The sequence below is a fragment of the Channa argus genome, unplaced genomic scaffold (genome assembly GCF_033026475.1).
Source record: "Channa argus isolate prfri unplaced genomic scaffold, Channa argus male v1.0 Contig013, whole genome shotgun sequence".
In the NCBI taxonomy this organism is placed as follows: domain Eukaryota; kingdom Metazoa; phylum Chordata; class Actinopteri; order Anabantiformes; family Channidae; genus Channa; species Channa argus.
In genome coordinates, this window is record NW_027125232.1 from 657,434 (window position 1) to 792,133 (window position 134,700).

At 40.7% G+C, this 134,700-nt stretch overlaps 33 non-coding genes across 33 annotated transcripts; all 33 read left to right on the forward strand.

The window, feature by feature from the left end:
- Window positions 1-5,934: 5,934 nt before the first annotated feature.
- On the forward strand, window positions 5,935-6,007 carry trnar-ccu (transfer RNA arginine (anticodon CCU)). The gene has a single exon. It is a non-coding gene; the product is annotated as a tRNA-Arg (tRNA).
- Window positions 6,008-10,376: 4,369 nt separating this feature from the next.
- On the forward strand, window positions 10,377-10,449 carry trnar-ccu (transfer RNA arginine (anticodon CCU)). Its single transcript has one exon. It is a non-coding gene; the product is annotated as a tRNA-Arg (tRNA).
- A 2,355-nt stretch (window positions 10,450-12,804) lies between these two features.
- On the forward strand, window positions 12,805-12,877 carry trnar-ccu (transfer RNA arginine (anticodon CCU)). Its single transcript has one exon. It is a non-coding gene; the product is annotated as a tRNA-Arg (tRNA).
- Window positions 12,878-14,008: 1,131 nt separating this feature from the next.
- trnar-ccu (transfer RNA arginine (anticodon CCU)) lies at window positions 14,009-14,081 on the forward strand. Its single transcript has one exon. It is a non-coding gene; the product is annotated as a tRNA-Arg (tRNA).
- An 8,624-nt stretch (window positions 14,082-22,705) lies between these two features.
- On the forward strand, window positions 22,706-22,778 carry trnar-ccu (transfer RNA arginine (anticodon CCU)). Its single transcript has one exon. It is a non-coding gene; the product is annotated as a tRNA-Arg (tRNA).
- A 529-nt stretch (window positions 22,779-23,307) lies between these two features.
- On the forward strand, window positions 23,308-23,380 carry trnar-ccu (transfer RNA arginine (anticodon CCU)). The gene has a single exon. It is a non-coding gene; the product is annotated as a tRNA-Arg (tRNA).
- Window positions 23,381-31,264: 7,884 nt separating this feature from the next.
- On the forward strand, window positions 31,265-31,337 carry trnar-ccu (transfer RNA arginine (anticodon CCU)). Its single transcript has one exon. It is a non-coding gene; the product is annotated as a tRNA-Arg (tRNA).
- Window positions 31,338-32,468: 1,131 nt separating this feature from the next.
- On the forward strand, window positions 32,469-32,541 carry trnar-ccu (transfer RNA arginine (anticodon CCU)). The gene has a single exon. It is a non-coding gene; the product is annotated as a tRNA-Arg (tRNA).
- A 1,535-nt stretch (window positions 32,542-34,076) lies between these two features.
- On the forward strand, window positions 34,077-34,148 carry trnal-caa (transfer RNA leucine (anticodon CAA)). Its single transcript has one exon. It is a non-coding gene; the product is annotated as a tRNA-Leu (tRNA).
- Window positions 34,149-41,481: 7,333 nt separating this feature from the next.
- On the forward strand, window positions 41,482-41,554 carry trnar-ccu (transfer RNA arginine (anticodon CCU)). The gene has a single exon. It is a non-coding gene; the product is annotated as a tRNA-Arg (tRNA).
- Window positions 41,555-42,083: 529 nt separating this feature from the next.
- On the forward strand, window positions 42,084-42,156 carry trnar-ccu (transfer RNA arginine (anticodon CCU)). Its single transcript has one exon. It is a non-coding gene; the product is annotated as a tRNA-Arg (tRNA).
- A 7,884-nt stretch (window positions 42,157-50,040) lies between these two features.
- Window positions 50,041-50,113, forward strand: trnar-ccu (transfer RNA arginine (anticodon CCU)). Its single transcript has one exon. It is a non-coding gene; the product is annotated as a tRNA-Arg (tRNA).
- A 1,131-nt stretch (window positions 50,114-51,244) lies between these two features.
- trnar-ccu (transfer RNA arginine (anticodon CCU)) lies at window positions 51,245-51,317 on the forward strand. The gene has a single exon. It is a non-coding gene; the product is annotated as a tRNA-Arg (tRNA).
- Window positions 51,318-52,852: 1,535 nt separating this feature from the next.
- On the forward strand, window positions 52,853-52,924 carry trnal-caa (transfer RNA leucine (anticodon CAA)). The gene has a single exon. It is a non-coding gene; the product is annotated as a tRNA-Leu (tRNA).
- A 4,291-nt stretch (window positions 52,925-57,215) lies between these two features.
- On the forward strand, window positions 57,216-57,288 carry trnar-ccu (transfer RNA arginine (anticodon CCU)). The gene has a single exon. It is a non-coding gene; the product is annotated as a tRNA-Arg (tRNA).
- Window positions 57,289-59,583: 2,295 nt separating this feature from the next.
- Window positions 59,584-59,656, forward strand: trnar-ccu (transfer RNA arginine (anticodon CCU)). The gene has a single exon. It is a non-coding gene; the product is annotated as a tRNA-Arg (tRNA).
- Window positions 59,657-61,966: 2,310 nt separating this feature from the next.
- Window positions 61,967-62,039, forward strand: trnar-ccu (transfer RNA arginine (anticodon CCU)). Its single transcript has one exon. It is a non-coding gene; the product is annotated as a tRNA-Arg (tRNA).
- An 845-nt stretch (window positions 62,040-62,884) lies between these two features.
- trnar-ccu (transfer RNA arginine (anticodon CCU)) lies at window positions 62,885-62,957 on the forward strand. Its single transcript has one exon. It is a non-coding gene; the product is annotated as a tRNA-Arg (tRNA).
- An 8,011-nt stretch (window positions 62,958-70,968) lies between these two features.
- trnar-ccu (transfer RNA arginine (anticodon CCU)) lies at window positions 70,969-71,041 on the forward strand. The gene has a single exon. It is a non-coding gene; the product is annotated as a tRNA-Arg (tRNA).
- A 529-nt stretch (window positions 71,042-71,570) lies between these two features.
- trnar-ccu (transfer RNA arginine (anticodon CCU)) lies at window positions 71,571-71,643 on the forward strand. Its single transcript has one exon. It is a non-coding gene; the product is annotated as a tRNA-Arg (tRNA).
- Window positions 71,644-73,376: 1,733 nt separating this feature from the next.
- trnar-ccu (transfer RNA arginine (anticodon CCU)) lies at window positions 73,377-73,449 on the forward strand. Its single transcript has one exon. It is a non-coding gene; the product is annotated as a tRNA-Arg (tRNA).
- Window positions 73,450-74,984: 1,535 nt separating this feature from the next.
- trnal-caa (transfer RNA leucine (anticodon CAA)) lies at window positions 74,985-75,056 on the forward strand. Its single transcript has one exon. It is a non-coding gene; the product is annotated as a tRNA-Leu (tRNA).
- Window positions 75,057-81,053: 5,997 nt separating this feature from the next.
- trnar-ccu (transfer RNA arginine (anticodon CCU)) lies at window positions 81,054-81,126 on the forward strand. Its single transcript has one exon. It is a non-coding gene; the product is annotated as a tRNA-Arg (tRNA).
- Window positions 81,127-81,655: 529 nt separating this feature from the next.
- On the forward strand, window positions 81,656-81,728 carry trnar-ccu (transfer RNA arginine (anticodon CCU)). Its single transcript has one exon. It is a non-coding gene; the product is annotated as a tRNA-Arg (tRNA).
- Window positions 81,729-89,332: 7,604 nt separating this feature from the next.
- On the forward strand, window positions 89,333-89,405 carry trnar-ccu (transfer RNA arginine (anticodon CCU)). The gene has a single exon. It is a non-coding gene; the product is annotated as a tRNA-Arg (tRNA).
- Window positions 89,406-89,934: 529 nt separating this feature from the next.
- trnar-ccu (transfer RNA arginine (anticodon CCU)) lies at window positions 89,935-90,007 on the forward strand. The gene has a single exon. It is a non-coding gene; the product is annotated as a tRNA-Arg (tRNA).
- Window positions 90,008-93,139: 3,132 nt separating this feature from the next.
- On the forward strand, window positions 93,140-93,212 carry trnar-ccu (transfer RNA arginine (anticodon CCU)). Its single transcript has one exon. It is a non-coding gene; the product is annotated as a tRNA-Arg (tRNA).
- Window positions 93,213-100,892: 7,680 nt separating this feature from the next.
- Window positions 100,893-100,965, forward strand: trnar-ccu (transfer RNA arginine (anticodon CCU)). Its single transcript has one exon. It is a non-coding gene; the product is annotated as a tRNA-Arg (tRNA).
- A 529-nt stretch (window positions 100,966-101,494) lies between these two features.
- trnar-ccu (transfer RNA arginine (anticodon CCU)) lies at window positions 101,495-101,567 on the forward strand. Its single transcript has one exon. It is a non-coding gene; the product is annotated as a tRNA-Arg (tRNA).
- Window positions 101,568-109,171: 7,604 nt separating this feature from the next.
- On the forward strand, window positions 109,172-109,244 carry trnar-ccu (transfer RNA arginine (anticodon CCU)). Its single transcript has one exon. It is a non-coding gene; the product is annotated as a tRNA-Arg (tRNA).
- Window positions 109,245-116,848: 7,604 nt separating this feature from the next.
- On the forward strand, window positions 116,849-116,921 carry trnar-ccu (transfer RNA arginine (anticodon CCU)). Its single transcript has one exon. It is a non-coding gene; the product is annotated as a tRNA-Arg (tRNA).
- A 1,075-nt stretch (window positions 116,922-117,996) lies between these two features.
- Window positions 117,997-118,069, forward strand: trnar-ccu (transfer RNA arginine (anticodon CCU)). Its single transcript has one exon. It is a non-coding gene; the product is annotated as a tRNA-Arg (tRNA).
- A 9,473-nt stretch (window positions 118,070-127,542) lies between these two features.
- Window positions 127,543-127,615, forward strand: trnar-ccu (transfer RNA arginine (anticodon CCU)). Its single transcript has one exon. It is a non-coding gene; the product is annotated as a tRNA-Arg (tRNA).
- The last annotated feature ends 7,085 nt before the right edge of the window (window positions 127,616-134,700 follow it).

Genomic DNA, 134,700 nt, shown 5'->3' on the forward strand with positions numbered 1-134,700 from the left:
ATCTTACTATACTAACTGCTTTTATTGTCATTATTGTGTTACCCAAAGGGTTCGAGTCCAATCTGGGGTACAATGCCAGTTTCATATCAGCATTGGAAACTAGTTTCTATGTGTTTCACATCTTTTTCTTTGCACTTTTAAAAATTTCCCTTCTACTCACTATATCTACTGCATTTGGGGCCATTATTGTGTTACCCAAAGCCAACATGGCATGTCTCACATCATGCTCTGTCTAGGAAGCAACTGTTTGGTGGAAGAACTGATGAGTAAAGGTGTTTGAGATGCCCCAGTGGCCTAATGGATAAGGCACTGGCGTTGAGTGAGGATTTTTAACTATAAGCTTTATCAAAAAGGAAAGTTTTAAGCCTAGTCTTAAAAGTAGAGAGGGTGTCTGCTCCCCGAATTTGGATTGGAAGCTGGTTCCACAGGAGAGGAGCTTGATAGCTAAAGGCTCTGCCTCCCATTCTACTTTTGCAAACTCTGGGAACCACAAGTAGGCCAGTATTTTGGGATCGAAGTGGTCTAATTGGGCGATACAGGACTATGAGATCTTTTAAATATGATGGAGCTTGACCAAAAAGAGCTTTGTATGTAAGGAGGAGGGTTTTGAACTCTATTCTAGATTTTATGGGAAGCCAATGAAGAGAAGCTAGTGAAGGTGAAATATGATCTCTCTTTCCTAATCCAGTCAGCACTCTTGCTGCAGCATTTTGGATTAATTGAAGGCTTTTTAGAGAGTTATTAGGACACCCCAGAAGTAGGGAATTACAGTAGTCCAACCTAGAAGTAACAAATGCATGGACCAGTTTTTCGGCATCACTTTGAGACAGGATGCTTCTAATTTTAGCAATGTTCCGTAGGTGGAAGAAGGCTGTTCTAGACATTTGTCTTTTATGTGACGTAAACGCCAAATCTTGGTCAAAGATAACTCCAAGGTTCCTCACCGTAGTACTAGAGGCCAAAGTTATGTCATCTAGAGTAACTATATTGTTAGACAGCATATTTCTCATGTTTTTAGGCCCAAAGAGGATGATTTCAGTTTTGTCTGAATTTAGAAGTAGGAAATTGTAGGACATCCAGTTCTTTATGTCTTTTAGACATGCTTCAAATTTGACTAATTGGTTAGTATCTTCTGGTTTCACAGATAAATAGAGCTGGGTATCATCTGCATATCAGTGGAAGTTTATGGAATGTTTCCTAATGATTTTGCCTAAAGGTGACATGTAGAGATTAAAAAGTATTGGTCCTAACACAGAGCCCTGTGGAACTCCATAGCTGACTTTGGTGCATAAAGAAGAGTCATCATTAACATGAACAAGTTGGAATCTGTCTGACAGATAAGATTTAAACCAATGTAATGTGGTTCCTTTAATCCCAAATCCATGTTCTAGTCTCTGTAATAAAATGTTGTGGTCAATGGTGTCAAATGCGGCACTAAGGTCTAGTAAGACGAGTACAGACACAAGTCCATTATCTGAAGCCAGGAGAAGATCATTGGAGACTTTTACCAGTGCTGTTTCTGTACTGTGATGAGCTCTAAATCCTGACTGAAAGTCTTCATACAAATTATTCCTGTAAAGGTGATCACATAATTGTTTTGCAACTACTTTTTCAAGGATTTTAGAAATAAACGGGAGATTTGATATTGGTCTATAGTTGGCTAAATCCCCTGGATCAAGACAAGGTTTTTTAAGTAATGGTTTGATTACAGCAACTTTATAGGCCTTTGGTACATAGCCAGTTTCTAAAGATAGGTTAATCAAATCTAATATGAAAGTGTCTATTAAAGGTAGAACATCTTTAAGCAATTTGGTTGGAACAGGGTCTAAAAGACATGTTGTTAGTTTTGAGGAGGCGGTAGTTGAACTTAGCTCAGTGAGATCTATGGGTGAAAAGCAGTCTAAGATGGATTGGGGCCTTATTGAGGATTCTATAGCTGTTGTACATGAAGATCTAGCCGTAATATTTGTAGGGAGGATCTGGTGAATCTTTTCCCTAATGGCTACAATTTTACTAGTAAAGAAAGTCATAAAGTCATTGCTGCTCAAAGTTAAGGGAATACTAGGCTCAACAGAACTATGGCTCTTAGTCAGCCTGGCTACAGTGCTGAACAGAAACCGGGGGTTGTTCTTGTTTTCCTCTATTAATGCGGAATAATATGCTGTTCTGGCATCACGGAGAGCTTTTTTGTATGTTTTTAAACTGTTTTTCCAGGCTAACCGGGATTCTTCTAAATTAGTGGAACGCCACTTCCTCTCTAACTTTCGTGTTGCCTGCTTTAAGCTGTGCATTTGTGAATTGTACCATGGAGGTCGGCTCCTCTGATTCACTGCCTTCTATTTCAAAGGGGCAACTGTATCTAGTATCCTACGCAGTGAGGCGGCAGAATCGTCAACTAAATAATCAATTTGCACAGGAGTAAGATGGCTACTCACCATAGTATTGACACATGGTGGTGAAAAAGATGAAGAAATAATTTCTTTAAATGTATTCACAGCATTTTCAGATAAACATCTGCTGTAGTGGAATTTTTTCCTAACTGCTGTATAGTCCGTTATTGTAAATTCAAATGTTATTAGAAAATGGTCAGACAGAAGAGAATTATGAGGAAATACTATTAAATTATCAGTTTCAATGCCATATGTAAGGACAAGGTCTAACGTGTGACTAAAACAATGAGTGGGTTTATTTACATTTTGGGAAAAACCAATTGAATCTAATAATGAATTAAACGCAGTGCTCAGACAGTTACTGTCAGCATCTACATGAATGTTAAAGTCACCCACTATAATGACTTTATCTGTACTAAGCACTAAATCAGATAGAAAATCAGAAAATTCAATCAAAAACTCTGAATAAGGGACTGGAGGACAGTACACGATAACAAATAATAGTGGTTTTTGAGTTTTCCAGTTTGGGTGTGAAAGGCTAAGAGTAAGACTCTCAAATGAGGTATAACTATGTTTAGGTCTAGGAATTATTGATAAGCTAGAGTGAAATATTGCTGCTACTCCTCCACCTCGGCCTGTGCATCTAGGAACATGATAATTAATATGACTTTGGGGGGTTGACTCATTTAAACTGACATATTCTTCCTGCTGCAACCACGTTTCAGTGAGACAAAATGAACCAATTTGATGATCATTTATCAAGTCATTTACTAACAAAGATTTAGAAGAGAGAGATCTGATGTTTAATAATCCACATTTAAAAGTTTTGGGTTTTGGTTCAGTATGAGCAGTTGTATTACCCAAAGGGTTCGAGTCCAATCTGGTGTGGTTCAAAGCAGAGTGGCGCAGCGGAAGCGTGCTGGGCCCATAACCCAGAAGTCGATGGATCGAAACCATCCTCTGCTAACTGTGTTTTGTAAGCTGACTTAGGGCCTTTACAACCTTTTAGTAAAGTGAACCAGATACAGAAAGTACATATTCACCTACTGTACAATTCCAGATGCATATGAGCTTGGGAATGCAATTTTTGTATATTTCACATTCTTTTCTCTGCTCTTTCAAATGCTTTCCTCCATCTTACTATACTAACTGCTTTTATTGTCATTATTGTGTTACCCAAAGGGTTCAAGTCCCATCTGGGGTGGTTGACAGCAGAGTGGCTCAGCGGAAGCGTGCTGGGCCCATAACCCAAAGGTCGATGGTTCGAAACTATCCTCTGCTAACTGTGTTTTGTAAGCTGACTTAGGGCCTTTACAACCTTTTAGTAAAGTGAACCAGATACAGAAAGTACATATTCACCTACTGTACAATTCCAGATGCATATCAGCTTGGGAATGCAATTTTTGTATATTTCAAATTCCTTTCTCTGCTCTTTTAAATGGTTTCCTCCATCTTACTATACTAACTGCTTTTATTGTCATTATTGTGTTACCCAAAGGGTTCGAGTCCCATCTGGCGTGGTTGAAAGCAGAGTGGTTGAAAGCAGAGTGGTTGAAAGCAGAGTGGTTGAAAGCAGAGTGGTTGAAAGCAGAGTGGTTGAAAGCAGAGTGGTTGAAAGCAGAGTGGTTGAAAGCAGAGTGGCGCAGCGGAAGCGTGCTGGGCCCATAACCCAGAGGTCGATGAATCGAAACCATCCTCTGCTAACTGTGTTTTGTAAGGTGATTTAGGGCCTTTACAATGTCTTAGTAAAATGAACCAGATACAGACAGTACATATTCATCTACTATACAATTCCAGATGCATATGAGCTTGGGAATGCAATTTTTGTATATTTCACAGTCTTTTCTCTGCTCTTTCAAACGCTTTCCTCCATCTTACTATACTAACTGCTTTTATTGTCATTATTGTGTTACCCAAAGGGTTCGAGTCCAATCTGGGGTACAATGCCAGTTTCATATCAGCATGGCAATCTAGTTTCTACGTGTTTCACATCTTTTTCTTTGCACTTTTAAAAATATCCCTTCCACTGTTATGCTGATGATACCCAGCTATATTTATATATGGAACCAGATGAAAATAATCAGTTAATAAAGCTTCAAGCATGCCTACAAGACATAAAGGCCTGGATGTCCCACAATTTTTTACTTTTAAACTCAGACAAAACTGAATTCATAGTATTTGGGCCCAAAAATCTCAGAGATATGATGTCCAACCATATTGTTACACTAGATGGCATAAGCCTGGCCTCCAGTACTACTGCAAGGAACCTTGGAGTTATGTTTGATCAGGATCTGTCCTTTAACTCACATATAAAACAAATCTCTAGAACAGCCTTCTTCCACCTACGGAACATTGCCAAAATTAGGAGCATCCTGTCTCAAAGTGATGCCGAAAAACTGGTCCATGCATTTGTTACCTCTAGGTTTGACTACTGTAATTCCCTACTTTCAGGATGCCCCAGTAACTCCCTAAAGAGCCTGCAATTAATCCAAAATGCTGCAGCAAGAGTGCTGACTGGAACTAGCAAGAGAGATCATATTTCACCTTCACTAGCTTCTCTCCATTGGCTTCCAATTAAATGTAGAATAGAATTTGAAACCCTGCTTCTTACATATAAAGCTCTGAATGGTCAGGCTCCATCATATTTAGAAGACCTCATAGCACCATATCATCCCAGTAGACCACTTTGCTCTCAGAATGCAGGCCTACTTGTGGTTCCCAGAATTTCCAAAAGTAGAATGGGAGGTAGAGCCTTTAGCTATCAAACTCCTCTCTTGTGAAACCAGCTCCCAGTTCAGATTCGGGAAGCAGACAGCCTCTCTACTTTTAAGTCTAGGCTTAAAACCTTCCTTTTTAATAAAGCATATAGTTATTTATAGTTATGCTGCCATAGGCTTAGACTGCTGGGGGACCCACCCCCCAATGCACTGAGCTCCTTTCCTCCTCTTGACCATCTCTCCTCTCCTCTCATCCCGCAATTGTCACCACTGTATGTCATTAACTCTGTGTGTTCTCTCCCGTAGTTGTCTTTGTCATCCTCTGTCCCCTTCTCTCTGTCCCTTTCTGCAGGTGTCCCCCGGCTTTGAAGCTGTGTGTCTTCCAGCGTGAAGCTACTGGTCCTACCAATCTGCCCAATGTTTTGTTGTTGCTTTTTGTTGCTCTGTTCTTTTCCCTCTCCCCTTTCCACTCACCCCAACCGGTCGAGGCAAATGGCCGTCCACCCTGAGCCTGGTTCTGCTGGAGGTTTCTTCCGTTAAAGGGAGTTTTTCCTCTCCACTGTTGCCTATGGCTTGCTCCAGGGGGAATTGTTGGGTTCTCTTTATATATCTTTATAATCTTGACTTTATTCTGTAAAGTGCCCTGAGATGACTTTGTTGTGAATTGGCACTATATAAATAAAGTTGAATTGAATTGAACTCACTATATCTACTGCATATGGGGCCATTATTGTGTTACCCAAAGCCAACATGGCATGTCTCACATTATGCTCTGTATAGGAAGCAACTGTTTGGTGGAAGAACTGATGAGTAAAGGTGATTGAGATGCCCGAGTGGCCTAATGGATAAGGCACTGGCCTCCTAAGCCAGGGATTGTGGGTTCAAGTCCCATCTGGGGTGGTTGACAGCAGAGTGGCGCAGCGGAAGCGTGCTGGGCCCATAACCCAGAGGTCGATGGATCGGAACCATCCTCTGCTAACTGTGTTTTGTAAGCTGACTTAGGGCCTTTACAACCTCTTAGTAAAGTGAACCAGATACAGAAAGTACATATTCACCTACTATACAATTCCAGATGCATATCCGCTTGGGAATGCAATTATTGTATATTTCACATTCTTTTCTCTGCTCTTTCAAATGCTTTCCTCCATCTTACTATACTAACTGCTTTTATTGTCATTATTGTGCTACCCAAAGGGTTCGAGTCCAATCTGGGGTACAATGCCAGTTTCATATCAGCATGGCAATCTAGTTTCTACGTGTTTCACATCTTTTTCTTTGCACTTTTAAAAATTTCCCTTCTACTCACTATATCTACTGCATTTGGGGCCATTATTGTGTTACCCAAAGCCAACATGGCATGTCTCACATTATGCTCTGTCTAGGAAGCAACTGTTTGGTGGAAGAACTGATGAGTAAAGGTGTTTGAGATGCCCCAGTGGCCTAATGGATAAGGCACTGGCGTTGAGTGAGGATTTTTAACTATAAGCTTTATCAAAAAGGAAAGTTTTAAGCCTAGTCTTAAAAGTAGAGAGGGTGTCTGCTCCCCGAATTTGGATTGGAAGCTGGTTCCACAGGAGAGGAGCTTGATAGCTAAAGGCTCTGCCTCCCATTCTACTTTTGCAAACTCTGGGAACCACAAGTAGGCCAGTATTTTGGGATCGAAGTGGTCTAATTGGGCGATACAGGACTATGAGATCTTTTAAATATGATGGAGCTTGACCATTAAGAGCTTTGTATGTAAGGAGGAGGGTTTTGAACTCTATTCTAGATTTTATGGGAAGCCAATGAAGAGAAGCTAGTGAAGGTGAAATATGATCTCTCTTTCCTAATCCAGTCAGCACTCTTGCTGCAGCATTTTGGATTAATTGAAGGCTTTTTAGAGAGTTATTAGGACACCCCAGAAGTAGGGAATTACAGTAGTCCAACCTAGAAGTAACAAATGCATGGACCAGTTTTTCGGCATCACTTTGAGACAGGATGCTTCTAATTTTAGCAATGTTCCGTAGGTGGAAGAAGGCTGTTCTAGACATTTGTCTTTTATGTGACGTAAACGCCAAATCTTGGTCAAAGATAACTCCAAGGTTCCTCACCGTAGTACTAGAGGCCAAAGTTATGTCATCTAGAGTAACTATATTGTTAGACAGCATATTTCTCATGTTTTTAGGCCCAAAGAGGATGATTTCAGTTTTGTCTGAATTTAGAAGTAGGAAATTGTAGGACATCCAGTTCTTTATGTCTTTTAGACATGCTTCAAATTTGACTAATTGGTTAGTATCTTCTGGTTTCACAGATAAATAGAGCTGGGTATCATCTGCATATCAGTGGAAGTTTATGGAATGTTTCCTAATGATTTTGCCTAAAGGTGACATGTAGAGATTAGAAAGTATTGGTCCTAACACAGAGCCCTGTGGAACTCCATAGCTGACTTTGGTGCATAAAGAAGAGTCATCATTAACATGAACAAGTTGGAATCTGTCTGACAGATAAGATTTAAACCAATGTAATGTGGTTCCTTTAATCCCAAATCCATGTTCTAGTCTCTGTAATAAAATGTTGTGGTCAATGGTGTCAAATGCGGCACTAAGGTCTAGTAAGACGAGTACAGACACAAGTCCATTATCTGAAGCCAGGAGAAGATCATTGGAGACTTTTACCAGTGCTGTTTCTGTACTGTGATGAGCTCTAAATCCTGACTGAAAGTCTTCATACAAATTATTCCTGTAAAGGTGATCACATAATTGTTTTGCAACTACTTTTTCAAGGATTTTAGAAATAAACGGGAGATTTGATATTGGTCTATAGTTGGCTAAATCCCCTGGATCAAGACAAGGTTTTTTAAGTAATGGTTTGATTACAGCAACTTTATAGGCCTTTGGTACATAGCCAGTTTCTAAAGATAGGTTAATCAAATCTAATATGAAAGTGTCTATTAAAGGTAGAACATCTTTAAGCAATTTGGTTGGAACAGGGTCTAAAAGACATGTTGTTAGTTTTGAGGAGGCGGTAGTTGAACTTAGCTCAGTGAGATCTATGGGTGAAAAGCAGTCTAAGATGGATTGGGGCCTTATTGAGGATTCTATAGCTGTTGTACATGAAGATCTAGCCGTAATATTTGTAGGGAGGATCTGGTGAATCTTTTCCCTAATGGCTACAATTTTACTAGTAAAGAAAGTCATAAAGTCATTGCTGCTCAAAGTTAAGGGAATACTAGGCTCAACAGAACTATGGCTCTTAGTCAGCCTGGCTACAGTGCTGAACAGAAACCGGGGGTTGTTCTTGTTTTCCTCTATTAATGCGGAATAATATGCTGTTCTGGCATCACGGAGAGCTTTTTTGTATGTTTTTAAACTGTTTTTCCAGGCTAACCGGGATTCTTCTAAATTAGTGGAACGCCACTTCCTCTCTAGCTTTCGTGTTGCCTGCTTTAAGCTGTGCATTTGTGAATTGTACCATGGAGGTCGGCTCCTCTGATTCACTGCCTTCTATTTCAAAGGGGCAACTGTATCTAGTATCCTACGCAGTGAGGCGGCAGAATCGTCAACTAAATAATCAATTTGCACAGGAGTAAGATGGCTACTCACCATAGTATTGACACATGGTGGTGAAAAAGATGAAGAAATAATTTCTTTAAATGTATTCACAGCATTTTCAGATAAACATCTGCTGTAGTGGAATTTTTTCCTAACTGCTGTATAGTCCGTTATTGTAAATTCAAATGTTATTAGAAAATGGTCAGACAGAAGAGAATTATGAGGAAATACTATTAAATTATCAGTTTCAATGCCATATGTAAGGACAAGGTCTAACGTGTGACTAAAACAATGAGTGGGTTTATTTACATTTTGGGAAAAACCAATTGAATCTAATAATGAATTAAACGCAGTGCTCAGACAGTTACTGTCAGCATCTACATGAATGTTAAAGTCACCCACTATAATGACTTTATCTGTACTAAGCACTAAATCAGATAGAAAATCAGAAAATTCAATCAAAAACTCTGAATAAGGGACTGGAGGACGGTACACGATAACAAATAATAGTGGTTTTTGAGTTTTCCAGTTTGGGTGTGAAAGGCTAAGAGTAAGACTCTCAAATGAGGTATAACTATGTTTAGGTCTAGGAATTATTGATAAGCTAGAGTGAAATATTGCTGCTACTCCTCCACCTCGGCCTGTGCATCTAGGAACATGATAATTAATATGACTTTGGGGGGTTGACTCATTTAAACTGACATATTCTTCCTGCTGCAACCACGTTTCAGTGAGACAAAATAAACCAATTTGATGATCATTTATCAAGTCATTTACTAACAAAGATTTAGAAGAGAGAGATCTGATGTTTAATAATCCACATTTAAAAGTTTTGGGTTTTGGTTCAGTATGAGCAGTTGTATTACCCAAAGGGTTCGAGTCCAATCTGGTGTGGTTCAAAGCAGAGTGGCGCAGCGGAAGCGTGCTGGGCCCATAACCCAGAGGTCGATGGATCGAAACCATCCTCTGCTAACTGTGTTTTGTAAGCTGACTTAGGGCCTTTACAACCTTTTAGTAAAGTGAACCAGATACAGAAAGTACATATTCACCTACTGTACAATTCCAGATGCATATGAGCTTGGGAATGCAATTTTTGTATATTTCACATTCTTTTCTCTGCTCTTTCAAATGCTTTCCTCCATCTTACTATACTAACTGCTTTTATTGTCATTATTGTGTTACCCAAAGGGTTCGAGTCCCATCTGGGGTGGTTGACAGCAGAGTGGCTCAGCGGAAGCGTGCTGGGCCCATAACCCAAAGGTCGATGGTTCGAAACAATCCTCTGCTAACTGTGTTTTGTAAGCTGACTTAGGGCCTTTACAACCTTTTAGTAAAGTGAACCAGATACAGAAAGTACATATTCACCTACTGTACAATTCCAGATGCATATCAGCTTGGGAATGCAATTTTTGTATATTTCAAATTCCTTTCTCTGCTCTTTTAAATGGTTTCCTCCATCTTACTATACTAACTGCTTTTATTGTCATTATTGTGTTACCCAAAGGGTTCGAGTCCAATCTGGGGTACAATGCCAGTTTCATATCAGCATTGGAAACTAGTTTCTATGTGTTTCACATCTTTTTCTTTGCACTTTTAAAAATTTCCCTTCTACTCACTATATCTACTGCATTTGGGGCCATTATTGTGTTACCCAAAGCCAACATGGCATGTCTCACATTATGCTCTGTATAGGAAGCAACTGTTTGGTGGAAGAACTGATGAGTAAAGGTGTTTGAGATGCCCCAGTGGCCTAATGGATAAGGCATTGGCCTCCTAAGCCAATGATTGTGGGTTCAAATCCCATCTGGGGTGGTTGACAGCAGAGTGGTGCAGTGGAAGCGTGCTGGGCCCATAACCCAAAGGTCAATGGCTCGAAACCATCCTCTGCTAACTGTGTTTTGTAAGCTGACTTAGGACCTTTACAACCTTTTAGTAAAGTGAACCAGATACAGAAAGTACATATTCACCTACTATACAAATCCAGATGCATATCAGCTTGGGAATGCAATTTTTGTATATTTCACATTCTTTTCTCTGCTCTTTCAAATGCTTTCCTCCATCTTACTATACTAACTGCTTTTATTGTCATTTTTGTGTTACCCAAAGGGTTCGAGTCCCATCTGGCGTGGTTGAAAGCAGAGTGGTTGAAAGCAGAGTGGTTGAAAGCAGAGTGGTTGAAAGCAGAGTGGTTGAAAGCAGAGTGGTTGAAAGCAGAGTGGTTGAAAGCAGAGTGGTTGAAAGCAGAGTGGTTGAAAGCAGAGTGGCGCAGCGGAAGCGTGCTGGGCCCATAACCCAGAGGTCGATGAATCGAAACCATCCTCTGCTAACTGTGTTTTGTAAGGTGATTTAGGGCCTTTACAATGTCTTAGTAAAATGAACCAGATACAGACAGTACATATTCATCTACTATACAATTCCAGATGCATATGAGCTTGGGAATGCAATTTTTGTATATTTCACAGTCTTTTCTCTGCTCTTTCAAACGCTTTCCTCCATCTTACTATACTAACTGCTTTTATTGTCATTATTGTGTTACCCAAAGGGTTCGAGTCCAATCTGGGGTACAATGCCAGTTTCATATCAGCATGGCAATCTAGTTTCTACGTGTTTCACATCTTTTTCTTTGCACTTTTAAAAATATCCCTTCCACTGTTATGCTGATGATACCCAGCTATATTTATATATGGAACCAGATGAAAATAATCAGTTAATAAAGCTTCAAGCATGCCTACAAGACATAAAGGCCTGGATGTCCCACAATTTTTTACTTTTAAACTCAGACAAAACTGAATTCATAGTATTTGGGCCCAAAAATCTCAGAGATATGATGTCCAACCATATTGTTACACTAGATGGCATAAGCCTGGCCTCCAGTACTACTGCAAGGAACCTTGGAGTTATGTTTGATCAGGATCTGTCCTTTAACTCACATATAAAACAAATCTCTAGAACAGCCTTCTTCCACCTACGGAACATTGCCAAAATTAGGAGCATCCTGTCTCAAAGTGATGCCGAAAAACTGGTCCATGCATTTGTTACCTCTAGGTTTGACTACTGTAATTCCCTACTTTCAGGATGCCCCAGTAACTCCCTAAAGAGCCTGCAATTAATCCAAAATGCTGCAGCAAGAGTGCTGACTGGAACTAGCAAGAGAGATCATATTTCACCTTCACTAGCTTCTCTCCATTGGCTTCCAATTAAATGTAGAATAGAATTTGAAACCCTGCTTCTTACATATAAAGCTCTGAATGGTCAGGCTCCATCATATTTAGAAGACCTCATAGCACCATATCATCCCAGTAGACCACTTTGCTCTCAGAATGCAGGCCTACTTGTGGTTCCCAGAATTTCCAAAAGTAGAATGGGAGGTAGAGCCTTTAGCTATCAAGCTCCTCTCTTGTGAAACCAGCTCCCAGTTCAGATTCGGGAAGCAGACAGCCTCTCTACTTTTAAGTCTAGGCTTAAAACCTTCCTTTTTAATAAAGCATATAGTTATTTATAGTTATGCTGCCATAGGCTTAGACTGCTGGGGGACCCACCCCCCAATGCACTGAGCTCCTTTCCTCCTCTTGACCATCTCTCCTCTCCTCTCATCCCGCAATTGTCACCACTGTATGTCATTAACTCTGTGTGTTCTCTCCCGTAGTTGTCTTTGTCATCCTCTGTCCCCTTCTCTCTGTCCCTTTCTGCAGGTGTCCCCCGGCTTTGAAGCTGTGTGTCTTCCAGCGTGAAGCTACTGGTCCTACCAATCTGCCCAATGTTTTGTTGTTGCTTTTTGTTGCTCTGTTCTTTTCCCTCTCCCCTTTCCACTCACCCCAACCGGTCGAGGCAAATGGCCGTCCACCCTGAGCCTGGTTCTGCTGGAGGTTTCTTCCGTTAAAGGGAGTTTTTCCTCTCCACTGTTGCCTATGGCTTGCTCCAGGGGGAATTGTTGGGTTCTCTTTATATATCTTTATAATCTTGACTTTATTCTGTAAAGTGCCCTGAGATGACTTTGTTGTGAATTGGCACTATATAAATAAAGTTGAATTGAATTGAACTCACTATATCTACTGCATATGGGGCCATTATTGTGTTACCCAAAGCCAACATGGCATGTCTCACATTATGCTCTGTATAGGAAGCAACTGTTTGGTGGAAGAACTGATGAGTAAAGGTGATTGAGATGCCCCAGTGGCCTAATGGATAAGGCACTGGCCTCCTAAGCCAGGGATTGTGGGTTCAAGTCCCATCTGGGGTGGTTGACAGCAGAGTGGCGCAGCGGAAGCGTGCTGGGCCCATAACCCAGAGGTCGATGGATCGGAACCATCCTCTGCTAACTGTGTTTTGTAAGCTGACTTAGGGCCTTTACAACCTCTTAGTAAAGTGAACCAGATACAGAAAGTACATATTCACCTACTATACAATTCCAGATGCATATCAGCTTGGGAATGCAATTATTGTATATTTCACATTCTTTTCTCTGCTCTTTCAAATGCTTTCCTCCATCTTACTATACTAACTGCTTTTATTGTCATTATTGTGCTACCCAAAGGGTTCGAGTCCAATCTGGGGTACAATGCCAGTTTCATATCAGCATGGCAATCTAGTTTCTACGTGTTTCACATCTTTTTCTTTGCACTTTTAAAAATTTCCCTTCTACTCACTATATCTACTGCATTTGGGGCCATTATTGTGTTACCCAAAGCCAACATGGCATGTCTCACATTATGCTCTGTCTAGGAAGCAACTGTTTGGTGGAAGAACTGATGAGTAAAGGTGTTTGAGAGGCCCCAGTGGCCTAACGGATAAGGCACTGGCCTCCTAAGCCAGGGATTGTCGGTTCAAGTCCCATCTGGGGTGGTTGACAGCAGAGTGGCGCAGCGGAAGCGTGCTGGGCCCATAACCCAGAGGTCGATGGATCGAAACCATCCTCTGCTAACTGCGTTTTGTAAGCTGACTTAGGGCCTTTACAACCTCTTAGTAAAGTGAACCAGATACAGAAAGTACATATTCACCTACTATACAATTCCAGATGCATATCAGCTTGGGAATGCAATTATTGTATATTTCACATTCTTTTCTCTGCTCTTTCAAATGCTTTCCTCCATCTTACTATACTAACTGCTTTTATTGTCATTATTGTGTTACCCAAAGGGTTCGAGTCCAATCTGGGGTACAATGCCAGTTTCATATCAGCATGGCAATCTAGTTTCTACGTGTTTCACATCTTTTTCTTTGCACTTTTAAAAATTTCCCTTCTACTCACTATATCTACTGCATTTGGGGCCATTATTGTGTTACCCAAAGCCAACATGGCATGTCTCACATTATGCTCTGTCTAGGAAGCAACTGTTTGGTGGAAGAACTGATGAGTAAAGGTGTTTGAGAGGTCCCAGTGGCCTAATGGATAAGGCACTGGCCTCCTAAGCCAGGGATTGTGGGTTCAAGTCCCATCTGGGGTGGTTGACAGCAGAGTGGCGCAGCGGAAGCGTGCTGGGCCCATAACCCAGAGGTCGATGGATCGAAACCATCCTCTGCTAACTGTGTTTTGTAAGCTGACTTAGGGCCTTTGCAACTTTTTAGTAAAGTGAACCAGATACAGAATGTACATATTCACCTACTGTACAATTCCAGATGCATATCAGCTTGGGAATGCAATTTTTGTATATTTCACATTCTTTTCTCTGCTCTTTCAAATGCTTTCCTCAATCTTACTATACTAACTGCTTTTATTGTCATTATTGTGTTACCCAAAGGGTTCGAGTCCAATCTGGTTTGGTTGAAAGCAGAGTGGCGCAGCAGAAGTGTGCTGGGCCCATAACCCAGAGGTCGATGGATCGAATCCATCCTCTGCTAACTGTGTTTTGTAAAGTGATTTAGAGCCTTTACAATGTCTTAGTAAAATGAACCAGATACAGACAGTACATATTCATCTACTGTACAATTCCAGATGCATATCAGCTTGGGAATGCAATTTTTGTATATTTCAAATTCCTTTCTCTGCTCTTTCAAATGCTTTCGTCCATCTTACTATACTAACTGCTTTTATTGTCATTATTGTGTTACCCAAAGGGTTCGAGTCTAATCTGGTGTACAATGCCAGTTTCATCTCAGCATGGCAATCTAGTTTCTACGTATTTCACATCTTTTCCCTTCTACTCACTATATCTACTGCATTTGGGGCCATTACTGTGTTACCCAAAGCCAACATGGCATGTCTCACATTATGCTCTATATAGGAAGCAACTGTTAGTTGGAAGAACTGAGGAGTAAAGGTGTTTGTGATGCCCCAGTGGCCTAATGGATAATGCACTGGCCTCCTAAGCCAGGGATTGTGGGTTCGAGTCCCATCTGGGGTGGTTGACAGCAGAGTGGCGCAGCAGAAGCGTGCTGGGCCCATAACCCAGAGGTCAATAGATTGAAACCATCCTTTGCTAACTGTGTTTTGTAAGCTGACTTAGGGCCTTTACAACCTTTAAGTAAAGTGATCCAGATACAGAAAGTACATATTCACCTACTGTAATATTCCAGATGCATATCAGCTTGGGAATGCAATTTTTGTATATTTCACATTCTTTTCTCTGCTCTTTCAAATGCTTTCCTCCATCTTACTATACTAACTGCTTTTATTGTCATTATTGTGTTACCCAAAGGGTTCGAGTCCAATCTGGCGTGGTTGAAAGCAGAGTGGCGCAGCGGAAGCGTGCTGGGCCCATAACCCAGAGGTCGATGGATCGAAACCATCCTCTGCTAACTGTGCTTTGTAAGCTGACTTAGGGCCTTTACAACCTCTTAGTAAAGTGAACCAGATACAGAAAGTACATATTCACCTACTGTACAATTCCAGATGCATATCCGCTTGGGAATGCAATTATTGTATATTTCACATTCTTTTCTCTGCTCTTTCAAATGCTTTCCTCCATCTTACTATACTAACTGCTTTTATTGTCATTATTGTGCTACCCAAAGGGTTCGAGTCCAATCTGGGGTACAATGCCAGTTTCATATCAGCATGGCAATCTAGTTTCTACGTGTTTCACATCTTTTTCTTTGCACTTTTAAAAATTTCCCTTCTACTCACTATATCTACTGCATTTGGGGCCATTATTGTGTTACCCAAAGCCAACATGGCATGTCTCACATTATGCTCTGTCTAGGAAGCAACTGTTTGGTGGAAGAACTGATGAGTAAAGGTGTTTGAGATGCCCCAGTGGCCTAATGGATAAGGCACTGGCGTTGAGTGAGGATTTTTAACTATAAGCTTCATCAAAAAGGAAAGTTTTAAGCCTAGTCTTAAAAGTAGAGAGGGTGTCTGCTCCCCGAATTTGGATTGGAAGCTGGTTCCACAGGAGAGGAGCTTGATAGCTAAAGGCTCTGCCTCCCATTCTACTTTTGCAAACTCTGGGAACCACAAGTAGGCCAGTATTTTGGGATCGAAGTGGTCTAATTGGGCGATACAGGACTATGAGATCTATTAAATATGATGGAGCTTGACCATTAAGAGCTTTGTATGTAAGGAGGAGGGTTTTGAACTCTATTCTAGATTTTATGGGAAGCCAATGAAGAGAAGCTAGTGAAGGTGAAATATGATCTCTCTTTCCTAATCCAGTCAGCACTCTTGCTGCAGCATTTTGGATTAATTGAAGGCTTTTTAGAGAGTTATTAGGACACCCCAGAAGTAGGGAATTACAGTAGTCCAACCTAGAAGTAACAAATGCATGGACAAGTTTTTCGGCATCACTTTGAGACAGGATGCTTCTAATTTTAGCAATGTTCCGTAGGTGGAAGAAGTCTGTTCTAGACATTTGTCTTTTATGTGACGTAAACGCCAAATCTTGGTCAAAGATAACTCCTAGGTTCCTCACCGTAGTACTAGAGGCCAAAGTTATGTCATCTAGAGTAACTATATTGTTAGACAGCATATTTCTCATGTTTTTAGGCCCAAAGAGGATGATTTCAGTTTTGTCTGAATTTAGAAGTAGGAAATTGTAGGACATCCAGTTCTTTATGTCTTTTAGACATGCTTCAAATTTGACTAATTGGTTAGTATCTTCTGGTTTCACAGATAAATAGAGCTGGGTATCATCTGCATATCAGTGGAAGTTTATGGAATGTTTCCTAATGATTTTGCCTAAAGGTGACATGTAGAGATTAAAAAGTATTGGTCCTAACACAGAGCCCTGTGGAACTCCATAGCTGACTTTGGTGCATAAAGAAGAGTCATCATTAACATGAACAAGTTGGAATCTGTCTGACAGATAAGATTTAAACCAATGTAATGTGGTTCCTTTAATCCCAAATCCATGTTCTAGTCTCTGTAATAAAATGTTGTGGTCAATGGTGTCAAATGCGGCACTAAGGTCTAGTAAGACGAGTACAGACACAAGTCCATTATCTGAAGCCAGGAGAAGATCATTGGAGACTTTTACCAGTGCTGTTTCTGTACTGTGATGAGCTCTAAATCCTGACTGAAAGTCTTCATACAAATTATTCCTGTAAAGGTGATCACATAATTGTTTTGCAACTACTTTTTCAAGGATTTTAGAAATAAACGGGAGATTTGATATTGGTCTATAGTTGGCTAAATCCCCTGGATCAAGACAAGGTTTTTTAAGTAATGGTTTGATTACAGCAACTTTATAGGCCTTTGGTACATAGCCAGTTTCTAAAGATAGGTTAATCAAATCTAATATGAAAGTGTCTATTAAAGGTAGAACATCTTTAAGCAATTTGGTTGGAACAGGGTCTAAAAGACATGTTGTTAGTTTTGAGGAGGCGGTAGTTGAACTTAGCTCAGTGAGATCTATGGGTGAAAAGCAGTCTAAGATGGATTGGGGCCTTATTGAGCATTCTATAGCTGTTGTACATGAAGATCTAGCCGTAATATTTGTAGGGAGGATCTGGTGAATCTTTTCCCTAATGGCTACAATTTTACTAGTAAAGAAAGTCACAAAGTCATTGCTGCTCAAAGTTAAGGGAATACTAGGCTCAACAGAACTATGGCTCTTAGTCAGCCTGGCTACAGTGCTGAACAGAAACCGGGGGTTGTTCTTGTTTTCCTCTATTAATGCGGAATAATATGCTGTTCTGGCATCACGGAGAGCTTTTTTGTATGTTTTTAAACTGTTTTTCCAGGCTAACCGGGATTCTTCTAAATTAGTGGAACGCCACTTCCTCTCTAGCTTTCGTGTTGCCTGCTTTAAGCTGTGCATTTGTGAATTGTACCATGGAGGTCGGCTCCTCTGATTCACTGCCTTCTATTTCAAAGGGGCAACTGTATCTAGTATCCTACGCAGTGAGGCGGCACAATCGTCAACTAAATAATCAATTTGCACAGGAGTAAGATGGCTACTCACCATAGTATTGACACATGGTGGTGAAAAAGATGAAGAAATAATTTCTTTAAATGTATTCACAGCATTTTCAGATAAACATCTGCTGTAGTGGAATTTTTTCCTAACTGCTGTATAGTCCGTTATTGTAAATTCAAATGTTATTAGAAAATGGTCAGACAGAAGAGAATTATGAGGAAATACTATTAAATTATCAGTTTCAATGCCATATGTAAGGACAAGGTCTAACGTGTGACTAAAACAATGAGTGGGTTTATTTACATTTTGGGAAAAACCAATTGAATCTAATAATGAATTAAACGCAGTGCTCAGACAGTTACTGTCAGCATCTACATGAATGTTAAAGTCACCCACTATAATGACTTTATCTGTACTAAGCACTAAATCAGATAGAAAATCAGAAAATTCAATCAAAAACTCTGAATAAGGGACTGGAGGACGGTACACGATAACAAATAATAGTGGTTTTTGAGTTTTCCAGTTTGGGTGTGAAAGGCTAAGAGTAAGACTCTCAAATGAGGTATAACTATGTTTAGGTCTAGGAATTATTGATAAGCTAGAGTGAAATATTGCTGCTACTCCTCCACCTCGGCCTGTGCATCTAGGAACATGATAATTAATATGACTTTGGGGGGTTGACTCATTTAAACTGACATATTCTTCCTGCTGCAACCACGTTTCAGTGAGACAAAATAAACCAATTTGATGATCATTTATCAAGTCATTTACTAACAAAGATTTAGAAGAGAGAGATCTGATGTTTAATAATCCACATTTAAAAGTTTTGGGTTTTGGTTCAGTATGAGCAGTTGTATTACCCAAAGGGTTCGAGTCCAATCTGGTGTGGTTCAAAGCAGAGTGGCGCAGCGGAAGCGTGCTGGGCCCATAACCCAGAGGTCGATGGATCGAAACCATCCTCTGCTAACTGTGTTTTGTAAGCTGACTTAGGGCCTTTACAACCTTTTAGTAAAGTGAACCAGATACAGAAAGTACATATTCACCTACTGTACAATTCCAGATGCATATGAGCTTGGGAATGCAATTTTTGTATATTTCACATTCTTTTCTCTGCTCTTTCAAATGCTTTCCTCCATCTTACTATACTAACTGCTTTTATTGTCATTATTGTGTTACCCAAAGGGTTCGAGTCCCATCTGGGGTGGTTGACAGCAGAGTGGCTCAGCGGAAGCGTGCTGGGCCCATAACCCAAAGGTCGATGGTTCGAAACTATCCTCTGCTAACTGTGTTTTGTAAGCTGACTTAGGACCTTTACAACCTTTTAGTAACGTGAACCAGATACAGAAAGTACATATTCACCTACTGTAATATTCCAGATGCATATCAGCTTGGGAATGCAATTTTTGTATATTTCACATTCTTTTCTCTGCTCTTTCAAATGCTTTCCTCCATCTTACTATACTAACTGCTTTTATTGTCATTATTGTGTTACCCAAAGGGTTCGAGTCCAATCTGGGGTACAATGCCAGTTTCATATCAGCATGGCATTCTAGTTTCTACGTGTTTCACATCTTTTTCTTTGCACTTTTAAAAATTTCCCTTCTACTCACTATATCTACTGCATTTGGGGCCATTATTGTGTTACCCAAAGCCAACATGGCATGGCTCACATTATGCTCTGTATAGGAAGCAACTGTTTGGTGGAAGAACTGATGAGTAAAGGTGTTTGAGATGCCCCAGTGGCCTATTGGATAAGGCACTGGCCTCCTAAGCCAGGGATTGTGGGTTCAAGTCCTATCTGGGGTGGTTGACAGCAGAGTGGTACAGCGGAAGCGTGCTGGACCCATAACCCAGAGGTCGATGGTTCGAAACCATCCTCTGCTAACTGTGTTTTGTAAGCTGACTTAGGGCCTTTGCAACCTTTTAGTAAACTGAACCAGATACAGAAAGTAAATATTCACCTCCTGTACAATTCCAGATGCATATCAGCTTGGGAATGCAATTTTTGTATATTTCAAATTCCTTTCTCTGCTCTTTTAAATGGTTTCCTCCATCTTACTATACTAACTGCTTTTATTGTCATTATTGTGTTACCCAAAGGGTTCGAGTCCAATCTGGGGTACAATGCCAGTTTCATATCAGCATTGGAAACTAGTTTCTATGTGTTTCACATCTTTTTCTTTGCACTTTTAAAAATTTCCCTTCTACTCACTATATCTACTGCATTTGGGGCCATTATTGTGTTACCCAAAGGGTTCGAGTCCAATCTGGTGTACAATGCCAGTTTCATCTCAGCATGGCAATCTAGTTTCTACGTATTTCACATCTTTTCCCTTCTACTCACTATATCTACTGCATTTGGGGCCATTACTGTGTTACCCAAAGCCAACATGGCATGTCTCACATTATGCTCTGTATAGGAAGCAACTGTTAGTTGGAAGAACTGAGGAGTAAAGGTGTTTGTGATGCCCCAGTGGCCTAATGGATAATGCACTGGCCTCCTAAGCCAGGGATTGTGGGTTCGAGTCCCATCTGGGGTGGTTGACAGCAGAGTGGCGCAGCAAAAGCGTGCTGGGCCCATAACCCAGAGGTCAATAGATTGAAACCATCCTTTGCTAACTGTGTTTTGTAAGCTGACTTAGGGCCTTTACAACCTTTAAGTAAAGTGATCCAGATACAGAAAGTACATATTCACCTACTGTAATATTCCAGATGCATATCAGCTTGGGAATGCAATTTTTGTATATTTCACATTCTTTTCTCTGCTCTTTCAAATGCTTTCCTCCATCTTACTATACTAACTGCTTTTATTGTCATTATTGTGTTACCCAAAGGGTTCGAGTCCAATCTGGCGTGGTTGAAAGCAGAGTGGCGCAGCGGAAGCGTGCTGGGCCCATAACCCAGAGGTCAATAGATTGAAACCATCCTTTGCTAACTGTGTTTTGTAAGCTGACTTAGGGCCTTTACAACCTTTAAGTAAAGTGATCCAGATACAGAAAGTACATATTCACCTACTGTAATATTCCAGATGCATATCAGCTTGGGAATGCAATTTTTGTATATTTCACAGTCTTTTCTCTGCTCTTTCAAACGCTTTCCTCCATCTTACTATACTAACTGCTTTTATTGTCATTATTGTGTTACCCAAAGGGTTCGAGTCCAATCTGGGGTACAATGCCAGTTTCATATCAGCATGGCAATCTAGTTTCTACGTGTTTCACATCTTTTTCTTTGCACTTTTAAAAATATCCCTTCCACTGTTATGCTGATGATACCCAGCTATATTTATATATGGAACCAGATGAAAATAATCAGTTAATAAAGCTTCAAGCATGCCTACAAGACATAAAGGCCTGGATGTCCCACAATTTTTTACTTTTAAACTCAGACAAAACTGAATTCATAGTATTTGGGCCCAAAAATCTCAGAGATATGATGTCCAACCATATTGTTACACTAGATGGCATAAGCCTGGCCTCCAGTACTACTGCAAGGAACCTTGGAGTTATGTTTGATCAGGATCTGTCCTTTAACTCACATATAAAACAAATCTCTAGAACAGCCTTCTTCCACCTACGGAACATTGCCAAAATTAGGAGCATCCTGTCTCAAAGTGATGCCGAAAAACTGGTCCATGCATTTGTTACCTCTAGGTTTGACTACTGTAATTCCCTACTTTCAGGATGCCCCAGTAACTCCCTAAAGAGCCTGCAATTAATCCAAAATGCTGCAGCAAGAGTGCTGACTGGAACTAGCAAGAGAGATCATATTTCACCTTCACTAGCTTCTCTCCATTGGCTTCCAATTAAATGTAGAATAGAATTTGAAACCCTGCTTCTTACATATAAAGCTCTGAATGGTCAGGCTCCATCATATTTAGAAGACCTCATAGCACCATATCATCCCAGTAGACCACTTTGCTCTCAGAATGCAGGCCTACTTGTGGTTCCCAGAATTTCCAAAAGTAGAATGGGAGGTAGAGCCTTTAGCTATCAAGCTCCTCTCTTGTGAAACCAGCTCCCAGTTCAGATTCGGGAAGCAGACAGCCTCTCTACTTTTAAGTCTAGACTTAAAACCTTCCTTTTTAATAAAGCATATAGTTATTTATAGTTATGCTGCCATAGGCTTAGACTGCTGGGGGACCCACCCCCCAATGCACTGAGCTCCTTTCCTCCTCTTGACCATCTCTCCTCTCCTCTCATCCCGCAATTGTCACCACTGTATGTCATTAACTCTGTGTGTTCTCTCCCGTAGTTGTCTTTGTCATCCTCTGTCCCCTTCTCTCTGTCCCTTTCTGCAGGTGTCCCCCGGCTTTGAAGCTGTGTGTCTTCCAGCGTGAAGCTACTGGTCCTACCAATCTGCCCAATGTTTTGTTGTTGCTTTTTGTTGCTCTGTTCTTTTCCCTCTCCCCTTTCCACTCACCCCAACCGGTCGAGGCTGATGGCCGTCCACCCTGAGCCTGGTTCTGCTGGAGGTTTCTTCCGTTAAAGGGAGTTTTTCCTCTCCACTGTTGCCTATGGCTTGCTCCAGGGGGAATTGTTGGGTTCTCTTTATATATCTTTATAATCTTGACTTTATTCTGTAAAGTGCCCTGAGATGACTTTGTTGTGAATTGGCACTATATAAATAAAGTTGAATTGAATTGAACTCACTATATCTACTGCATATGGGGCCATTATTGTGTTACCCAAAGCCAACATGGCATGTCTCACATTATGCTCTGTATAGGAAGCAACTGTTTGGTGGAAGAACTGATGAGTAAAGGTGATTGAGATGCCCCAGTGGCCTAATGGATAAGGCACTGGCCTCCTAAGCCAGGGATTGTGGGTTCAAGTCCCATCTGGGGTGGTTGACAGCAGAGTGGCGCAGCGGAAGCGTGCTGGGCCCATAACCCAGAGGTCGATGGATCGAAGCCATCCTCTGCTAACTGTGTTTTGTAAGCTGACTTAGGGCCTTTACAACCTCTTAGTAAAGTGAACCAGATACAGAAAGTACATATTCACCTACTATACAATTCCAGATGCATATCAGCTTGGGAATGCAATTATTGTATATTTCACATTCTTTTCTCTGCTCTTTCAAATGCTTTCCTCCATCTTACTATACTAACTGCTTTTATTGTCATTATTGTGCTACCCAAAGGGTTCGAGTCCAATCTGGGGTACAATGCCAGTTTCATATCAGCATGGCAATCTAGTTTCTACGTGTTTCACATCTTTTTCTTTGCACTTTTAAAAATTTCCCTTCTACTCACTATATCTACTGCATTTGGGGCCATTATTGTGTTACCCAAAGCCAACATGGCATGTCTCACATTATGCTCTGTCTAGGAAGCAACTGTTTGGTGGAAGAACTGATGAGTAAAGGTGTTTGAGAGGCCCCAGTGGCCTAATGGATAAGGCACTGGCCTCCTAAGCCAGGGATTGTGGGTTCAAGTCCCATCTGGGGTGGTTGACAGCAGAGTGGCGCAGCGGAAGCGTGCTGGGCCCATAACCCAGAGGTCGATGGATCGAAACCATCCTCTGCTAACTGTGTTTTGTAAGCTGACTTAGGGCCTTTGCAACTTTTTAGTAAAGTGAACCAGATACAGAATGTACATATTCACCTACTGTACAATTCCAGATGCATATCAGCTTGGGAATGCAATTTTTGTATATTTCACATTCTTTTCTCTGCTCTTTCAAATGCTTTCCTCAATCTTACTATACTAACTGCTTTTATTGTCATTATTGTGTTACCCAAAGGGTTCGAGTCCAATCTGGTTTGGTTGAAAGCAGAGTGGCGCAGCAGAAGTGTGCTGGGCCCATAACCCAGAGGTCGATGGATCGAATCCATCCTCTGCTAACTGTGTTTTGTAAGCTGACTTAGGGCCTTTACAACCTCTTAGTAAAGTGAACCAGATACAGAAAGTACATATTCACCTACTGTACAATTCCAGATGCATATCCGCTTGGGAATGCAATTATTGTATATTTCACATTCTTTTCTCTGCTCTTTCAAATGCTTTCCTCCATCTTACTATACTAACTGCTTTTATTGTCATTATTGTGCTTCCCAAAGGGTTCGAGTCCAATCTGGGGTACAATGCCAGTTTCATATCAGCATGGCAATCTAGTTTCTACGTGTTTCACATCTTTTTCTTTGCACTTTTAAAAATTTCCCTTCTACTCACTATATCTACTGCATTTGGGGCCATTATTGTGTTACCCAAAGCCAACATGGCATGTCTCACATTATGCTCTGTCTAGGAAGCAACTTTTTGGTGGAAGAACTGATGAGTAAAGGTGTTTGAGATGCCCCAGTGGCCTAATGGATAAGGCACTGGCGTTGAGTGAGGATTTTTAACTATAAGCTTCATCAAAAAGGAAAGTTTTAAGCCTAGTCTTAAAAGTAGAGAGGGTGTCTGCTCCCCGAATTTGGATTGGAAGCTGGTTCCACAGGAGAGGAGCTTGATAGCTAAAGGCTCTGCCTCCCATTCTACTTTTGCAAACTCTGGGAACCACAAGTAGGCCAGTATTTTGGGATCGAAGTGGTCTAATTGGGCGATACAGGACTATGAGATCTATTAAATATGATGGAGCTTGACCATTAAGAGCTTTGTATGTAAGGAGGAGGGTTTTGAACTCTATTCTAGATTTTATGGGAAGCCAATGAAGAGAAGCTAGTGAAGGTGAAATATGATCTCTCTTTCCTAATCCAGTCAGCACTCTTGCTGCAGCATTTTGGATTAATTGAAGGCTTTTTAGAGAGTTATTAGGACACCCCAGAAGTAGGGAATTACAGTAGTCCAACCTAGAAGTAACAAATGCATGGACAAGTTTTTCGGCATCACTTTGAGACAGGATGCTTCTAATTTTAGCAATGTTCCGTAGGTGGAAGAAGGCTGTTCTAGACATTTGTCTTTTATGTGACGTAAACGCCAAATCTTGGTCAAAGATAACTCCTAGGTTCCTCACCGTAGTACTAGAGGCCAAAGTTATGTCATCTAGAGTAACTATATTGTTAGACAGCATATTTCTCATGTTTTTAGGCCCAAAGAGGATGATTTCAGTTTTGTCTGAATTTAGAAGTAGGAAATTGTAGGACATCCAGTTCTTTATGTCTTTTAGACATGCTTCAAATTTGACTAATTGGTTAGTATCTTCTGGTTTCACAGATAAATAGAGCTGGGTATCATCTGCATATCAGTGGAAGTTTATGGAATGTTTCCTAATGATTTTGCCTAAAGGTGACATGTAGAGATTAAAAAGTATTGGTCCTAACACAGAGCCCTGTGGAACTCCATAGCTGACTTTGGTGCATAAAGAAGAGTCATCATTAACATGAACAAGTTGGAATCTGTCTGACAGATAAGATTTAAACCAATGTAATGTGGTTCCTTTAATCCCAAATCCATGTTCTAGTCTCTGTAATAAAATGTTGTGGTCAATGGTGTCAAATGCGGCACTAAGGTCTAGTAAGACGAGTACAGACACAAGTCCATTATCTGAAGCCAGGAGAAGATCATTGGAGACTTTTACCAGTGCTGTTTCTGTACTGTGATGAGCTCTAAATCCTGACTGAAAGTCTTCATACAAATTATTCCTGTAAAGGTGATCACATAATTGTTTTGCAACTACTTTTTCAAGGATTTTAGAAATAAACGGGAGATTTGATATTGGTCTATAGTTGGCTAAATCCCCTGGATCAAGACAAGGTTTTTTAAGTAATGGTTTGATTACAGCAACTTTATAGGCCTTTGGTACATAGCCAGTTTCTAAAGATAGGTTAATCAAATCTAATATGAAAGTGTCTATTAAAGGTAGAACATCTTTAAGCAATTTGGTTGGAACAGGGTCTAAAAGACATGTTGTTAGTTTTGAGGAGGCGGTAGTTGAACTTAGCTCAGTGAGATCTATGGGTGAAAAGCAGTCTAAGATGGATTGGGGCCTTATTGAGGATTCTATAGCTGTTGTACATGAAGATCTAGCCGTAATATTTGTAGGGAGGATCTGGTGAATCTTTTCCCTAATGGCTACAATTTTACTAGTAAAGAAAGTCATAAAGTCATTGCTGCTCAAAGTTAAGGGAATACTAGGCTCAACAGAACTATGGCTCTTAGTCAGCCTGGCTACAGTGCTGAACAGAAACCGGGGGTTGTTCTTGTTTTCCTCTATTAATGCGGAATAATATGCTGTTCTGGCATCACGGAGAGCTTTTTTGTATGTTTTTAAACTGTTTTTCCAGGCTAACCGGGATTCTTCTAAATTAGTGGAACGCCACTTCCTCTCTAGCTTTCGTGTTGCCTGCTTTAAGCTGTGCATTTGTGAATTGTACCATGGAGGTCGGCTCCTCTGATTCACTGCCTTCTATTTCAAAGGGGCAACTGTATCTAGTATCCTACGCAGTGAGGCGGCAGAATCGTCAACTAAATAATCAATTTGCACAGGAGTAAGATGGCTACTCACCATAGTATTGACACATGGTGGTGAAAAAGATGAAGAAATAATTTCTTTAAATGTATTCACAGCATTTTCAGATAAACATCTGCTGTAGTGGAATTTTTTCCTAACTGCTGTATAGTCCGTTATTGTAAATTCAAATGTTATTAGAAAATGGTCAGACAGAAGAGAATTATGAGGAAATACTATTAAATTATCAGTTTCAATGCCATATGTAAGGACAAGGTCTAACGTGTGACTAAAACAATGAGTGGGTTTATTTACATTTTGGGAAAAACCAATTGAATCTAATAATGAATTAAACGCAGTGCTCAGACAGTTACTGTCAGCATCTACATGAATGTTAAAGTCACCCACTATAATGACTTTATCTGTACTAAGCACTAAATCAGATAGAAAATCAGAAAATTCAATCAAAAACTCTGAATAAGGGACTGGAGGACGGTACACGATAACAAATAATAGTGGTTTTTGAGTTTTCCAGTTTGGGTGTGAAAGGCTAAGAGTAAGACTCTCAAATGAGGTATAACTATGTTTAGGTCTAGGAATTATTGATAAGCTAGAGTGAAATATTGCTGCTACTCCTCCACCTCGGCCTGTGCATCTAGGAACATGATAATTAATATGACTTTGGGGGGTTGACTCATTTAAACTGACATATTCTTCCTGCTGCAACCACGTTTCAGTGAGACAAAATAAACCAATTTGATGATCATTTATCAAGTCATTTACTAACAAAGATTTAGAAGAGAGAGATCTGATGTTTAATAATCCACATTTAAAAGTTTTGGGTTTTGGTTCAGTATGAGCAGTTGTATTACCCAAAGGGTTCGAGTCCAATCTGGTGTGGTTCAAAGCAGAGTGGCGCAGCGGAAGCGTGCTGGGCCCATAACCCAGAGGTCGATGGATCGAAACCATCCTCTGCTAACTGTGTTTTGTAAGCTGACTTAGGGCCTTTACAACCTTTTAGTAAAGTGAACCAGATACAGAAAGTACATATTCACCTACTGTACAATTCCAGATGCATATGAGCTTGGGAATGCAATTTTTGTATATTTCACATTCTTTTCTCTGCTCTTTCAAATGCTTTCCTCCATCTTACTATACTAACTGCTTTTATTGTCATTATTGTGTTACCCAAAGGGTTCGAGTCCCATCTGGGGTGGTTGACAGCAGAGTGGCTCAGCGGAAGCGTGCTGGGCCCATAACCCAAAGGTCGATGGTTCGAAACTATCCTCTGCTAACTGTGTTTTGTAAGCTGACTTAGGGCCTTTACAACCTTTTAGTAAAGTGAACCAGATACAGAAAGTACATATTCACCTACTGTAATATTCCAGATGCATATCAGCTTGGGAATGCAATTTTTGTATATTTCACATTCTTTTCTCTGCTCTTTCAAATGCTTTCCTCCATCTTACTATACTAACTGCTTTTATTGTCATTATTGTGTTACCCAAAGGGTTCGAGTCCAATCTGGGGTACAATGCCAGTTTCATATCAGCATGGCATTCTAGTTTCTACGTGTTTCACATCTTTTTCTTTGCACTTTTAAAAATTTCCCTTCTACTCACTATATCTACTGCATTTGGGGCCATTATTGTGTTACCCAAAGCCAACATGGCATGGCTCACATTATGCTCTGTATAGGAAGCAACTGTTTGGTGGAAGAACTGATGAGTAAAGGTGTTTGAGATGCCCCAGTGGCCTATTGGATAAGGCACTGGCCTCCTAAGCCAGGGATTGTGGGTTCAAGTCCTATCTGGGGTGGTTGACAGCAGAGTGGTACAGCGGAAGCGTGCTGGACCCATAACCCAGAGGTCGATGGATCGAAACCATCCTCTGCTAACTGTGTTTTGTAAGCTGACTTAGGGCCTTTACAACCTTTTAGTAAACTGAACCAGATACAGAAAGTAAATATTCACCTCCTGTACAATTCCAGATGCATATAAGCTTGGGAATGCAATTTTTGTATATTTCAAATTCCTTTCTCTGCTCTTTTAAATGGTTCCCTCCATCTTACTATACTAACTGCTTTTATTGTCATTATTGTGTTACCCAAAGGGTTCGAGTCCAATCTGGGGTACAATGCCAGTTTCATATCAGCATTGGAAACTAGTTTCTATGTGTTTCACATCTTTTTCTTTGCACTTTTAAAAATTTCCCTTCTACTCACTATATCTACTGCATTTGGGGCCATTATTGTGTTACCCAAAGGGTTCGAGTCCAATCTGGTGTACAATGCCAGTTTCATCTCAGCATGGCAATCTAGTTTCTACGTATTTCAAATGCTTTCCTCCATCTTACTATACTAACTGCTTTTATTGTCATTATTGTGTTACCCAAAGGGTTCGAGTCCAATCTGGGGTACAATGCCAGTTTCATATCAGCATGGCAATCTAGTTTCTACGTGTTTCACATCTTTTTCTTTGCACTTTTAAAAATATCCCTTCCACTGTTATGCTGATGATACCCAGCTATATTTATATATGGAACCAGATGAAAATAATCAGTTAATAAAGCTTCAAGCATGCCTACAAGACATAAAGGCCTGGATGTCCCACAATTTTTTGCCCCATGTGAAATATGCCCCAGTGGCCTAATGGATAATGCACTGGCCTCCTAAGCCAGGGATTGTGGGTTCGAGTCCCATCTGGGGTGGTTGACAGCAGAGTGGCGCAGCAAAAGCGTGCTGGGCCCATAACCCAGAGGTCAATAGATTGAAACCATCCTTTGCTAACTGTGTTTTGTAAGCTGACTTAGGGCCTTTACAACCTTTAAGTAAAGTGATCCAGATACAGAAAGTACATATTCACCTACTGTAATATTCCAGATGCATATCAGCTTGGGAATGCAATTTTTGTATATTTCACATTCTTTTCTCTGCTCTTTCAAATGCTTTCCTCCATCTTACTATACTAACTGCTTTTATTGTCATTATTGTGTTACCCAAAGGGTTCGAGTCCAATCTGGCGTGGTTGAAAGCAGAGTGGCGCAGCGGAAGCGTGCTGGGCCCATAACCCAGAGGTCAATAGATTGAAACCATCCTTTGCTAACTGTGTTTTGTAAGCTGACTTAGGGCCTTTACAACCTTTAAGTAAAGTGATCCAGATACAGAAAGTACATATTCACCTACTGTAATATTCCAGATGCATATCAGCTTGGGAATGCAATTTTTGTAAATTTCACATTCTTTTCTCTGCTCTTTCAAATGCTTTCCTCCATCTTACTATACTAACTGCTTTTATTGTCATTATTTTGTTACCCAAAGGGTTCGAGTCCAATCTGGGGTACAATGCCAGTTTCATATCAGCATGGCAATCTAGTTTCTACGTGTTTCACATCTTTTTCTTTGCACTTTTAAAAATATCCCTTCCACTGTTATGCTGATGATACCCAGCTATATTTATATATGGAACCAGATGAAAATAATCAGTTAATAAAGCTTCAAGCATGCCTACAAGACATAAAGGCCTGGATGTCCCACAATTTTTTACTTTTAAACTCAGACAAAACTGAATTCATAGTATTTGGGCCCAAAAATCTCAGAGATATGATGTCCAACCATATTGTTACACTAGATGGCATAAGCCTGGCCTCCAGTACTACTGCAAGGAACCTTGGAGTTATGTTTGATCAGGATCTGTCCTTTAACTCACATATAAAACAAATCTCTAGAACAGCCTTCTTCCACCTACGGAACATTGCCAAAATTAGGAGCATCCTGTCTCAAAGTGATGCCGAAAAACTGGTCCATGCATTTGTTACCTCTAGGTTTGACTACTGTAATTCCCTACTTTCAGGATGCCCCAGTAACTCCCTAAAGAGCCTGCAATTAATCCAAAATGCTGCAGCAAGAGTGCTGACTGGAACTAGCAAGAGAGATCATATTTCACCTTCACTAGCTTCTCTCCATTGGCTTCCAATTAAATGTAGAATAGAATTTGAAACCCTGCTTCTTACATATAAAGCTCTGAATGGTCAGGCTCCATCATATTTAGAAGACCTCATAGCACCATATCATCCCAGTAGACCACTTTGCTCTCAGAATGCAGGCCTACTTGTGGTTCCCAGAATTTCCAAAAGTAGAATGGGAGGTAGAGCCTTTAGCTATCAAGCTCCTCTCTTGTGAAACCAGCTCCCAGTTCAGATTCGGGAAGCAGACAGCCTCTCTACTTTTAAGTCTAGGCTTAAAACCTTCCTTTTTAATAAAGCATATAGTTATTTATAGTTATGCTGCCATAGGCTTAGACTGCTGGGGGACCCACCCCCCAATGCACTGAGCTCCTTTCCTCCTCTTGACCATCTCTCCTCTCCTCTCATCCCGCAATTGTCACCACTGCATGTCATTAACTCTGTGTGTTCTCTCCCGTAGTTGTCTTTGTCATCCTCTGTCCCCTTCTCTCTGTCCCTTTCTGCAGGTGTCCCCCGGCTTTGAAGCTGTGTGTCTTCCAGCGTGAAGCTACTGGTCCTACCAATCTGCCCAATGTTTTGTTGTTGCTTTTTGTTGCTCTGTTCTTTTCCCTCTCCCCTTTCCACTCACCCCAACCGGTCGAGGCAAATGGCCGTCCACCCTGAGCCTGGTTCTGCTGGAGGTTTCTTCCGTTAAAGGGAGTTTTTCCTCTCCACTGTTGCCTATGGCTTGCTCCAGGGGGAATTGTTGGGTTCTCTTTATATATCTTTATAATCTTTACTTTATTCTGTAAAGTGCCCTGAGATGACTTTGTTGTGAATTGGCACTATATAAATAAAGTTGAATTGAATTGAACTCACTATATCTACTGCATATGGGGCCATTATTGTGTTACCCAAAGCCAACATGGCATGTCTCACATTATGCTCTGTATAGGAAGCAACTGTTTGGTGGAAGAACTGATGAGTAAAGGTGATTGAGATGCCCCAGTGGCCTAATGGATAAGGCACTGGCCTCCTAAGCCAGGGATTGTGGGTTCAAGTCCCATCTGGGGTGGTTGACAGCAGAGTGGCGCAGCGGAAGCGTGCTGGGCCCATAACCCAGAGGTCGATGGATCGGAACCATCCTCTGCTAACTGTGTTTTGTAAGCTGACTTAGGGCCTTTACAACCTCTTAGTAAAGTGAACCAGATACAGAAAGTACATATTCACCTACTATACAATTCCAGATGCATATCAGCTTGGGAATGCAATTATTGTATATTTCACATTCTTTTCTCTGCTCTTTCAAATGCTTTCCTCCATCTTACTATACTAACTGCTTTTATTGTCATTATTGTGCTACCCAAAGGGTTCGAGTCCAATCTGGGGTACAATGCCAGTTTCATATCAGCATGGCAATCTAGTTTCTACGTGTTTCACATCTTTTTCTTTGCACTTTTAAAAATTTCCCTTCTACTCACTATATCTACTGCATTTGGGGCCATTATTGTGTTACCCAAAGCCAACATGGCATGTCTCACATTATGCTCTGTCTAGGAAGCAACTGTTTGGTGGAAGAACTGATGAGTAAAGGTGTTTGAGAGGCCCCAGTGGCCTAACGGATAAGGCACTGGCCTCCTAAGCCAGGGATTGTCGGTTCAAGTCCCATCTGGGGTGGTTGACAGCAGAGTGGCGCAGCGGAAGCGTGCTGGGCCCATAACCCAGAGGTCGATGGATCGAAACCATCCTCTGCTAACTGTGTTTTGTAAGCTGACTTAGGGCCTTTACAACCTCTTAGTAAAGTGAACCAGATACAGAAAGTACATATTCACCTACTATACAATTCCAGATGCATATCAGCTTGGGAATGCAATTATTGTATATTTCACATTCTTTTCTCTGCTCTTTCAAATGCTTTCCTCCATCTTACTATACTAACTGCTTTTATTGTCATTATTGTGTTACCCAAAGGGTTCGAGTCCAATCTGGGGTACAATGCCAGTTTCATATCAGCATGGCAATCTAGTTTCTACGTGTTTCACATCTTTTTCTTTGCACTTTTAAAAATTTCCCTTCTACTCACTATATCTACTGCATTTGGGGCCATTATTGTGTTACCCAAAGCCAACATGGCATGTCTCACATTATGCTCTGTCTAGGAAGCAACTGTTTGGTGGAAGAACTGATGAGTAAAGGTGTTTGAGAGGCCCCAGTGGCCTAATGGATAAGGCACTGGCCTCCTAAGCCAGGGATTGTGGGTTCAAGTCCCATCTGGGGTGGTTGACAGCAGAGTGGCGCAGCGGAAGCGTGCTGGGCCCATAACCCAGAGGTCGATGGATCGAAACCATCCTCTGCTAACTGTGTTTTGTAAGCTGACTTAGGGCCTTTGCAACTTTTTAGTAAAGTGAACCAGATACAGAATGTACATATTCACCTACTGTACAATTCCAGATGCATATCAGCTTGGGAATGCAATTTTTGTATATTTCACATTCTTTTCTCTGCTCTTTCAAATGCTTTCCTCAATCTTACTATACTAACTGCTTTTATTGTCATTATTGTGTTACCCAAAGGGTTCGAGTCCAATCTGGTTTGGTTGAAAGCAGAGTGGCGCAGCAGAAGTGTGCTGGGCCCATAACCCAGAGGTCGATGGATCGAATCCATCCTCTGCTAACTGTGTTTTGTAAAGTGATTTAGAGCCTTTACAATGTCTTAGTAAAATGAACCAGATACAGACAGTACATATTCATCTACTGTACAATTCCAGATGCATATCAGCTTGGGAATGCAATTTTTGTATATTTCAAATTCCTTTCTCTGCTCTTTCAAATGCTTTCGTCCATCTTACTATACTAACTGCTTTTATTGTCATTATTGTGTTACCCAAAGGGTTCGAGTCTAATCTGGTGTACAATGCCAGTTTCATCTCAGCATGGCAATCTAGTTTCTACGTATTTCACATCTTTTCCCTTCTACTCACTATATCTACTGCATTTGGGGCCATTACTGTGTTACCCAAAGCCAACATGGCATGTCTCACATTATGCTCTATATAGGAAGCAACTGTTAGTTTGAAGAACTGAGGAGTAAAGGTGTTTGTGATGCCCCAGTGGCCTAATGGATAATGCACTGGCCTCCTAAGCCAGGGATTGTGGGTTCGAGTCCCATCTGGGGTGGTTGACAGCAGAGTGGCGCAGCAGAAGCGTGCTGGGCCCATAACCCAGAGGTCAATAGATTGAAACCATCCTTTGCTAACTGTGTTTTGTAAGCTGACTTAGGGCCTTTACAACCTTTAAGTAAAGTGATCCAGATACAGAAAGTACATATTCACCTACTGTAATATTCCAGATGCATATCAGCTTGGGAATGCAATTTTTGTATATTTCACATTCTTTTCTCTGCTCTTTCAAATGCTTTCCTCCATCTTACCATACTAACTGCTTTTATTGTCATTATTGTGTTACCCAAAGGGTTCGAGTCCAATCTGGCGTGGTTGAAAGCAGAGTGGCGCAGCGGAAGCGTGCTGGGCCCATAACCCAGAGGTCGATGGATCGAAACCATCCTCTGCTAACTGTGCTTTGTAAGCTGACTTAGGGCCTTTACAACCTTTTAGTAAAGTGAACCAGATACAGAAAATACATATTCGCCTACTGTACAATTCCAGATGCATATCAGCTTGGGAATGCAATTTTTGTATATTTCACATTCTTTTCTCTGCTCTTTCAAATGCTTTCCTCCATCTTACTATACTAACTGCTTTTATTGTCATTATTGTGTTACCCAAAGGGTTCGACTCCAATCTGGTGTGGTTGAAAGCAGAGTGGCGCAGCGGAAGCGTGCTGGGCCCAAAACCCAGAGGTCGATGGATCGAAACCATCCTCTGCTAACTGTGTTTTGTAAGCTGACTTAGGGCCTTTACAACCTCTTAGTAAAGTGAACCAGATACAGAAAGTACATATTCACCTACTGTACAATTCCAGATGCATATCCGCTTGGGAATGCAATTATTGTATATTTCACATTCTTTTCTCTGCTCTTTCAAATGCTTTCCTCCATCTTACTATACTAACTGCTTTTATTGTCATTATTGTGCTACCCAAAGGGTTCGAGTCCAATCTGGGGTACAATGCCAGTTTCATATCAGCATGGCAATCTAGTTTCTACGTGTTTCACATCTTTTTCTTTGCACTTTTAAAAATTTCCCTTCTACTCACTATATCTACTGCATTTGGGGCCATTATTGTGTTACCCAAAGCCAACATGGCATGTCTCACATTATGCTCTGTCTAGGAAGCAACTGTTTGGTGGAAGAACTGATGAGTAAAGGTGTTTGAGATGCCCCAGTGGCCTAATGGATAAGGCACTGGCGTTGAGTGAGGATTTTTAACTATAAGCTTCATCAAAAAGGAAAGTTTTAAGCCTAGTCTTAAAAGTAGAGAGGGTGTCTGCTCCCCGAATTTGGATTGGAAGCTGGTTCCACAGGAGAGGAGCTTGATAGCTAAAGGCTCTGCCTCCCATTCTACTTTTGCAAACTCTGGGAACCACAAGTAGGCCAGTATTTTGGGATCGAAGTGGTCTAATTGGGCGATACAGGACTATGAGATCTATTAAATATGATGGAGCTTGACCATTAAGAGCTTTGTATGTAAGGAGGAGGGTTTTGAACTCTATTCTAGATTTTATGGGAAGCCAATGAAGAGAAGCTAGTGAAGGTGAAATATGATCTCTCTTTCCTAATCCAGTCAGCACTCTTGCTGCAGCATTTTGGATTAATTGAAGGCTTTTTAGAGAGTTATTAGGACACCCCAGAAGTAGGGAATTACAGTAGTCCAACCTAGAAGTAACAAATGCATGGACAAGTTTTTCGGCATCACTTTGAGACAGGATGCTTCTAATTTTAGCAATGTTCCGTAGGTGGAAGAAGTCTGTTCTAGACATTTGTCTTTTATGTGACGTAAACGCCAAATCTTGGTCAAAGATAACTCCTAGGTTCCTCACCGTAGTACTAGAGGCCAAAGTTATGTCATCTAGAGTAACTATATTGTTAGACAGCATATTTCTCATGTTTTTAGGCCCAAAGAGGATGATTTCAGTTTTGTCTGAATTTAGAAGTAGGAAATTGTAGGACATCCAGTTCTTTATGTCTTTTAGACATGCTTCAAATTTGACTAATTGGTTAGTATCTTCTGGTTTCACAGATAAATAGAGCTGGGTATCATCTGCATATCAGTGGAAGTTTATGGAATGTTTCCTAATGATTTTGCCTAAAGGTGACATGTAGAGATTAAAAAGTATTGGTCCTAACACAGAGCCCTGTGGAACTCCATAGCTGACTTTGGTGCATAAAGAAGAGTCATCATTAACATGAACAAGTTGGAATCTGTCTGACAGATAAGATTTAAACCAATGTAATGTGGTTCCTTTAATCCCAAATCCATGTTCTAGTCTCTGTAATAAAATGTTGTGGTCAATGGTGTCAAATGCGGCACTAAGGTCTAGTAAGACGAGTACAGACACAAGTCCATTATCTGAAGCCAGGAGAAGATCATTGGAGACTTTTACCAGTGCTGTTTCTGTACTGTGATGAGCTCTAAATCCTGACTGAAAGTCTTCATACAAATTATTCCTGTAAAGGTGATCACATAATTGTTTTGCAACTACTTTTTCAAGGATTTTAGAAATAAACGGGAGATTTGATATTGGTCTATAGTTGGCTAAATCCCCTGGATCAAGACAAGGTTTTTTAAGTAATGGTTTGATTACAGCAACTTTATAGGCCTTTGGTACATAGCCAGTTTCTAAAGATAGGTTAATCAAATCTAATATGAAAGTGTCTATTAAAGGTAGAACATCTTTAAGCAATTTGGTTGGAACAGGGTCTAAAAGACATGTTGTTAGTTTTGAGGAGGCGGTAGTTGAACTTAGCTCAGTGAGATCTATGGGTGAAAAGCAGTCTAAGATGGATTGGGGCCTTATTGAGCATTCTATAGCTGTTGTACATGAAGATCTAGCCGTAATATTTGTAGGGAGGATCTGGTGAATCTTTTCCCTAATGGCTACAATTTTACTAGTAAAGAAAGTCACAAAGTCATTGCTGCTCAAAGTTAAGGGAATACTAGGCTCAACAGAACTATGGCTCTTAGTCAGCCTGGCTACAGTGCTGAACAGAAACCGGGGGTTGTTCTTGTTTTCCTCTATTAATGCGGAATAATATGCTGTTCTGGCATCACGGAGAGCTTTTTTGTATGTTTTTAAACTGTTTTTCCAGGCTAACCGGGATTCTTCTAAATTAGTGGAACGCCACTTCCTCTCTAGCTTTCGTGTTGCCTGCTTTAAGCTGTGCATTTGTGAATTGTACCATGGAGGTCGGCTCCTCTGATTCACTGCCTTCTATTTCAAAGGGGCAACTGTATCTAGTATCCTACGCAGTGAGGCGGCAGAATCGTCAACTAAATAATCAATTTGCACAGGAGTAAGATGGCTACTCACCATAGTATTGACACATGGTGGTGAAAAAGATGAAGAAATAATTTCTTTAAATGTATTCACAGCATTTTCAGATAAACATCTGCTGTAGTGGAATTTTTTCCTAACTGCTGTATAGTCCGTTATTGTAAATTCAAATGTTATTAGAAAATGGTCAGACAGAAGAGAATTATGAGGAAATACTATTAAATTATCAGTTTCAATGCCATATGTAAGGACAAGGTCTAACGTGTGACTAAAACAATGAGTGGGTTTATTTACATTTTGGGAAAAACCAATTGAATCTAATAATGAATTAATCGCAGTGCTCAGACAGTTACTGTCAGCATCTACATGAATGTTAAAGTCACCCACTATAATGACTTTATCTGTACTAAGCACTAAATCAGATAGAAAATCAGAAAATTCAATCAAAAACTCTGAATAAGGGACTGGAGGACGGTACACGATAACAAATAATAGTGGTTTTTGAGTTTTCCAGTTTGGGTGTGAAAGGCTAAGAGTAAGACTCTCAAATGAGGTATAACTATGTTTAGGTCTAGGAATTATTGATAAGCTAGAGTGAAATATTGCTGCTACTCCTCCACCTCGGCCTGTGCATCTAGGAACATGATAATTAATATGACTTTGGGGGGTTGACTCATTTAAACTGACATATTCTTCCTGCTGCAACCACGTTTCAGTGAGACAAAATAAACCAATTTGATGATCATTTATCAAGTCATTTACTAACAAAGATTTAGAAGAGAGAGATCTGATGTTTAATAATCCACATTTAAAAGTTTTGGGTTTTGGTTCAGTATGAGCAGTTGTATTACCCAAAGGGTTCGAGTCCAATCTGGTGTGGTTCAAAGCAGAGTGGCGCAGCGGAAGCGTGCTGGGCCCATAACCCAGAGGTCGATGGATCGAAACCATCCTCTGCTAACTGTGTTTTGTAAGCTGACTTAGGGCCTTTACAACCTTTTAGTAAAGTGAACCAGATACAGAAAGTACATATTCACCTACTGTACAATTCCAGATGCATATGAGCTTGGGAATGCAATTTTTGTATATTTCACATTCTTTTCTCTGCTCTTTCAAATGCTTTCCTCCATCTTACTATACTAACTGCTTTTATTGTCATTATTGTGTTACCCAAAGGGTTCGAGTCCCATCTGGGGTGGTTGACAGCAGAGTGGCTCAGCGGAAGCGTGCTGGGCCCATAACCCAAAGGTCGATGGTTCGAAACTATCCTCTGCTAACTGTGTTTTGTAAGCTGACTTAGGACCTTTACAACCTTTTAGTAACGTGAACCAGATACAGAAAGTACATATTCACCTACTGTAATATTCCAGATGCATATCAGCTTGGGAATGCAATTTTTGTATATTTCACATTCTTTTCTCTGCTCTTTCAAATGCTTTCCTCCATCTTACTATACTAACTGCTTTTATTGTCATTATTGTGTTACCCAAAGGGTTCGAGTCCAATCTGGGGTACAATGCCAGTTTCATATCAGCATGGCATTCTAGTTTCTACGTGTTTCACATCTTTTTCTTTGCACTTTTAAAAATTTCCCTTCTACTCACTATATCTACTGCATTTGGGGCCATTATTGTGTTACCCAAAGCCAACATGGCATGGCTCACATTATGCTCTGTATAGGAAGCAACTGTTTGGTGGAAGAACTGATGAGTAAAGGTGTTTGAGATGCCCCAGTGGCCTATTGGATAAGGCACTGGCCTCCTAAGCCAGGGATTGTGGGTTCAAGTCCTATCTGGGGTGGTTGACAGCAGAGTGGTACAGCGGAAGCGTGCTGGACCCATAACCCAGAGATCGATGGATCGAAACCATCCTCTGCTAACTGTGTTTTGTAAGCTGACTTAGGGCCTTTGCAACCTTTTAGTAAACTGAACCAGATACAGAAAGTAAATATTCACCTCCTGTACAATTCCAGATGCATATCAGCTTGGGAATGCAATTTTTGTATATTTCAAATTCCTTTCTCTGCTCTTTTAAATGGTTTCCTCCATCTTACTATACTAACTGCTTTTATTGTCATTATTGTGTTACCCAAAGGGTTCGAGTCCAATCTGGGGTACAATGCCAGTTTCATATCAGCATTGGAAACTAGTTTCTATGTGTTTCACATCTTTTTCTTTGCACTTTTAAAAATTTCCCTTCTACTCACTATATCTACTGCATTTGGGGCCATTATTGTGTTACCCAAAGGGTTCGAGTCCAATCTGGTGTACAATGCCAGTTTCATCTCAGCATGGCAATCTAGTTTCTACGTATTTCACATCTTTTCCCTTCTACTCACTATATCTACTGCATTTGGGGCCATTACTGTGTTACCCAAAGCCAACATGGCATGTCTCACATTATGCTCTGTATAGGAAGCAACTGTTAGTTGGAAGAACTGAGGAGTAAAGGTGTTTGTGATGCCCCAGTGGCCTAATGGATAATGCACTGGCCTCCTAAGCCAGGGATTGTGGGTTCGAGTCCCATCTGGGGTGGTTGACAGCAGAGTGGCGCAGCAAAAGCGTGCTGGGCCCATAACCCAGAGGTCAATAGATTGAAACCATCCTTTGCTAACTGTGTTTTGTAAGCTGACTTAGGGCCTTTACAACCTTTAAGTAAAGTGATCCAGATACAGAAAGTACATATTCACCTACTGTAATATTCCAGATGCATATCAGCTTGGGAATGCAATTTTTGTATATTTCACATTCTTTTCTCTGCTCTTTCAAATGCTTTCCTCCATCTTACTATACTAACTGCTTTTATTGTCATTATTGTGTTACCCAAAGGGTTCGAGTCCAATCTGGCGTGGTTGAAAGCAGAGTGGCGCAGCGGAAGCGTGCTGGGCCCATAACCCAGAGGTCAATAGATTGAAACCATCCTTTGCTAACTGTGTTTTGTAAGCTGACTTAGGGCCTTTACAACCTTTAAGTAAAGTGATCCAGATACAGAAAGTACATATTCACCTACTGTAATATTCCAGATGCATATCAGCTTGGGAATGCAATTTTTGTATATTTCACAGTCTTTTCTCTGCTCTTTCAAACGCTTTCCTCCATCTTACTATACTAACTGCTTTTATTGTCATTATTGTGTTACCCAAAGGGTTCGAGTCCAATCTGGGGTACAATGCCAGTTTCATATCAGCATGGCAATCTAGTTTCTACGTGTTTCACATCTTTTTCTTTGCACTTTTAAAAATATCCCTTCCACTGTTATGCTGATGATACCCAGCTATATTTATATATGGAACCAGATGAAAATAATCAGTTAATAAAGCTTCAAGCATGCCTACAAGACATAAAGGCCTGGATGTCCCACAATTTTTTACTTTTAAACTCAGACAAAACTGAATTCATAGTATTTGGGCCCAAAAATCTCAGAGATATGATGTCCAACCATATTGTTACACTAGATGGCATAAGCCTGGCCTCCAGTACTACTGCAAGGAACCTTGGAGTTATGTTTGATCAGGATCTGTCCTTTAACTCACATATAAAACAAATCTCTAGAACAGCCTTCTTCCACCTACGGAACATTGCCAAAATTAGGAGCATCCTGTCTCAAAGTGATGCCGAAAAACTGGTCCATGCATTTGTTACCTCTAGGTTTGACTACTGTAATTCCCTACTTTCAGGATGCCCCAGTAACTCCCTAAAGAGCCTGCAATTAATCCAAAATGCTGCAGCAAGAGTGCTGACTGGAACTAGCAAGAGAGATCATATTTCACCTTCACTAGCTTCTCTCCATTGGCTTCCAATTAAATGTAGAATAGAATTTGAAACCCTGCTTCTTACATATAAAGCTCTGAATGGTCAGGCTCCATCATATTTAGAAGACCTCATAGCACCATATCATCCCAGTAGACCACTTTGCTCTCAGAATGCAGGCCTACTTGTGGTTCCCAGAATTTCCAAAAGTAGAATGGGAGGTAGAGCCTTTAGCTATCAAGCTCCTCTCTTGTGAAACCAGCTCCCAGTTCAGATTCGGGAAGCAGACAGCCTCTCTACTTTTAAGTCTAGGCTTAAAACCTTCCTTTTTAATAAAGCATATAGTTATTTATAGTTATGCTGCCATAGGCTTAGACTGCTGGGGGACCCACCCCCCAATGCACTGAGCTCCTTTCCTCCTCTTGACCATCTCTCCTCTCCTCTCATCCCGCAATTGTCACCACTGTATGTCATTAACTCTGTGTGTTCTCTCCCGTAGTTGTCTTTGTCATCCTCTGTCCCCTTCTCTCTGTCCCTTTCTGCAGGTGTCCCCCGGCTTTGAAGCTGTGTGTCTTCCAGCGTGAAGCTACTGGTCCTACCAATCTGCCCAATGTTTTGTTGTTGCTTTTTGTTGCTCTGTTCTTTTCCCTCTCCCCTTTCCACTCACCCCAACCGGTCGAGGCTGATGGCCGTCCACCCTGAGCCTGGTTCTGCTGGAGGTTTCTTCCGTTAAAGGGAGTTTTTCCTCTCCACTGTTGCCTATGGCTTGCTCCAGGGGGAATTGTTGGGTTCTCTTTATATATCTTTATAATCTTGACTTTATTCTGTAAAGTGCCCTGAGATGACTTTGTTGTGAATTGGCACTATATAAATAAAGTTGAATTGAATTGAACTCACTATATCTACTGCATATGGGGCCATTATTGTGTTACCCAAAGCCAACATGGCATGTCTCACATTATGCTCTGTATAGGAAGCAACTGTTTGGTGGAAGAACTGATGAGTAAAGGTGATTGAGATGCCCCAGTGGCCTAATGGATAAGGCACTGGCCTCCTAAGCCAGGGATTGTGGGTTCAAGTCCCATCTGGGGTGGTTGACAGCAGAGTGGCGCAGCGGAAGCGTGCTGGGCCCATAACCCAGAGGTCGATGGATCGAAGCCATCCTCTGCTAACTGTGTTTTGTAAGCTGACTTAGGGCCTTTACAACCTCTTAGTAAAGTGAACCAGATACAGAAAGTACATATTCACCTACTATACAATTCCAGATGCATATCAGCTTGGGAATGCAATTATTGTATATTTCACATTCTTTTCTCTGCTCTTTCAAATGCTTTCCTCCATCTTACTATACTAACTGCTTTTATTGTCATTATTGTGCTACCCAAAGGGTTCGAGTCCAATCTGGGGTACAATGCCAGTTTCATATCAGCATGGCAATCTAGTTTCTACGTGTTTCACATCTTTTTCTTTGCACTTTTAAAAATTTCCCTTCTACTCACTATATCTACTGCATTTGGGGCCATTATTGTGTTACCCAAAGCCAACATGGCATGTCTCACATTATGCTCTGTCTAGGAAGCAACTGTTTGGTGGAAGAACTGATGAGTAAAGGTGTTTGAGAGGCCCCAGTGGCCTAATGGATAAGGCACTGGCCTCCTAAGCCAGGGATTGTGGGTTCAAGTCCCATCTGGGGTGGTTGACAGCAGAGTGGCGCAGCGGAAGCGTGCTGGGCCCATAACCCAGAGGTCGATGGATCGAAACCATCCTCTGCTAACTGTGTTTTGTAAGCTGACTTAGGGCCTTTGCAACTTTTTAGTAAAGTGAACCAGATACAGAATGTACATATTCACCTACTGTACAATTCCAGATGCATATCAGCTTGGGAATGCAATTTTTGTATATTTCACATTCTTTTCTCTGCTCTTTCAAATGCTTTCCTCAATCTTACTATACTAACTGCTTTTATTGTCATTATTGTGTTACCCAAAGGGTTCGAGTCCAATCTGGTTTGGTTGAAAGCAGAGTGGCGCAGCAGAAGTGTGCTGGGCCCATAACCCAGAGGTCGATGGATCGAATCCATCCTCTGCTAACTGTGTTTTGTAAGCTGACTTAGGGCCTTTACAACCTCTTAGTAAAGTGAACCAGATACAGAAAGTACATATTCACCTACTGTACAATTCCAGATGCATATCCGCTTGGGAATGCAATTATTGTATATTTCACATTCTTTTCTCTGCTCTTTCAAATGCTTTCCTCCATCTTACTATACTAACTGCTTTTATTGTCATTATTGTGCTTCCCAAAGGGTTCGAGTCCAATCTGGGGTACAATGCCAGTTTCATATCAGCATGGCAATCTAGTTTCTACGTGTTTCACATCTTTTTCTTTGCACTTTTAAAAATTTCCCTTCTACTCACTATATCTACTGCATTTGGGGCCATTATTGTGTTACCCAAAGCCAACATGGCATGTCTCACATTATGCTCTGTCTAGGAAGCAACTTTTTGGTGGAAGAACTGATGAGTAAAGGTGTTTGAGATGCCCCAGTGGCCTAATGGATAAGGCACTGGCGTTGAGTGAGGATTTTTAACTATAAGCTTCATCAAAAAGGAAAGTTTTAAGCCTAGTCTTAAAAGTAGAGAGGGTGTCTGCTCCCCGAATTTGGATTGGAAGCTGGTTCCACAGGAGAGGAGCTTGATAGCTAAAGGCTCTGCCTCCCATTCTACTTTTGCAAACTCTGGGAACCACAAGTAGGCCAGTATTTTGGGATCGAAGTGGTCTAATTGGGCGATACAGGACTATGAGATCTATTAAATATGATGGAGCTTGACCATTAAGAGCTTTGTATGTAAGGAGGAGGGTTTTGAACTCTATTCTAGATTTTATGGGAAGCCAATGAAGAGAAGCTAGTGAAGGTGAAATATGATCTCTCTTTCCTAATCCAGTCAGCACTCTTGCTGCAGCATTTTGGATTAATTGAAGGCTTTTTAGAGAGTTATTAGGACACCCCAGAAGTAGGGAATTACAGTAGTCCAACCTAGAAGTAACAAATGCATGGACAAGTTTTTCGGCATCACTTTGAGACAGGATGCTTCTAATTTTAGCAATGTTCCGTAGGTGGAAGAAGTCTGTTCTAGACATTTGTCTTTTATGTGACGTAAACGCCAAATCTTGGTCAAAGATAACTCCTAGGTTCCTCACCGTAGTACTAGAGGCCAAAGTTATGTCATCTAGAGTAACTATATTGTTAGACAGCATATTTCTCATGTTTTTAGGCCCAAAGAGGATGATTTCAGTTTTGTCTGAATTTAGAAGTAGGAAATTGTAGGACATCCAGTTCTTTATGTCTTTTAGACATGCTTCAAATTTGACTAATTGGTTAGTATCTTCTGGTTTCACAGATAAATAGAGCTGGGTATCATCTGCATATCAGTGGAAGTTTATGGAATGTTTCCTAATGATTTTGCCTAAAGGTGACATGTAGAGATTAAAAAGTATTGGTCCTAACACAGAGCCCTGTGGAACTCCATAGCTGACTTTGGTGCATAAAGAAGAGTCATCATTAACATGAACAAGTTGGAATCTGTCTGACAGATAAGATTTAAACCAATGTAATGTGGTTCCTTTAATCCCAAATCCATGTTCTAGTCTCTGTAATAAAATGTTGTGGTCAATGGTGTCAAATGCGGCACTAAGGTCTAGTAAGACGAGTACAGACACAAGTCCATTATCTGAAGCCAGGAGAAGATCATTGGAGACTTTTACCAGTGCTGTTTCTGTACTGTGATGAGCTCTAAATCCTGACTGAAAGTCTTCATACAAATTATTCCTGTAAAGGTGATCACATAATTGTTTTGCAACTACTTTTTCAAGGATTTTAGAAATAAACGGGAGATTTGATATTGGTCTATAGTTGGCTAAATCCCCTGGATCAAGACAAGGTTTTTTAAGTAATGGTTTGATTACAGCAACTTTATAGGCCTTTGGTACATAGCCAGTTTCTAAAGATAGGTTAATCAAATCTAATATGAAAGTGTCTATTAAAGGTAGAACATCTTTAAGCAATTTGGTTGGAACAGGGTCTAAAAGACATGTTGTTAGTTTTGAGGAGGCGGTAGTTGAACTTAGCTCAGTGAGATCTATGGGTGAAAAGCAGTCTAAGATGGATTGGGGCCTTATTGAGGATTCTATAGCTGTTGTACATGAAGATCTAGCCGTAATATTTGTAGGGAGGATCTGGTGAATCTTTTCCCTAATGGCTACAATTTTACTAGTAAAGAAAGTCATAAAGTCATTGCTGCTCAAAGTTAAGGGAATACTAGGCTCAACAGAACTATGGCTCTTAGTCAGCCTGGCTACAGTGCTGAACAGAAACCGGGGGTTGTTCTTGTTTTCCTCTATTAATGCGGAATAATATGCTGTTCTGGCATCACGGAGAGCTTTTTTGTATGTTTTTAAACTGTTTTTCCAGGCTAACCGGGATTCTTCTAAATTAGTGGAACGCCACTTCCTCTCTAGCTTTCGTGTTGCCTGCTTTAAGCTGTGCATTTGTGAATTGTACCATGGAGGTCGGCTCCTCTGATTCACTGCCTTCTATTTCAAAGGGGCAACTGTATCTAGTATCCTACGCAGTGAGGCGGCAGAATCGTCAACTAAATAATCAATTTGCACAGGAGTAAGATGGCTACTCACCATAGTATTGACACATGGTGGTGAAAAAGATGAAGAAATAATTTCTTTAAATGTATTCACAGCATTTTCAGATAAACATCTGCTGTAGTGGAATTTTTTCCTAACTGCTGTATAGTCCGTTATTGTAAATTCAAATGTTATTAGAAAATGGTCAGACAGAAGAGAATTATGAGGAAATACTATTAAATTATCAGTTTCAATGCCATATGTAAGGACAAGGTCTAACGTGTGACTAAAACAATGAGTGGGTTTATTTACATTTTGGGAAAAACCAATTGAATCTAATAATGAATTAAACGCAGTGCTCAGACAGTTACTGTCAGCATCTACATGAATGTTAAAGTCACCCACTATAATGACTTTATCTGTACTAAGCACTAAATCAGATAGAAAATCAGAAAATTCAATCAAAAACTCTGAATAAGGGACTGGAGGACGGTACACGATAACAAATAATAGTGGTTTTTGAGTTTTCCAGTTTGGGTGTGAAAGGCTAAGAGTAAGACTCTCAAATGAGGTATAACTATGTTTAGGTCTAGGAATTATTGATAAGCTAGAGTGAAATATTGCTGCTACTCCTCCACCTCGGCCTGTGCATCTAGGAACATGATAATTAATATGACTTTGGGGGGTTGACTCATTTAAACTGACATATTCTTCCTGCTGCAACCACGTTTCAGTGAGACAAAATAAACCAATTTGATGATCATTTATCAAGTCATTTACTAACAAAGATTTAGAAGAGAGAGATCTGATGTTTAATAATCCACATTTAAAAGTTTTGGGTTTTGGTTCAGTATGAGCAGTTGTATTACCCAAAGGGTTCGAGTCCAATCTGGTGTGGTTCAAAGCAGAGTGGCGCAGCGGAAGCGTGCTGGGCCCATAACCCAGAGGTCGATGGATCGAAACCATCCTCTGCTAACTGTGTTTTGTAAGCTGACTTAGGGCCTTTACAACCTTTTAGTAAAGTGAACCAGATACAGAAAGTACATATTCACCTACTGTACAATTCCAGATGCATATGAGCTTGGGAATGCAATTTTTGTATATTTCACATTCTTTTCTCTGCTCTTTCAAATGCTTTCCTCCATCTTACTATACTAACTGCTTTTATTGTCATTATTGTGTTACCCAAAGGGTTCGAGTCCCATCTGGGGTGGTTGACAGCAGAGTGGCTCAGCGGAAGCGTGCTGGGCCCATAACCCAAAGGTCGATGGTTCGAAACTATCCTCTGCTAACTGTGTTTTGTAAGCTGACTTAGGGCCTTTACAACCTTTTAGTAAAGTGAACCAGATACAGAAAGTACATATTCACCTACTGTAATATTCCAGATGCATATCAGCTTGGGAATGCAATTTTTGTATATTTCACATTCTTTTCTCTGCTCTTTCAAATGCTTTCCTCCATCTTACTATACTAACTGCTTTTATTGTCATTATTGTGTTACCCAAAGGGTTCGAGTCCAATCTGGGGTACAATGCCAGTTTCATATCAGCATGGCATTCTAGTTTCTACGTGTTTCACATCTTTTTCTTTGCACTTTTAAAAATTTCCCTTCTACTCACTATATCTACTGCATTTGGGGCCATTATTGTGTTACCCAAAGCCAACATGGCATGGCTCACATTATGCTCTGTATAGGAAGCAACTGTTTGGTGGAAGAACTGATGAGTAAAGGTGTTTGAGATGCCCCAGTGGCCTATTGGATAAGGCACTGGCCTCCTAAGCCAGGGATTGTGGGTTCAAGTCCTATCTGGGGTGGTTGACAGCAGAGTGGTACAGCGGAAGCGTGCTGGACCCATAACCCAGAGGTCGATGGATCGAAACCATCCTCTGCTAACTGTGTTTTGTAAGCTGACTTAGGGCCTTTACAACCTTTTAGTAAACTGAACCAGATACAGAAAGTAAATATTCACCTCCTGTACAATTCCAGATGCATATAAGCTTGGGAATGCAATTTTTGTATATTTCAAATTCCTTTCTCTGCTCTTTTAAATGGTTCCCTCCATCTTACTATACTAACTGCTTTTATTGTCATTATTGTGTTACCCAAAGGGTTCGAGTCCAATCTGGGGTACAATGCCAGTTTCATATCAGCATTGGAAACTAGTTTCTATGTGTTTCACATCTTTTTCTTTGCACTTTTAAAAATTTCCCTTCTACTCACTATATCTACTGCATTTGGGGCCATTATTGTGTTACCCAAAGGGTTCGAGTCCAATCTGGTGTACAATGCCAGTTTCATCTCAGCATGGCAATCTAGTTTCTACGTATTTCAAATGCTTTCCTCCATCTTACTATACTAACTGCTTTTATTGTCATTATTGTGTTACCCAAAGGGTTCGAGTCCAATCTGGGGTACAATGCCAGTTTCATATCAGCATGGCAATCTAGTTTCTACGTGTTTCACATCTTTTTCTTTGCACTTTTAAAAATATCCCTTCCACTGTTATGCTGATGATACCCAGCTATATTTATATATGGAACCAGATGAAAATAATCAGTTAATAAAGCTTCAAGCATGCCTACAAGACATAAAGGCCTGGATGTCCCACAATTTTTTGCCCCATGTGAAATATGCCCCAGTGGCCTAATGGATAATGCACTGGCCTCCTAAGCCAGGGATTGTGGGTTCGAGTCCCATCTGGGGTGGTTGACAGCAGAGTGGCGCAGCAAAAGCGTGCTGGGCCCATAACCCAGAGGTCAATAGATTGAAACCATCCTTTGCTAACTGTGTTTTGTAAGCTGACTTAGGGCCTTTACAACCTTTAAGTAAAGTGATCCAGATACAGAAAGTACATATTCACCTACTGTAATATTCCAGATGCATATCAGCTTGGGAATGCAATTTTTGTATATTTCACATTCTTTTCTCTGCTCTTTCAAATGCTTTCCTCCATCTTACTATACTAACTGCTTTTATTGTCATTATTGTGTTACCCAAAGGGTTCGAGTCCAATCTGGCGTGGTTGAAAGCAGAGTGGCGCAGCGGAAGCGTGCTGGGCCCATAACCCAGAGGTCAATAGATTGAAACCATCCTTTGCTAACTGTGTTTTGTAAGCTGACTTAGGGCCTTTACAACCTTTAAGTAAAGTGATCCAGATACAGAAAGTACATATTCACCTACTGTAATATTCCAGATGCATATCAGCTTGGGAATGCAATTTTTGTATATTTCACATTCTTTTCTCTGCTCTTTCAAATGCTTTCCTCCATCTTACTATACTAACTGCTTTTATTGTCATTATTGTGTTACCCAAAGGGTTCGAGTCCAATCTGGGGTACAATGCCAGTTTCATATCAGCATGGCAATCTAGTTTCTACGTGTTTCACATCTTTTTCTTTGCACTTTTAAAAATATCCCTTCCACTGTTATGCTGATGATACCCAGCTATATTTATATATGGAACCAGATGAAAATAATCAGTTAATAAAGCTTCAAGCATGCCTACAAGACATAAAGGCCTGGATGTCCCACAATTTTTTACTTTTAAACTCAGACAAAACTGAATTCATAGTATTTGGGCCCAAAAATCTCAGAGATATGATGTCCAACCATATTGTTACACTAGATGGCATAAGCCTGGCCTCCAGTACTACTGCAAGGAACCTTGGAGTTATGTTTGATCAGGATCTGTCCTTTAACTCACATATAAAACAAATCTCTAGAACAGCCTTCTTCCACCTACGGAACATTGCCAAAATTAGGAGCATCCTGTCTCAAAGTGATGCCGAAAAACTGGTCCATGCATTTGTTACCTCTAGGTTTGACTACTGTAATTCCCTACTTTCAGGATGCCCCAGTAACTCCCTAAAGAGCCTGCAATTAATCCAAAATGCTGCAGCAAGAGTGCTGACTGGAACTAGCAAGAGAGATCATATTTCACCTTCACTAGCTTCTCTCCATTGGCTTCCAATTAAATGTAGAATAGAATTTGAAACCCTGCTTCTTACATATAAAGCTCTGAATGGTCAGGCTCCATCATATTTAGAAGACCTCATAGCACCATATCATCCCAGTAGACCACTTTGCTCTCAGAATGCAGGCCTACTTGTGGTTCCCAGAATTTCCAAAAGTAGAATGGGAGGTAGAGCCTTTAGCTATCAAGCTCCTCTCTTGTGAAACCAGCTCCCAGTTCAGATTCGGGAAGCAGACAGCCTCTCTACTTTTAAGTCTAGGCTTAAAACCTTCCTTTTTAATAAAGCATATAGTTATTTATAGTTATGCTGCCATAGGCTTAGACTGCTGGGGGACCCACCCCCCAATGCACTGAGCTCCTTTCCTCCTCTTGACCATCTCTCCTCTCCTCTCATCCCGCAATTGTCACCACTGCATGTCATTAACTCTGTGTGTTCTCTCCCGTAGTTGTCTTTGTCATCCTCTGTCCCCTTCTCTCTGTCCCTTTCTGCAGGTGTCCCCCGGCTTTGAAGCTGTGTGTCTTCCAGCGTGAAGCTACTGGTCCTACCAATCTGCCCAATGTTTTGTTGTTGCTTTTTGTTGCTCTGTTCTTTTCCCTCTCCCCTTTCCACTCACCCCAACCGGTCGAGGCAAATGGCCGTCCACCCTGAGCCTGGTTCTGCTGGAGGTTTCTTCCGTTAAAGGGAGTTTTTCCTCTCCACTGTTGCCTATGGCTTGCTCCAGGGGGAATTGTTGGGTTCTCTTTATATATCTTTATAATCTTTACTTTATTCTGTAAAGTGCCCTGAGATGACTTTGTTGTGAATTGGCACTATATAAATAAAGTTGAATTGAATTGAACTCACTATATCTACTGCATATGGGGCCATTATTGTGTTACCCAAAGCCAACATGGCATGTCTCACATTATGCTCTGTATAGGAAGCAACTGTTTGGTGGAAGAACTGATGAGTAAAGGTGATTGAGATGCCCCAGTGGCCTAATGGATAAGGCACTGGCCTCCTAAGCCAGGGATTGTGGGTTCAAGTCCCATCTGGGGTGGTTGACAGCAGAGTGGCGCAGCGGAAGCGTGCTGGGCCCATAACCCAGAGGTCGATGGATCGGAACCATCCTCTGCTAACTGTGTTTTGTAAGCTGACTTAGGGCCTTTACAACCTCTTAGTAAAGTGAACCAGATACAGAAAGTACATATTCACCTACTATACAATTCCAGATGCATATCAGCTTGGGAATGCAATTATTGTATATTTCACATTCTTTTCTCTGCTCTTTCAAATGCTTTCCTCCATCTTACTATACTAACTGCTTTTATTGTCATTATTGTGCTACCCAAAGGGTTCGAGTCCAATCTGGGGTACAATGCCAGTTTCATATCAGCATGGCAATCTAGTTTCTACGTGTTTCACATCTTTTTCTTTGCACTTTTAAAAATTTCCCTTCTACTCACTATATCTACTGCATTTGGGGCCATTATTGTGTTACCCAAAGCCAACATGGCATGTCTCACATTATGCTCTGTCTAGGAAGCAACTGTTTGGTGGAAGAACTGATGAGTAAAGGTGTTTGAGAGGCCCCAGTGACCTAACGGATAAGGCACTGGCCTCCTAAGCCAGGGATTGTCGGTTCAAGTCCCATCTGGGGTGGTTGACAGCAGAGTGGCGCAGCGGAAGCGTGCTGGGCCCATAACCCAGAGGTCGATGGATCGAAACCATCCTCTGCTAACTGTGTTTTGTAAGCTGACTTAGGGCCTTTACAACCTCTTAGTAAAGTGAACCAGATACAGAAAGTACATATTCACCTACTATACAATTCCAGATGCATATCAGCTTGGGAATGCAATTATTGTATATTTCACATTCTTTTCTCTGCTCTTTCAAATGCTTTCCTCCATCTTACTATACTAACTGCTTTTATTGTCATTATTGTGTTACCCAAAGGGTTCGAGTCCAATCTGGGGTACAATGCCAGTTTCATATCAGCATGGCAATCTAGTTTCTATGTGTTTCACATCTTTTTCTTTGCACTTTTAAAAATTTCCCTTCTACTCACTATATCTACTGCATTTGGGGCCATTATTGTGTTACCCAAAGCCAACATGGCATGTCTCACATTATGCTCTGTCTAGGAAGCAACTGTTTGGTGGAAGAACTGATGAGTAAAGGTGTTTGAGAGGCCCCAGTGGCCTAATGGATAAGGCACTGGCCTCCTAAGCCAGGGATTGTGGGTTCAAGTCCCATCTGGGGTGGTTGACAGCAGAGTGGCGCAGCGGAAGCGTGCTGGGCCCATAACCCAGAGGTCGATGGATCGAAACCATCCTCTGCTAACTGTGTTTTGTAAGCTGACTTAGGGCCTTTGCAACTTTTTAGTAAAGTGAACCAGATACAGAATGTACATATTCACCTACTGTACAATTCCAGATGCATATCAGCTTGGGAATGCAATTTTTGTATATTTCACATTCTTTTCTCTGCTCTTTCAAATGCTTTCCTCAATCTTACTATACTAACTGCTTTTATTGTCATTATTGTGTTACCCAAAGGGTTCGAGTCCAATCTGGTTTGGTTGAAAGCAGATTGGCGCAGCAGAAGTGTGCTGGGCCCATAACCCAGAGGTCGATGGATTGAATCCATCCTCTGCTAACTGTGTTTTGTAAAGTGATTTAGAGCCTTTACAATGTCTTAGTAAAATGAACCAGATAAGGACAGTACATATTCATCTACTGTACAATTCCAGATGCATATCAGCTTGGGAATGCAATTTTTGTATATTTCAAATTCCTTTCTCTGCTCTTTCAAATGCTTTCGTCCATCTTACTATACTAACTGCTTTTATTGTCATTATTGTGTTACCCAAAGGGTTCGAGTCCAATCTGGTGTACAATGCCAGTTTCATCTCAGCATGGCAATCTATTTTCTACGTATTTCACATCTTTCCCCTTCTACTCACTATATCTACTGCATTTGGGGCCATTACTGTGTTACCCAAAGCCAACATGGCATGTTTCACATTATGCTCTATATAGGAAGCAACTGTTAGTTGGAAGAACTGAGGAGTAAAGGTGTTTGTGATTCCCCAGTGGCCTAATGGATAATGCACTGGCCTCCTAAGCCAGGGATTGTGGGTTCGAGTCCCATCTGGGGTGGTTGACAGCAGAGTGGCGCAGCAGAAGCGTGCTGGGCCCATAACCCAGAGGTCAATAGATTGAAACCATCCTTTGCTAACTGTGTTTTGTAAGCTGACTTAGGGCCCTTACAACCTTTAAGTAAAGTGATCCAGATACAGAAAGTACATATTCACCTACTGTAATATTCCAGATGCATATCAGCTTGGGAATGCAATTTTTGTATATTTCACATTCTTTTCTCTGCTCTTTCAAATGCTTTCCTCCATCTTACTATACTAACTGCTTTTATTGTCATTATTGTGTTACCCAAAGGGTTCGAGTCCAATCTGGCGTGGTTGAAAGCAGAGTGGCGCAGCGGAAGCGTGCTGGGCCCATAACCCAGAGGTCGATGGATCGAAACCATCCTCTGCTAACTGTGTTTTGTAAGCTGACTTAGGGCCTTTACAACCTTTTAGTAAAGTGAACCAGATACAGAAAATACATATTCGCCTACTGTACAATTCCAGATGCATATCAGCTTGGGAATGCAATTTTTGTATATTTCACATTCTTTTCTCTGCTCTTTCAAATGCTTTCCTCCATCTTACTATACTAACTGCTTTTATTGTCATTATTGTGTTACCCAAAGGGTTCGACTCCAATCTGGTGTGGTTGAAAGCAGAGTGGCGCAGCGGAAGCGTGCTGGGCCCAAAACCCAGAGGTCGATGGATCGAAACCATCCTCTGCTAACTGTGTTTTGTAAGCTGACTTAGGGCCTTTACAACCTCTTAGTAAAGTGAACCAGATACAGAAAGTACATATTCACCTACTGTACAATTCCAGATGCATATCCGCTTGGGAATGCAATTATTGTATATTTCACATTCTTTTCTCTGCTCTTTCAAATGCTTTCCTCCATCTTACTATACTAACTGCTTTTATTGTCATTATTGTGCTACCCAAAGGGTTCGAGTCCAATCTGGGGTACAATGCCAGTTTCATATCAGCATGGCAATCTAGTTTCTACGTGTTTCACATCTTTTTCTTTGCACTTTTAAAAATTTCCCTTCTACTCACTATATCTACTGCATTTGGGGCCATTATTGTGTTACCCAAAGCCAACATGGCATGTCTCACATTATGCTCTGTCTAGGAAGCAACTGTTTGGTGGAAGAACTGATGAGTAAAGGTGTTTGAGATGCCCCAGTGGCCTAATGGATAAGGCACTGGCGTTGAGTGAGGATTTTTAACTATAAGCTTTATCAAAAAGGAAAGTTTTAAGCCTAGTCTTAAAAGTAGAGAGGGTGTCTGCTCCCCGAATTTGGATTGGAAGCTGGTTCCACAGGAGAGGAGCTTGATAGCTAAAGGCTCTGCCTCCCATTCTACTTTTGCAAACTCTGGGAACCACAAGTAGGCCAGTATTTTGGGATCGAAGTGGTCTAATTGGGCGATACAGGACTATGAGATCTTTTAAATATGATGGAGCTTGACCATTAAGAGCTTTGTATGTAAGGAGGAGGGTTTTGAACTCTATTCTAGATTTTATGGGAAGCCAATGAAGAGAAGCTAGTGAAGGTGAAATATGATCTCTCTTTCCTAATCCAGTCAGCACTCTTGCTGCAGCATTTTGGATTAATTGAAGGCTTTTTAGAGAGTTATTAGGACACCCCAGAAGTAGGGAATTACAGTAGTCCAACCTAGAAGTAACAAATGCATGGACCAGTTTTTCGGCATCACTTTGAGACAGGATGCTTCTAATTTTAGCAATGTTCCGTAGGTGGAAGAAGGCTGTTCTAGACATTTGTCTTTTATGTGACGTAAACGCCAAATCTTGGTCAAAGATAACTCCAAGGTTCCTCACCGTAGTACTAGAGGCCAAAGTTATGTCATCTAGAGTAACTATATTGTTAGACAGCATATTTCTCATGTTTTTAGGCCCAAAGAGGATGATTTCAGTTTTGTCTGAATTTAGAAGTAGGAAATTGTAGGACATCCAGTTCTTTATGTCTTTTAGACATGCTTCAAATTTGACTAATTGGTTAGTATCTTCTGGTTTCACAGATAAATAGAGCTGGGTATCATCTGCATATCAGTGGAAGTTTATGGAATGTTTCCTAATGATTTTGCCTAAAGGTGACATGTAGAGATTAAAAAGTATTGGTCCTAACACAGAGCCCTGTGGAACTCCATAGCTGACTTTGGTGCATAAAGAAGAGTCATCATTAACATGAACAAGTTGGAATCTGTCTGACAGATAAGATTTAAACCAATGTAATGTGGTTCCTTTAATCCCAAATCCATGTTCTAGTCTTTGTAATAAAATGTTGTGGTCAATGGTGTCAAATGCGGCACTAAGGTCTAGTAAGACGAGTACAGACACAAGTCCATTATCTGAAGCCAGGAGAAGATCATTGGAGACTTTTACCAGTGCTGTTTCTGTACTGTGATGAGCTCTAAATCCTGACTGAAAGTCTTCATACAAATTATTCCTGTAAAGGTGATCACATAATTGTTTTGCAACTACTTTTTCAAGGATTTTAGAAATAAACGGGAGATTTGATATTGGTCTATAGTTGGCTAAATCCCCTGGATCAAGACAAGGTTTTTTAAGTAATGGTTTGATTACAGCAACTTTATAGGCCTTTGGTACATAGCCAGTTTCTAAAGATAGGTTAATCAAATCTAATATGAAAGTGTCTATTAAAGGTAGAACATCTTTAAGCAATTTGGTTGGAACAGGGTCTAAAAGACATGTTGTTAGTTTTGAGGAGGCGGTAGTTGAACTTAGCTCAGTGAGATCTATGGGTGAAAAGCAGTCTAAGATGGATTGGGGCCTTATTGAGGATTCTATAGCTGTTGTACATGAAGATCTAGCCGTAATATTTGTAGGGAGGATCTGGTGAATCTTTTCCCTAATGGCTACAATTTTACTAGTAAAGAAAGTCATAAAGTCATTGCTGCTCAAAGTTAAGGGAATACTAGGCTCAACAGAACTATGGCTCTTAGTCAGCCTGGCTACAGTGCTGAACAGAAACCGGGGGTTGTTCTTGTTTTCCTCTATTAATGCGGAATAATATGCTGTTCTGGCATCACGGAGAGCTTTTTTGTATGTTTTTAAACTGTTTTTCCAGGCTAACCGGGATTCTTCTAAATTAGTGGAACGCCACTTCCTCTCTAACTTTCGTGTTGCCTGCTTTAAGCTGTGCATTTGTGAATTGTACCATGGAGGTCGGCTCCTCTGATTCACTGCCTTCTATTTCAAAGGGGCAACTGTATCTAGTATCCTACGCAGTGAGGCGGCAGAATCGTCAACTAAATAATCAATTTGCACAGGAGTAAGATGGCTACTCACCATAGTATTGACACATGGTGGTGAAAAAGATGAAGAAATAATTTCTTTAAATGTATTCACAGCATTTTCAGATAAACATCTGCTGTAGTGGAATTTTTTCCTAACTGCTGTATAGTCCGTTATTGTAAATTCAAATGTTATTAGAAAATGGTCAGACAGAAGAGAATTATGAGGAAATACTATTAAATTATCAGTTTCAATGCCATATGTAAGGACAAAGTCTAACGTGTGACTAAAACAATGAGTGGGTTTATTTACATTTTGGGAAAAACCAATTGAATCTAATAATGAATTAAACGCAGTGCTCAGACAGTTACTGTCAGCATCTACATGAATGTTAAAGTCACCCACTATAATGACTTTATCTGTACTAAGCACTAAATCAGATAGAAAATCAGAAAATTCAATCAAAAACTCTGAATAAGGGACTGGAGGACGGTACACGATAACAAATAATAGTGGTTTTTGAGTTTTCCAGTTTGGGTGTGAAAGGCTAAGAGTAAGACTCTCAAATGAGGTATAACTATGTTTAGGTCTAGGAATTATTGATAAGCTAGAGTGAAATATTGCTGCTACTCCTCCACCTCGGCCTGTGCATCTAGGAACATGATAATTAATATGACTTTGGGGGGTTGACTCATTTAAACTGACATATTCTTCCTGCTGCAACCACGTTTCAGTGAGACAAAATGAACCAATTTGATGATCATTTATCAAGTCATTTACTAACAAAGATTTAGAAGAGAGAGATCTGATGTTTAATAATCCACATTTAAAAGTTTTGGGTTTTGGTTCAGTATGAGCAGTTGTATTACCCAAAGGGTTCGAGTCCAATCTGGTGTGGTTCAAAGCAGAGTGGCGCAGCGGAAGCGTGCTGGGCCCATAACCCAGAAGTCGATGGATCGAAACCATCCTCTGCTAACTGTGTTTTGTAAGCTGACTTAGGGCCTTTACAACCTTTTAGTAAAGTGAACCAGATACAGAAAGTACATATTCACCTACTGTACAATTCCAGATGCATATGAGCTTGGGAATGCAATTTTTGTATATTTCACATTCTTTTCTCTGCTCTTTCAAATGCTTTCCTCCATCTTACTATACTAACTGCTTTTATTGTCATTATTGTGTTACCCAAAGGGTTCGAGTCCCATCTGGGGTGGTTGACAGCAGAGTGGCTCAGCGGAAGCGTGCTGGGCCCATAACCCAAAGGTCGATGGTTCGAAACTATCCTCTGCTAACTGTGTTTTGTAAGCTGACTTAGGGCCTTTACAACCTTTTAGTAAAGTGAACCAGATACAGAAAGTACATATTCACCTACTGTACAATTCCAGATGCATATCAGCTTGGGAATGCAATTTTTGTATATTTCAAATTCCTTTCTCTGCTCTTTTAAATGGTTTCCTCCATCTTACTATACTAACTGCTTTTATTGTCATTATTGTGTTACCCAAAGGGTTCGAGTCCAATCTGGGGTACAATGCCAGTTTTATATCAGCATTGGAAACTAGTTTCTATGTGTTTCACATCTTTTTCTTTGCACTTTTAAAAATTTCCCTTCTACTCACTATATCTACTGCATTTGGGGCCATTATTGTGTTACCCAAACCCAACATGGCATGTCTCACATTTTGCTCTGTATAGGAAGCAACTGTTTGGTGGAAGAACTGATGAGTAAAGGTGTTTGAGATGCCCCAGTGGCCTAATGGATAAGGCACTGGCCTCCTAAGCCAATGATTGTGGGTTCAAATCCCATCTGGGGTGGTTGACAGCAGAGTGGTGCAGTGGAAGCGTGCTGGGCCCATAACCCAAAGGTCAATGGCTCGAAACCATCCTCTGCTCACTGTGTTTTGTAAGCTGACTTAGGGCCTTTACAACCTTTTAGTAAAGTGAACCAGATACAGAAAGTACATATTCACCTACTATACAAATCCAGATGCATATCAGCTTGGGAATGCAATTTTTGTATATTTCACATTCTTTTCTCTGCTCTTTCAAATGCTTTCCTCCATCTTACTATACTAACTGCTTTTATTGTCATTATTGTGTTACCCAAAGGGTTCGAGTCCCATCTGGCGTGGTTGAAAGCAGAGTGGTTGAAAGCAGAGTGGTTGAAAGCAGAGTGGTTGAAAGCAGAGTGGTTGAAAGCAGAGTGGCGCAGCGGAAGCGTGCTGGGCCCATAACCCAGAGGTCGATGAATCGAAACCATCCTCTGCTAACTGTGTTTTGTAAGGTGATTTAGGGCCTTTACAATGTCTTAGTAAAATGAACCAGATACAGACAGTACATATTCATCTACTATACAATTCCAGATGCATATGAGCTTGGGAATGCAATTTTTGTATATTTCACAGTCTTTTCTCTGCTCTTTCAAACGCTTTCCTCCATCTTACTATACTAACTGCTTTTATTGTCATTATTGTGTTACCCAAAGGGTTCGAGTCCAATCTGGGGTACAATGCCAGTTTCATATCAGCATGGCAATCTAGTTTCTACGTGTTTCACATCTTTTTCTTTGCACTTTTAAAAATATCCCTTCCACTGTTATGCTGATGATACCCAGCTATATTTATATATGGAACCAGATGAAAATAATCAGTTAATAAAGCTTCAAGCATGCCTACAAGACATAAAGGCCTGGATGTCCCACAATTTTTTACTTTTAAACTCAGACAAAACTGAATTCATAGTATTTGGGCCCAAAAATCTCAGAGATATGATGTCCAACCATATTGTTACACTAGATGGCATAAGCCTGGCCTCCAGTACTACTGCAAGGAACCTTGGAGTTATGTTTGATCAGGATCTGTCCTTTAACTCACATATAAAACAAATCTCTAGAACAGCCTTCTTCCACCTACGGAACATTGCCAAAATTAGGAGCATCCTGTCTCAAAGTGATGCCGAAAAACTGGTCCATGCATTTGTTACCTCTAGGTTTGACTACTGTAATTCCCTACTTTCAGGATGCCGCAGTAACTCCCTAAAGAGCCTGCAATTAATCCAAAATGCTGCAGCAAGAGTGCTGACTGGAACTAGCAAGAGAGATCATATTTCACCTTCACTAGCTTCTCTCCATTGGCTTCCAATTAAATGTAGAATAGAATTTGAAACCCTGCTTCTTACATATAAAGCTCTGAATGGTCAGGCTCCATCATATTTAGAAGACCTCATAGCACCATATCATCCCAGTAGACCACTTTGCTCTCAGAATGCAGGCCTACTTGTGGTTCCCAGAATTTCCAAAAGTAGAATGGGAGGTAGAGCCTTTAGCTATCAAGCTCCTCTCTTGTGAAACCAGCTCCCAGTTCAGATTCGGGAAGCAGACAGCCTCTCTACTTTTAAGTCTAGGCTTAAAACCTTCCTTTTTAATAAAGCATATAGTTATTTATAGTTATGCTGCCATAGGCTTAGACTGCTGGGGGACCCACCCCCCAATGCACTGAGCTCCTTTCCTCCTCTTGACCATCTCTCCTCTCCTCTCATCCCGCAATTGTCACCACTGTATGTCATTAACTCTGTGTGTTCTCTCCCGTAGTTGTCTTTGTCATCCTCTGTCCCCTTCTCTCTGTCCCTTTCTGCAGGTGTCCCCCGGCTTTGAAGCTGTGTGTCTTCCAGCGTGAAGCTACTGGTCCTACCAATCTGCCCAATGTTTTGTTGTTGCTTTTTGTTGCTCTGTTCTTTTCCCTCTCCCCTTTCCACTCACCCCAACCGGTCGAGGCAAATGGCCGTCCACCCTGAGCCTGGTTCTGCTGGAGGTTTCTTCCGTTAAAGGGAGTTTTTCCTCTCCACTGTTGCCTATGGCTTGCTCCAGGGGGAATTGTTGGGTTCTCTTTATATATCTTTATAATCTTGACTTTATTCTGTAAAGTGCCCTGAGATGACTTTGTTGTGAATTGGCACTATATAAATAAAGTTGAATTGAATTGAACTCACTATATCTACTGCATATGGGGCCATTATTGTGTTACCCAAAGCCAACATGGCATGTCTCACATTATGCTCTGTATAGGAAGCAACTGTTTGGTGGAAGAACTGATGAGTAAAGGTGATTGAGATGCCCCAGTGGCCTAATGGATAAGGCACTGGCCTCCTAAGCCAGGGATTGTGGGTTCAAGTCCCATCTGGGGTGGTTGACAGCAGAGTGGCGCAGCGGAAGCGTGCTGGGCCCATAACCCAGAGGTCGATGGATCGGAACCATCCTCTGCTAACTGTGTTTTGTAAGCTGACTTAGGGCCTTTACAACCTCTTAGTAAAGTGAACCAGATACAGAAAGTACATATTCACCTACTATACAAATCCAGATGCATATCAGCTTGGGAATGCAATTTTTGTATATTTCACATTCTTTTCTCTGCTCTTTCAAATGCTTTCCTCCATCTTACTATACTAACTGCTTTTATTGTCATTATTGTGTTACCCAAAGGGTTCGAGTCCCATCATGCGTGGTTGAAAGCAGAGTGGTTGAAAGCAGAGTGGTTGAAAGCAGAGTGGTTGAAAGCAGAGTGGTTGAAAGCAGAGTGGTTGAAAGCAGAGTGGCGCAGCGGAAGCGTGCTGGGCCCATAACCCAGAGGTCGATGAATCGAAACCATCCTCTGCTAACTGTGTTTTGTAAGGTGATTTAGGGCCTTTACAATGTCTTAGTAAAATGAACCAGATACAGACAGTACATATTCATCTACTATACAATTCCAGATGCATATGAGCTTGGGAATGCAATTTTTGTATATTTCACAGTCTTTTCTCTGCTCTTTCAAACGCTTTCCTCCATCTTACTATACTAACTGCTTTTATTGTCATTATTGTGTTACCCAAAGGGTTCGAGTCCAATCTGGGGTACAATGCCAGTTTCATATCAGCATGGCAATCTAGTTTCTACGTGTTTCACATCTTTTTCTTTGCACTTTTAAAAATATCCCTTCCACTGTTATGCTGATGATACCCAGCTATATTTATATATGGAACCAGATGAAAATAATCAGTTAATAAAGCTTCAAGCATGCCTACAAGACATAAAGGCCTGGATGTCCCACAATTTTTTACTTTTAAACTCAGACAAAACTGAATTCATAGTATTTGGGCCCAAAAATCTCAGAGATATGATGTCCAACCATATTGTTACACTAGATGGCATAAGCCTGGCCTCCAGTACTACTGCAAGGAACCTTGGAGTTATGTTTGATCAGGATCTGTCCTTTAACTCACATATAAAACAAATCTCTAGAACAGCCTTCTTCCACCTACGGAACATTGCCAAAATTAGGAGCATCCTGTCTCAAAGTGATGCCGAAAAACTGGTCCATGCATTTGTTACCTCTAGGTTTGACTACTGTAATTCCCTACTTTCAGGATGCCCCAGTAACTCCCTAAAGAGCCTGCAATTAATCCAAAATGCTGCAGCAAGAGTGCTGACTGGAACTAGCAAGAGAGATCATATTTCACCTTCACTAGCTTCTCTCCATTGGCTTCCAATTAAATGTAGAATAGAATTTGAAACCCTGCTTCTTACATATAAAGCTCTGAATGGTCAGGCTCCATCATATTTAGAAGACCTCATAGCACCATATCATCCCAGTAGACCACTTTGCTCTCAGAATGCAGGCCTACTTGTGGTTCCCAGAATTTCCAAAAGTAGAATGGGAGGTAGAGCCTTTAGCTATCAAGCTCCTCTCTTGTGAAACCAGCTCCCAGTTCAGATTCGGGAAGCAGACAGCCTCTCTACTTTTAAGTCTAGGCTTAAAACCTTCCTTTTTAATAAAGCATATAGTTATTTATAGTTATGCTGCCATAGGCTTAGACTGCTGGGGGACCCACCCCCCAATGCACTGAGCTCCTTTCCTCCTCTTGACCATCTCTCCTCTCCTCTCATCCCGCAATTGTCACCACTGTATGTCATTAACTCTGTGTGTTCTCTCCCGTAGTTGTCTTTGTCATCCTCTGTCCCCTTCTCTCTGTCCCTTTCTGCAGGTGTCCCCCGGCTTTGAAGCTGTGTGTCTTCCAGCGTGAAGCTACTGGTCCTACCAATCTGCCCAATGTTTTGTTGTTGCTTTTTGTTGCTCTGTTCTTTTCCCTCTCCCCTTTCCACTCACCCCAACCGGTCGAGGCAAATGGCCGTCCACCCTGAGCCTGGTTCTGCTGGAGGTTTCTTCCGTTAAAGGGAGTTTTTCCTCTCCACTGTTGCCTATGGCTTGCTCCAGGGGGAATTGTTGGGTTCTCTTTATATATCTTTATAATCTTGACTTTATTCTGTAAAGTGCCCTGAGATGACTTTGTTGTGAATTGGCACTATATAAATAAAGTTGAATTGAATTGAACTCACTATATCTACTGCATATGGGGCCATTATTGTGTTACCCAAAGCCAACATGGCATGTCTCACATTATGCTCTGTATAGGAAGCAACTGTTTGGTGGAAGAACTGATGAGTAAAGGTGATTGAGATGCCCCAGTGGCCTAATGGATAAGGCACTGGCCTCCTAAGCCAGGGATTGTGGGTTCAAGTCCCATCTGGGGTGGTTGACAGCAGAGTGGCGCAGCGGAAGCGTGCTGGGCCCATAACCCAGAGGTCGATGGATCGAAACCATCCTCTGCTAACTGTGTTTTGTAAGCTGACTTAGGGCCTTTACAACCTCTTAGTAAAGTGAACCAGATACAGAAAGTACATATTCACCTACTATACAATTCCAGATGCATATCAGCTTGGGAATGCAATTATTGTATATTTCACATTCTTTTCTCTGCTCTTTCAAATGCTTTCCTCCATCTTACTATACTAACTGCTTTTATTGTCATTATTGTGCTACCCAAAGGGTTCGAGTCCCATCTGGGGTGGTTGACAGCAGAGTGGCGCAGCGGAAGCGTGCTGGGCCCATAACCCAGAGGTCGATGGATCGAAACCATCCTCTGCTAACTGTGTTTTGTAAGCTGACTTAGGGCCTTTACAACCTCTTAGTAAAGTGAACCAGATACAGAAAGTACATATTCACCTACTATACAATTCCAGATGCATATCAGCTTGGGAATGCAATTATTGTATATTTCACATTCTTTTCTCTGCTCTTTCAAATGCTTTCCTCCATCTTACTATACTAACTGCTTTTATTGTCATTATTGTGCTACCCAAAGGGTTCGAGTCCAATCTGGGGTACAATGCCAGTTTCATATCAGCATGGCAATCTAGTTTCTACGTGTTTCACATCTTTTTCTTTGCACTTTTAAAAATTTCCCTTCTACTCACTATATCTACTGCATTTGGGGCCATTATTGTGTTACCCAAAGCCAACATGGCATGTCTCACATTATGCTCTGTCTAGGAAGCAACTGTTTGGTGGAAGAACTGATGAGTAAAGGTGTTTGAGAGGCCCCAGTGGCCTAATGGATAAGGCACTGGCCTCCTAAGCCAGGGATTGTGGGTTCAAGTCCCATCTGGGGTGGTTGACAGCAGAGTGGCGCAGCGGAAGCGTGCTGGGCCCATAACCCAGAGGTCGATGGATCGAAACCATCCTCTGCTAACTGTGTTTTGTAAGCTGACTTAGGGCCTTTGCAACTTTTTAGTAAAGTGAACCAGATACAGAATGTACATATTCACCTACTGTACAATTCCAGATGCATATCAGCTTGGGAATGCAATTTTTGTATATTTCACATTCTTTTCTCTGCTCTTTCAAATGCTTTCCTCAATCTTACTATACTAACTGCTTTTATTGTCATTATTGTGTTACCCAAAGGGTTCGAGTCCAATCTGGTTTGGTTGAAAGCAGAGTGGCGCAGCAGAAGTGTGCTGGGCCCATAACCCAGAGGTCGATGGATCGAATCCATCCTCTGCTAACTGTGTTTTGTAAGCTGACTTAGGGCCTTTACAACCTCTTAGTAAAGTGAACCAGATACAGAAAGTACATATTCACCTACTGTACAATTCCAGATGCATATCCGCTTGGGAATGCAATTATTGTATATTTCACATTCTTTTCTCTGCTCTTTCAAATGCTTTCCTCCATCTTACTATACTAACTGCTTTTATTGTCATTATTGTGCTTCCCAAAGGGTTCGAGTCCAATCTGGGGTACAATGCCAGTTTCATATCAGCATGGCAATCTAGTTTCTACGTGTTTCACATCTTTTTCTTTGCACTTTTAAAAATTTCCCTTCTACTCACTATATCTACTGCATTTGGGGCCATTATTGTGTTACCCAAAGCCTACATGGCATGTCTCACATTATGCTCTGTCTAGGAAGCAACTGTTTGGTGGAAGAACTGATGAGTAAAGGTGTTTGAGATGCCCCAGTGGCCTAATGGATAAGGCACTGGCGTTGAGTGAGGATTTTTAACTATAAGCTTCATCAAAAAGGAAAGTTTTAAGCCTAGTCTTAAAAGTAGAGAGGGTGTCTGCTCCCCGAATTTGGATTGGAAGCTGGTTCCACAGGAGAGGAGCTTGATAGCTAAAGGCTCTGCCTCCCATTCTACTTTTGCAAACTCTGGGAACCACAAGTAGGCCAGTATTTTGGGATCGAAGTGGTCTAATTGGGCGATACAGGACTATGAGATCTATTAAATATGATGGAGCTTGACCATTAAGAGCTTTGTATGTAAGGAGGAGGGTTTTGAACTCTATTCTAGATTTTATGGGAAGCCAATGAAGAGAAGCTAGTGAAGGTGAAATATGATCTCTCTTTCCTAATCCAGTCAGCACTCTTGCTGCAGCATTTTGGATTAATTGAAGGCTTTTTAGAGAGTTATTAGGACACCCCAGAAGTAGGGAATTACAGTAGTCCAACCTAGAAGTAACAAATGCATGGACAAGTTTTTCGGCATCACTTTGAGACAGGATGCTTCTAATTTTAGCAATGTTCCGTAGGTGGAAGAAGGCTGTTCTAGACATTTGTCTTTTATGTGACGTAAACGCCAAATCTTGGTCAAAGATAACTCCAAGGTTCCTCACCGTAGTACTAGAGGCCAAAGTTATGTCATCTAGAGTAACTATATTGTTAGACAGCATATTTCTCATGTTTTTAGGCCCAAAGAGGATGATTTCAGTTTTGTCTGAATTTAGAAGTAGGAAATTGTAGGACATCCAGTTCTTTATGTCTTTTAGACATGCTTCAAATTTGACTAATTGGTTAGTATCTTCTGGTTTCACAGATAAATAGAGCTGGGTATCATCTGCATATCAGTGGAAGTTTATGGAATGTTTCCTAATGATTTTGCCTAAAGGTGACATGTAGAGATTAAAAAGTATTGGTCCTAACACAGAGCCCTGTGGAACTCCATAGCTGACTTTGGTGCATAAAGAAGAGTCATCATTAACATGAACAAGTTGGAATCTGTCTGACAGATAAGATTTAAACCAATGTAATGTGGTTCCTTTAATCCCAAATCCATGTTCTAGTCTCTGTAATAAAATGTTGTGGTCAATGGTGTCAAATGCGGCACTAAGGTCTAGTAAGACGAGTACAGACACAAGTCCATTATCTGAAGCCAGGAGAAGATCATTGGAGACTTTTACCAGTGCTGTTTCTGTACTGTGATGAGCTCTAAATCCTGACTGAAAGTCTTCATACAAATTATTCCTGTAAAGGTGATCACATAATTGTTTTGCAACTACTTTTTCAAGGATTTTAGAAATAAACGGGAGATTTGATATTGGTCTATAGTTGGCTAAATCCCCTGGATCAAGACAAGGTTTTTTAAGTAATGGTTTGATTACAGCAACTTTATAGGCCTTTGGTACATAGCCAGTTTCTAAAGATAGGTTAATCAAATCTAATATGAAAGTGTCTATTAAAGGTAGAACATCTTTAAGCAATTTGGTTGGAACAGGGTCTAAAAGACATGTTGTTAGTTTTGAGGAGGCGGTAGTTGAACTTAGCTCAGTGAGATCTATGGGTGAAAAGCAGTCTAAGATGGATTGGGGCCTTATTGAGGATTCTATAGCTGTTGTACATGAAGATCTAGCCGTAATATTTGTAGGGAGGATCTGGTGAATCTTTTCCCTAATGGCTACAATTTTACTAGTAAAGAAAGTCATAAAGTCATTGCTGCTCAAAGTTAAGGGAATACTAGGCTCAACAGAACTATGGCTCTTAGTCAGCCTGGCTACAGTGCTGAACAGAAACCGGGGGTTGTTCTTGTTTTCCTCTATTAATGCGGAATAATATGCTGTTCTGGCATCACGGAGAGCTTTTTTGTATGTTTTTAAACTGTTTTTCCAGGCTAACCGGGATTTTTCTAAATTAGTGGAACGCCACTTCCTCTCTAGCTTTCGTGTTGCCTGCTTTAAGCTGTGCATTTGTGAATTGTACCATGGAGGTCGGCTCCTCTGATTCACTGCCTTCTATTTCAAAGGGGCAACTGTATCTAGTATCCTACGCAGTGAGGCGGCAGAATCGTCAACTAAATAATCAATTTGCACAGGAGTAAGATGGCTACTCACCATAGTATTGACACATGGTGGTGAAAAAGATGAAGAAATAATTTCTTTAAATGTATTCACAGCATTTTCAGATAAACATCTGCTGTAGTGGAATTTTTTCCTAACTGCTGTATAGTCCGTTATTGTAAATTCAAATGTTATTAGAAAATGGTCAGACAGAAGAGAATTATGAGGAAATACTATTAAATTATCAGTTTCAATGCCATATGTAAGGACAAGGTCTAACGTGTGACTAAAACAATGAGTGGGTTTATTTACATTTTGGGAAAAACCAATTGAATCTAATAATGAATTAAACGCAGTGCTCAGACAGTTACTGTCAGCATCTACATGAATGTTAAAGTCACCCACTATAATGACTTTATCTGTACTAAGCACTAAATCAGATAGAAAATCAGAAAATTCAATCAAAAACTCTGAATAAGGGACTGGAGGACGGTACACGATAACAAATAATAGTGGTTTTTGAGTTTTCCAGTTTGGGTGTGAAAGGCTAAGAGTAAGACTCTCAAATGAGGTATAACTATGTTTAGGTCTAGGAATTATTGATAAGCTAGAGTGAAATATTGCTGCTACTCCTCCACCTCGGCCTGTGCATCTAGGAACATGATAATTAATATGACTTTGGGGGGTTGACTCATTTAAACTGACATATTCTTCCTGCTGCAACCACGTTTCAGTGAGACAAAATAAACCAATTTGATGATCATTTATCAAGTCATTTACTAACAAAGATTTAGAAGAGAGAGATCTGATGTTTAATAATCCACATTTAAAAGTTTTGGGTTTTGGTTCAGTATGAGCAGTTGTATTACCCAAAGGGTTCGAGTCCCATCTGGTGTGGTTCAAAGCAGAGTGGCGCAGCGGAAGCGTGCTGGGCCCATAACCCAGAGGTCGATGGATCGAAACCATCCTCTGCTAACTGTGTTTTGTAAGCTGACTTAGGGCCTTTACAACCTTTTAGTAAAGTGAACCAGATACAGAAAGTACATATTCACCTACTGTACAATTCCAGATGCATATGAGCTTGGGAATGCAATTTTTGTATATTTCACATTCTTTTCTCTGCTCTTTCAAATGCTTTCCTCCATCTTACTATACTAACTGCTTTTATTGTCATTATTGTGTTACCCAAAGGGTTCGAGTCCCATCTGGGGTGGTTGACAGCAGAGTGGCTCAGCGGAAGCGTGCTGGGCCCATAACCCAAAGGTCGATGGTTCGAAACTATCCTCTGCTAACTGTGTTTTGTAAGCTGACTTAGGGCCTTTACAACCTTTTAGTAAAGTGAACCAGATACAGAAAGTACATATTCACCTACTGTAATATTCCAGATGCATATCAGCTTGGGAATGCAATTTTTGTATATTTCACATTCTTTTCTCTGCTCTTTCAAATGCTTTCCTCCATCTTACTATACTAACTGCTTTTATTGTCATTATTGTGTTACCCAAAGGGTTCGAGTCCAATCTGGGGTACAATGCCAGTTTCATATCAGCATGGCATTCTAGTTTCTACTTGTTTCACATCTTTTTCTTTGCACTTTTAAAAATTTCCCTTCTACTCACTATATCTACTGCATTTGGGGCCATTATTGTGTTACCCAAAGCCAACATGGCATGGCTCACATTATGCTCTGTATAGGAAGCAACTGTTTGGTGGAAGAACTGATGAGTAAAGGTGTTTGAGATGCCCCAGTGGCCTATTGGATAAGGCACTGGCCTCCTAAGCCAGGGATTGTGGGTTCAAGTCCTATCTGGGGTGGTTGACAGCAGAGTGGTACAGCGGAAGCGTGCTGGACCCATAACCCAGAGGTCGATGGATCGAAACCATCCTCTGCTAACTGTGTTTTGTAAGCTGACTTAGGGCCTTTACAACCTTTTAGTAAACTGAACCAGATACAGAAAGTAAATATTCACCTCCTGTACAATTCCAGATGCATATCAGCTTGGGAATGCAATTTTTGTATATTTCAAATTCCTTTCTCTGCTCTTTTAAATGGTTTCCTCCATCTTACTATACTAACTGCTTTTATTGTCATTATTGTGTTACCCAAAGGGTTCGAGTCCAATCTGGGGTACAATGCCAGTTTCATATCAGCATTGGAAACTAGTTTCTATGTGTTTCACATCTTTTTCTTTGCACTTTTAAAAATTTCCCTTCTACTCACTATATCTACTGCATTTGGGGCCATTATTGTGTTACCCAAAGGGTTCGAGTCCAATCTGGTGTACAATGCCAGTTTCATCTCAGCATGGCAATCTAGTTTCTACGTATTTCACATCTTTTCCCTTCTACTCACTATATCTACTGCATTTGGGGCCATTACTGTGTTACCCAAAGCCAACATGGCATGTCTCACATTATGCTCTGTATAGGAAGCAACTGTTAGTTGGAAGAACTGAGGAGTAAAGGTGTTTGTGATGCCCCAGTGGCCTAATGGATAATGCACTGGCCTCCTAAGCCAGGGATTGTGGGTTCGAGTCCCATCTGGGGTGGTTGACAGCAGAGTGGCGCAGCAAAAGCGTGCTGGGCCCATAACCCAGAGGTCAATAGATTGAAACCATCCTTTGCTAACTGTGTTTTGTAAGCTGACTTAGGGCCTTTACAACCTTTAAGTAAAGTGATCCAGATACAGAAAGTACATATTCACCTACTGTAATATTCCAGATGCATATCAGCTTGGGAATGCAATTTTTGTATATTTCACATTCTTTTCTCTGCTCTTTCAAATGCTTTCCTCCATCTTACTATACTAACTGCTTTTATTGTCATTATTGTGTTACCCAAAGGGTTCGAGTCCAATCTGGCGTGGTTGAAAGCAGAGTGGCGCAGCGGAAGCGTGCTGGGCCCAAAACCCAGAGGTCAACAGATTGAAACCATCCTTTGCTAACTGTGTTTTGTAAGCTGACTTAGGGCCTTTACAACCTTTAAGTAAAGTGATCCAGATACAGAAAGTACATATTCACCTACTGTAATATTCCAGATGCATATCAGCTTGGGAATGCAATTTTTGTATATTTCAAATTCCTTTCTCTGCTCTTTTAAATGGTTCCCTCCATCTTACTATACTAACTGCTTTTATTGTCATTATTGTGTTACCCAAAGGGTTCGAGTCCAATCTGGGGTACAATGCCAGTTTCATATCAGCATTGGAAACTAGTTTCTATGTGTTTCACATCTTTTTCTTTGCACTTTTAAAAATTTCCCTTCTACTCACTATATCTACTGCATTTGGGGCCATTATTGTGTTACCCAAAGGGTTCGAGTCCAATCTGGTGTACAATGCCAGTTTCATCTCAGCATGGCAATCTAGTTTCTACGTATTTCAAATGCTTTCCTCCATCTTACTATACTAACTGCTTTTATTGTCATTATTGTGTTACCCAAAGGGTTCGAGTCCAATCTGGGGTACAATGCCAGTTTCATATCAGCATGGCAATCTAGTTTCTACGTGTTTCACATCTTTTTCTTTGCACTTTTAAAAATATCCCTTCCACTGTTATGCTGATGATACCCAGCTATATTTATATATGGAACCAGATGAAAATAATCAGTTAATAAAGCTTCAAGCATGCCTACAAGACATAAAGGCCTGGATGTCCCACAATTTTTTACTTTTAAACTCAGACAAAACTGAATTCATAGTATTTGGGCCCAAAAATCTCAGAGATATGATGTCCAACCATATTGTTACACTAGATGGCATAAGCCTGGCCTCCAGTACTACTGCAAGGAACCTTGGAGTTATGTTTGATCAGGATCTGTCCTTTAACTCACATATAAAACAAATCTCTAGAACAGCCTTCTTCCACCTACGGAACATTGCCAAAATTAGGAGCATCCTGTCTCAAAGTGATGCCGAAAAACTGGTCCATGCATTTGTTACCTCTAGGTTTGACTACTGTAATTCCCTACTTTCAGGATGCCCCAGTAACTCCCTAAAGAGCCTGCAATTAATCCAAAATGCTGCAGCAAGAGTGCTGACTGGAACTAGCAAGAGAGATCATATTTCACCTTCACTAGCTTCTCTCCATTGGCTTCCAATTAAATGTAGAATAGAATTTGAAACCCTGCTTCTTACATATAAAGCTCTGAATGGTCAGGCTCCATCATATTTAGAAGACCTCATAGCACCATATCATCCCAGTAGACCACTTTGCTCTCAGAATGCAGGCCTACTTGTGGTTCCCAGAATTTCCAAAAGTAGAATGGGAGGTAGAGCCTTTAGCTATCAAACTCCTCTCTTGTGAAACCAGCTCCCAGTTCAGATTCGGGAAGCAGACAGCCTCTCTACTTTTAAGTCTAGGCTTAAAACCTTCCTTTTTAATAAAGCATATAGTTATTTATAGTTATGCTGCCATAGGCTTAGACTGCTGGGGGACCCACCCCCCAATGCACTGAGCTCCTTTCCTCCTCTTGACCATCTCTCCTCTCCTCTCATCCCGCAATTGTCACCACTGTATGTCATTAACTCTGTGTGTTCTCTCCCGTAGTTGTCTTTGTCATCCTCTGTCCCCTTCTCTCTGTCCCTTTCTGCAGGTGTCCCCCGGCTTTGAAGCTGTGTGTCTTCCAGCGTGAAGCTACTGGTCCTACCAATCTGCCCAATGTTTTGTTGTTGCTTTTTGTTGCTCTGTTCTTTTCCCTCTCCCCTTTCCACTCACCCCAACCGGTCGAGGCAAATGGCCGTCCACCCTGAGCCTGGTTCTGCTGGAGGTTTCTTCCGTTAAAGGGAGTTTTTCCTCTCCACTGTTGCCTATGGCTTGCTCCAGGGGGAATTGTTGGGTTCTCTTTATATATCTTTATAATCTTGACTTTATTCTGTAAAGTGCCCTGAGATGACTTTGTTGTGAATTGGCACTATATAAATAAAGTTGAATTGAATTGAACTCACTATATCTACTGCATATGGGGCCATTATTGTGTTACCCAAAGCCAACATGGCATGTCTCACATTATGCTCTGTATAGGAAGCAACTGTTTGGTGGAAGAACTGATGAGTAAAGGTGATTGAGATGCCCCAGTGGCCTAATGGATAAGGCACTGGCCTCCTAAGCCAGGGATTGTGGGTTCAAGTCCCATCTGGGGTGGTTGACAGCAGAGTGGCGCAGCGGAAGCGTGCTGGGCCCATAACCCAGAGGTCGATGGATCGGAACCATCCTCTGCTAACTGTGTTTTGTAAGCTGACTTAGGGCCTTTACAACCTCTTAGTAAAGTGAACCAGATACAGAAAGTACATATTCACCTACTATACAATTCCAGATGCATATCAGCTTGGGAATGCAATTATTGTATATTTCACATTCTTTTCTCTGCTCTTTCAAATGCTTTCCTCCATCTTACTATACTAACTGCTTTTATTGTCATTATTGTGCTACCCAAAGGGTTCGAGTCCAATCTGGGGTACAATGCCAGTTTCATATCAGCATGGCAATCTAGTTTCTACGTGTTTCACATCTTTTTCTTTGCACTTTTAAAAATTTCCCTTCTACTCACTATATCTACTGCATTTGGGGCCATTATTGTGTTACCCAAAGCCAACATGGCATGTCTCACATTATGCTCTGTCTAGGAAGCAACTGTTTGGTGGAAGAACTGATGAGTAAAGGTGATTGAGATGCCCCAGTGGCCTAATGGATAAGGCACTGGCCTCCTAAGCCAGGGATTGTGGGTTCAAGTCCCATCTGGGGTGGTTGACAGCAGAGTGGCGCAGCGGAAGCGTGCTGGGCCCATAACCCAGAGGTCGATGGATCGGAACCATCCTCTGCTAACTGTGTTTTGTAAGCTGACTTAGGGCCTTTACAACCTCTTAGTAAAGTGAACCAGATACAGAAAGTACATATTCACCTACTATACAATTCCAGATGCATATCAGCTTGGGAATGCAATTATTGTATATTTCACATTCTTTTCTCTGCTCTTTCAAATGCTTTCCTCCATCTTACTATACTAACTGCTTTTATTGTCATTATTGTGCTACCCAAAGGGTTCGAGTCCAATCTGGGGTACAATGCCAGTTTCATATCAGCATGGCAATCTAGTTTCTACGTGTTTCACATCTTTTTCTTTGCACTTTTAAAAATTTCCCTTCTACTCACTATATCTACTGCATTTGGGGCCATTATTGTGTTACCCAAAGCCAACATGGCATGTCTCACATTATGCTCTGTCTAGGAAGCAACTGTTTGGTGGAAGAACTGATGAGTAAAGGTGTTTGAGAGGCCCCAGTGGCCTAACGGATAAGGCACTGGCCTCCTAAGCCAGGGATTGTCGGTTCAAGTCCCATCTGGGGTGGTTGACAGCAGAGTGGCGCAGCGGAAGCGTGCTGGGCCCATAACCCAGAGGTCGATGGATCGGAACCATCCTCTGCTAACTGTGTTTTGTAAGCTGACTTAGGGCCTTTACAACCTCTTAGTAAAGTGAACCAGATACAGAAAGTACATATTCACCTACTATACAATTCCAGATGCATATCAGCTTGGGAATGCAATTATTGTATATTTCACATTCTTTTCTCTGCTCTTTCAAATGCTTTCCTCCATCTTACTATACTAACTGCTTTTATTGTCATTATTGTGCTACCCAAAGGGTTCGAGTCCAATCTGGGGTACAATGCCAGTTTCATATCAGCATGGCAATCTAGTTTCTACGTGTTTCACATCTTTTTCTTTGCACTTTTAAAAATTTCCCTTCTACTCACTATATCTACTGCATTTGGGGCCATTATTGTGTTACCCAAAGCCAACATGGCATGTCTCACATTATGCTCTGTCTAGGAAGCAACTGTTTGGTGGAAGAACTGATGAGTAAAGGTGTTTGAGAGGCCCCAGTGGCCTAACGGATAAGGCACTGGCCTCCTAAGCCAGGGATTGTCGGTTCAAGTCCCATCTGGGGTGGTTGACAGCAGAGTGGCGCAGCGGAAGCGTGCTGGGCCCATAACCCAGAGGTCGATGGATCGAAACCATCCTCTGCTAACTGCGTTTTGTAAGCTGACTTAGGGCCTTTACAACCTCTTAGTAAAGTGAACCAGATACAGAAAGTACATATTCACCTACTATACAATTCCAGATGCATATCAGCTTGGGAATGCAATTATTGTATATTTCACATTCTTTTCTCTGCTCTTTCAAATGCTTTCCTCCATCTTACTATACTAACTGCTTTTATTGTCATTATTGTGTTACCCAAAGGGTTCGAGTCCAATCTGGGGTACAATGCCAGTTTCATATCAGCATGGCAATCTAGTTTCTACGTGTTTCACATCTTTTTCTTTGCACTTTTAAAAATTTCCCTTCTACTCACTATATCTACTGCATTTGGGGCCATTATTGTGTTACCCAAAGCCAACATGGCATGTCTCACATTATGCTCTGTCTAGGAAGCAACTGTTTGGTGGAAGAACTGATGAGTAAAGGTGTTTGAGAGGCCCCAGTGGCCTAATGGATAAGGCACTGGCCTCCTAAGCCAGGGATTGTGGGTTCAAGTCCCATCTGGGGTGGTTGACAGCAGAGTGGCGCAGCAGAAGCGTGCTGGGCCCATAACCCAGAGGTCGATGGATCGAAACCATCCTCTGCTAACTGTGTTTTGTAAGCTGACTTAGGGCCTTTGCAACTTTTTAGTAAAGTGAACCAGATACAGAATGTACATATTCACCTACTGTACAATTCCAGATGCATATCAGCTTGGGAATGCAATTTTTGTATATTTCACATTCTTTTCTCTGCTCTTTCAAATGCTTTCCTCAATCTTACTATACTAACTGCTTTTATTGTCATTATTGTGTTACCCAAAGGGTTCGAGTCCAATCTGGTTTGGTTGAAAGCAGAGTGGCGCAGCAGAAGTGTGCTGGGCCCATAACCCAGAGGTCGATGGATCGAATCCATCCTCTGCTAACTGTGTTTTGTAAAGTGATTTAGAGCCTTTACAATGTCTTAGTAAAATGAACCAGATACAGACAGTACATATTCATCTACTGTACAATTCCAGATGCATATCAGCTTGGGAATGCAATTTTTGTATATTTCAAATTCCTTTCTCTGCTCTTTCAAATGCTTTCGTCCATCTTACTATACTAACTGCTTTTATTGTCATTATTGTGTTACCCAAAGGGTTCGAGTCTAATCTGGTGTACAATGCCAGTTTCATCTCAGCATGGCAATCTAGTTTCTACGTATTTCACATCTTTTCCCTTCTACTCACTATATCTACTGCATTTGGGGCCATTACTGTGTTACCCAAAGCCAACATGGCATGTCTCACATTATGCTCTATATAGGAAGCAACTGTTAGTTGGAAGAACTGAGGAGTAAAGGTGTTTGTGATGCCCCAGTGGCCTAATGGATAATGCACTGGCCTCCTAAGCCAGGGATTGTGGGTTCGAGTCCCATCTGGGGTGGTTGACAGCAGAGTGGCGCAGCAGAAGCGTGCTGGGCCCATAACCCAGAGGTCAATAGATTGAAACCATCCTTTGCTAACTGTGTTTTGTAAGCTGACTTAGGGCCTTTACAACCTTTAAGTAAAGTGATCCAGATACAGAAAGTACATATTCACCTACTGTAATATTCCAGATGCATATCAGCTTGGGAATGCAATTTTTGTATATTTCACATTCTTTTCTCTGCTCTTTCAAATGCTTTCCTCCATCTTACTATACTAACTGCTTTTATTGTCATTATTGTGTTACCCAAAGGGTTCGAGTCCAATCTGGCGTGGTTGAAAGCAGAGTGGCGCAGCGGAAGCGTGCTGGGCCCATAACCCAGAGGTCGATGGATCGAAACCATCCTCTGCTAACTGTGCTTTGTAAGCTGACTTAGGGCCTTTACAACCTTTTAGTAAAGTGAACCAGATACAGAAAATACATATTCGCCTACTGTACAATTCCAGATGCATATCAGCTTGGGAATGCAATTTTTGTATATTTCACATTCTTTTCTCTGCTCTTTCAAATGCTTTCCTCCATCTTACTATACTAACTGCTTTTATTGTCATTATTGTGTTACCCAAAGGGTTCGACTCCAATCTGGTGTGGTTGAAAGCAGAGTGGCGCAGCGGAAGCGTGCTGGGCCCAAAACCCAGAGGTCGATGGATCGAAACCATCCTCTGCTAACTGTGTTTTGTAAGCTGACTTAGGGCCTTTACAACCTCTTAGTAAAGTGAACCAGATACAGAAAGTACATATTCACCTACTGTACAATTCCAGATGCATATCCGCTTGGGAATGCAATTATTGTATATTTCACATTCTTTTCTCTGCTCTTTCAAATGCTTTCCTCCATCTTACTATACTAACTGCTTTTATTGTCATTATTGTGCTACCCAAAGGGTTCGAGTCCAATCTGGGGTACAATGCCAGTTTCATATCAGCATGGCAATCTAGTTTCTACGTGTTTCACATCTTTTTCTTTGCACTTTTAAAAATTTCCCTTCTACTCACTATATCTACTGCATTTGGGGCCATTATTGTGTTACCCAAAGCCAACATGGCATGTCTCACATTATGCTCTGTCTAGGAAGCAACTGTTTGGTGGAAGAACTGATGAGTAAAGGTGTTTGAGATGCCCCAGTGGCCTAATGGATAAGGCACTGGCGTTGAGTGAGGATTTTTAACTATAAGCTTTATCAAAAAGGAAAGTTTTAAGCCTAGTCTTAAAAGTAGAGAGGGTGTCTGCTCCCCGAATTTGGATTGGAAGCTGGTTCCACAGGAGAGGAGCTTGATAGCTAAAGGCTCTGCCTCCCATTCTACTTTTGCAAACTCTGGGAACCACAAGTAGGCCAGTATTTTGGGATCGAAGTGGTCTAATTGGGCGATACAGGACTATGAGATCTTTTAAATATGATGGAGCTTGACCATTAAGAGCTTTGTATGTAAGGAGGAGGGTTTTGAACTCTATTCTAGATTTTATGGGAAGCCAATGAAGAGAAGCTAGTGAAGGTGAAATATGATCTCTCTTTCCTAATCCAGTCAGCACTCTTGCTGCAGCATTTTGGATTAATTGAAGGCTTTTTAGAGAGTTATTAGGACACCCCAGAAGTAGGGAATTACAGTAGTCCAACCTAGAAGTAACAAATGCATGGACAAGTTTTTCGGCATCACTTTGAGACAGGATGCTTCTAATTTTAGCAATGTTCCGTAGGTGGAAGAAGGCTGTTCTAGACATTTGTCTTTTATGTGACGTAAACGCCAAATCTTGGTCAAAGATAACTCCTAGGTTCCTCACCGTAGTACTAGAGGCCAAAGTTATGTCATCTAGAGTAACTATATTGTTAGACAGCATATTTCTCATGTTTTTAGGCCCAAAGAGGATGATTTCAGTTTTGTCTGAATTTAGAAGTAGGAAATTGTAGGACATCCAGTTCTTTATGTCTTTTAGACATGCTTCAAATTTGACTAATTGGTTAGTATCTTCTGGTTTCACAGATAAATAGAGCTGGGTATCATCTGCATATCAGTGGAAGTTTATGGAATGTTTCCTAATGATTTTGCCTAAAGGTGACATGTAGAGATTAAAAAGTATTGGTCCTAACACAGAGCCCTGTGGAACTCCATAGCTGACTTTGGTGCATAAAGAAGAGTCATCATTAACATGAACAAGTTGGAATCTGTCTGACAGATAAGATTTAAACCAATGTAATGTGGTTCCTTTAATCCCAAATCCATGTTCTAGTCTCTGTAATAAAATGTTGTGGTCAATGGTGTCAAATGCGGCACTAAGGTCTAGTAAGACGAGTACAGACACAAGTCCATTATCTGAAGCCAGGAGAAGATCATTGGAGACTTTTACCAGTGCTGTTTCTGTACTGTGATGAGCTCTAAATCCTGACTGAAAGTCTTCATACAAATTATTCCTGTAAAGGTGATCACATAATTGTTTTGCAACTACTTTTTCAAGGATTTTAGAAATAAACGGGAGATTTGATATTGGTCTATAGTTGGCTAAATCCCCTGGATCAAGACAAGGTTTTTTAAGTAATGGTTTGATTACAGCAACTTTATAGGCCTTTGGTACATAGCCAGTTTCTAAAGATAGGTTAATCAAATCTAATATGAAAGTGTCTATTAAAGGTAGAACATCTTTAAGCAATTTGGTTGGAACAGGGTCTAAAAGACATGTTGTTAGTTTTGAGGAGGCGGTAGTTGAACTTAGCTCAGTGAGATCTATGGGTGAAAAGCAGTCTAAGATGGATTGGGGCCTTATTGAGGATTCTATAGCTGTTGTACATGAAGATCTAGCCGTAATATTTGTAGGGAGGATCTGGTGAATCTTTTCCCTAATGGCTACAATTTTACTAGTAAAGAAAGTCATAAAGTCATTGCTGCTCAAAGTTAAGGGAATACTAGGCTCAACAGAACTATGGCTCTTAGTCAGCCTGGCTACAGTGCTGAACAGAAACCGGGGGTTGTTCTTGTTTTCCTCTATTAATGCGGAATAATATGCTGTTCTGGCATCACGGAGAGCTTTTTTGTATGTTTTTAAACTGTTTTTCCAGGCTAACCGGGATTCTTCTAAATTAGTGGAACGCCACTTCCTCTCTAACTTTCGTGTTGCCTGCTTTAAGCTGTGCATTTGTGAATTGTACCATGGAGGTCGGCTCCTCTGATTCACTGCCTTCTATTTCAAAGGGGCAACTGTATCTAGTATCCTACGCAGTGAGGCGGCAGAATCGTCAACTAAATAATCAATTTGCACAGGAGTAAGATGGCTACTCACCATAGTATTGACACATGGTGGTGAAAAAGATGAAGAAATAATTTCTTTAAATGTATTCACAGCATTTTCAGATAAACATCTGCTGTAGTGGAATTTTTTCCTAACTGCTGTATAGTCCGTTATTGTAAATTCAAATGTTATTAGAAAATGGTCAGACAGAAGAGAATTATGAGGAAATACTATTAAATTATCAGTTTCAATGCCATATGTAAGGACAAGGTCTAACGTGTGACTAAAACAATGAGTGGGTTTATTTACATTTTGGGAAAAACCAATTGAATCTAATAATGAATTAAACGCAGTGCTCAGACAGTTACTGTCAGCATCTACATGAATGTTAAAGTCACCCACTATAATGACTTTATCTGTACTAAGCACTAAATCAGATAGAAAATCAGAAAATTCAATCAAAAACTCTGAATAAGGGACTGGAGGACGGTACACGATAACAAATAATAGTGGTTTTTGAGTTTTCCAGTTTGGGTGTGAAAGGCTAAGAGTAAGACTCTCAAATGAGGTATAACTATGTTTAGGTCTAGGAATTATTGATAAGCTAGAGTGAAATATTGCTGCTACTCCTCCACCTCGGCCTGTGCATCTAGGAACATGATAATTAATATGACTTTGGGGGGTTGACTCATTTAAACTGACATATTCTTCCTGCTGCAACCACGTTTCAGTGAGACAAAATAAACCAATTTGATGATCATTTATCAAGTCATTTACTAACAAAGATTTAGAAGAGAGAGATCTGATGTTTAATAATCCACATTTAAAAGTTTTGGGTTTTGGTTCAGTATGAGCAGTTGTATTACCCAAAGGGTTCGAGTCCAATCTGGTGTGGTTCAAAGCAGAGTGGCGCAGCGGAAGCGTGCTGGGCCCATAACCCAGAGGTCGATGGATCGAAACCATCCTCTGCTAACTGTGTTTTGTAAGCTGACTTAGGGCCTTTACAACCTTTTAGTAAAGTGAACCAGATACAGAAAGTACATATTCACCTACTGTACAATTCCAGATGCATATGAGCTTGGGAATGCAATTTTTGTATATTTCACATTCTTTTCTCTGCTCTTTCAAATGCTTTCCTCCATCTTACTATACTAACTGCTTTTATTGTCATTATTGTGTTACCCAAAGGGTTCGAGTCCCATCTGGGGTGGTTGACAGCAGAGTGGCTCAGCGGAAGCGTGCTGGGCCCATAACCCAAAGGTCGATGGTTCGAAACTATCCTCTGCTAACTGTGTTTTGTAAGCTGACTTAGGGCCTTTACAACCTTTAAGTAAAGTGATCCAGATACAGAAAGTACATATTCACCTACTGTAATATTCCAGATGCATATCAGCTTGGGAATGCAATTTTTGTATATTTCACATTCTTTTCTCTGCTCTTTCAAATGCTTTCCTCCATCTTACTATACTAACTGCTTTTATTGTCATTATTGTGTTACCCAAAGGGTTCGAGTCCAATCTGGCGTGGTTGAAAGCAGAGTGGCGCAGCGGAAGCGTGCTGGGCCCATAACCCAGAGGTCAATAGATTGAAACCATCCTTTGCTAACTGTGTTTTGTAAGCTGACTTAGGGCCTTTACAACCTTTAAGTAAAGTGATCCAGATACAGAAAGTACATATTCACCTACTGTAATATTCCAGATGCATATCAGCTTGGGAATGCAATTTTTGTATATTTCACATTCTTTTCTCTGCTCTTTCAAATGCTTTCCTCCATCTTACTATACTAACTGCTTTTATTGTCATTATTGTGTTACCCAAAGGGTTCGAGTCCAATCTGGGGTACAATGCCAGTTTCATATCAGCATGGCAATCTAGTTTCTACGTGTTTCACATCTTTTTCTTTGCACTTTTAAAAATATCCCTTCCACTGTTATGCTGATGATACCCAGCTATATTTATATATGGAACCAGATGAAAATAATCAGTTAATAAAGCTTCAAGCATGCCTACAAGACATAAAGGCCTGGATGTCCCACAATTTTTTACTTTTAAACTCAGACAAAACTGAATTCATAGTATTTGGGCCCAAAAATCTCAGAGATATGATGTTCAACCATATTGTTACACTAGATGGCATAAGCCTGGCCTCCAGTACTACTGCAAGGAACCTTGGAGTTATGTTTGATCAGGATCTGTCCTTTAACTCACATATAAAACAAATCTCTAGAACAGCCTTCTTCCACCTACGGAACATTGCCAAAATTAGGAGCATCCTGTCTCAAAGTGATGCCGAAAAACTGGTCCATGCATTTGTTACCTCTAGGTTTGACTACTGTAATTCCCTACTTTCAGGATGCCGCAGTAACTCCCTAAAGAGCCTGCAATTAATCCAAAATGCTGCAGCAAGAGTGCTGACTGGAACTAGCAAGAGAGATCATATTTCACCTTCACTAGCTTCTCTCCATTGGCTTCCAATTAAATGTAGAATAGAATTTGAAACCCTGCTTCTTACATATAAAGCTCTGAATGGTCAGGCTCCATCATATTTAGAAGACCTCATAGCACCATATCATCCCAGTAGACCACTTTGCTCTCAGAATGCAGGCCTACTTGTGGTTCCCAGAATTTCCAAAAGTAGAATGGGAGGTAGAGCCTTTAGCTATCAAGCTCCTCTCTTGTGAAACCAGCTCCCAGTTCAGATTCGGGAAGCAGACAGCCTCTCTACTTTTAAGTCTAGGCTTAAAACCTTCCTTTTTAATAAAGCATATAGTTATTTATAGTTATGCTGCCATAGGCTTAGACTGCTGGGGGACCCACCCCCCAATGCACTGAGCTCCTTTCCTCCTCTTGACCATCTCTCCTCTCCTCTCATCCCGCAATTGTCACCACTGTATGTCATTAACTCTGTGTGTTCTCTCCCGTAGTTGTCTTTGTCATCCTCTGTCCCCTTCTCTCTGTCCCTTTCTGCAGGTGTCCCCCGGCTTTGAAGCTGTGTGTCTTCCAGCGTGAAGCTACTGGTCCTACCAATCTGCCCAATGTTTTGTTGTTGCTTTTTGTTGCTCTGTTCTTTTCCCTCTCCCCTTTCCACTCACCCCAACCGGTCGAGGCAAATGGCCGTCCACCCTGAGCCTGGTTCTGCTGGAGGTTTCTTCCGTTAAAGGGAGTTTTTCCTCTCCACTGTTGCCTATGGCTTGCTCCAGGGGGAATTGTTGGGTTCTCTTTATATATCTTTATAATCTTGACTTTATTCTGTAAAGTGCCCTGAGATGACTTTGTTGTGAATTGGCACTATATAAATAAAGTTGAATTGAATTGAACTCACTATATCTACTGCATTTGGGGCCATTATTGTGTTACCCAAAGCCAACATGGCATGTCTCACATTATGCTCTGTATAGGAAGCAACTGTTTGGTGGAAGAACTGATGACTAAAGGTGATTGAGATGCCCCAGTGGCCTAATGGATAAGGCACTGGCCTCCTAAGCCAGGGATTGTGGGTTCAAGTCCCATCTGGGGTGGTTGACAGCAGAGTGGCGCAGCGGAAGTGTGCTGGGCCCATAACCCAGAGGTCGATGGATCGAAACCATCCTCTGCTAACTGTGTTTTGTAAGCTGACTTAGGGCCTTTACAACCTCTTAGTAAAGTGAACCAGATACAGAAAGTACATATTCACCTACTATACAATTCCAGATGCATATCAGCTTGGGAATGCAATTATTGTATATTTCACATTCTTTTCTCTGCTCTTTCAAATGCTTTCCTCCATCTTACTATACTAACTGCTTTTATTGTCATTATTGTGCTACCCAAAGAGTTCGAGTCCAATCTGGGGTACAATGCCAGTTTCATATCAGCATGGCAATCTAGTTTCTACGTGTTTCACATCTTTTTCTTTGCACTTTTAAAAATTTCCCTTCTACTCACTATATCTACTGCATTTGGGGCCATTATTGTGTTACCCAAAGCCAACATGGCATGTCTCACATTATGCTCTGTCTAGGAAGCAACTGTTTGGTGGAAGAACTGATGAGTAAAGGTGTTTGAGAGGCCCCAGTGGCCTAATGGATAAGGCACTGGCCTCCTAAGCCAGGGATTGTGGGTTCAAGTCCCATCTGGGGTGGTTGACAGCAGAGTGGCGCAGCGGAAGCGTGCTGGGCCCATAACCCAGAGGTCGATGGATCGAAACCATCCTCTGCTAACTGTGTTTTGTAAGCTGACTTAGGGCCTTTGCAACTTTTTAGTAAAGTGAACCAGATACAGAATGTACATATTCACCTACTGTACAATTCCAGATGCATATCAGCTTGGGAATGCAATTTTTGTATATTTCACATTCTTTTCTCTGCTCTTTCAAATGCTTTCCTCAATCTTACTATACTAACTGCTTTTATTGTCATTATTGTGTTACCCAAAGGGTTCGAGTCCAATCTGGTTTGGTTGAAAGCAGAGTGGCGCAGCAGAAGTGTGCTGGGCCCATAACCCAGAGGTCGATGGATCGAATCCATCCTCTGCTAACTGTGTTTTGTAAAGTGATTTAGAGCCCTTACAATGTCTTAGTAAAATGAACCAGATACAGACAGTACATATTCATCTACTGTACAATTCCAGATGCATATCAGCTTGGGAATGCAATTTTTGTATATTTCAAATTCCTTTCTCTGCTCTTTCAAATGCTTTCGTCCATCTTACTATACTAACTGCTTTTATTGTCATTATTGTGTTACCCAAAGGGTTCGAGTCCAATCTGGTGTACAATGCCAGTTTCATCTCAGCATGGCAATCTAGTTTCTACGTATTTCACATCTTTTCCCTTCTACTCACTATATCTACTGCATTTGGGGCCATTACTGTGTTACCCAAAGCCAACATGGCATGTCTCACATTATGCTCTATATAGGAAGCAACTGTTAGTTGGAAGAACTGAGGAGTAAAGGTGTTTGTGATGCCCCAGTGGCCTAATGGATAATGCACTGGCCTCCTAAGCCAGGGATTGTGGGTTCGAGTCCCATCTGGGGTGGTTGACAGCAGAGTGGCGCAGCAGAAGCGTGCTGGGCCCATAACCCAGAGGTCAATAGATTGAAACCATCCTTTGCTAACTGTGTTTTGTAAGCTGACTTAGGGCCTTTACAACCTTTAAGTAAAGTGATCCAGATACAGAAAGTACATATTCACCTACTGTAATATTCCAGATGCATATCAGCTTGGGAATGCAATTTTTGTATATTTCACATTCTTTTCTCTGCTCTTTCAAATGCTTTCCTCCATCTTACTATACTAACTGCTTTTATTGTCATTATTGTGTTACCCAAAGGGTTCGAGTCCAATCTGGCGTGGTTGAAAGCAGAGTGGCGCAGCGGAAGCGTGCTGGGCCCATAACCCAGAGGTCGATGGATCGAAACCATCCTCTGCTAACTGTGTTTTGTAAGCTGACTTAGGGCCTTTACAACCTTTTAGTAAAGTGAACCAGATACAGAAAATACATATTCGCCTACTGTACAATTCCAGATGCATATCAGCTTGGGAATGCAATTTTTGTATATTTCACATTCTTTTCTCTGCTCTTTCAAATGCTTTCCTCCATCTTACTATACTAACTGCTTTTATTGTCATTATTGTGTTACCCAAAGGGTTCGACTCCAATCTGGTGTGGTTGAAAGCAGAGTGGCGCAGCGGAAGCGTGCTGGGCCCAAAACCCAGAGGTCGATGGGTCGAAACCATCCTCTGCTAACTGTGTTTTGTAAGCTGACTTAGGGCCTTTACAACCTCTTAGTAAAGTGAACCAGATACAGAAAGTACATATTCACCTACTGTACAATTCCAGATGCATATCCGCTTGGGAATGCAATTATTGTATATTTCACATTCTTTTCTCTGCTCTTTCAAATGCTTTCCTCCATCTTACTATACTAACTGCTTTTATTGTCATTATTGTGCTACCCAAAGGGTTCGAGTCCAATCTGGGGTACAATGCCAGTTTCATATCAGCATGGCAATCTAGTTTCTACGTGTTTCACATCTTTTTCTTTGCACTTTTAAAAATTTCCCTTCTACTCACTATATCTACTGCATTTGGGGCCATTATTGTGTTACCCAAAGCCAACATGGCATGTCTCACATTATGCTCTGTCTAGGAAGCAACTGTTTGGTGGAAGAACTGATGAGTAAAGGTGTTTGAGATGCCCCAGTGGCCTAATGGATAAGGCACTGGCGTTGAGTGAGGATTTTTAACTATAAGCTTTATCAAAAAGGAAAGTTTTAAGCCTAGTCTTAAAAGTAGAGAGGGTGTCTGCTCCCCGAATTTGGATTGGAAGCTGGTTCCACAGGAGAGGAGCTTGATAGCTAAAGGCTCTGCCTCCCATTCTACTTTTGCAAACTCTGGGAACCACAAGTAGGCCAGTATTTTGGGATCGAAGTGGTCTAATTGGGCGATACAGGACTATGAGATCTATTAAATATGATGGAGCTTGACCATTAAGAGCTTTGTATGTAAGGAGGAGGGTTTTGAACTCTATTCTAGATTTTATGGGAAGCCAATGAAGAGAAGCTAGTGAAGGTGAAATATGATCTCTCTTTCCTAATCCAGTCAGCACTCTTGCTGCAGCATTTTGGATTAATTGAAGGCTTTTTAGAGAGTTATTAGGACACCCCAGAAGTAGGGAATTACAGTAGTCCAACCTAGAAGTAACAAATGCATGGACAAGTTTTTCGGCATCACTTTGAGACAGGATGCTTCTAATTTTAGCAATGTTCCGTAGGTGGAAGAAGGCTGTTCTAGACATTTGTCTTTTATGTGACGTAAACGCCAAATCTTGGTCAAAGATAACTCCAAGGTTCCTCACCGTAGTACTAGAGGCCAAAGTTATGTCATCTAGAGTAACTATATTGTTAGACAGCATATTTCTCATGTTTTTAGGCCCAAAGAGGATGATTTCAGTTTTGTCTGAATTTAGAAGTAGGAAATTGTAGGACATCCAGTTCTTTATGTCTTTTAGACATGCTTCAAATTTGACTAATTGGTTAGTATCTTCTGGTTTCACAGATAAATAGAGCTGGGTATCATCTGCATATCAGTGGAAGTTTATGGAATGTTTCCTAATGATTTTGCCTAAAGGTGACATGTAGAGATTAAAAAGTATTGGTCCTAACACAGAGCCCTGTGGAACTCCATAGCTGACTTTGGTGCATAAAGAAGAGTCATCATTAACATGAACAAGTTGGAATCTGTCTGACAGATAAGATTTAAACCAATGTAATGTGGTTCCTTTAATCCCAAATCCATGTTCTAGTCTCTGTAATAAAATGTTGTGGTCAATGGTGTCAAATGCGGCACTAAGGTCTAGTAAGACGAGTACAGACACAAGTCCATTATCTGAAGCCAGGAGAAGATCATTGGAGACTTTTACCAGTGCTGTTTCTGTACTGTGATGAGCTCTAAATCCTGACTGAAAGTCTTCATACAAATTATTCCTGTAAAGGTGATCACATAATTGTTTTGCAACTACTTTTTCAAGGATTTTAGAAATAAACGGGAGATTTGATATTGGTCTATAGTTGGCTAAATCCCCTGGATCAAGACAAGGTTTTTTAAGTAATGGTTTGATTACAGCAACTTTATAGGCCTTTGGTACATAGCCAGTTTCTAAAGATAGGTTAATCAAATCTAATATGAAAGTGTCTATTAAAGGTAGAACATCTTTAAGCAATTTGGTTGGAACAGGGTCTAAAAGACATGTTGTTAGTTTTGAGGAGGCGGTAGTTGAACTTAGCTCAGTGAGATCTATGGGTGAAAAGCAGTCTAAGATGGATTGGGGCCTTATTGAGGATTCTATAGCTGTTGTACATGAAGATCTAGCCGTAATATTTGTAGGGAGGATCTGGTGAATCTTTTCCCTAATGGCTACAATTTTACTAGTAAAGAAAGTCATAAAGTCATTGCTGCTCAAAGTTAAGGGAATACTAGGCTCAACAGAACTATGGCTCTTAGTCAGCCTGGCTACAGTGCTGAACAGAAACCGGGGGTTGTTCTTGTTTTCCTCTATTAATGCGGAATAATATGCTGTTCTGGCATCACGGAGAGCTTTTTTGTATGTTTTTAAACTGTTTTTCCAGGCTAACCGGGATTCTTCTAAATTAGTGGAACGCCACTTCCTCTCTAACTTTCGTGTTGTCTGCTTTAAGCTGTGCATTTGTGAATTGTACCATGGAGGTCGGCTCCTCTGATTCACTGCCTTCTATTTCAAAGGGGCAACTGTATCTAGTATCCTACGCAGTGAGGCGGCAGAATCGTCAACTAAATAATCAATTTGCACAGGAGTAAGATGGCTACTCACCATAGTATTGACACATGGTGGTGAAAAAGATGAAGAAATAATTTCTTTAAATGTATTCACAGCATTTTCAGATAAACATCTGCTGTAGTGGAATTTTTTCCTAACTGCTGTATAGTCCGTTATTGTAAATTCAAATGTTATTAGAAAATGGTCAGACAGAAGAGAATTATGAGGAAATACTATTAAATTATCAGTTTCAATGCCATATGTAAGGACAAGGTCTAACGTGTGACTAAAACAATGAGTGGGTTTATTTACATTTTGGGAAAAACCAATTGAATCTAATAATGAATTAAACGCAGTGCTCAGACAGTTACTGTCAGCATCTACATGAATGTTAAAGTCACCCACTATAATGACTTTATCTGTACTAAGCACTAAATCAGATAGAAAATCAGAAAATTCAATCAAAAACTCTGAATAAGGGACTGGAGGACGGTACACGATAACAAATAATAGTGGTTTTTGAGTTTTCCAGTTTGGGTGTGAAAGGCTAAGAGTAAGACTCTCAAATGAGGTATAACTATGTTTAGGTCTAGGAATTATTGATAAGCTAGAGTGAAATATTGCTGCTACTCCTCCACCTCGGCCTGTGCATCTAGGAACATGATAATTAATATGACTTTGGGGGGTTGACTCATTTAAACTGACATATTCTTCCTGCTGCAACCACGTTTCAGTGAGACAAAATAAACCAATTTGATGATCATTTATCAAGTCATTTACTAACAAACATTTAGAAGAGAGAGATCTGATGTTTAATAATCCACATTTAAAAGTTTTGGGTTTTGGTTCAGTATGAGCAGTTGTATTACCCAAAGGGTTCGAGTCCAATCTGGTGTGGTTCAAAGCAGAGTGGCGCAGCGGAAGCGTGCTGGGCCCATAACCCAGAGGTCGATGGATCGAAACCATCCTCTGCTAACTGTGTTTTGTAAGCTGACTTAGGGCCTTTACAACCTTTTAGTAAAGTGAACCAGATACAGAAAGTACATATTCACCTACTGTACAATTCCAGATGCATATGAGCTTGGGAATGCAATTTTTGTATATTTCACATTCTTTTCTCTGCTCTTTCAAATGCTTTCCTCCATCTTACTATACTAACTGCTTTTATTGTCATTATTGTGTTACCCAAAGGGTTCGAGTCCCATCTGGGGTGGTTGACAGCAGAGTGGCTCAGCGGAAGCGTGCTGGGCCCATAACCCAAAGGTCGATGGTTCGAAACTATCCTCTGCTAACTGTGTTTTGTAAGCTGACTTAGGGCCTTTACAACCTTTAAGTAAAGTGATCCAGATACAGAAAGTACATATTCACCTACTGTAATATTCCAGATGCATATCAGCTTGGGAATGCAATTTTTGTATATTTCACATTCTTTTCTCTGCTCTTTCAAATGCTTTCCTCCATCTTACTATACTAACTGCTTTTATTGTCATTATTGTGTTACCCAAAGGGTTCGAGTCCAATCTGGCGTGGTTGAAAGCAGAGTGGCGCAGCGGAAGCGTGCTGGGCCCATAACCCAGAGGTCAATAGATTGAAACCATCCTTTGCTAACTGTGTTTTGTAAGCTGACTTAGGGCCTTTACAACCTTTAAGTAAAGTGATCCAGATACAGAAAGTACATATTCACCTACTGTAATATTCCAGATGCATATCAGCTTGGGAATGCAATTTTTGTATATTTCACATTCTTTTCTCTGCTCTTTCAAATGCTTTCCTCCATCTTACTATACTAACTGCTTTTATTGTCATTATTGTGTTACCCAAAGGGTTCGAGTCCAATCTGGGGTACAATGCCAGTTTCATATCAGCATGGCAATCTAGTTTCTACGTGTTTCACATCTTTTTCTTTGCACTTTTAAAAATATCCCTTCCACTGTTATGCTGATGATACCCAGCTATATTTATATATGGAACCAGATGAAAATAATCAGTTAATAAAGCTTCAAGCATGCCTACAAGACATAAAGGCCTGGATGTCCCACAATTTTTTACTTTTAAACTCAGACAAAACTGAATTCATAGTATTTGGGCCCAAAAATCTCAGAGATATGATGTCCAACCATATTGTTACACTAGATGGCATAATCCTGGCCTCCAGTACTACTGCAAGGAACCTTGGAGTTATGTTTGATCAGGATCTGTCCTTTAACTCACATACAAAACAAATCTCTAGAACAGCCTTCTTCCACCTACGGAACATTGCCAAAATTAGGAGCATCCTGTCTCAAAGTGATGCCGAAAAACTGGTCCATGCATTTGTTACCTCTAGGTTTGACTACTGTAATTCCCTACTTTCAGGATGCCCCAGTAACTCCCTAAAGAGCCTGCAATTAATCCAAAATGCTGCAGCAAGAGTGCTGACTGGAACTAGCAAGAGAGATCATATTTCACCTTCACTAGCTTCTCTCCATTGGCTTCCAATTAAATGTAGAATAGAATTTGAAACCCTGCTTCTTACATATAAAGCTCTGAATGGTCAGGCTCCATCATATTTAGAAGACCTCATAGCACCATATCATCCCAGTAGACCACTTTGCTCTCAGAATGCAGGCCTACTTGTGGTTCCCAGAATTTCCAAAAGTAGAATGGGAGGTAGAGCCTTTAGCTATCAAGCTCCTCTCTTGTGAAACCAGCTCCCAGTTCAGATTCGGGAAGCAGACAGCCTCTCTACTTTTAAGTCTAGGCTTAAAACCTTCCTTTTTAATAAAGCATATAGTTATTTATAGTTATGCTGCCATAGGCTTAGACTGCTGGGGGACCCACCCCCCAATGCACTGAGCTCCTTTCCTCCTCTTGACCATCTCTCCTCTCCTCTCATCCCGCAATTGTCACCACTGTATGTCATTAACTCTGTGTGTTCTCTCCCGTAGTTGTCTTTGTCATCCTCTGTCCCCTTCTCTCTGTCCCTTTCTGCAGGTGTCCCCCGGCTTTGAAGCTGTGTGTCTTCCAGCGTGAAGCTACTGGTCCTACCAATCTGCCCAATGTTTTGTTGTTGCTTTTTGTTGCTCTGTTCTTTTCCCTCTCCCCTTTCCACTCACCCCAACCGGTCGAGGCAAATGGCCGTCCACCCTGAGCCTGGTTCTGCTGGAGGTTTCTTCCGTTAAAGGGAGTTTTTCCTCTCCACTGTTGCCTATGGCTTGCTCCAGGGGGAATTGTTGGGTTCTCTTTATATATCTTTATAATCTTGACTTTATTCTGTAAAGTGCCCTGAGATGACTTTGTTGTGAATTGGCACTATATAAATAAAGTTGAATTGAATTGAACTCACTATATCTACTGCATATGGGGCCATTATTGTGTTACCCAAAGCCAACATGGCATGTCTCACATTATGCTCTGTATAGGAAGCAACTGTTTGGTGGAAGAACTGATGAGTAAAGGTGATTGAGATGCCCCAGTGGCCTAATGGATAAGGCACTGGCCTCCTAAGCCAGGGATTGTGGGTTCAAGTCCCATCTGGGGTGGTTGACAGCAGAGTGGCGCAGCGGAAGCGTGCTGGGCCCATAACCCAGAGGTCGATGGATCGAAACCATCCTCTGCTAACTGTGTTTTGTAAGCTGACTTAGGGCCTTTACAACCTCTTAGTAAAGTGAACCAGATACAGAAAGTACATATTCACCTACTATACAATTCCAGATGCATATCAGCTTGGGAATGCAATTATTGTATATTTCACATTCTTTTCTCTGCTCTTTCAAATGCTTTCCTCCATCTTACTATACTAACTGCTTTTATTGTCATTATTGGTCTACCCAAAGGGTTCGAGTCCAATCTGGGGTACAATGCCAGTTTCATATCAGCATGGCAATCTAGTTTCTACGTGTTTCACATCTTTTTCTTTGCACTTTTAAAAATTTCCCTTCTACTCACTATATCTACTGCATTTGGGGCCATTATTGTGTTACCCAAAGCCAACATGGCATGTCTCACATTATGCTCTGTCTAGGAAGCAACTGTTTGGTGGAAGAACTGATGAGTAAAGGTGTTTGAGAGGCCCCAGTGGCCTAATGGATAAGGCACTGGCCTCCTAAGCCAGGGATTGTGGGTTCAAGTCCCATCTGGGGTGGTTGACAGCAGAGTGGCGCAGCGGAAGCGTGCTGGGCCCATAACCCAGAGGTCGATGGATCGAAACCATCCTCTGCTAACTGTGTTTTGTAAGCTGACTTAGGGCCTTTGCAACTTTTTAGTAAAGTGAACCAGATACAGAATGTACATATTCACCTACTGTACAATTCCAGATGCATATCAGCTTGGGAATGCAATTTTTGTATATTTCACATTCTTTTCTCTGCTCTTTCAAATGCTTTCCTCAATCTTACTATACTAACTGCTTTTATTGTCATTATTGTGTTACCCAAAGGGTTCGAGTCCAATCTGGTTTGGTTGAAAGCAGAGTGGCGCAGCAGAAGTGTGCTGGGCCCATAACCCAGAGGTCGATGGATCGAATCCATCCTCTGCTAACTGTGTTTTGTAAAGTGATTTAGAGCCTTTACAATGTCTTAGTAAAATGAACCAGATACAGACAGTACATATTCATCTACTGTACAATTCCAGATGCATATCAGCTTGGGAATGCAATTTTTGTATATTTCAAATTCCTTTCTCTGCTCTTTCAAATGCTTTCGTCCATCTTACTATACTAACTGCTTTTATTGTCATTATTGTGTTACCCAAAGGGTTCGAGTCCAATCTGGTGTACAATGCCAGTTTCATCTCAGCATGGCAATCTAGTTTCTACGTATTTCACATCTTTTCCCTTCTACTCACTATATCTACTGCATTTGGGGCCATTACTGTGTTACCCAAAGCCAACATGGCATGTCTCACATTATGCTCTATATAGGAAGCAACTGTTAGTTGGAAGAACTGAGGAGTAAAGGTGTTTGTGATGCCCCAGTGGCCTAATGGATAATGCACTGGCCTCCTAAGCCAGGGATTGTGGGTTCGAGTCCCATCTGGGGTGGTTGACAGCAGAGTGGCGCAGCAGAAGCGTGCTGGGCCCATAACCCAGAGGTCAATAGATTGAAACCATCCTTTGCTAACTGTGTTTTGTAAGCTGACTTAGGGCCTTTACAACCTTTAAGTAAAGTGATCCAGATACAGAAAGTACATATTCACTTACTGTAATATTCCAGATGCATATCAGCTTGGGAATGCAATTTTTGTATATTTCACATTCTTTTCTCTGCTCTTTCAAATGCTTTCCTCCATCTTACTATACTAACTGCTTTTATTGTCATTATTGTGTTACCCAAAGGGTTCGAGTCCAATCTGGCGTGGTTGAAAGCAGAGTGGCGCAGCGGAAGCGTGCTGGGCCCATAACCCAGAGGTCGATGGATCGAAACCATCCTCTGCTAACTGTGTTTTGTAAGCTGACTTAGGGCCTTTACAACCTTTTAGTAAAGTGAACCAGATACAGAAAATACATATTCGCCTACTGTACAATTCCAGATGCATATCAGCTTGGGAATGCAATTATTGTATATTTCACTTTCTTTTCTCTGCTCTTTCAAATGCTTTCCTCCATCTTACTATACTAACTGCTTTTATTGTCATTATTGTGCTACCCAAAGGGTTCGAGTCCAATCTGGGGTACAATGCCAGTTTCATATCATCATGGCAATCTAGTTTCTACGTGTTTCACATCTTTTTCTTTGCACTTTTAAAAATATCCTTTCCACTGTTATGCTGATGATACCCAGCTATATTTATATATGGAACCAGATGAAAATAATCAGTTAATAAAGCTTCAAGCATGCCTACAAGACATAAAGGCCTGGATGTCCCACAATTTTTTACTTTTAAACTCAGACAAAACTGAATTCATAGTATTTGGGCCCAAAAATCTCAGAGATATGATGTCCAACCATATTGTTACACTAGATGGCATAAGCCTGGCCTCCAGTACTACTGCAAGGAACCTTGGAGTTATGTTTGATCAGGATCTGTCCTTTAACTCACATATAAAACAAATCTCTAGAACAGCCTTCTTCCACCTACGGAACATTGCCAAAATTAGGAGCATCCTGTCTCAAAGTGATGCCGAAAAACTGGTCCATGCATTTGTTACCTCTAGGTTTGACTACTGTAATTCCCTACTTTCAGGATGCCCCAGTAACTCCCTAAAGAGCCTGCAATTAATCCAAAATGCTGCAGCAAGAGTGCTGACTGGAACTAGCAAGAGAGATCATATTTCACCTTCACTAGCTTCTCTCCATTGGCTTCCAATTAAATGTAGAATAGAATTTGAAACCCTGCTTCTTACATATAAAGCTCTGAATGGTCAGGCTCCATCATATTTAGAAGACCTCATAGCACCATATCATCCCAGTAGACCACTTTGCTCTCAGAATGCAGGCCTACTTGTGGTTCCCAGAATTTCCAAAAGTAGAATGGGAGGTAGAGCCTTTAGCTATCAAGCTCCTCTCTTGTGAAACCAGCTCCTAGTTCAGATTCGGGAAGCAGACAGCCTCTCTACTTTTAAGTCTAGGCTTAAAACCTTCCTTTTTAATAAAGCATATAGTTATTTATAGTTATGCTGCCATAGGCTTAGACTGCTGGGGGACCCACCCCCCAATGCACTGAGCTCCTTTCCTCCTCTTGACCATCTCTCCTCTCCTCTCATCCCGCAATTGTCACCACTGTATGTCATTAACTCTGTGTGTTCTCTCCCGTAGTTGTCTTTGTCATCCTCTGTCCCCTTCTCTCTGTCCCTTTCTGCAGGTGTCCCCCGGCTTTGAAGCTGTGTGTCTTCCAGCGTGAAGCTACTGGTCCTACCAATCTGCCCAATGTTTTGTTGTTGCTTTTTGTTGCTCTGTTCTTTTCCCTCTCCCCTTTCCACTCACCCCAACCGGTCGAGGCAAATGGCCGTCCACCCTGAGCCTGGTTCTGCTGGAGGTTTCTTCCGTTAAAGGGAGTTTTTCCTCTCCACTGTTGCCTATGGCTTGCTCCAGGGGGAATTGTTGGGTTCTCTTTATATATCTTTATAATCTTGACTTTATTCTGTAAAGTGCCCTGAGATGACTTTGTTGTGAATTGGCACTATATAAATAAAGTTGAATTGAATTGAACTCACTATATCTACTGCATATGGGGCCATTATTGTGTTACCCAAAGCCAACATGGCATGTCTCACATTATGCTCTGTATAGGAAGCAACTGTTTGGTGGAAGAACTGATGAGTAAAGGTGATTGAGATGCCCCAGTGGCCTAATGGATAAGGCACTGGCCTCCTAAGCCAGGGATTGTGGGTTCAAGTCCCATCTGGGGTGGTTGACAGCAGAGTGGCGCAGCGGAAGCGTGCTGGGCCCATAACCCAGAGGTCGATGGATCGAAACCATCCTCTGCTAACTGTGTTTTGTAAGCTGACTTAGGGCCTTTACAACCTCTTAGTAAAGTGAACCAGATACAGAAAGTACATATTCACCTACTATACAATTCCAGATGCATATCAGCTTGGGAATGCAATTATTGTATATTTCACATTCTTTTCTCTGCTCTTTCAAATGCTTTCCTCCATCTTACTATACTAACTGCTTTTATTGTCATTATTGTGCTACCCAAAGGGTTCGAGTCCAATCTGGGGTACAATGCCAGTTTCATATCAGCATGGCAATCTAGTTTCTACGTGTTTCACATCTTTTTCTTTGCACTTTTAAAAATTTCCCTTTCGGAAATCTGGGGTGGTTGACAGCAGAGTGGTACAGCGGAAGCGTGCTGGACCCATAACCCAGAGGTCGATGGATCGAAACCATCCTCTGCTAACTGTGTTTTGTAAGCTGACTTAGGGCCTTTACAACCTTTTAGTAAACTGAACCAGATACAGAAAGTAAATATTCACCTCCTGTACAATTCCAGATGCATATCAGCTTGGGAATGCAATTTTTGTATATTTCAAATTCCTTTCTCTGCTCTTTTAAATGGTTTCCTCCATCTTACTATACTAACTGCTTTTATTGTCATTATTGTGTTACCCAAAGGGTTCGAGTCCAATCTGGGGTACAATGCCAGTTTCATATCAGCATTGGAAACTAGTTTCTATGTGTTTCACATCTTTTTCTTTGCACTTTTAAAAATTTCCCTTCTACTCACTATATCTACTGCATTTGGGGCCATTATTGTGTTACCCAAAGGGTTCGAGTCCAATCAGGCGTGGTTGAAAGCAGAGTGGCGCAGCGGAAGCGTGCTGGGCCCATAACCCAGAGGTCGATGGATCGAAACCATCCTCTGCTAACTGTGTTTTGTAAGCTGACTTAGGGCCTTTACAACCTTTTAGTAAAGTGAACCAGATACAGAAAATACATAGTCGCCTACTGTACAATTCCAGATGCATATCAGCTTGGGAATGCAATTTTTGTATATTTCACATTCTTTTCTCTGCTCTTTCAAATGCTTTCCTCCATCTTACTATACTAACTGCTTTTATTGTCATTATTGTGTTACCCAAAGGGTTAGAGTCCCATCTGGGGTGGTTGACAGCAGAGTGGCGCAGCGGAAGCGTGCTGGGCCCATAACCCAGAGGTCGATGGATCGAAACCATCCTCTGCTAACTGTGTTTTGTAAGCTGACTTAGGGCCTTTACAACCTTTTAGTAAAGTGAACCAGATACAGAAAGTACATATTCACCTACTGTACAATTCCAGATGCATATCAGCTTGGGAATGCAATTATTGTATATTTCACATTCTTTTCTCTGCTCTTTCAAATGCTTTCCTCCATCTTACTATACTAACTGCTTTTATTGTCATTATTGTGCTACCCAAAGGGTTCGAGTCCAATCTGGGGTACAATGCCAGTTTCATATCAGCATGGCAATCTAGTTTCTACGTGTTTCACATCTTTTTCTTTGCACTTTTAAAAATTTCCCTTCTACTCACTATATCTACTGCATTTGGGGCCATTATTGTGTTACCCAAAGCCAACATGGCATGTCTCACATTATGCTCTGTCTAGGAAGCAACTGTTTGGTGGAAGAACTGATGAGTAAAGGTGTTTGAGATGCCCCAGTGGCCTAATGGATAAGGCACTGGCGTTGAGTGAGGATTTTTAACTATAAGCTTTATCAAAAAGGAAAGTTTTAAGCCTAGTCTTAAAAGTAGAGAGGGTGTCTGCTCCCCGAATTTGGATTGGAAGCTGGTTCCACAGGAGAGGAGCTTGATAGCTAAAGGCTCTGCCTCCCATTCTACTTTTGCAAACTCTGGGAACCACAAGTAGGCCAGTATTTTGGGATCGAAGTGGTCTAATTGGGCGATACAGGACTATGAGATCTTTTAAATATGATGGAGCTTGACCATTAAGAGCTTTGTATGTAAGGAGGAGGGTTTTGAACTCTATTCTAGATTTTATGGGAAGCCAATGAAGAGAAGCTAGTGAAGGTGAAATATGATCTCTCTTTCCTAATCCAGTCAGCACTCTTGCTGCAGCATTTTGGATTAATTGAAGGCTTTTTAGAGAGTTATTAGGACACCCCAGAAGTAGGGAATTACAGTAGTCCAACCTAGAAGTAACAAATGCATGGACCAGTTTTTCGGCATCACTTTGAGACAGGATGCTTCTAATTTTAGCAATGTTCCGTAGGTGGAAGAAGGCTGTTCTAGACATTTGTCTTTTATGTGACGTAAACGCCAAATCTTGGTCAAAGATAACTCCAAGGTTCCTCACCGTAGTACTAGAGGCCAAAGTTATGTCATCTAGAGTAACTATATTGTTAGACAGCATATTTCTCATGTTTTTAGGCCCAAAGAGGATGATTTCAGTTTTGTCTGAATTTAGAAGTAGGAAATTGTAGGACATCCAGTTCTTTATGTCTTTTAGACATGCTTCAAATTTGACTAATTGGTTAGTATCTTCTGGTTTCACAGATAAATAGAGCTGGGTATCATCTGCATATCAGTGGAAGTTTATGGAATGTTTCCTAATGATTTTGCCTAAAGGTGACATGTAGAGATTAAAAAGTATTGGTCCTAACACAGAGCCCTGTGGAACTCCATAGCTGACTTTGGTGCATAAAGAAGAGTCATCATTAACATGAACAAGTTGGAATCTGTCTGACAGATAAGATTTAAACCAATGTAATGTGGTTCCTTTAATCCCAAATCCATGTTCTAGTCTCTGTAATAAAATGTTGTGGTCAATGGTGTCAAATGCGGCACTAAGGTCTAGTAAGACGAGTACAGACACAAGTCCATTATCTGAAGCCAGGAGAAGATCATTGGAGACTTTTACCAGTGCTGTTTCTGTACTGTGATGAGCTCTAAATCCTGACTGAAAGTCTTCATACAAATTATTCCTGTAAAGGTGATCACATAATTGTTTTGCAACTACTTTTTCAAGGATTTTAGAAATAAACGGGAGATTTGATATTGGTCTATAGTTGGCTAAATCCCCTGGATCAAGACAAGGTTTTTTAAGTAATGGTTTGATTACAGCAACTTTATAGGCCTTTGGTACATAGCCAGTTTCTAAAGATAGGTTAATCAAATCTAATATGAAAGTGTCTATTAAAGGTAGAACATCTTTAAGCAATTTGGTTGGAACAGGGTCTAAAAGACATGTTGTTAGTTTTGAGGAGGCGGTAGTTGAACTTAGCTCAGTGAGATCTATGGGTGAAAAGCAGTCTAAGATGGATTGGGGCCTTATTGAGGATTCTATAGCTGTTGTACATGAAGATCTAGCCGTAATATTTGTAGGGAGGATCTGGTGAATCTTTTCCCTAATGGCTACAATTTTACTAGTAAAGAAAGTCATAAAGTCATTGCTGCTCAAAGTTAAGGGAATACTAGGCTCAACAGAACTATGGCTCTTAGTCAGCCTGGCTACAGTGCTGAACAGAAACCGGGGGTTGTTCTTGTTTTCCTCTATTAATGCGGAATAATATGCTGTTCTGGCATCACGGAGAGCTTTTTTGTATGTTTTTAAACTGTTTTTCCAGGCTAACCGGGATTCTTCTAAATTAGTGGAACGCCACTTCCTCTCTAACTTTCGTGTTGCCTGCTTTAAGCTGTGCATTTGTGAATTGTACCATGGAGGTCGGCTCCTCTGATTCACTGCCTTCTATTTCAAAGGGGCAACTGTATCTAGTATCCTACGCAGTGAGGCGGCAGAATCGTCAACTAAATAATCAATTTGCACAGGAGTAAGATGGCTACTCACCATAGTATTGACACATGGTGGTGAAAAAGATGAAGAAATAATTTCTTTAAATGTATTCACAGCATTTTCAGATAAACATCTGCTGTAGTGGAATTTTTTCCTAACTGCTGTATAGTCCGTTATTGTAAATTCAAATGTTATTAGAAAATGGTCAGACAGAAGAGAATTATGAGGAAATACTATTAAATTATCAGTTTCAATGCCATATGTAAGGACAAGGTCTAACGTGTGACTAAAACAATGAGTGGGTTTATTTACATTTTGGGAAAAACCAATTGAATCTAATAATGAATTAAACGCAGTGCTCAGACAGTTACTGTCAGCATCTACATGAATGTTAAAGTCACCCACTATAATGACTTTATCTGTACTAAGCACTAAATCAGATAGAAAATCAGAAAATTCAATCAAAAACTCTGAATAAGGGACTGGAGGACGGTACACGATAACAAATAATAGTGGTTTTTGAGTTTTCCAGTTTGGGTGTGAAAGGCTAAGAGTAAGACTCTCAAATGAGGTATAACTATGTTTAGGTCTAGGAATTATTGATAAGCTAGAGTGAAATATTGCTGCTACTCCTCCACCTCGGCCTGTGCATCTAGGAACATGATAATTAATATGACTTTGGGGGGTTGACTCATTTAAACTGACATATTCTTCCTGCTGCAACCACGTTTCAGTGAGACAAAATAAACCAATTTGATGATCATTTATCAAGTCATTTACTAACAAAGATTTAGAAGAGAGAGATCTGATGTTTAATAATCCACATTTAAAAGTTTTGGGTTTTGGTTCAGTATGAGCAGTTGTATTACCCAAAGGGTTCGAGTCCAATCTGGTGTGGTTCAAAGCAGAGTGGCGCAGCGGAAGCGTGCTGGGCCCATAACCCAGAGGTCGATGGATCGAAACCATCCTCTGCTAACTGTGTTTTGTAAGCTGACTTAGGGCCTTTACAACCTTTTAGTAAAGTGAACCAGATACAGAAAGTACATATTCACCTACTGTACAATTCCAGATGCATATGAGCTTGGGAATGCAATTTTTGTATATTTCACATTCTTTTCTCTGCTCTTTCAAATGCTTTCCTCCATCTTACTATACTAACTGCTTTTATTGTCATTATTGTGTTACCCAAAGGGTTCGAGTCCAATCTGGGGTACAATGCCAGTTTCATATCAGCATTGGAAACTAGTTTCTATGTGTTTCACATCTTTTTCTTTGCACTTTTAAAAATTTCCCTTCTACTCACTATATCTACTGCATTTGGGGCCATTATTGTGTTACCCAAAGGGTTCGAGTCCAATCTGGTGTACAATGCCAGTTTCATCTCAGCATGGCAATCTAGTTTCTACGTATTTCACATCTTTTCCCTTCTACTCACTATATCTACTGCATTTGGGGCCATTACTGTGTTACCCAAAGCCAACATGGCATGTCTCACATTATGCTCTGTATAGGAAGCAACTGTTAGTTGGAAGAACTGAGGAGTAAAGGTGTTTGTGATGCCCCAGTGGCCTAATGGATAATGCACTGGCCTCCTAAGCCAGGGATTGTGGGTTCGAGTCCCATCTGGGGTGGTTGACAGCAGAGTGGCGCAGCAAAAGCGTGCTGGGCCCATAACCCAGAGGTCAATAGATTGAAACCATCCTTTGCTAACTGTGTTTTGTAAGCTGACTTAGGGCCTTTACAACCTTTAAGTAAAGTGATCCAGATACAGAAAGTACATATTCACCTACTGTAATATTCCAGATACATATCAGCTTGGGAATGCAATTTTTGTATATTTCACATTCTTTTCTCTGCTCTTTCAAATGCTTTCCTCCATCTTACTATACTAACTGCTTTTATTGTCATTATTGTGTTACCCAAAGGGTTCGAGTCCAATCTGGCGTGGTTGAAAGCAGAGTGGCGCAGCGGAAGCGTGCTGGGCCCATAACCCAGAGGTCAATAGATTGAAACCATCCTTTGCTAACTGTGTTTTGTAAGCTGACTTAGGGCCTTTACAACCTTTTAGTAAAGTGATCCAGATACAGAAAGTACATATTCACCTACTGTAATATTCCAGATGCATATCAGCTTGGGAATGCAATTTTTGTATATTTCACATTCTTTTCTCTGCTCTTTCAAATGCTTTCCTCCATCTTACTATACTAACTGCTTTTATTGTCATTATTGTGTTACCCAAAGGGTTCGAGTCCAATCTGGGGTACAATGCCAGTTTCATATCAGCATGGCAATCTAGTTTCTACGTGTTTCACATCTTTTTCTTTGCACTTTTAAAAATATCCCTTCCACTGTTATGCTGATGATACCCAGCTATATTTATATATGGAACCAGATGAAAATAATCAGTTAATAAAGCTTCAAGCATGCCTACAAGACATAAAGGCCTGGATGTCCCACAATTTTTTACTTTTAAACTCAGACAAAACTGAATTCATAGTATTTGGGCCCAAAAATCTCAGAGATATGATGTCCAACCATATTGTTACACTAGATGGCATAAGCCTGGCCTCCAGTACTACTGCAAGGAACCTTGGAGTTATGTTTGATCAGGATCTGTCCTTTAACTCACATATAAAACAAATCTCTAGAACAGCCTTCTTCCACCTACGGAACATTGCCAAAATTAGGAGCATCCTGTCTCAAAGTGATGCCGAAAAACTGGTCCATGCATTTGTTACCTCTAGGTTTGACTACTGTAATTCCCTACTTTCAGGATGCCGCAGTAACTCCCTAAAGAGCCTGCAATTAATCCAAAATGCTGCAGCTGCAACTAGCAAGAGAGATCATATTTCACCTTCACTAGCTTCTCTCCATTGGCTTCCAATTAAATGTAGAATAGAATTTGAAACCCTGCTTCTTACATATAAAGCTCTGAATGGTCAGGCTCCATCATATTTAGAAGACCTCATAGCACCATATCATCCCAGTAGACCACTTTGCTCTCAGAATGCAGGCCTACTTGTGGTTCCCAGAATTTCCAAAAGTAGAATGGGAGGTAGAGCCTTTAGCTATCAAGCTCCTCTCTTGTGAAACCAGCTCCCAGTTCAGATTCGGGAAGCAGACAGCCTCTCTACTTTTAAGTCTAGGCTTAAAACCTTCCTTTTTAATAAAGCATATAGTTATTTATAGTTATGCTGCCATAGGCTTAGACTGCTGGGGGACCCACCCCCCAATGCACTGAGCTCCTTTCCTCCTCTTGACCATCTCTCCTCTCCTCTCATCCCGCAATTGTCACCACTGTATGTCATTAACTCTGTGTGTTCTCTCCCGTAGTTGTCTTTGTCATCCTCTGTCCCCTTCTCTCTGTCCCTTTCTGCAGGTGTCCCCCGGCTTTGAAGCTGTGTGTCTTCCAGCGTGAAGCTACTGGTCCTACCAATCTGCCCAATGTTTTGTTGTTGCTTTTTGTTGCTCTGTTCTTTTCCCTCTCCCCTTTCCACTCACCCCAACCGGTCGAGGCAAATGGCCGTCCACCCTGAGCCTGGTTCTGCTGGAGGTTTCTTCCGTTAAAGGGAGTTTTTCCTCTCCACTGTTGCCTATGGCTTGCTCCAGGGGGAATTGTTGGGTTCTCTTTATATATCTTTATAATCTTGACTTTATTCTGTAAAGTGCCCTGAGATGACTTTGTTGTGAATTGGCACTATATAAATAAAGTTGAATTGAATTGAACTCACTATATCTACTGCATTTGGGGCCATTATTGTGTTACCCAAAGCCAACATGGCATGTCTCACATTATGCTCTGTATAGGAAGCAACTGTTTGGTGGAAGAACTGATGACTAAAGGTGATTGAGATGCCCCAGTGGCCTAATGGATAAGGCACTGGCCTCCTAAGCCAGGGATTGTGGGTTCAAGTCCCATCTGGGGTGGTTGACAGCAGAGTGGCGCAGCGGAAGTGTGCTGGGCCCATAACCCAGAGGTCGATGGATCGAAACCATCCTCTGCTAACTGTGTTTTGTAAGCTGACTTAGGGCCTTTACAACCTCTTAGTAAAGTGAACCAGATACAGAAAGTACATATTCACCTACTATACAATTCCAGATGCATATCAGCTTGGGAATGCAATTATTGTATATTTCACATTCTTTTCTCTGCTCTTTCAAATGCTTTCCTCCATCTTACTATACTAACTGCTTTTATTGTCATTATTGTGCTACCCAAAGAGTTCGAGTCCAATCTGGGGTACAATGCCAGTTTCATATCAGCATGGCAATCTAGTTTCTACGTGTTTCACATCTTTTTCTTTGCACTTTTAAAAATTTCCCTTCTACTCACTATATCTACTGCATTTGGGGCCATTATTGTGTTACCCAAAGCCAACATGGCATGTCTCACATTATGCTCTGTCTAGGAAGCAACTGTTTGGTGGAAGAACTGATGAGTAAAGGTGTTTGAGAGGCCCCAGTGGCCTAATGGATAAGGCACTGGCCTCCTAAGCCAGGGATTGTGGGTTCAAGTCCCATCTGGGGTGGTTGACAGCAGAGTGGCGCAGCGGAAGCGTGCTGGGCCCATAACCCAGAGGTCGATGGATCGAAACCATCCTCTGCTAACTGTGTTTTGTAAGCTGACTTAGGGCCTTTGCAACTTTTTAGTAAAGTGAACCAGATACAGAATGTACATATTCACCTACTGTACAATTCCAGATGCATATCAGCTTGGGAATGCAATTTTTGTATATTTCACATTCTTTTCTCTGCTCTTTCAAATGCTTTCCTCAATCTTACTATACTAACTGCTTTTATTGTCATTATTGTGTTACCCAAAGGGTTCGAGTCCAATCTGGTTTGGTTGAAAGCAGAGTGGCGCAGCAGAAGTGTGCTGGGCCCATAACCCAGAGGTCGATGGATCGAATCCATCCTCTGCTAACTGTGTTTTGTAAAGTGATTTAGAGCCCTTACAATGTCTTAGTAAAATGAACCAGATACAGACAGTACATATTCATCTACTGTACAATTCCAGATGCATATCAGCTTGGGAATGCAATTTTTGTATATTTCAAATTCCTTTCTCTGCTCTTTCAAATGCTTTCGTCCATCTTACTATACTAACTGCTTTTATTGTCATTATTGTGTTACCCAAAGGGTTCGAGTCCAATCTGGTGTACAATGCCAGTTTCATCTCAGCATGGCAATCTAGTTTCTACGTATTTCACATCTTTTCCCTTCTACTCACTATATCTACTGCATTTGGGGCCATTACTGTGTTACCCAAAGCCAACATGGCATGTCTCACATTATGCTCTATATAGGAAGCAACTGTTAGTTGGAACAACTGAGGAGTAAAGGTGTTTGTGATGCCCCAGTGGCCTAATGGATAATGCACTGGCCTCCTAAGCCAGGGATTGTGGGTTCGAGTCCCATCTGGGGTGGTTGACAGCAGAGTGGCGCAGCAGAAGCGTGCTGGGCCCATAACCCAGAGGTCAATAGATTGAAACCATCCTTTGCTAACTGTGTTTTGTAAGCTGACTTAGGGCCTTTACAACCTTTAAGTAAAGTGATCCAGATACAGAAAGTACATATTCACCTACTGTAATATTCCAGATGCATATCAGCTTGGGAATGCAATTTTTGTATATTTCACATTCTTTTCTCTGCTCTTTCAAATGCTTTCCTCCATCTTACTATACTAACTGCTTTTATTGTCATTATTGTGTTACCCAAAGGGTTCGAGTCCAATCTGGCGTGGTTCAAAGCAGAGTGGCGCAGCGGAAGCGTGCTGGGCCCATAACCCAGAGGTCGATGGATCGAAACCATCCTCTGCTAACTGTGTTTTGTAAGCTGACTTAGGGCCTTTACAACCTTTTAGTAAAGTGAACCAGATACAGAAAATACATATTCGCCTACTGTACAATTCCAGATGCATATCAGCTTGGGAATGCAATTTTTGTATATTTCACATTCTTTTCTCTGCTCTTTCAAATGCTTTCCTCCATCTTACTATACTAACTGCTTTTATTGTCATTATTGTGTTACCCAAAGGGTTCGACTCCAATCTGGTGTGGTTGAAAGCAGAGTGGCGCAGCGGAAGCGTGCTGGGCCCAAAACCCAGAGGTCGATGGGTCGAAACCATCCTCTGCTAACTGTGTTTTGTAAGCTGACTTAGGGCCTTTACAACCTCTTAGTAAAGTGAACCAGATACAGAAAGTACATATTCACCTACTGTACAATTCCAGATGCATATCCGCTTGGGAATGCAATTATTGTATATTTCACATTCTTTTCTCTGCTCTTTCAAATGCTTTCCTCCATCTTACTATACTAACTGCTTTTATTGTCATTATTGTGCTACCCAAAGGGTTCGAGTCCAATCTGGGGTACAATGCCAGTTTCATATCAGCATGGCAATCTAGTTTCTACGTGTTTCACATCTTTTTCTTTGCACTTTTAAAAATTTCCCTTCTACTCACTATATCTACTGCATTTGGGGCCATTATTGTGTTACCCAAAGCCAACATGGCATGTCTCACATTATGCTCTGTCTAGGAAGCAACTGTTTGGTGGAAGAACTGATGAGTAAAGGTGTTTGAGATGCCCCAGTGGCCTAATGGATAAGGCACTGGCGTTGAGTGAGGATTTTTAACTATAAGCTTTATCAAAAAGGAAAGTTTTAAGCCTAGTCTTAAAAGTAGAGAGGGTGTCTGCTCCCCGAATTTGGATTGGAAGCTGGTTCCACAGGAGAGGAGCTTGATAGCTAAAGGCTCTGCCTCCCATTCTACTTTTGCAAACTCTGGGAACCACAAGTAGGCCAGTATTTTGGGATCGAAGTGGTCTAATTGGGCGATACAGGACTATGAGATCTATTAAATATGATGGAGCTTGACCATTAAGAGCTTTGTATGTAAGGAGGAGGGTTTTGAACTCTATTCTAGATTTTATGGGAAGCCAATGAAGAGAAGCTAGTGAAGGTGAAATATGATCTCTCTTTCCTAATCCAGTCAGCACTCTTGCTGCAGCATTTTGGATTAATTGAAGGCTTTTTAGAGAGTTATTAGGACACCCCAGAAGTAGGGAATTACAGTAGTCCAACCTAGAAGTAACAAATGCATGGACAAGTTTTTCGGCATCACTTTGAGACAGGATGCTTCTAATTTTAGCAATGTTCCGTAGGTGGAAGAAGGCTGTTCTAGACATTTGTCTTTTATGTGACGTAAACGCCAAATCTTGGTCAAAGATAACTCCAAGGTTCCTCACCGTAGTACTAGAGGCCAAAGTTATGTCATCTAGAGTAACTATATTGTTAGACAGCATATTTCTCATGTTTTTAGGCCCAAAGAGGATGATTTCAGTTTTGTCTGAATTTAGAAGTAGGAAATTGTAGGACATCCAGTTCTTTATGTCTTTTAGACATGCTTCAAATTTGACTAATTGGTTAGTATCTTCTGGTTTCACAGATAAATAGAGCTGGGTATCATCTGCATATCAGTGGAAGTTTATGGAATGTTTCCTAATGATTTTGCCTAAAGGTGACATGTAGAGATTAAAAAGTATTGGTCCTAACACAGAGCCCTGTGGAACTCCATAGCTGACTTTGGTGCATAAAGAAGAGTCATCATTAACATGAACAAGTTGGAATCTGTCTGACAGATAAGATTTAAACCAATGTAATGTGGTTCCTTTAATCCCAAATCCATGTTCTAGTCTCTGTAATAAAATGTTGTGGTCAATGGTGTCAAATGCGGCACTAAGGTCTAGTAAGACGAGTACAGACACAAGTCCATTATCTGAAGCCAGGAGAAGATCATTGGAGACTTTTACCAGTGCTGTTTCTGTACTGTGATGAGCTCTAAATCCTGACTGAAAGTCTTCATACAAATTATTCCTGTAAAGGTGATCACATAATTGTTTTGCAACTACTTTTTCAAGGATTTTAGAAATAAACGGGAGATTTGATATTGGTCTATAGTTGGCTAAATCCCCTGGATCAAGACAAGGTTTTTTAAGTAATGGTTTGATTACAGCAACTTTATAGGCCTTTGGTACATAGCCAGTTTCTAAAGATAGGTTAATCAAATCTAATATGAAAGTGTCTATTAAAGGTAGAACATCTTTAAGCAATTTGGTTGGAACAGGGTCTAAAAGACATGTTGTTAGTTTTGAGGAGGCGGTAGTTGAACTTAGCTCAGTGAGATCTATGGGTGAAAAGCAGTCTAAGATGGATTGGGGCCTTATTGAGGATTCTATAGCTGTTGTACATGAAGATCTAGCCGTAATATTTGTAGGGAGGATCTGGTGAATCTTTTCCCTAATGGCTACAATTTTACTAGTAAAGAAAGTCATAAAGTCATTGCTGCTCAAAGTTAAGGGAATACTAGGCTCAACAGAACTATGGCTCTTAGTCAGCCTGGCTACAGTGCTGAACAGAAACCGGGGGTTGTTCTTGTTTTCCTCTATTAATGCGGAATAATATGCTGTTCTGGCATCACGGAGAGCTTTTTTGTATGTTTTTAAACTGTTTTTCCAGGCTAACCGGGATTCTTCTAAATTAGTGGAACGCCACTTCCTCTCTAACTTTCGTGTTGTCTGCTTTAAGCTGTGCATTTGTGAATTGTACCATGGAGGTCGGCTCCTCTGATTCACTGCCTTCTATTTCAAAGGGGCAACTGTATCTAGTATCCTACGCAGTGAGGCGGCAGAATCGTCAACTAAATAATCAATTTGCACAGGAGTAAGATGGCTACTCACCATAGTATTGACACATGGTGGTGAAAAAGATGAAGAAATAATTTCTTTAAATGTATTCACAGCATTTTCAGATAAACATCTGCTGTAGTGGAATTTTTTCCTAACTGCTGTATAGTCCGTTATTGTAAATTCAAATGTTATTAGAAAATGGTCAGACAGAAGAGAATTATGAGGAAATACTATTAAATTATCAGTTTCAATGCCATATGTAAGGACAAGGTCTAACGTGTGACTAAAACAATGAGTGGGTTTATTTACATTTTGGGAAAAACCAATTGAATCTAATAATGAATTAAACGCAGTGCTCAGACAGTTACTGTCAGCATCTACATGAATGTTAAAGTCACCCACTATAATGACTTTATCTGTACTAAGCACTAAATCAGATAGAAAATCAGAAAATTCAATCAAAAACTCTGAATAAGGGACTGGAGGACGGTACACGATAACAAATAATAGTGGTTTTTGAGTTTTCCAGTTTGGGTGTGAAAGGCTAAGAGTAAGACTCTCAAATGAGGTATAACTATGTTTAGGTCTAGGAATTATTGATAAGCTAGAGTGAAATATTGCTGCTACTCCTCCACCTCGGCCTGTGCATCTAGGAACATGATAATTAATATGACTTTGGGGGGTTGACTCATTTAAACTGACATATTCTTCCTGCTGCAACCACGTTTCAGTGAGACAAAATAAACCAATTTGATGATCATTTATCAAGTCATTTACTAACAAACATTTAGAAGAGAGAGATCTGATGTTTAATAATCCACATTTAAAAGTTTTGGGTTTTGGTTCAGTATGAGCAGTTGTATTACCCAAAGGGTTCGAGTCCAATCTGGTGTGGTTCAAAGCAGAGTGGCGCAGCGGAAGCGTGCTGGGCCCATAACCCAGAGGTCGATGGATCGAAACCATCCTCTGCTAACTGTGTTTTGTAAGCTGACTTAGGGCCTTTACAACCTTTTAGTAAAGTGAACCAGATACAGAAAGTACATATTCACCTACTGTACAATTCCAGATGCATATGAGCTTGGGAATGCAATTTTTGTATATTTCACATTCTTTTCTCTGCTCTTTCAAATGCTTTCCTCCATCTTACTATACTAACTGCTTTTATTGTCATTATTGTGTTACCCAAAGGGTTCGAGTCCCATCTGGGGTGGTTGACAGCAGAGTGGCTCAGCGGAAGCGTGCTGGGCCCATAACCCAAAGGTCGATGGTTCGAAACTATCCTCTGCTAACTGTGTTTTGTAAGCTGACTTAGGGCCTTTACAACCTTTAAGTAAAGTGATCCAGATACAGAAAGTACATATTCACCTACTGTAATATTCCAGATGCATATCAGCTTGGGAATGCAATTTTTGTATATTTCACATTCTTTTCTCTGCTCTTTCAAATGCTTTCCTCCATCTTACTATACTAACTGCTTTTATTGTCATTATTGTGTTACCCAAAGGGTTCGAGTCCAATCTGGCGTGGTTGAAAGCAGAGTGGCGCAGCGGAAGCGTGCTGGGCCCATAACCCAGAGGTCAATAGATTGAAACCATCCTTTGCTAACTGTGTTTTGTAAGCTGACTTAGGGCCTTTACAACCTTTAAGTAAAGTGATCCAGATACAGAAAGTACATATTCACCTACTGTAATATTCCAGATGCATATCAGCTTGGGAATGCAATTTTTGTATATTTCACATTCTTTTCTCTGCTCTTTCAAATGCTTTCGTCCATCTTACTATACTAACTGCTTTTATTGTCATTATTGTGTTACCCAAAGGGTTCGAGTCCAATCTGGGGTACAATGCCAGTTTCATATCAGCATGGCAATCTAGTTTCTACGTGTTTCACATCTTTTTCTTTGCACTTTTAAAAATATCCCTTCCACTGTTATGCTGATGATACCCAGCTATATTTATATATGGAACCAGATGAAAATAATCAGTTAATAAAGCTTCAAGCATGCCTACAAGACATAAAGGCCTGGATGTCCCACAATTTTTTACTTTTAAACTCAGACAAAACTGAATTCATAGTATTTGGGCCCAAAAATCTCAGAGATATGATGTCCAACCATATTGTTACACTAGATGGCATAAGCCTGGCCTCCAGTACTACTGCAAGGAACCTTGGAGTTATGTTTGATCAGGATCTGTCCTTTAACTCACATATAAAACAAATCTCTAGAACAGCCTTCTTCCACCTACGGAACATTGCCAAAATTAGGAGCATCCTGTCTCAAAGTGATGCCGAAAAACTGGTCCATGCATTTGTTACCTCTAGGTTTGACTACTGTAATTCCCTACTTTCAGGATGCCGCAGTAACTCCCTAAAGAGCCTGCAATTAATCCAAAATGCTGCAGCAAGAGTGCTGACTGGAACTAGCAAGAGAGATCATATTTCACCTTCACTAGCTTCTCTCCATTGGCTTCCAATTAAATGTAGAATAGAATTTGAAACCCTGCTTCTTACATATAAAGCTCTGAATGGTCAGGCTCCATCATATTTAGAAGACCTCATAGCACCATATCATCCCAGTAGACCACTTTGCTCTCAGAATGCAGGCCTACTTGTGGTTCCCAGAATTTCCAAAAGTAGAATGGGAGGTAGAGCCTTTAGCTATCAAGCTCCTCTCTTGTGAAACCAGCTCCCAGTTCAGATTCGGGAAGCAGACAGCCTCTCTACTTTTAAGTCTAGGCTTAAAACCTTCCTTTTTAATAAAGCATATAGTTATTTATAGTTATGCTGCCATAGGCTTAGACTGCTGGGGGACCCACCCCCCAATGCACTGAGCTCCTTTCCTCCTCTTGACCATCTCTCCTCTCCTCTCATCCCGCAATTGTCACCACTGTATGTCATTAACTCTGTGTGTTCTCTCCCGTAGTTGTCTTTGTCATCCTCTGTCCCCTTCTCTCTGTCCCTTTCTGCAGGTGTCCCCCGGCTTTGAAGCTGTGTGTCTTCCAGCGTGAAGCTACTGGTCCTACCAATCTGCCCAATGTTTTGTTGTTGCTTTTTGTTGCTCTGTTCTTTTCCCTCTCCCCTTTCCACTCACCCCAACCGGTCGAGGCAAATGGCCGTCCACCCTGAGCCTGGTTCTGCTGGAGGTTTCTTCCGTTAAAGGGAGTTTTTCCTCTCCACTGTTGCCTATGGCTTGCTCCAGGGGGAATTGTTGGGTTCTCTTTACATATCTTTATAATCTTGACTTTATTCTGTAAAGTGCCCTGAGATGACTTTGTTGTGAATTGGCACTATATAAATAAAGTTGAATTGAATTGAACTCACTATATCTACTGCATTTGGGGCCATTATTGTGTTACCCAAAGCCAACATGGCATGTCTCACATTATGCTCTGTATAGGAAGCAACTGTTTGGTGGAAGAACTGATGAGTAAAGGTGATTGAGATGCCCCAGTGGCCTAATGGATAAGGCACTGGCCTCCTAAGCCAGGGATTGTGGGTTCAAGTCCCATCTGGGGTGGTTGACAGCAGAGTGGCGCAGCGGAAGCGTGCTGGGCCCATAACCCAGAGGTCGATGGATCGAAACCATCCTCTGCTAACTGTGTTTTGTAAGCTGACTTAGGGCCTTTGCAACTTTTTAGTAAAGTGAACCAGATACAGAATGTACATATTCACCTACTGTACAATTCCAGATGCATATCAGCTTGGGAATGCAATTTTTGTATATTTCACATTCTTTTCTCTGCTCTTTCAAATGCTTTCCTCAATCTTACTATACTAACTGCTTTTATTGTCATTATTGTGTTACCCAAAGGGTTCGAGTCCAATCTGGTTTGGTTGAAAGCAGAGTGGCGCAGCAGAAGTGTGCTGGGCCCATAACCCAGAGGTCGATGGATCGAATCCATCCTCTGCTAACTGTGTTTTGTAAAGTGATTTAGAGCCCTTACAATGTCTTAGTAAAATGAACCAGATACAGACAGTACATATTCATCTACTGTACAATTCCAGATGCATATCAGCTTGGGAATGCAATTTTTGTATATTTCAAATTCCTTTCTCTGCTCTTTCAAATGCTTTCGTCCATCTTACTATACTAACTGCTTTTATTGTCATTATTGTGTTACCCAAAGGGTTCGAGTCCAATCTGGTGTACAATGCCAGTTTCATCTCAGCATGGCAATCTAGTTTCTACGTATTTCACATCTTTTCCCTTCTACTCACTATATCTACTGCATTTGGGGCCATTACTGTGTTACCCAAAGCCAACATGGCATGTCTCACATTATGCTCTATATAGGAAGCAACTGTTAGTTGGAAGAACTGAGGAGTAAAAGTGTTTGTGATGCCCCAGTGGCCTAATGGATAATGCACTGGCCTCCTAAGCCAGGGATTGTGGGTTCGAGTCCCATCTGGGGTGGTTGACAGCAGAGTGGCGCAGCAGAAGCGTGCTGGGCCCATAACCCAGAGGTCAATAGATTGAAACCATCCTTTGCTAACTGTGTTTTGTAAGCTGACTTAGGGCCTTTACAACCTTTAAGTAAAGTGATCCAGATACAGAAAGTACATATTCACCTACTGTAATATTCCAGATGCATATCAGCTTGGGAATGCAATTTTTGTATATTTCACATTCTTTTCTCTGCTCTTTCAAATGCTTTCCTCCATCTTACTATACTAACTGCTTTTATTGTCATTATTGTGTTACCCAAAGGGTTCGAGTCCAATCTGGCGTGGTTGAAAGCAGAGTGGCGCAGCGGAAGCGTGCTGGGCCCATAACCCAGAGGTCGATGGATCGAAACCATCCTCTGCTAACTGTGTTTTGTAAGCTGACTTAGGGCCTTTACAACCTTTTAGTAAAGTGAACCAGATACAGAAAATACATATTCGCCTACTGTACAATTCCAGATGCATATCAGCTTGGGAATGCAATTTTTGTATATTTCACATTCTTTTCTCTGCTCTTTCAAATGCTTTCCTCCATCTTACTATACTAACTGCTTTTATTGTCATTATTGTGTTACCCAAAGGGTTCGACTCCAATCTGGTGTGGTTGAAAGCAGAGTGGCGCAGCGGAAGCGTGCTGGGCCCAAAACCCAGAGGTCGATGGGTCGAAACCATCCTCTGCTAACTGTGTTTTGTAAGCTGACTTAGGGCCTTTACAACCTCTTAGTAAAGTGAACCAGATACAGAAAGTACATATTCACCTACTGTACAATTCCAGATGCATATCCGCTTGGGAATGCAATTATTGTATATTTCACATTCTTTTCTCTGCTCTTTCAAATGCTTTCCTCCATCTTACTATACTAACTGCTTTTATTGTCATTATTGTGCTACCCAAAGGGTTCGAGTCCAATCTGGGGTACAATGCCAGTTTCATATCAGCATGGCAATCTAGTTTCTACGTGTTTCACATCTTTTTCTTTGCACTTTTAAAAATTTCCCTTCCACTCACTATATCTACTGCATTTGGGGCCATTATTGTGTTACCCAAAGCCAACATGGCATGTCTCACATTATGCTCTGTCTAGGAAGCAACTGTTTGGTGGAAGAACTGATGAGTAAAGGTGTTTGAGATGCCCCAGTGGCCTAATGGATAAGGCACTGGCGTTGAGTGAGGATTTTTAACTATAAGCTTTATCAAAAAGGAAAGTTTTAAGCCTAGTCTTAAAAGTAGAGAGGGTGTCTGCTCCCCGAATTTGGATTGGAAGCTGGTTCCACAGGAGAGGAGCTTGATAGCTAAAGGCTCTGCCTCCCATTCTACTTTTGCAAACTCTGGGAACCACAAGTAGGCCAGTATTTTGGGATCGAAGTGGTCTAATTGGGCGATACAGGACTATGAGATCTATTAAATATGATGGAGCTTGACCATTAAGAGCTTTGTATGTAAGGAGGAGGGTTTTGAACTCTATTCTAGATTTTATGGGAAGCCAATGAAGAGAAGCTAGTGAAGGTGAAATATGATCTCTCTTTCCTAATCCAGTCAGCACTCTTGCTGCAGCATTTTGGATTAATTGAAGGCTTTTTAGAGAGTTATTAGGACACCCCAGAAGTAGGGAATTACAGTAGTCCAACCTAGAAGTAACAAATGCATGGACAAGTTTTTCGGCATCACTTTGAGACAGGATGCTTCTAATTTTAGCAATGTTCCGTAGGTGGAAGAAGGCTGTTCTAGACATTTGTCTTTTATGTGACGTAAACGCCAAATCTTGGTCAAAGATAACTCCAAGGTTCCTCACCGTAGTACTAGAGGCCAAAGTTATGTCATCTAGAGTAACTATATTGTTAGACAGCATATTTCTCATGTTTTTAGGCCCAAAGAGGATGATTTCAGTTTTGTCTGAATTTAGAAGTGGGAAATTGTAGGACATCCAGTTCTTTATGTCTTTTAGACATGCTTCAAATTTGACTAATTGGTTAGTATCTTCTGGTTTCACAGATAAATAGAGCTGGGTATCATCTGCATATCAGTGGAAGTTTATGGAATGTTTCCTAATGATTTTGCCTAAAGGTGACATGTAGAGATTAAAAAGTATTGGTCCTAACACAGAGCCCTGTGGAACTCCATAGCTGACTTTGGTGCATAAAGAAGAGTCATCATTAACATGAACAAGTTGGAATCTGTCTGACAGATAAGATTTAAACCAATGTAATGTGGTTCCTTTAATCCCAAATCCATGTTCTAGTCTCTGTAATAAAATGTTGTGGTCAATGGTGTCAAATGCGGCACTAAGGTCTAGTAAGACGAGTACAGACACAAGTCCATTATCTGAAGCCAGGAGAAGATCATTGGAGACTTTTACCAGTGCTGTTTCTGTACTGTGATGAGCTCTAAATCCTGACTGAAAGTCTTCATACAAATTATTCCTGTAAAGGTGATCACATAATTGTTTTGCAACTACTTTTTCAAGGATTTTAGAAATAAACGGGAGATTTGATATTGGTCTATAGTTGGCTAAATCCCCTGGATCAAGACAAGGTTTTTTAAGTAATGGTTTGATTACAGCAACTTTATAGGCCTTTGGTACATAGCCAGTTTCTAAAGATAGGTTAATCAAATCTAATATGAAAGTGTCTATTAAAGGTAGAACATCTTTAAGCAATTTGGTTGGAACAGGGTCTAAAAGACATGTTGTTAGTTTTGAGGAGGCGGTAGTTGAACTTAGCTCAGTGAGATCTATGGGTGAAAAGCAGTCTAAGATGGATTGGGGCCTTATTGAGGATTCTATAGCTGTTGTACATGAAGATCTAGCCGTAATATTTGTAGGGAGGATCTGGTGAATCTTTTCCCTAATGGCTACAATTTTACTAGTAAAGAAAGTCATAAAGTCATTGCTGCTCAAAGTTAAGGGAATACTAGGCTCAACAGAACTATGGCTCTTAGTCAGCCTGGCTACAGTGCTGAACAGAAACCGGGGGTTGTTCTTGTTTTCCTCTATTAATGCGGAATAATATGCTGTTCTGGCATCACGGAGAGCTTTTTTGTATGTTTTTAAACTGTTTTTCCAGGCTAACCGGGATTCTTCTAAATTAGTGGAACGCCACTTCCTCTCTAACTTTCGTGTTGTCTGCTTTAAGCTGTGCATTTGTGAATTGTACCATGGAGGTCGGCTCCTCTGATTCACTGCCTTCTATTTCAAAGGGGCAACTGTATCTAGTATCCTACGCAGTGAGGCGGCAGAATCGTCAACTAAATAATCAATTTGCACAGGAGTAAGATGGCTACTCACCATAGTATTGACACATGGTGGTGAAAAAGATGAAGAAATAATTTCTTTAAATGTATTCACAGCATTTTCAGATAAACATCTGCTGTAGTGGAATTTTTTCCTAACTGCTGTATAGTCCGTTATTGTAAAATCAAATGTTATTAGAAAATGGTCAGACAGAAGAGAATTATGAGGAAATACTATTAAATTATCAGTTTCAATGCCATATGTAAGGACAAGGTCTAACGTGTGACTAAAACAATGAGTGGGTTTATTTACATTTTGGGAAAAACCAATTGAATCTAATAATGAATTAAACGCAGTGCTCAAACAGTTACTGTCAGCATCTACATGAATGTTAAAGTCACCCACTATAATGACTTTATCTGTACTAAGCACTAAATCAGATAGAAAATCAGAAAATTCAATCAAAAACTCTGAATAAGGGACTGGAGGACGGTACACGATAACAAATAATAGTGGTTTTTGAGTTTTCCAGTTTGGGTGTGAAAGGCTAAGAGTAAGACTCTCAAATGAGGTATAACTATGTTTAGGTCTAGGAATTATTGATAAGCTAGAGTGAAATATTGCTGCTACTCCTCCACCTCGGCCTGTGCATCTAGGAACATGATAATTAATATGACTTTGGGGGGTTGACTCATTTAAACTGACATATTCTTCCTGCTGCAACCACGTTTCAGTGAGACAAAATAAACCAATTTGATGATCATTTATCAAGTCATTTACTAACAAAGATTTAGAAGAGAGAGATCTGATGTTTAATAATCCACATTTAAAAGTTTTGGGTTTTGGTTCAGTATGAGCAGTTGTATTACCCAAAGGGTTCGAGTCCAATCTGGTGTGGTTCAAAGCAGAGTGGCGCAGCGGAAGCGTGCTGGGCCCATAACCCAGAGGTCGATGGATCGAAACCATCCTCTGCTAACTGTGTTTTGTAAGCTGACTTAGGGCCTTTACAACCTTTTAGTAAAGTGAACCAGATACAGAAAGTACATATTCACCTACTGTACAATTCCAGATGCATATGAGCTTGGGAATGCAATTTTTGTATATTTCACATTCTTTTCTCTGCTCTTTCAAATGCTTTCCTCCATCTTACTATACTAACTGCTTTTATTGTCATTATTGTGTTACCCAAAGGGTTCGAGTCCCATCTGGGGTGGTTGACAGCAGAGTGGCTCAGCGGAAGCGTGCTGGGCCCATAACCCAAAGGTCGATGGTTCGAAACTATCCTCTGCTAACTGTGTTTTGTAAGCTGACTTAGGGCCTTTACAACCTTTAAGTAAAGTGATCCAGATACAGAAAGTACATATTCACCTACTGTAATATTCCAGATGCATATCAGCTTGGGAATGCAATTTTTGTATATTTCACATTCTTTTCTCTGCTCTTTCAAATGCTTTCCTCCATCTTACTATACTAACTGCTTTTATTGTCATTATTGTGTTACCCAAAGGGTTCGAGTCCAATCTGGCGTGGTTGAAAGCAGAGTGGCGCAGCGGAAGCGTGCTGGGCCCATAACCCAGAGGTCAATAGATTGAAACCATCCTTTGCTAACTGTGTTTTGTAAGCTGACTTAGGGCCTTTACAACCTTTAAGTAAAGTGATCCAGATACAGAAAGTACATATTCACCTACTGTAATATTCCAGATGCATATCAGCTTGGGAATGCAATTTTTGTATATTTCACATTCTTTTCTCTGCTCTTTCAAATGCTTTCCTCCATCTTACTATACTAACTGCTTTTATTGTCATTATTGTGTTACCCAAAGGGTTCGAGTCCAATCTGGGGTACAATGCCAGTTTCATATCAGCATGGCAATCTAGTTTCTACGTGTTTCACATCTTTTTCTTTGCACTTTTAAAAATATCCCTTCCACTGTTATGCTGATGATACCCAGCTATATTTATATATGGAACCAGATGAAAATAATCAGTTAATAAAGCTTCAAGCATGCCTACAAGACATAAAGGCCTGGATGTCCCACAATTTTTTACTTTTAAACTCAGACAAAACTGAATTCATAGTATTTGGGCCCAAAAATCTCAGAGATATGATGTCCAACCATATTGTTACACTAGATGGCATAAGCCTGGCCTCCAGTACTACTGCAAGGAACCTTGGAGTTATGTTTGATCAGGATCTGTCCTTTAACTCACATATAAAACAAATCTCTAGAACAGCCTTCTTCCACCTACGGAACATTGCCAAAATTAGGAGCATCCTGTCTCAAAGTGATGCCGAAAAACTGGTCCATGCATTTGTTACCTCTAGGTTTGACTACTGTAATTCCCTACTTTCAGGATGCCGCAGTAACTCCCTAAAGAGCCTGCAATTAATCCAAAATGCTGCAGCAAGAGTGCTGACTGGAACTAGCAAGAGAGATCATATTTCACCTTCACTAGCTTCTCTCCATTGGCTTCCAATTAAATGTAGAATAGAATTTGAAACCCTGCTTCTTACATATAAAGCTCTGAATGGTCAGGCTCCATCATATTTAGAAGACCTCATAGCACCATATCATCCCAGTAGACCACTTTGCTCTCAGAATGCAGGCCTACTTGTGGTTCCCAGAATTTCCAAAAGTAGAATGGGAGGTAGAGCCTTTAGCTATCAAGCTCCTCTCTTGTGAAACCAGCTCCCAGTTCAGATTCGGGAAGCAGACAGCCTCTCTACTTTTAAGTCTAGGCTTAAAACCTTCCTTTTTAATAAAGCATATAGTTATTTATAGTTATGCTGCCATAGGCTTAGACTGCTGGGGGACCCACCCCCCAATGCACTGAGCTCCTTTCCTCCTCTTGACCATCTCTCCTCTCCTCTCATCCCGCAATTGTCACCACTGTATGTCATTAACTCTGTGTGTTCTCTCCCGTAGTTGTCTTTGTCATCCTCTGTCCCCTTCTCTCTGTCCCTTTCTGCAGGTGTCCCCCGGCTTTGAAGCTGTGTGTCTTCCAGCGTGAAGCTACTGGTCCTACCAATCTGCCCAATGTTTTGTTGTTGCTTTTTGTTGCTCTGTTCTTTTCCCTCTCCCCTTTCCACTCACCCCAACCGGTCGAGGCAAATGGCCGTCCACCCTGAGCCTGGTTCTGCTGGAGGTTTCTTCCGTTAAAGGGAGTTTTTCCTCTCCACTGTTGCCTATGGCTTGCTCCAGGGGGAATTGTTGGGTTCTCTTTATATATCTTTATAATCTTGACTTTATTCTGTAAAGTGCCCTGAGATGACTTTGTTGTGAATTGGCACTATATAAATAAAGTTGAATTGAATTGAACTCACTATATCTACTGCATTTGGGGCCATTATTGTGTTACCCAAAGCCAACATGGCATGTCTCACATTATGCTCTGTATAGGAAGCAACTGTTTGGTGGAAGAACTGATGAGTAAAGGTGATTGAGATGCCCCAGTGGCCTAATGGATAAGGCACTGGCCTCCTAAGCCAGGGATTGTGGGTTCAAGTCCCATCTGGGGTGGTTGACAGCAGAGTGGCGCAGCGGAAGCGTGCTGGGCCCATAACCCAGAGGTCGATGGATCGAAACCATCCTCTGCTAACTGTGTTTTGTAAGCTGACTTAGGGCCTTTACAACCTCTTAGTAAAGTGAACCAGATACAGAAAGTACATATTCACCTACTATACAATTCCAGATGCATATCAGCTTGGGAATGCAATTATTGTATATTTCACATTCTTTTCTCTGCTCTTTCAAATGCTTTCCTCCATCTTACTATACTAACTGCTTTTATTGTCATTATTGTGCTACCCAAAGGGTTCGAGTCCAATCTGGGGTACAATGCCAGTTTCATATCAGCATGGCAATCTAGTTTCTACGTGTTTCACATCTTTTTCTTTGCACTTTTAAAAATTTCCCTTTCGGAAATCTGGGGTGGTTGACAGCAGAGTGGTACAGCGGAAGCGTGCTGGACCCATAACCCAGAGGTCGATGGATCGAAACCATCCTCTGCTAACTGTGTTTTGTAAGCTGACTTAGGGCCTTTACAACCTTTTAGTAAACTGAACCAGATACAGAAAGTAAATATTCACCTCCTGTACAATTCCAGATGCATATCAGCTTGGGAATGCAATTTTTGTATATTTCAAATTCCTTTCTCTGCTCTTTTAAATGGTTTCCTCCATCTTACTATACTAACTGCTTTTATTGTCATTATTGTGTTACCCAAAGGGTTCGAGTCCAATCTGGGGTACAATGCCAGTTTCATATCAGCATTGGAAACTAGTTTCTATGTGTTTCACATCTTTTTCTTTGCACTTTTAAAAATTTCCCTTCTACTCACTATATCTACTGCATTTGGGGCCATTATTGTGTTACCCAAAGGGTTCGAGTCCAATCTGGTGTACAATGCCAGTTTCATCTCAGCATGGCAATCTAGTTTCTACGTATTTCACATCTTTTCCCTTCTACTCACTATATCTACTGCATTTGGGGCCATTACTGTGTTACCCAAAGCCAACATGGCATGTCTCACATTATGCTCTGTATAGGAAGCAACTGTTAGTTGGAAGAACTGAGGAGTAAAGGTGTTTGTGATGCCCCAGTGGCCTAATGGATAATGCACTGGCCTCCTAAGCCAGGGGTTGTGGGTTCGAGTCCCATCTGGGGTGGTTGACAGCAGAGTGGCGCAGCAGAAGCGTGCTGGGCCCATAACCCAGAGGTCAATAGATTGAAACCATCCTTTGCTAACTGTGTTTTGTAAGCTGACTTAGGGCCTTTACAACCTTTAAGTAAAGTGATCCAGATACAGAAAGTACATATTCACCTACTGTAATATTCCAGATGCATATCAGCTTGGGAATGCAATATTTGTATATTTCACATTCTTTTCTCTGCTCTTTCAAATGCTTTCCTCCATCTTACTATACTAACTGCTTTTATTGTCATTATTGTGTTACCCAAAGGGTTCGAGTCCAATCTGGCGTGGTTGAAAGCAGAGTGGCGCAGCGGAAGCGTGCTGGGCCCATAACCCAGAGGTCGATGGATCGAAACCATCCTCTGCTAACTGTGTTTTGTAAGCTGACTTAGGGCCTTTACAACCTTTTAGTAAAGTGAACCAGATACAGAAAATACATATTCGCCTACTGTACAATTCCAGATGCATATCAGCTTGGGAATGCAATTTTTGTATATTTCACATTCTTTTCTCTGCTCTTTCAAATGCTTTCCTCCATCTTACTATACTAACTGCTTTTATTGTCATTATTGTGTTACCCAAAGGGTTAGAGTCCCATCTGGGGTGGTTGACAGCAGAGTGGCGCAGCGGAAGCGTGCTGGGCCCATAACCCAGAGGTCGATGGATCGAAACCATCCTCTGCTAACTGTGTTTTGTAAGCTGACTTAGGGCCTTTACAACCTTTTAGTAAAGTGAACCAGATACAGAAAGTACATATTCACCTACTGTACAATTCCAGATGCATATCAGCTTGGGAATGCAATTATTGTATATTTCACATTCTTTTCTCTGCTCTTTCAAATGCTTTCCTCCATCTTACTATACTAACTGCTTTTATTGTCATTATTGTGCTACCCAAAGGGTTCGAGTCCAATCTGGGGTACAATGCCAGTTTCATATCAGCATGGCAATCTAGTTTCTACGTGTTTCACATCTTTTTCTTTGCACTTTTAAAAATTTCCCTTCTACTCACTATATCTACTGCATTTGGGGCCATTATTGTGTTACCCAAAGCCAACATGGCATGTCTCACATTATGCTCTGTCTAGGAAGCAACTGTTTGGTGGAAGAACTGATGAGTAAAGGTGTTTGAGATGCCCCAGTGGCCTAATGGATAAGGCACTGGCGTTGAGTGAGGATTTTTAACTATAAGCTTTATCAAAAAGGAAAGTTTTAAGCCTAGTCTTAAAAGTAGAGAGGGTGTCTGCTCCCCGAATTTGGATTGGAAGCTGGTTCCACAGGAGAGGAGCTTGATAGCTAAAGGCTCTGCCTCCCATTCTACTTTTGCAAACTCTGGGAACCACAAGTAGGCCAGTATTTTGGGATCGAAGTGGTCTAATTGGGCGATACAGGACTATGAGATCTTTTAAATATGATGGAGCTTGACCATTAAGAGCTTTGTATGTAAGGAGGAGGGTTTTGAACTCTATTCTAGATTTTATGGGAAGCCAATGAAGAGAAGCTAGTGAAGGTGAAATATGATCTCTCTTTCCTAATCCAGTCAGCACTCTTGCTGCAGCATTTTGGATTAATTGAAGGCTTTTTAGAGAGTTATTAGGACACCCCAGAAGTAGGGAATTACAGTAGTCCAACCTAGAAGTAACAAATGCATGGACCAGTTTTTCGGCATCACTTTGAGACAGGATGCTTCTAATTTTAGCAATGTTCCGTAGGTGGAAGAAGGCTGTTCTAGACATTTGTCTTTTATGTGACGTAAACGCCAAATCTTGGTCAAAGATAACTCCAAGGTTCCTCACCGTAGTACTAGAGGCCAAAGTTATGTCATCTAGAGTAACTATATTGTTAGACAGCATATTTCTCATGTTTTTAGGCCCAAAGAGGATGATTTCAGTTTTGTCTGAATTTAGAAGTAGGAAATTGTAGGACATCCAGTTCTTTATGTCTTTTAGACATGCTTCAAATTTGACTAATTGGTTAGTATCTTCTGGTTTCACAGATAAATTGAGCTGGGTATCATCTGCATATCAGTGGAAGTTTATGGAATGTTTCCTAATGATTTTGCCTAAAGGTGACATGTAGAGATTAAAAAGTATTGGTCCTAACACAGAGCCCTGTGGAACTCCATAGCTGACTTTGGTGCATAAAGAAGAGTCATCATTAACATGAACAAGTTGGAATCTGTCTGACAGATAAGATTTAAACCAATGTAATGTGGTTCCTTTAATCCCAAATCCATGTTCTAGTCTCTGTAATAAAATGTTGTGGTCAATGGTGTCAAATGCGGCACTAAGGTCTAGTAAGATGAGTACAGACACAAGTCCATTATCTGAAGCCAGGAGAAGATCATTGGAGACTTTTACCAGTGCTGTTTCTGTACTGTGATGAGCTCTAAATCCTGACTGAAAGTCTTCATACAAATTATTCCTGTAAAGGTGATCACATAATTGTTTTGCAACTACTTTTTCAAGGATTTTAGAAATAAACGGGAGATTTGATATTGGTCTATAGTTGGCTAAATCCCCTGGATCAAGACAAGGTTTTTTAAGTAATGGTTTGATTACAGCAACTTTATAGGCCTTTGGTACATAGCCAGTTTCTAAAGATAGGTTAATCAAATCTAATATGAAAGTGTCTATTAAAGGTAGAACATCTTTAAGCAATTTGGTTGGAACAGGGTCTAAAAGACATGTTGTTAGTTTTGAGGAGGCGGTAGTGGAACTTAGCTCAGTGAGATCTATGGGTGAAAAGCAGTCTAAGATGGATTGGGGCCTTATTGAGGATTCTATAGCTGTTGTACATGAAGATCTAGCCGTAATATTTGTAGGGAGGATCTGGTGAATCTTTTCCCTAATGGCTACAATTTTACTAGTAAAGAAAGTCATAAAGTCATTGCTGCTCAAAGTTAAGGGAATACTAGGCTCAACAGAACTATGGCTCTTAGTCAGCCTGGCTACAGTGCTGAACAGAAACCGGGGGTTGTTCTTGTTTTCCTCTATTAATGCGGAATAATATGCTGTTCTGGCATCACGGAGAGCTTTTTTGTATGTTTTTAAACTGTTTTTCCAGGCTAACCGGGATTCTTCTAAATTAGTGGAACGCCACTTCCTCTCTAACTTTCGTGTTGTCTGCTTTAAGCTGTGCATTTGTGAATTGTACCATGGAGGTCGGCTCCTCTGATTCACTGCCTTCTATTTCAAAGGGGCAACTGTATCTAGTATCCTACGCAGTGAGGCGGCAGAATCGTCAACTAAATAATCAATTTGCACAGGAGTAAGATGGCTACTCACCATAGTATTGACACATGGTGGTGAAAAAGATGAAGAAATAATTTCTTTAAATGTATACACAGCATTTTCAGATAAACATCTGCTGTAGTGGAATTTTTTCCTAACTGCTGTATAGTCCGTTATTGTAAATTCAAATTTTATTAGAAAATGGTCAGACAGAAGAGAATTATGAGGAAATACTATTAAATTATCAGTTTCAATGCCATATGTAAGGACAAGGTCTAACGTGTGACTAAAACAATGAGTGGGTTTATTTACATTTTGGGAAAAACCAATTGAATCTAATAATGAATTAAACGCAGTGCTCAGACAGTTACTGTCAGCATCTACATGAATGTTAAAGTCACCCACTATAATGACTTTATCTGTACTAAGCACTAAATCAGATAGAAAATCAGAAAATTCAATCAAAAACTCTGAATAAGGGACTGGAGGACGGTACACGATAACAAATAATAGTGGTTTTTGAGTTTTCCAGTTTGGGTGTGAAAGGCTAAGAGTAAGACTCTCAAATGAGGTATAACTATGTTTAGGTCTAGGAATTATTGATAAGCTAGAGTGAAATATTGCTGCTACTCCTCCACCTCGGCCTGTGCATCTAGGAACATGATAATTAATATGACTTTGGGGGGTTGACTCATTTAAACTGACATATTCTTCCTGCTGCAACCACGTTTCAGTGAGACAAAATAAACCAATTTGATGATCATTTATCAAGTCATTTACTAACAAAGATTTAGAAGAGAGAGATCTGATGTTTAATAATCCACATTTAAAAGTTTTGGGTTTTGGTTCAGTATGAGCAGTTGTATTACCCAAAGGGTTCGAGTCCAATCTGGTGTGGTTCAAAGCAGAGTGGCGCAGCGGAAGCGTGCTGGGCCCATAACCCAGAGGTCGATGGATCGAAACCATCCTCTGCTAACTGTGTTTTGTAAGCTGACTTAGGGCCTTTACAACCTTTTAGTAAAGTGAACCAGATACAGAAAGTACATATTCACCTACTGTACAATTCCAGATGCATATGAGCTTGGGAATGCAATTTTTGTATATTTCACATTCTTTTCTCTGCTCTTTCAAATGCTTTCCTCCATCTTACTATACTAACTGCTTTTATTGTCATTATTGTGTTACCCAAAGGGTTCGAGTCTTATCTGGGGTGGTTGACAGCAGAGTGGCTCAGCGGAAGCGTGCTGGGCCCATAACCCAAAGGTCGATGGTTCGAAACTATCCTCTGCTAACTGTGTTTTGTAAGCTGACTTAGGGCCTTTACAACCTTTTAGTAAAGTGAACCAGATACAGAAAGTACATATTCACCTACTGTACAATTCCAGATGCATATCAGCTTGGGAATGCAATTTTTGTATATTTCAAATTCCTTTCTCTGCTCTTTTAAATGGTTTCCTCCATCTTACTATACTAACTGCTTTTATTGTCATTATTGTGTTACCCAAAGGGTTCGAGTCCAATCTGGGGTACAATGCCAGTTTCATATCAGCATTGGAAACTAGTTTCTATGTGTTTCACATCTTTTTCTTTGCACTTTTAAAAATTTCCCTTCTACTCACTATATCTACTGCATTTGGGGCCATTATTGTGTTTCCCAAAGCCAACATGGCATGTCTCACATTATGCTCTGTATAGGAAGCAACTGTTTGGTGGAAGAACTGATGAGTAAAGGTGTTTGAGATGCCCCAGTGGCCTAATGGATAAGGCACTGGCGTTGAGTGAGGATTTTTAACTATAAGCTTTATCAAAAAGGAAAGTTTTAAGCCTAGTCTTAAAAGTAGAGAGGGTGTCTGCTCCCCGAATTTGGATTGGAAGCTGGTTCCACAGGAGAGGAGCTTGATAGCTAAAGGCTCTGCCTCCCATTCTACTTTTGCAAACTCTGGGAACCACAAGTAGGCCAGTATTTTGGGATCGAAGTGGTCTAATTGGGCGATACAGGACTATGAGATCTATTAAATATGATGGAGCTTGACCATTAAGAGCTTTGTATGTAAGGAGGAGGGTTTTGAACTCTATTCTAGATTTTATGGGAAGCCAATGAAGAGAAGCTAGTGAAGGTGAAATATGATCTCTCTTTCCTAATCCAGTCAGCACTCTTGCTGCAGCATTTTGGATTAATTGAAGGCTTTTTAGAGAGTTATTAGGACACCCCAGAAGTAGGGAATTACAGTAGTCCAACCTAGAAGTAACAAATGCATGGACAAGTTTTTCGGCATCACTTTGAGACAGGATGCTTCTAATTTTAGCAATGTTCCGTAGGTGGAAGAAGGCTGTTCTAGACATTTGTCTTTTATGTGACGTAAACGCCAAATCTTGGTCAAAGATAACTCCTAGGTTCCTCACCGTAGTACTAGAGGCCAAAGTTATGTCATCTAGAGTAACTATATTGTTAGACAGCATATTTCTCATGTTTTTAGGCCCAAAGAGGATGATTTCAGTTTTGTCTGAATTTAGAAGTAGGAAATTGTAGGACATCCAGTTCTTTATGTCTTTTAGACATGCTTCAAATTTGACTAATTGGTTAGTATCTTCTGGTTTCACAGATAAATAGAGCTGGGTATCATCTGCATATCAGTGGAAGTTTATGGAATGTTTCCTAATGATTTTGCCTAAAGGTGACATGTAGAGATTAAAAAGTATTGGTCCTAACACAGAGCCCTGTGGAACTCCATAGCTGACTTTGGTGCATAAAGAAGAGTCATCATTAACATGAACAAGTTGGAATCTGTCTGACAGATAAGATTTAAACCAATGTAATGTGGTTCCTTTAATCCCAAATCCATGTTCTAGTCTCTGTAATAAAATGTTGTGGTCAATGGTGTCAAATGCGGCACTAAGGTCTAGTAAGACGAGTACAGACACAAGTCCATTATTTGAAGCCAGGAGAAGATCATTGGAGACTTTTACCAGTGCTGTTTCTGTACTGTGATGAGCTCTAAATCCTGACTGAAAGTCTTCATACAAATTATTCCTGTAAAGGTGATCACATAATTGTTTTGCAACTACTTTTTCAAGGATTTTAGAAATAAACGGGAGATTTGATATTGGTCTATAGTTGGCTAAATCCCCTGGATCAAGACAAGGTTTTTTAAGTAATGGTTTGATTACAGCAACTTTATAGGCCTTTGGTACATAGCCAGTTTCTAAAGATAGGTTAATCAAATCTAATATGAAAGTGTCTATTAAAGGTAGAACATCTTTAAGCAATTTGGTTGGAACAGGGTCTAAAAGACATGTTGTTAGTTTTGAGGAGGCGGTAGTTGAACTTAGCTCAGTGAGATCTATGGGTGAAAAGCAGTCTAAGATGGATTGGGGCCTTATTGAGGATTCTATAGCTGTTGTACATGAAGATCTAGCCGTAATATTTGTAGGGAGGATCTGGTGAATCTTTTCCCTAATGGCTACAATTTTACTAGTAAAGAAAGTCATAAAGTCATTGCTGCTCAAAGTTAAGGGAATACTAGGCTCAACAGAACTATGGCTCTTAGTCAGCCTGGCTACAGTGCTGAACAGAAACCGGGGGTTGTTCTTGTTTTCCTCTATTAATGCGGAATAATATGCTGTTCTGGCATCACGGAGAGCTTTTTTGTATGTTTTTAAACTGTTTTTCCAGGCTAACCGGGATTCTTCTAAATTAGTGGAACGCCACTTCCTCTCTAGCTTTCGTGTTGCCTGCTTTAAGCTGTGCATTTGTGAATTGTACCATGGAGGTCGGCTCCTCTGATTCACTGCCTTCTATTTCAAAGGGGCAACTGTATCTAGTATCCTACGCAGTGAGGCGGCAGAATCGTCAACTAAATAATCAATTTGCACAGGAGTAAGATGGCTACTCACCATAGTATTGACACATGGTGGTGAAAAAGATGAAGAAATAATTTCTTTAAATGTATTCACAGCATTTTCAGATAAACATCTGCTGTAGTGGAATTTTTTCCTAACTGCTGTATAGTCCGTTATTGTAAATTCAAATGTTATTAGAAAATGGTCAGACAGAAGAGAATTATGAGGAAATACTATTAAATTATCAGTTTCAATGCCATATGTAAGGACAAGGTCTAACGTGTGACTAAAACAATGAGTGGGTTTATTTACATTTTGGGAAAAACCAATTGAATCTAATAATGAATTAAACGCAGTGCTCAGACAGTTACTGTCAGCATCTACATGAATGTTAAAGTCACCCACTATAATGACTTTATCTGTACTAAGCACTAAATCAGATAGAAAATCAGAAAATTCAATCAAAAACTCTGAATAAGGGACTGGAGGACGGTACACGATAACAAATAATAGTGGTTTTTGAGTTTTCCAGTTTGGGTGTGAAAGGCTAAGAGTAAGACTCTCAAATGAGGTATAACTATGTTTAGGTCTAGGAATTATTGATAAGCTAGAGTGAAATATTGCTGCTACTCCTCCACCTCGGCCTGTGCATCTAGGAACATGATAATTAATATGACTTTGGGGGGTTGACTCATTTAAACTGACATATTCTTCCTGCTGCAACCACGTTTCAGTGAGACAAAATAAACCAATTTGATGATCATTTATCAAGTCATTTACTAACAAAGATTTAGAAGAGAGAGATCTGATGTTTAATAATCCACATTTAAAAGTTTTGGGTTTTGGTTCAGTATGAGCAGTTGTATTACCCAAAGGGTTCGAGTCCAATCTGGTGTGGTTCAAAGCAGAGTGGCGCAGCGGAAGCGTGCTGGGCCCATAACCCAGAGGTCGATGGATCGAAACCATCCTCTGCTAACTGTGTTTTGTAAGCTGACTTAGGGCCTTTACAACCTTTTAGTAAAGTGAACCAGATACAGAAAATACATATTCGCCTACTGTACAATTCCAGATGCATATCAGCTTGGGAATGCAATTTTTGTATATTTCACATTCTTTTCTCTGCTCTTTCAAATGCTTTCCTCCATCTTACTATACTAACTGCTTTTATTGTCATTATTGTGTTACCCAAAGGGTTCGAGTCCCATCTGGAGTGGTTGACAGCAGAGTGGCGCAGCGGAAGCGTGCTGGGCCCATAACCCAAAGGTCGACGGTTCGAAACTATCCTCTGCTAACTGTGTTTTGTAAGCTGACTTAGGGCTTTTACAACATTTTAGTAAAGTGAACCAGATACAGAAAGTACATATTCACCTACTGTACAATTCCAGATGCATATCAGCTTGGGAATGCAATTATTGTATATTTCACATTCTTTTCTCTGCTCTTTCAAATGCTTTCCTCCATCTTACTATACTAACTGCTTTTATTGTCATTATTGTGTTACCCAAAGGGTTCGAGTCCAATCTGGCGTGGTTGAAAGCAGAGTGGCGCAGCGGAAGCGTGCTGGGCCCATAACCCAGAGGTCGATGGATCGAAACCATCCTCTGCTAACTGTGTTTTGTAAGCTGACTTAGGGCCTTTACAACCTTTTAGTAAAGTGAACCAGATACAGAAAATACATATTCGCCTACTGTACAATTCCAGATGCATATCAGCTTGGGAATGCAATTTTTGTATATTTCACATTCTTTTCTCTGCTCTTTCAAATGCTTTCCTCCATCTTACTATACTAACTGCTTTTATTGTCATTATTGTGTTACCCAAAGAGTTCGAGTCCCATCTGGAGTGGTTGACAGCAGAGTGGCGCAGCGGAAGCGTGCTGGGCCCATAACCCAAAGGTCGACGGTTCGAAACTATCCTCTGCTAACTGTGTTTTGTAAGCTGACTTAGGGCTTTTACAACATTTTAGTAAAGTGAACCAGATACAGAAAGTACATATTCACCTACTGTACAATTCCAGATGCATATCAGCTTGGGAATGCAATTATTGTATATTTCACATTCTTTTCTCTGCTCTTTCAAATGCTTTCCTCCATCTTACTATACTAACTGCTTTTATTGTCATTATTGTGTTACCCAAAGGGTTCGAGTCCAATCTGGGGTACAATGCCAGTTTCATATCAGCATTGGAAACTAGTTTCTATGTGTTTCACATCTTTTTCTTTGCACTTTTAAAAATTTCCCTTCTACTCACAATATCTACTGCATTTGGGGCCATTATTGTGTTACCCAAAGCCAACATGGCATGTCTCACATTATGCTCTGTATAGGAAGCAACTGTTTGGTGGAAGAACTGATGAGTAAAGGTGTTTGAGATGCCCCAGTGGCCTAATGGATAAGGCACTGGCCTCCTAAGCCAGTGATTGTGGGTTCAAATCCCATCTGGGGTGGTTGACAGCAGAGTGGCGCAGCGGAAGCGTGCTGGGCCCATAACCCAGAGGTCGATGGATCGAAACCATCCTCTGCTACCTGTGTTTTGTAAGCTGACTTAGGGCCTTTACAACTTTTTAGTAAAGTGAACCAGATACAGAAAGTACATATTCACCTACTGTACAATTCCAGATGCATATCAGCTTGGGAATGCAATTTTTGTATATTTCACATTCTTTTCTCTGCTCTTTCAAATGCTTTCCTCCATCTTACTATACTAACTGCTTTTATTGTCATTATTGTATTACCCAAAGGGTTCGAGTGAAATCTGGTGTGGTTCAAAGCAGAGTGGCGCAGCGGAAGCGTGCTGGGCCCATAACCCAGAGGGCGATGAATCGAAACCATCCTCTGCTAACTGTGTTTTGTAAGGGTATTTAAGGCCTTTACAATGTCTTAGTAAAATGAACCAGATACAGACAGTACATATTCATCTACTGTACAATTCCAGATGCATATCAGCTTGGGAATGCAATTTTTGTATATTTCACATTCTTTTCTCTGCTCTTTCAAATGCTTTCCTCCATCTTACTATACTAACTGCTTTTATTGTCATTATTGTGTTACCCAAAGGGTTCGAGTACCATCTGGGGTGGTTGACAGCAGAGTGGCGCAGCGGAAGCGTGCTGGGCCCATAACCCAGAGGTTGATGGATCAAAACCATCCTCTGCTAACTGTGTTTTGTAAGCTGACTTAGGGCCTTTACAACCTCTTAGTAAAGTGAACCAGATACAGAAAGTACATATTCACCTACTATACAATTCCAGATGCATATCAGCTTGGGAATGCAATTATTGTATATTTCACATTCTTTTCTCTGCTCTTTCAAATGCTTTCCTCCATCTTACTATACTAACTGCTTTTATTGTCATTATTGGTCTACCCAAAGGGTTCGAGTCCAATCTGGGGTACAATGCCAGTTTCATATCAGCATGGCAATCTAGTTTCTACGTGTTTCACATCTTTTTCTTTGCACTTTTAAAAATTTCCCTTCTACTCACTATATCTACTGCATTTGGGGCCATTATTGTGTTACCCAAAGCCAACATGGCATGTCTCACATTATGCTCTGTCTAGGAAGCAACTGTTTGGTGGAAGAACTGATGAGTAAAGGTGTTTGAGAGGCCCCAGTGGCCTAATGGATAAGGCACTGGCCTCTTAAGCCAGGGATTGTCGGTTCAAGTCCCATCTGGGGTGGTTGACAGCAGAGTGGCGCAGCGGAAGCGTGCTGGGCCCATAACCCAGAGGTCGATGGATCGAAACCATCCTCTGCTAACTGTGTTTTGTAAGCTGACTTAGGGCCTTTACAACCTCTTAGTAAAGTGAACCAGATACAGAAAGTACATATTCACCTACTATACAATTCCAGATGCATATCAGCTTGGGAATGCAATTATTGTATATTTCACATTATTTTCTCTGCTCTTTCAAATGCTTTCCTCCATCTTACTATACTAACTGCTTTTATTGTCATTATTGGTCTACCCAAAGGGTTCGAGTCCAATCTGGGGTACAATGCCAGTTTCATATCAGCATGGCAATCTAGTTTCTACGTGTTTCACATCTTTTTCTTTGCACTTTTAAAAATTTCCCTTCTACTCACTATATCTACTGCATTTGGGGCCATTATTGTGTTACCCAAAGCCAACATGGCATGTCTCACATTATGCTCTGTCTAGGAAGCAACTGTTTGGTGGAAGAACTGATGAGTAAAGGTGTTTGAGAGGCCCCAGTGGCCTAATGGATAAGGCACTAGCCTCCTAAGCCAGGGATTGTGGGTTCAAGTCCCATCTGGGGTGGTTGACAGCAGAGTGGCGCAGCGGAAGCGTGCTGGGCCCATAACCCAGAGGTCGATGGATCGAAACCATCCTCTGCTAACTTTGTTTTGTAAGCTGACTTAGGGCCTTTGCAACTTTTTAGTAAAGTGAACCAGATACAGAATGTACATATTCACCTACTGTACAATTCCAGATGCATATCAGCTTGGGAATGCAATTTTTGTATATTTCACATTCTTTTCTCTGCTCTTTCAAATGCTTTCCTCAATCTTACTATACTAACTGCTTTTATTGTCATTATTGTGTTACCCAAAGGGTTCGAGTCCAATCTGGTTTGGTTGAAAGCAGAGTGGCGCAGCAGAAGTGTGCTGGGCCCATAACCCAGAGGTCGATGGATCGAATCCATCCTCTGCTAACTGTGTTTTGTAAAGTGATTTAGAGCCTTTACAATGTCTTAGTAAAATGAACCAGATACAGACAGTACATATTCATCTACTGTACAATTCCAGATGCATATCAGCTTGGGAATGCAATTTTTGTATATTTCAAATTCCTTTCTCTGCTCTTTCAAATGCTTTCGTCCATCTTACTATACTAACTGCTTTTATTGTCATTATTGTGTTACCCAAAGGGTTCGAGTCCAATCTGGTGTACAATGCCAGTTTCATCTCAGCATGGCAATCTAGTTTCTACGTATTTCACATCTTTTCCCTTCTACTCACTATATCTACTGCATTTGGGGCCATTACTGTGTTACCCAAAGCCAACATGGCATGTCTCACATTATGCTCTATATAGGAAGCAACTGTTAGTTGGAAGAACTGAGGAGTAAAGGTGTTTGTGATGCCCCAGTGGCCTAATGGATAATGCACTGGCCTCCTAAGCCAGGGATTGTGGGTTCGAGTCCCATCTGGGGTGGTTGACAGCAGAGTGGCGCAGCAGAAGCGTGCTGGGCCCATAACCCAGAGGTCAATAGATTGAAACCATCCTTTGCTAACTGTGTTTTGTAAGCTGACTTAGGGCCTTTACAACCTTTAAGTAAAGTGATCCAGATACAGAAAGTACATATTCACCTACTGTAATATTCCAGATGCATATCAGCTTGGGAATGCAATTTTTGTATATTTCACATTCTTTTCTCTGCTCTTTCAAATGCTTTCCTCCATCTTACTATACTAACTGCTTTTATTGTCATTATTGTGTTACCCAAAGGGTTCGAGTCCAATCTGGCGTGGTTGAAAGCAGAGTGGCGCAGCGGAAGCGTGCTGGGCCCATAACCCAGAGGTCGATGGATCGAAACCATCCTCTGCTAACTGTGTTTTGTAAGCTGACTTAGGGCCTTTACAACCTTTTAGTAAAGTGAACCAGATACAGAAAATACATATTCGCCTACTGTACAATTCCAGATGCATATCAGCTTGGGAATGCAATTTTTGTATATTTCACATTCTTTTCTCTGCTCTTTCAAATGCTTTCCTCCATCTTACTATACTAACTGCTTTTATTGTCATTATTGTGTTACCCAAAGGGTTCGACTCCAATCTGGTGTGGTTGAAAGCAGAGTGGCGCAGCGGAAGCGTGCTGGGCCCAAAACCCAGAGGTTGATGGATCGAAACCATCCTCTGCTAACTGTGTTTTGTAAGCTGACTTAGGGCCTTTACAACCTCTTAGTAAAGTGAACCAGATACAGAAAGTACATATTCACCTACTGTAACATTCCAGATGCATATCCGCTTGGGAATGCAATTATTGTATATTTCACATTCTTTTCTCTGCTCTTTCAAATGCTTTCCTCCATCTTACTATACTAACTGCTTTTATTGTCATTATTGTGCTACCCAAAGGGTTCGAGTCCAATCTGGGGTACAATGCCAGTTTCATATCAGCATGGCAATCTAGTTTCTACGTGTTTCACATCTTTTTCTTTGCACTTTTAAAAATTTCCCTTCTACTCACTATATCTACTGCATTTGGGGCCATTATTGTGTTACCCAAAGCCAACATGGCATGTCTCACATTATGCTCTGTCTAGGAAGCAACTGTTTGGTGGAAGAACTGATGAGTAAAGGTGTTTGAGATGCCCCAGTGGCCTAATGGATAAGGCACTGGCGTTGAGTGAGGATTTTTAACTATAAGCTTTATCAAAAAGGAAAGTTTTAAGCCTAGTCTTAAAAGTAGAGAGGGTGTCTGCTCCCCGAATTTGGATTGGAAGCTGGTTCCACAGGAGAGGAGCTTGATAGCTAAGGGCTCTGCCTCCCATTCTACTTTTGCAAACTCTGGGAACCACAAGTAGGCCAGTATTTTGGGATCGAAGTGGTCTAATTGGGCGATACAGGACTATGAGATCTATTAAATATGATGGAGCTTGACCATTAAGAGCTTTGTATGTAAGGAGGAGGGTTTTGAACTCTATTCTAGATTTTATGGGAAGCCAATGAAGAGAAGCTAGTGAAGGTGAAATATGATCTCTCTTTCCTAATCCAGTCAGCACTCTTGCTGCAGCATTTTGGATTAATTGAAGGCTTTTTAGAGAGTTATTAGGACACCCCAGAAGTAGGGAATTACAGTAGTCCAACCTAGAAGTAACAAATGCATGGACAAGTTTTTCGGCATCACTTTGAGACAGGATGCTTCTAATTTTAGCAATGTTCCGTAGGTGGAAGAAGGCTGTTCTAGACATTTGTCTTTTATGTGACGTAAACGCCAAATCTTGGTCAAAGATAACTCCTAGGTTCCTCACCGTAGTACTAGAGGCCAAAGTTATGTCATCTAGAGTAACTATATTGTTAGACAGCATATTTCTCATGTTTTTAGGCCCAAAGAGGATGATTTCAGTTTTGTCTGAATTTAGAAGTAGGAAATTGTAGGACATCCAGTTCTTTATGTCTTTTAGACATGCTTCAAATTTGACTAATTGGTTAGTATCTTCTGGTTTCACAGATAAATAGAGCTGGGTATCATCTGCATATCAGTGGAAGTTTATGGAATGTTTCCTAATGATTTTGCCTAAAGGTGACATGTAGAGATTAAAAAGTATTGGTCCTAACACAGAGCCCTGTGGAACTCCATAGCTGACTTTGGTGCATAAAGAAGAGTCATCATTAACATGAACAAGTTGGAATCTGTCTGACAGATAAGATTTAAACCAATGTAATGTGGTTCCTTTAATCCCAAATCCATGTTCTAGTCTCTGTAATAAAATGTTGTGGTCAATGGTGTCAAATGCGGCACTAAGGTCTAGTAAGACGAGTACAGACACAAGTCCATTATCTGAAGCCAGGAGAAGATCATTGGAGACTTTTACCAGTGCTGTTTCTGTACTGTGATGAGCTCTAAATCCTGACTGAAAGTCTTCATACAAATTATTCCTGTAAAGGTGATCACATAATTGTTTTGCAACTACTTTTTCAAGGATTTTAGAAATAAACGGGAGATTTGATATTGGTCTATAGTTGGCTAAATCCCCTGGATCAAGACAAGGTTTTTTAAGTAATGGTTTGATTACAGCAACTTTATAGGCCTTTGGTACATAGCCAGTTTCTAAAGATAGGTTAATCAAATCTAATATGAAAGTGTCTATTAAAGGTAGAACATCTTTAAGCAATTTGGTTGGAACAGGGTCTAAAAGACATGTTGTTAGTTTTGAGGAGGCGGTAGTTGAACTTAGCTCAGTGAGATCTATGGGTGAAAAGCAGTCTAAGATGGATTGGGGCCTTATTGAGGATTCTATAGCTGTTGTACATGAAGATCTAGCCGTAATATTTGTAGGGAGGATCTGGTGAATCTTTTCCCTAATGGCTACAATTTTACTAGTAAAGAAAGTCATAAAGTCATTGCTGCTCAAAGTTAAGGGAATACTAGGCTCAACAGAACTATGGCTCTTAGTCAGCCTGGCTACAGTGCTGAACAGAAACCGGGGGTTGTTCTTGTTTTCCTCTATTAATGCGGAATAATATGCTGTTCTGGCATCACGGAGAGCTTTTTTGTATGTTTTTAAACTGTTTTTCCAGGCTAACCGGGATTCTTCTAAATTAGTGGAACACCACTTCCTCTCTAGCTTTCGTGTTGCCTGCTTTAAGCTGTGCATTTGTGAATTGTACCATGGAGGTCGGCTCCTCTGATTCACTGCCTTCTATTTCAAAGGGGCAACTGTATCTAGTATCCTACGCAGTGAGGCGGCAGAATCGTCAACTAAATAATCAATTTGCACAGGAGTAAGATGGCTACTCACCATAGTATTGACACATGGTGGTGAAAAAGATGAAGAAATAATTTCTTTAAATGTATTCACAGCATTTTCAGATAAACATCTGCTGTAGTGGAATTTTTTCCTAACTGCTGTATAGTCCGTTATTGTAAATTCAAATGTTATTAGAAAATGGTCAGACAGAAGAGAATTATGAGGAAATACTATTAAATTATCAGTTTCAATGCCATATGTAAGGACAAGGTCTAACGTGTGACTAAAACAATGAGTGGGTTTATTTACATTTTGGGAAAAACCAATTGAATCTAATAATGAATTAAACGCAGTGCTCAGACAGTTACTGTCAGCATCTACATGAATGTTAAAGTCACCCACTATAATGACTTTATCTGTACTAAGCACTAAATCAGATAGAAAATCAGAAAATTCAATCAAAAACTCTGAATAAGGGACTGGAGGACGGTACACGATAACAAATAATAGTGGTTTTTGAGTTTTCCAGTTTGGGTGTGAAAGGCTAAGAGTAAGACTCTCAAATGAGGTATAACTATGTTTAGGTCTAGGAATTATTGATAAGCTAGAGTGAAATATTGCTGCTACTCCTCCACCTCGGCCTGTGCATCTAGGAACATGATAATTAATATGACTTTGGGGGGTTGACTCATTTAAACTGACATATTCTTCCTGCTGCAACCACGTTTCAGTGAGACAAAATAAACCAATTTGATGATCATTTATCAAGTCATTTACTAACAAAGATTTAGAAGAGAGAGATCTGATGTTTAATAATCCACATTTAAAAGTTTTGGGTTTTGGTACAGTATGAGCAGTTGTATTACCCAAAGGGTTCGAGTCCAATCTGGTGTGGTTCAAAGCAGAGTGGCGCAGCGGAAGCGTGCTGGGCCCATAACCCAGAGGTCGATGGATCGAAACCATCCTCTGCTAACTGTGTTTTGTAAGCTGACTTAGGGCCTTTACAACCTTTTAGTAAAGTGAACCAGATACAGAAAGTACATATTCACCTACTGTACAATTCCAGATGCATATGAGCTTGGGAATGCAA